Below are 143,745 nucleotides of genomic sequence, written 5' to 3'. Positions count from 1 at the left end.
GCTCACCTGTGATGTGCACCTCACTTTAATTTTCAGATGAAAGACCGCGGGGCGCGCATGATCCGAGCCGTTCCTGTAGCTCCTGACCAAACGTTTGCTCTCACCTTAGTTAGGGGTCAGTACAAGTCTGATTAAATGGGTCAGCGCTCACCTATTTTCGGCCCTTGCTGACAGGGAGATGCATTAGTAATCTGGGAGTACTTCCCTGGAAAGAAGGGGAAAAGATAAAAACTGCTGCGCCGGTGGGTTTGCATGTGCCCCGGGAAGTTTCTCCGCAAACCTCCCAATGGTACACCTTTTCCTGTGATAGAGGCTGCTCCGGCAGAAATTAAGTGAATTTCAGTTTTTTGCTGTGCTTTATACTCCTTCAGAAATATCCTGCACTCATTTGGGGCTGCGCACCAAATCCTTCGATGCCCCCCTTTCCTTTCATAGCAGCCAGCTAAAAATTGCCAGATGGCTCTCTGTCTTACCATCGCTTCCCCACATTTATTGTCTCACAGTCTGTTTTCTATGGATATACACCAGTATTTCCCCAGGTCTCTGTCTCAGACGCACATATAACGTCTTGTATGGATGCGTAACAAGCGAGGGGAGTTCGGTTCACACAGGGTCAGAAGACAGAGGCATTTATGTAGAAGTCCAGCGTGGTTTGTGGCTGCAAAAGCAGAATTCTTAAGCCAAAACATTATCGTTTCCAAACCCTTAGCAATTTGTTTTTGAAGCTTAAACTTGAACCATAAAGAAAAGAAATGTTTCGACACTTATGTGGTTTGCAGAAACCTACAATGCCGCATTTATTCTAGCGATTTGGTTGCAAAGTTGAATACAGCTCCACTGTTATGGTACAATAATGTAAAACTATTAAAAAAAAAAAAGATTAACATGGAGCTCAGTACGAAATATGTGACAGCCCACAGTATGCAACCAAAACAACAAACAGACTCTTGGTATGTGTTCCCTGGTGAAAATCTCAGTTTATCCTCCGTCTCACCCTCCTACCTACCGCTCTCTCCGCGCTATAGGCTCCACCCTGGGTGCTGCCACAGGTTTATTTAGAGCTGGGGGCATGTCCACACACTGCACAGCTTGTCTGAATGGAGACTCACAACATGTGGCGCCCTCCCCCTACCAACAACTCACCATCTGGCCCGGTCCTCTCCACGGTATGAGACCCGCGCTCGGCAACACGCTAGGGAGTACACGGAGTGCACAGATGTGTGATCGAAATATTCCCATGCTCGTGCACATATGGAGACATTGTGATGGGCGGTGGGGGGGGGGCTGTTTCTTGGAGCTAGCACTTGCAAACCCAACCCCTTTCTCCTTATTCTGTTGTTGCACATGTTCATTGTGTATAACACTTTATATTAATGTAATATGACACTTGGGTTTTGTTCAGTTCTCGGTGAGAGAAATGCAAACCGCAGCTAGATTCAGCTAAGACCTCAGAGTTGACAGACTGTCGTCCAACAAGGGCTGAATGCCCATAAGCATGTTGACCTTTAGGGGTCAGAAAATCATTGTGTCCCGTTCTTCCACTGTGTGGTCTCCGGTGTATAATTGACATTTAATGAAGGCCTCTGTTAGCGTGGGGGCCATAATGGCACTGGGTAAAAGAATAGAGAGGGGGGGGGGAGCGGGGTGAAAGAGGGGAGAAGTATGGGGGAAATGTGTTGATGATGGAAATCAGGGTAAAAAGTCACAAAAAAGTTGAGCGTTAGTTTGCGAGGAGAGGGTGTGAATGGACGTAAAAAAGAGAGAACGTTTGCTATATGCGGAGGTGGAGGATGGGGGGCACATGGGATACATCTCGCCCACAGAGGACAACAGCCTGTTGTCTGGCTGCCAGCCCCATCTGTCTACTTTCACATCACCTCCGTCGGCCACAGAGAGCGAGAGAGCCGGTGAGAGAGATGGAGAGAGAGAAAATGGACGTGTTAATGCGCCTCATGTTGACACCGTGCCCCGATGTGTCATCTTAATAGCATACCGCTGCATGAGAGGAGTTCGTGTATGACAGAGCCTCTGAACAAGATGAATCACTGTTATATAACCTGCGCCGGCGTAATTATATTCTCCTGGAGGGGCACGCCCGGGTTCAAGAGCGTTAAACACATCCCCTCTATGTGCATAATTGTCTGTCACAGTCCGCTTCTTACACATCCTCCTTAGCGACTGGATCAAAGTGGCCCCGGCGCATTCACCCAAAAGAACAGCCAAGGAGCATCCACAGGAATGAAAAGGTGTGTGCGTTCGTCTCCCTGCCAACTCATTTGCCTACCTCTTAGAAGTGAAGTTTGTGTTTCTAAGGAGTGGCTGTTTTTTTTATCTGCCACAAACCAACTGAAGTTGGCCGGGTATAAAAGTCTCCACTCTGGGGGGGGGGGGGGGGGGGAACCAGACTGAATCACAAAATGGTCCACAAAAAAGTGAGAAGTAAACAACTGTGTGGGCAGAGGTCAGCCATTGTGGTGCGTGACTTATTAATGCTGCAGTTAAAAAAAGGGGATTTATCTGAGGTCAGACGACTGCGGCCTCACAGACACAACGGAAAACAGAGATAAGAAGCGGCGGGAGAGGTTAATACAGCTCACAGAGCGGAGGGGGAATCCCAGGAAATATCCATAACAGAAAACATGATACCAGGGCCGCTGGAAGTCAGTTATAATTGGGGCTGAGAGGTCAGCCATGATGACATTACAGTAAATGGCACAGTCATGTTTTTAAAACAACTTAAAACAAGTAGTTATTCACAACAATTGGAGAAGTTGTGTACTACAGCGGACTGCAAATTTGTACAACAACATACAGCCAACAACAGGAAGGAGATGAAGGGGGAGAGGAATTCCCCAGACTCGCCTCAGAAACTGCTCTCAGCGTTGTTGAGACAGGATAAACTTTATAAACTTCCTGAAACACTGACTATGACAAGTTCTTAATTATTAGGGGCTTTTGTAAATGTTGCATACGTTTTACATTATTTCTTTTTGGCAAAAATGTGACGTGTTTATTCGCATAGTGTGCATGATACCTTAATTTAGCTCATAGCGGAGCTGGATGATGAGCAACCAACATGCTAGCTTTGTTGCTGCATTGGCAGCATCATAATCTGTTGTTAAACTCTTATCTTTATTGATTGATGTGTTGCCATATATGCTGAATAGATAACTGAGGTGGCGTACAGGTATGAATGATTTACAGCTGCGGGGAAACCAAGAGAAACTACCTTGCATTCATTACGTAGACTTTATGCGTTTGTTTGGACACTTATAGAAATACTTGAGCATGTCTTGGGATCATATTCTCACAGTGATTACAAACGTGCGGGTCTGAGGCTGAAAACACTCTGAGCGGAGAGCAAGGTGCGCACAGTATTAAAGTAGGACACACCTGAGAGCTGAGGAAGTCATTCACAAGTACAAGTCATTGAGAGTTTGTGTAACTCACACTAAAACTTAATTATAGCACAAAGCGTAGGACACAGACATAAATAAGACTCTAATGTGCATGAATATACCAGAAGCCAGAATGAGACTGAGGGTCGACGTTTGAGTACTTTTAAGCATTTATTGTATTCACATAACAGAATACAGGTCAAATTACGGTGAATTTATCTGTTATAACTTCTCTTAAGTTACTATAATAATAATAATAATAATAATAATAATAATAATAATAATAATAATAATAATAAGTATCCAATCACTAATCAGCATTTATACATCAATTATGCAGGTATTTATAGCTGGGTTGGATCTGTGCATCTAACCCCTAACTGTATTCCTCCATTTCTTAAAAATGATCCATATGAGACTTCTCTTATGCTCTTTTGTTTTGCAGGTGTCACCACATGATATTTCTTTGGTCTCAGTGTCTTGTCATCATTCTGTGACACTGTCGTTTGGGTTACAGTGTAAGCTTTTACCGAGCAACATCTCAAAGATTAATGCTTGAAAACTTTTTAACTTATTTAGTTTCCAAAGAAACCAACCTTGCAGAGTGCAAGGCAAGCAAAAAACTATCCAAACCTCCCCTTCTCCTGGGTTTTAAAAACAACTGCTGTGCTGCAGTTTCTCCCCTCAGGGAGGAGCTCAGGAAGACGCTTCTTTTCCAAACAGACTTTACTTTGCATTCATTCTCACAGCTCTGTGATCTTCTTGTATAATTACACATTACCGCTGCCTCACACTCACTTCACCATGTCACCTTTATAGCATAATTGAGTTATTTTGTAGACTCCCTCGATGCAATTCCTTCACACAAGCACTCAACTGTTACACCTGAGAAATTTTAAACCCACTATTCAGATAACTGACTCCATGAATGAGTGTTAATTTTCAGCAGAAATCTCAATCAGCCACATATCCAGTTGCCTGTCTGTCTGTTTACTTCTCCTGCACAAAGCGGTGTACTGTAGACACATGTGCATGCAAGATAACACAATGCCATGGGAATACAGGAAATGTTAATGAGCGTATTGGGACAGAACAGAGACAGAAATACACAAAGCAAAAATGGGCTGCCCGTCAAGATCAGAAGCAGAAAAGAAACTACAGGTTTTAGGCTTTTTCAGTTGGCTGATCACAGTCAAACTCGTCAAATGTCTTTAATCCGCATAAAAACACCACAACTTTACGCCCACAAGTTGGGTCTTCTTGTAAATTTGGCCAACTTCTGTGGAGAGCAGATCCATAGTCAGGTGACCTTTGTAATCATGCCAACTGTTGCTGCTGTTAGCTCAGTTAGCCGTGCAGCTATTGGTCGGGGACTGGTAGCTCAAGGTGGTATTTTGAGAAAGGACAACATGGGGCTAGCTTTAATTGATAACTCTGCTATACGATACATAGATGACTTTGACATAATGTCCAGAAAGTGAAAACCTGAAGGACCGGGATCGCAGGTTGAGAAACTAACAAATCACTGCACAAATCACAGAAAGGGTCAAAGAAAATTGGTCCCTTGGTGTCTAAAAGGTGGCGATGGGGAATAAAAACACACAGCCACCCACTGATTCTATCAAAATGATAGACGAACAAAAGGATTGGACCAAAAAACCAAAGGTGAAGTGTAAGTCACTGGACAGGGGGGAAACTAAATGTGTGGAAACCGGCCAAAAGAAAAATCACAAACAGAAAACACAGGAAGCCAACTGATGGTGTTGACTCCCTGGAGACACACAACCAACTGAGCAGGAGAACTGCAACCCCCTGATATAACCTCTGATTGACTGATTGCAGCAGCTGAGCAAGAAAACATCACAGGTGCACCCAGTAGCTCCTGACGACCTGTGGATCTCTGATCTCTGTCCAGACTCTGGATTTTAATCTAACTTTAGTTCATTGTTTAATGTTACAAACTAAAATCGCACCTTTAATGTTGTGTTGTGTTAGATTCAGACAACAAAACTACTTGATGTGGTTTAGGAAAGGTGACATAAGTTAAATATGTTACATCTTGTATGCAAAATTAGACTTTGGTGCATGTAATGAACACAATTTGAAGTGGCTGGGCTTGTTAAGACAGCTAGGAGCTGGTATTCTGAGTTTTCCACCGGGCGTTAGGTCTGATGGTTTTTTTCGTGCCCATTTAACCTGAGACCTGGGTCCTGCAGGGTCATGTCGGATACTCTGCTCTCATTTGCATCTCATCATGGCTGTCTCATTCACACACACAGGCCCATTCACACACACAGAAAGGGAGGCTTGAACCGTCTGTATACCTGTCATCATCCTTCCTCCTTTCCCGTCTCTCATCTTCACGTCTGTCTCCCATCCTGTAACCGCACACTTAAAGCAGTAAACGTTGGCAGCAGTGTGTGTGTGTGTGTGTGTGTGTGTGTGTAAGAGTTAGTGTTTGTATGCACATGCACACATGTTTAATATAAACAGACTCAGAGATATCCATCTGTCAACACAAATACCCTGTCGACACGGGGCGGCAAACAGTAAATTATACACACACTTATAATTTTTGTTAGCGTGCCCTCTGTATGGTGTGTGTGTGTGTGTGTGTGTGTGTGTGTGTGTGTGTGTGTGTGTGTGTGTGTGTGTCCTTGTTCACGCTGTCTTGGAGATTGGCATATAGGAGTTAATGGCTTGTAACTGAGTGTCTGGATTAGCAGGCCGGCAGCTATTCTCGCCATAACAAAAAAAAAAATCATTAGCTAAACTACAGTGAAGACGCTTCTTTGTTCACTCGTCCACCGTGTCCCTGCATAAAGTTGGAGATTTAAAAAAACAGACACATTTTTGCGGCTGTAGTTGTTGTCATTGTTCTTCACTTACACACAAACACACACACACATCACAGGAAACAAAGTTTGGGCTGTGCGGTTGCCTGTCACTAGCTATCAGGTGTTCACACATGTGGAGATGGAGGGGAGAGCCGTGTGCATACCTGGCTCCTCTCCCCTGCAGGTGAGCTGTCAATCACAGCATGTCACGGCTCACAGAGGCTGCCCTCACCACTGTCGAGTAAACCAGGGATTAGCGCTCACACAGCGCTGATAATCTCACTCACTCTAATGACATTTAACCGCAGTCAGTAGACGTCTAAACAATTAGATTTGGTCGGCATTAATTATTTTGTAATCACTTTATATTTTATGCCAAGCTAATTTAAGAAATTGAAGCCATATTAGGCTTAAATCAGCCGTTGTGGATGGATCATCTACCATCCACTGTCTGCTAAAGTGAAGTTGTGTCTACCATCAGTTTTGCATTTTCAGTTAGAGTTCACACATGGCCCTGAGCCAGCCACAGCCAGAGAAAGTTAAAAGGTCAGAGATGTAAAGAAGACGATACTGTTATCTGTCATATTTCCGCACTGATGCATACCTCACCTTGAGAAATGTTTGGTGGGAAAATAGAGGAGCAACTGCCCGAAGGGTCACTTAATTTCCCTGTAACTGCCTTCTAGTCTTCTCCTCGCTCATCTCACCTTTCTTAGTCCACTCCGGCTGCCTTCATCCTCCATGAAGAGTCATTAATTCAGGGGAACTTACACCAGGCACTTGGCATTTCAGAACGCAGGACAGCAATCATGAATATAAATTCGGCGCAGGAGAGAACTTCTGGTTTTCCTCTCTGTTACTAAGTTAATATTGCATCTCGGATATTTTAATACAGATCTTACAGTTTGTGTTTTTGCAATGCAAATTTATGCTACGAAACCTTTTGGACTAAGTGCTGCTTCCCAAAGGATATGACTTAAATGTCATTGTCACCAATTTAATATGCTAAAATAATAACAAAACCTGCTCACAAAACACGGTTTGCATCAAGACATTAAAAACCTCATCTTCTAGTTTTTTTCTCTTTTCTGATCCTGCTCCGTATCCTGTTCTCTTTCTTCTCTGGCACACACACACATGAGCAGAGGAACCTGCAGGCTAAGTTTCTTGATGCTATAAACGTGTGTGTGTGTGTGTGTGTGTGTGTGTGTGTGTGTGTGTGTGTGTTGTGTGTGCGTTTGTCTAATGCTTGACAGGTAGAGGGAGAGAGAGCAGGTCCTTACCTCTTATCAGACTTGGCATCTTCTCGTAAGCCTTAAATAAAAGGGCATATACAAAGGCAAACACATGATAATCTACTGTATATTCATACTATATTGTATTTATATACAATCATGTGTATATGTGCATGTATACTGTCGGTATCAGTATGAAATAAATCATGTGTGAGCAGATAGAAAGAAAAAAAGAGAAATAAATAATAGTGCATAGTAAATAAAGTGATAATTAAAGATTTTTTTAGAATGCAAAACATATATATATATATATGCAAGAATACATGCATGTACATCTGCACTTCCTCCAGTCCGTGAACAGGGTGGGGGTACCCAGCAGCGTCAGGGACAGCCAGCAGCCATTTCTCGTGCTTGACGGAGCTGTCAGAATGCATCGGCTCGCCCCCCCGTCTCTCAGGAGCGCAGGGCATGCATTCCTCCATCAGAGAATGGAAGGATGAGACCTGGGAGGTGTCTTCATCCATAAGGACAGACGGAGCCGCACAGAGAAAGGTACGGCAGACTTGTAAACATACAGAATCTGACAGTGGCGAGCCGGCCGAGCGGGAACGCGGCGCGAGGACCCTGTGAGCCATCGCTCGCGTTAGTCACGCAGAGGCACATCAGTATCGGACACTGGGGCAGAACCCCTTGTTTTTAACTTTACAGATCAGATGTGACCAGACTGAAGTGCTGGAAGTTCTTCTTTTAAACAAAAAATGACAGTAAAAATAGAGTTCATGCCTCATGTTCTTCCCTCGACTTTCTGCTGACACTGACACACACATGCTCAGAAAAGTCAAATCCGTCCTTGCTCCGGGCTACTTTCATTCTCTACCTTGTGCCGAGACGTGAGCAGACCTGCCTGTCACATCCTGAGCCAAATTACTGCAGCAGAATGCCCTTAACCGCCAACTGACATCTCCGTATGTGTTTGCGTCTACGTGAATGCACAGTGTTTGTCTTGTGTTGAGCGGCTACGGCGAGACTAAACCAGGCACGGTGTGTTTTATAAATACAAACCGCCAGCGTTTTACGGCTTTCAGTCCCAACTCAGCTTCTAATACATTATACAACTGCAAGTGAACCTATTTTCCAAAGGGCCAAGTTCATAAATCATGCCTCACAACTATCATAATACATTCCTTGAGGTTCAATCCTTTCCCATATCTAGTTGTGACATATAAAACTCATAACTCAAACTGATGACTGTGAATACTTTTGATTAAGTGCCAACTGCAGAAATTTGAGAAGCCGATGCCGCAACGGTTAGATGAATTATAGCGAGTCGAGGAGAACTGTTCCTTTAACTGGAAATGTAAAGTCGTAATCTCATTTAGTCACCAGGCTGGCGTTGTCATCGTTTGGCGTGTCACAACAGCAACACACCGGCGTCTGACTACTTCTTCTTCTTCTTCATGCTTGGTATAAAAAAAATAAACACTGGCAGGGTCCGCCTTTTTACAGCTCCAGTGTTGTGTGTGTGTGTGTGCGTGTTTGGAAGCTTCACACACGCAGGGATGGAGCGGTTGGCCTACGCTTTGATTGTCCGCTGCCAACGCCTTGTCTGTTTGTTTACTGTACAGCGAGATAAGCGAAACCCAAAACACAGCAAACGCTCAGCATGCTCCAACGCTCATCCTTTTTCGCTGGAATGCCACTCGGCTTCTCCGAAAGGCAATCAATTCTCTCACAGGGAAAAGCAGGAGGAGGAGGAGGGGGGCGAGTCGTAAATTTTAGACAGCACAAGGATGTTTGATATATATTTTATCGAGGTGATGTCACTGAATCCCCCCTCGGGTAGATCTTGACTGGATGAGTGGTGAACATCAAATTGAAAAGTCTAGATGTGGAGTGCATTATTTTATATTTCTGACATATGTGACATTATTATTAGAAACTTTGTATCTGTGGCTGGAATCTAAAATAAAGTTCAGAGAGGTTGAATAGCTCTTGAGCAAACAGCAGGTGTTTTGCCAAAAGATCCACCTGAGAGACCCTGTGGACTGAAGAGGTTCAGTCATTTTTTGATCGAAAACATACAAATTACTGAGCTTTATTAATGTGCTGGCAGGTGGAACAGAGCCAGTCTAACCGTTGCCTCCCTTTTCCAGTCTTTGTATGAAGCTAAGCTAACAGCTGTTGGCTGTAGCCTTCTATTTACTGGACCGATATTAGAGCGGTTTCAATCTTCTCATCCAACTTTTCACCAGAAACCAAATAAATGTATTTGCCTTCACTTTTGCTGAATGAACTGTGTAAGCTGTGAGGCTAATTAGCTTGGTAACCGACAGTTAGCTAGTGGCTACTTCAAGTTGTCCGCAGCATCTGGTAATGTTAGCAGCAAACAATGCAACAGAGTAGACATACGCTTCTGTACTTTAATGTTTGTACTTGGAGAGCTAATATTTTCTGAGGTGTACAAAGTGTAAAAACTTTGAGAAACACTGCCTTAAGATAATAAAACTTTTATTCACATTAGTGGCTATGATGATCATAATAACAGCTTTCGTTCCAACACAAACAGACTCACAGCCACAACAATATGCATACAAATCCTCTCACATACACACACATACACATGCATGCATGGGCACATACTAATGCACAGCCCAATCCTGTATCTTTTTTTTTTTTTTTCTTTCCTTGATCAGCCCTTTTTAATTGTGCATTCCTGCATCTCGCCTGGTGTATTTACAGAAAGCGTAACAAGGCCATTGGAGCCAATTATACAAAGAACGGTCTCCAAACCCATCGTCCAGGCGGAGGAATCACAGAAATATTTATCCTGTTTAAAAGTTTAGGAAGGAGAGAAAGGGCCTTGGCACTAAACCCTTTAGTGAGGCAAGGGGAATGAAAACCTCCAGTGTAAAAGGACCTATTAGTCTCAGGACATGGGCATTAGCATGATAGTAGACTTATCCTCGGGGCTGAAGGAGAGGGACGCTGTCTCTACGCTTTCAGCTCGCGGGAGAAGGGGGAGACTCCTATACATACACACACACACACACAGACACACACACAAGCGCTCTGATAGGCAGGGAAATGCAAAGTGGGGCCCTATACAGAGCATGAGGCACACCAGCGACCCAGTAAATAAGGAGGAGGAGGAGGCGGGGAGGAGAGAGGGCGGGTCGGGGAGTGAAGGAGGGCGATGAAGAGAGAGGAGAATTAAACTCGCTCACAACAGAGCAAGAAGAGGAGAACCATTAAAAGATGTGAGGAGCAATTTGTAAAACTGCAAGTGACAACAAAGCGTTGCAAGCATGAAAAAAGGGAGTTTATACCTTTTTTTTCTATGTAAAAGTCAATAAAGCTGCAAAATGTTCTCCTCTGCTGTAGTTCAGTATGATGAGTAAACAGGTAAACTGTATCGTAATTAAAATGAAGAAGAGTTTTTGCTTTTTTTACTGTGCGTGGTGAAGGAAGACAGCGATGAAGGATGCTTAAGCAGATGACAGGAGGAGATTGAAAAGGATGGGAGGGGTGAACCTGTGCAGAACAAGCTGACCGACACTTCACGCCGAGTTTGGACTGAAAGAGTCGGCACAGGAAACACACACACACACGCACACACACACAAACAAACACCCAGTGTACTTTCAAAAAACACAAACACACGCACAATCATGTGTGGTCATTTAAAAATGCAAATGTGCGTGCGTGCGTGGGTGGCAGATGAAGGGAGCAGCCTCAGCCTGGGGGTCACAGAGGGCAGTTATGTACAAAGCGTGTGTTGATATAGTGTAAAGATGGAGGACACACAAGCAACTCATGCAGGGAGAGGGCAACAAGTGGAGAGAATGAACCTCATTGTATGCCCGTTAGGGAGATGCCGAGCATTGGAGGGGTGGTGGTGGTGGTGGTTGTGTAGGGGGTGTCTCAAACTAAACAACAAAACTGAAAGTGCGTCCTGGCATTGAACTGTGAGCTGACAGAACAATCAGCGGGCAGCGGAAGGAGGGAGGGGAAGTTACGCAGAGGAGACAACTCCAGCGAGTCCCTGAAAAAAATGATAAATGGGCTGTTTAATGTCAGCATTTGTAGTTTTGAGACGTGGCAAGACGTTGAGGGATTAGGTTGTAAGAGTCAATATTAGTGTTGGTGGCGTAAGGAAAGCCCTGTCTGGTTACACAGAGCGGGGCATAAAGCGTTTTTCCAGCTGATGTCAATGTTTGAACAATGATTCTAATCATTTGCACAGAGATGAGGTCTGCCTCGGTTTATCTAATAGATCAGGAGCCGGTGCGGGGCTGATAGAAAGACCTGCATAGAAAGAGGAGGCAGGATGGTTTTCTGAATGGAGCTGAGGGGGGAGAAAGTGTTGAACACATATGGCTGCTAATAGCAGGAGATAAATTGCAGTTATTTAGCTGAAGCTTTTTGTAGTTACTCTTCTCACAAAGTGACAATAAATATGAGCAGTGCAATGATGAGCAATGTTTTTTTTATTTAAAGCATTTTCAATACATTATATAAACGCTCAGTACATCATTTGAGCGTCTCTGCCCACACTCACCAACTCTTAGAGTACTCAGGAGTACAGTCTGACCTCCACATACGCAGATTTTTTTTTTTTGCCACCACCATACCTTGTAAAACATCCTGGGTTTCATATATGTTTGCCATTGTCAACACACTCATGACACCTACGACAGCAACTAGAGGATTAGGCTCCCCGTCTTTCTTAAAGGCCTGAGAGAAACACAGAAACACATTTTTCCAGTAATTATACAGTTTTCGACATGTCTAAAATGAATTTTGTCAGTGTTAGTATTAATGTTAAAAGCCCCCAACCACTGCCTGTATAAAACGTGGACGGAGATTCATTCTAATGGCCAGCAGGGGGCGACTCCACTGGTTTCAAACAGAAGTCCAGTTGTATGTAAGCTTATGAGAAAATGACGCTATTCCTCACTTGATTTATAACCTTAGTGAAAAGTTTCCTAAAGAGTTTATGCATCATCATCATCATCATGCACGTTTAGACAATCTCTACCTAAAGACATTCAAGGTGTTGCACTGTACGCTTAACTTCAACATTTAACCTGTTTCTGCTGCCTCCAACGAGTAAAAATGATAACTGTTCTGTGAGCAAAGAAATAAACTATAACTACAAAACTATTTCCAAGTAAATCATCAGCTCTTAAAGATGTCGGTTTAAAAACTGGGGTAACATGCAGCCTCAGATTGCTCGTATTAACATTTCTGCCACACCATTCCTTCTATTTTGAGCCACAACCCAATTAAAAAGATATTGTGCTGAGCGGACGTTGCAGTAGGTGGTCTGCAGAAAAACTCTATTAATTGGAAAAACTATGGGTGTTTTTTTAGATGTAGTCAGTAGCCGCAGCGACAGATTTACCCCCTGCAGAGTCCAAATCTGGAACACCAACAAGTCTGAGTCTCAGCAACTGATCACTGTTTAAAAAGCACAGATACTTCTAGCGGCCACGCTGCTGTGATATGCAACTTCCAGTCTCATTTTCTTCGAGGTGGTACAGCCATGATTTATAAGTCTAAGTGTGATGTTTGTGTCATGATGGCTGTCAATAACTGCCACTTTAAACATAACAATTTCATAATTTATAGATATTTCTGTAAACAGTGATTGATGACTTTATTTGGATATAAATTATAACCAGTCAGATGATGTGGACAACCATGAGGTCACTGGGTCATTTGCCCACCCATGCAGGTGTCTCCATTCATTCTTGCTGAGCTGAGCTGAAGTTCACGATCAGATAAGAATGATAAGGATGACACTACTGTGCTACCAGGAGGATCAGAGACGTGTCAGCAGACGCGTTCACTTGTTGTACTTCTAACAGCACAGGTGTTAATAATAACATTAACAATAGTGTCCCAGTAAGCTGTGACAGCATGCACAATACCAGGACCCTCGAGCTGAATTCAGCCATCAGTAATTTTATTATTTACACCTGGGATTTTCTTTCTGTGACGTATTTAAGTGTCCTCTGTGAAAAAGACATACTAGTTCAGACTTTACATGTCCACCTGGTCCAGAGAGGCTAATTAGGCTATCTAATGAAGTATTGACCGATATGTATTGAGCTTTCACACCTGTGTATGCTTGCACAGGGTTTTTTTTGCAAGTTACATTAGGATTGACCACTTCAAGGGGATCAAATCGATCCGTACAATTTTACATTTAGTATGATGATACCTCATAATTTATGGTTGTGTGTTCCCTAAATGTCAGCCATGATTAATTCTCCTTGTTCACTCACTGAACTTTCACAGTCCAGCTTTAAATTAAAGACTGCGTCCTGAGGATTAAGCCAAAGGGCTCTCGTAAAAAAAGAAAAAAAGTGATATCAAACAAAACACGTGTAACAACATGTACGGTAAATCCCTCATTTGTAAAACGGGCCTTTCTTTGTTTTCCAGGGGGGGATTTCTCATCTCGTGTTTCAACAGTTTGTTTTGATCCTCTGATTTACGTGTCTCTCTAGTTCAACGTGGAGGTTGTTACTGCGTATTCAAAACGACCCCACACCGACTGATAGTGCAGTGCCGGCTACAGTATGTCAGGTAAATGAGGCTCATCAGATGCGCCAGATAACATGCAAAATTTAAACCACACATTTCACGGAAATTTCATCAGTTATCACGTGTGGATCACATTCCTGTGCAGCAGAACAACTGCTCTACAAGTGTTTGTACACACACCTACACTCGAACTGGAGCCCGTTATATGTGGGGTTTCTGTGTGTATGCGTGAGTGTGTGTGTGTGTGTTTGGGTGTATGCGTGGTGTGTGTAGAGGTATCCCTATAAGACAGGGGGAATATGCTTGGCCCGCCTACAGCTGTGATGAATGGGTCTGAGGCTTTGTACCACAATGCCCCTCACTTCATTACTGTCACATGGAACAGATGGTGCCTTTCACCGTAGCATCACATGTACACACACACACACACACACACACACTCGCACTTTCTTGCCGGGGATGCCGTCGTTCTGTGATGTGCACTCACACACCCTCGCGGGGGGACGAGGAGGCTTAATGAATTCAACACCACATGCAGCCTCTGCGCTCAGCTGAGGCATTAATTTACAGATCTGAAGAGCAACCAAACAAAAAATTAGATCATGAGTATGAAATGTTAAACAAACCAAAGAGAGGGTAATTGACGAGGCAGGGGATAAACAAAGAGCTGTGTTCCGTCGTCCAAAACGGAAAATTGTTTTGGTACTTGGGAATCTTGATTTGCCAGCACAGCGCACACAAAATCCCAAGATGCTCGAGGAAAAACAATAATCTGTTTGTGTGTGTGTGTTTGTGTATTGAGGCCTCGGGGACAGCAGGTTTCACTCTCGTCTTCTCGCCGTGTACCTCAACTGGTGTTCAGCATATGACAAACAGACAAAGAGCAAAGTTTGAGCAAGTGCTTTTCTTTATTATGCATGCAAACACATTTACCTCATCAAACAGACAAAGAGATATGCCAAGAATCACAATAAATATTGAACCAGTTTTCACAGTAAAAGAGCATCAGATGCGCATTGATCAGCGGAGAATAAAATAATCTCACCTACCTACATGCCCACTTGTCTTTCTCCTCTTCTTCCTTATTCAAGGCCCCCAAAGTCCTGAACCCCGCGGGTGTGTGTCACATTTGTGATGGGCCACTGCTTGAACAACTTTCTGCTCCCTCAAGCCTCAAACCAAATTTCCCCCCACGAACCTCCCTATCTCTTCCTTTTTCCACATGGGTCACAAATTAACAAGTGCCCGCTCGCTCAGCCGCACAGGAGCATCCCCGGAGCGCACAAATGTGGAGGGTAAATGGAGCACGAGCCGAGGGGGGAGGCTGAGCTGTGGGGTGGAGAGGTGTGATGAAGCAGGGTGGATGTTGGTGGGGTCACCTCTGGAGAGATGGTTGGCATGGCGATGATGGATTACAGTAAGTCCTATTAACAAGGAGCATTTTTAAATTCTTCTGTGCAGAGCAGGCATCTTACCTTTCTCTGCTTCTCTTAACTTAACTTGCAAATCTCATTTAAAAGATATAATACATTGAATTTCTGTCTTCAAATGTCTTTTTTTTTTTGTGGTGCACTTACAATTACTCAAATGTTTCCAACAATTTTCAAACCCAGAGTAATCTAAAATCGAAGTTAAGTCAAGGTAACCGTGTGTTTCATTTGGTTGCCTGCGTCCTGGATAGGGAAATCGGCATTACCATGGCAAACACTTTAAAACACTACCTTGTCGGTGTATTCACCACCGCTGTACATTAGCCGTGAGCTAACGCTAGCGAGCAACGGCGCACGCCAATTTAGCACTCACCGGAGCCTCCAGTTCTTTCATGTCTTTTCCCTTCTCCTCTCTTTAACGTTGAATTCACGAACATTTCCCTTCCAGCTCCAGTCGGCAGTCAACATTACAGTGCATAAACACCCATCGATGGAGGACACCTCCGCTGATTGTTGCTGCAGTCTGATTGATAAACGGGGGTGAAGATAAATGCACTTTTTAATCCCATCCTGCCTTGCAAAACCACTTTGTTCCTCAAGAGGCAACAGTCCCATAGCTCCCTGTAGTTTCAGCTGGAAGATGTACTGTAAGTAAATACTTTATTCACTGAGTTAGATCTGATAATATTCTGGCTCTACAGCGTGTTTTTGCCTGCTGCTGATGCCCGACTCCCTCCTGCTCCTCTCACACTTTACCTCTCCTGACCTCCATCGCTCTTGGAGGCTGTGCAGGGCTAATAGGGACAATAGCGACAGGCTACCTGAGCTAAATAGCTAAACTAGCCAAAGATAGCTATAAAGAGTAGTTAGCAGCAGTTGGCGGTTGATCTGATGACATGCTGCCTCCTGTTTGGAGCCACCCTCAACAGGTGCTTTCAAACTTCTTCTACACTATCATCATCATCATTGTCTTTTATTTTACTTGTGCGTCATCATTTTCTCCTCATCTCTCCTTCTCCCTCTGTTCCTTGCTTCAGACGTTGTCTCACCTGTCCCGCAAAGATGGAAAAAAAGTGAAAAGGGCTTTTATGGCAAACACTGAGGAGCAAAGTTCACGGGGCGACACACTCTGCTTTCAAGTTACACCTGCCAAGAAGTAGGTGCCGTAAACACTATCTCTAACTTGGTACACACATGTTTTAGCTCCACTATCTAACTGAAAATCAGAGCCGCTGATACAGGGGCCGAGACCACACGCCTCACAGTGCCCCGTCCTGGCTCTATCTCTAGATGGAGCGAGTCCAAACTACACGGTGCCTGTATTATCTTATTGGTTTAACATTAAGCAAACTGTGGCAGCACACCAGACCACCAGCTATTGGTTCCTCTTTGCTTTATCATGTTCCTATTTGCTTTTCTTTCCTTCTGCTATCTTGAAGGGAGCCATTAAAGATGCATCTTTCCTCTTTACGAGCGAACCAAGACAGAGTGAGTGTGTGTGTCTGTGTGTGTCCATGTGTGTTTAGGTACTTTTTACTTAAATGGGGTCAGGAGGAATGGAAGAGAAGGAGAAAATCAGGGTTAATAATCAGAATAATTGTCTTTTTTCATGTCATGTTTGCCCCATTGAACTAAAACGAAGAACAGACAAAGACGTTTTGAGTAAAATTAGAAAACAACTCGTAAAAACTATAAAAGATATGACATATTACCTCTGATTTTAGAGAGTATATACTGTCTCCTTATTTTATAACAGGGAACAACATGTGCATATGTTAACACACCAGTGTACCACAGTATCCAAACAATGGATGAATAGATGGACTTTTTTTTGGACTATTAGTGGAGTAACTGGTCCCAGTGGGCAGCAGATGCAGGACAACCTCCCCACCGTGTAACAATAGCTCCCGGTCCATGCTGTCCATCCATCTGTATTTGTCCAATACAGTAAAGAATCCCTGCAGGAAAACCAACTGGCATTCTTCTGTTGTCCATTGTGATGAAACTATCACAGGAATGGATCACTCGGAAGACAATCCAACCTAATTCTCTGATCCCAAACCAAAAAGAAGGCCAGGAATGGACTTTGATTGATCAGGGAACAAATGGACCATACTCTCCCTGCCTGCAGACTAGCATCTGAATGGCTAACTTAAGTTAATTTTCCGCGGCCTGTGGCTTCATCCCTGTCAAAGTCTGATGGAGTGGCTGGCTTCAGTAGGTGGCTCGTAATGACTGGGGGGGGGGGGGGGTTCATACATACATGCTACTACTGCTGCTGCTGCTGCTGTAGGTCTGCGCTGCTGTCTCTGAGGTGAGTGAATGTGGACCCCCCAGTAGAGGTGAAAGCACGTTACACATTCCTTCGTCTATAAGGAGATTACTTATCACTGCACTGACACCGGATGCCTCTTGGTCAAACAGACACACACACACTCGGATCAACCCCTGGAGTAGCACAGTTCCCTTTAACCCGATGAATTATTTCTATTCACTGGTCCGGTCCAGGCAGATAGAGACTGAACGCACCATCTGAACATTTAGTTCTTATATGTCTCATATATGTCACATGATCGTAGCTGAGTGATGTATAGCTTCTGAGGTTGAACGTGTCACAGCCTGACAAACTGTGCTGTATGTGCTTCTAGGTACTCTGAGGCATCAACTCTCTCAACTCAACCAGTTTTATGAACTAAGCAGCCTGAAAATAGACTGGAGATTCAAAATATTGTATTGCATAATTATTTGATATTGTATATTAAATAATTACAGGGGACTTACAGGTGACAGGTTAAGCTCATATGTCATTTCACAATAACTATGTGAAATTGCTTGTGGCACGTTCACTTGGTTATAAGAAAAAATCTAACGTTTTCTTCAAGATTGTCATTTAAAATGTGAAATTGTCTTTCAGTAAGCTACATAAATCTTCTCGGTGTCCCTCAATAACAACAAAAAATACCTTTACAGTAGCCGATATGCTAACTAAGTACCATGTTAGTGAGCCTCTGCAAGCATATCCCTTTTGTGAGAGCCACAAATTCTGGGTTGATATTTTTTTTTACAGAAAACACAAGTTACAGGCCTTTGGTCATCTCCCTGATGCTGAAAACATTAACAACCATGAACCATAGAAGATTTGCTGGTTTTCAGGACTGCTCACAGTAAGTTCAAAGTTAGGCTACCTAGCAATAAGCTAAACCAACAAGACTCCATTGTAGTGAAGATCTGTTTTTTTTCATAACAATAACAAGTGTTAACCTGATTTGACAAGGTCAAGACAGTTAGCATCAGACCCAGGAGGCTACACTGAGGATGTTACCAGCAGCAGCCGCTGTTTTTCTTGAGCAGTCAAACCCACTGCAGCATGTGTGTTTCTGAGGGAACGTTTTTGAACTGAAAAGGTTCCTCTATAGCTGCAATGGTGAGGAACCTCAAGAGGGTCCTCAAGGCCTCATATATTATTTTTGTTTGTTGCATTTAGCTGCTTTTTCATTAAATTTAGAGTTAACACGTTTGAACACTTTGCCCCAGCAACCATGAATCCAGAGCACGAGATGTAAACACAACGTTAGACACACTGACAGCTTCAACATCATTAGGTGACAACAGGTAGGAATTTGAAAACACCAGCTATGGGCCACAAAAACACAGATGGCAGTTTGTCAAGGAGCTTCAATATTTTGGTACTGACCAAACAGGAACCAGAATCAGTTATGTTTTGGTCCTAGATACTCATCCCTACTTACTGATACACTTCAACATCTGTTTTAATATCGACGTGAATATTTACTTTATAATGACCTTTACAACGAGTTACCTTCATGTGTAATATCAAGCTACTTACGTGCATCTCAATACTAGAATAGGACAATTGTATTGTTTTATTGTGGAGGCTGATTTGAACAGGTTATCTCGTGCATCAACCACAGGCTGGCGTGCTCTCGGTAATACCCCCAGGCTGGACTCTGCCCAGGGAAGAGGGGTGGATGGAGGGATGAGAGGAAGGAAGAGTTTCATCCTTTATTGCCCATAAAGACCCAGGAGTGGAGTCGCTCGTGTGCAGTAAAAAGCGCTCGACACCTGCCGGAATGTTGACTCAAAATCTTTATCACCAATATCTAATCGCTCGCCTTCTCCCCCTGATAAATGGGCTCACGTCGGAATTTTCCCCCTCTAACTAAAAGACGTGCTGAACGCAGGTGTGTGTTTGACAGATAGAGAGGATATGTGAGGACCTGTGCATTTATTTCACTCATGGTTGACGTGGTTAATGCTTAAACAGGTGTAGGTGTGTGTGTACTGATGCCTCTGTGTTTACCTGTGGATCTTCTATACCTGAGGAGGCCATGAACCTGGACGGGGCATAAAGAGGAGAGAGAGAGAGAGAGAGAATGGGGTTGTTATCTAACCAACTGTGATTAATGGTGAACAAGAGCAGACCTGCTGCCACACGCCACGTTGAAATAACCTGAAAAAAAACACTTGTGCACAAAAATTCAAAGAGAAATAGGCTGTTTATGCTCATTATGAGGTTGGATAATTAAATTGAATGAATGTGGTGAGTCACTGCTTCCTTTTTCCTTTCTGTCTTTCTTTCGTTCTTTGTAGAAATGCCTCTGACATTCCTCTCAATGACTCAAAAGCACAAATGAAAATCGAGTGATGTTCAAAGACGGACGCAAGTCGACGTTTTTTCTTTAGATCAGTGACAATGATAGGTCTGTTCGGGCGCTCCGTGTGATGTGAGATGCTGAGATCTTACGCACTTCAAAGTGTCAGGATTACACTCTTTGCTTGTGTTAATCCCAAGAGTCATATGACAAGAGCTGCCTGTCCTGTTCGCATGGGACGGCTCGGGCCAAAAACTGTTGCCGCCGGCGACAAAAAATGGGGGGAGAGAAAGCCAAGCGCTCTCTGTCTGAGTCTAAATATTGACTCTGAGGTCCGTCACTGCGTCCAGGTTTGCTCGACTGCTACTCACACAAGAACGAGGTGATTCAAGATAAAAGCTCTAAAACTAAAGCTCATTGTTCACACGCTGATGAAAGCTCGGTGTGTCTGAAGCGTGTTGTCGTAAGACCAAAACATCACCCAGGAAGTCGTCACAGACGTGCACCTCCATGCGTGTGCAGGTACGGACTCTAGATTGGTCAGGTTTGAGGAGTGACAGTAATTGTGATGCGTTATGTCGGTACCACAGGGTCACGGCAGCACGGTGAGGTTCAAGGACTTCAGGATAGCCTAAAGGTCTAGTGTGTGCGTGTGTGTGTGACTGTGTGTGTGTGTGTGTGTGTGTGTGTGTCTGTGTGTAGAAAGCAACACTGTCAGTAGAACTAAAGTCTCGCCACACCCAGAGGTGCATGTTATAATAGTCCAAATACAATGTGAACAGACTCTCTCATGCACACTCACACACACAGATACACACACACACACACACACACACACACAGACAGACAAACACACACATGGATGCACACATAGTGACGAGCGCCGTCTGAAAATGTAAACTGCAAAGTACTCATGCTCTGTTTTTGAAGCTCGTCCACTTTATGCTTCTTTCTTTTACTTCACCAGATTTAAGAGGAACATTTTTAACTTTTACTGAGTTATATTTATTAGACAGCTATATTAAGTAGTTACGTCATAATAAACATATGATGACCACATAAAATGCAATGTAGTGTCATAGATCAAACTGACCCAGTACTTTAAAATGTGAAATCTCTAACTACATCAGTAAAATGGTACTAAATGCATCAGTAATAATCCAATACTTATTTGCAAATAATACTTAAAGCAACAAGGAACTTCCGATTTTGTTGATTCTGGCGGCCCCTGTGGACAAAAGCGCTATGAGCATCACCGCCTAAAAATCTTGAGCTGGCTAGCGTGTACATTTGTTTTAGAAGCGAGTGAAAGAAAGACACAAGTTATTTTCAATACTGTTTTTCTTTTTGAAACACCGCTAAGAAGGCAAGAAAACTACAACTAAGATTACTTGGTTAGGTTAAAGAAAACATTGTGGTTTTGGTTAAAATCATTACGTTACTTCTGTAACTTCTGTCTGTCTGTACCTACGTACCGTTATGTTACGCTACGTTACGTTACCGTCCACCTCCAACCTCCTCCCTACATGGACTTTTTACTCTTTTAACTACTTCCCTTTATTTCCTTGTAGTACATTGAAGTAAGATTTTGAGTGCAAAACTCACTTGTACTGAAGTGGTTTTGTATATACTATAAGTAAAAAAATCACTGTCATGTTCACAGACAGATGTTACTTATCTGTACACACTAATGATGACCTCTAGCCCACTCAATCATTAGTTTTATGACAGGCCTGCCTAAAAACAAATCACTCTCTCTCATAGTCGCAGCTTTACAACATTAGAAGGAGACCTCTCTTAACGTGGCCCCTCTGCCTCACTGTACCACAATGTGTTTGCTTGCTTATCTGAAACTCGTACAACAAAAGACGATCTACAAGTGAAAGTGAAGCCAAATGTCTAAACTACGACTACGAGTGCAGGTGAGTACACACACACACACACACACACACACACATCTTAAAATGGTCAGCAGATAGGAGCTGTCACTGAACAATAGAAGCAGGGCTGTGAGGCCCGGCCAGCGCTGCATCTGCAGGGGGACACAGACACATACTGATAGTGGATGACCTGATAAAAAGAGGAGGAGGACCTCCTACCAACAGGGCCACACAGGATCAGCCACATTTTATTAATGTATCTGACCCCTGGTCGGTTTGTGTTTGCTTGTTTGTTTGTTTGTTTGTTGTGAGGGGGGGGGTAAGACATCTAAATACCACTGGTAGCTGTGAACTGGCACGCTGCTCTCTGTTACAACTTCGCCTGGATTTATTTATTTGACATACTGGGCACATACATTGTTCAGTCCCCTGGCATCAGTGAATAAGGCTGAAATGGGATTACACAGTGACTTGTCTTCATCTCCGTCCTCCACCCTTTTTTTGTGTGTGTGTCTATTTTGAGTCCTGCTCTGGACCCGGCCCTTCTCTCAGGTCTATAAAGCCACGCTGATGAGCCTGACTGGCCCGAGCTCTTAGGGCCAGTAATAATCTCTCTTTAGGAGGCTGAGAGGGTGAAGTGAGCCATAAGAACCCTCTCTGTCAGCTTTAACCAGCCAACAGAAAGAAAAAGTCATAATTATAGTACTCTCTCTGGCTGGATTTAAATAAAGACTCCTGGCTGGGCCCCTATAGACACACTTTCACGCTCACACACACACACACACACACACACACATACATACATACACACACACACACGCACTTCAATAAAGAGGCACTAATCAATCAGGGGTTCCCCTGCCACGGCTTCATCTGAGCCCCTGTCTGAAAGAAGGACTGACAGCCCTCAACCTCCCAGCATTGTCAGACGAGACTGATTAGGCTTCTGACCGGCTACCTCAGCCACCAGCTAGAAAAGCACGGAGGTTAAAGGGTCTCCATTTGAAATCGACGAGCGCTGAAAAGTTCTGGACACCTGCTTTTTAAAGTGATGCTTGTCTCCGCGGCTCTATCCTCCTTTTTTGTTATTTGCAATTTGAGGGCAGCACAGGGGGAGAGGGAGAGAGTTGTTTGAGAGAGTAAAAAAAAAAAAAAGAAGGGGTGAGTGGGGTACTGTGTGTGCATGTGTGTGTGTGTTTGTGTTTGTGTGTGTGTGTGTGTGTGTGTGTGTGTGTGTGTGGCTTAAGTTTTGAAGGGGGAGCTTGGCTGTGGGCCCAAGGCTGGAACAAAGAGGGGACACTCTTTACATGCATAGCCAGACAGAGTAAACTGGCCAGCAGCGCTGCCAGCAAATACAAGGCACAAAAACAGACTTAGAGCGAACGGAAAGAAGAAGAAGGAAAAAACAAAAAAAACAAAAACAGGAATATTAGACCAACCCGACCCATCAGCGTTGCTCCATCTCTAAAAAAAAAACTTTTCATCCTTTCGTTGGTTTGGTTAAAAATGAGAAATGTATTGGGTGGCATGCTTATAAGGCGTTAAACAGCACAAGCTGCTTAGATTTTATTGTGTTTGCGTTCAATATGGAGCTGTGTGGCCGTGGGTAAACGGAAGCTATCCCTTCGCAAACACCCGCAGGATGAACAAATACAGGCAATTAGTGCAGCACAGCAACAGAGAGACAGGTGGACTGAGAGGAGAGGAGAGGAGAGGAGAGGAGAGGAGGTACAATGGGGTTAATTGTAAAATTGTAAAAAGATTCAATTGTGATTTAAAACCTGCAGTAAACTGTTAAAAAGCTGGGTTCTCAGGTAGCCTGGGTTCAATTCCAACCTTCTTCTATTGTACGAACCAACAACTGTTGATTTATTAACCGAATAAGGTCGTTGTATGTAAGGATGTATCAATCCTAACAGAGCTTATCGATAAAATTATATAAAATGCATCTAGAGAGCTTGTGGAAAGGCGCAGAATAAAAGTATCTTCTCCTTAAAAACATTGCCCATTGTACCACGAGGTATCTGTGTTTTGTCAGTGATCAACAGTCTTGGTAGATGCCAGATTTTAATTAATAATTAACACTTATAAGGGCTTCATTACTTAAAACAAGGGCCTGATTATAAAGTGTTGCCAAAAAGATGATTGTATGTGAACTAGTTTTGCTGTGATGACATGTGATAGTGCCATGAGATAGATTTACTGGAAAGGCTACACATGTTTTCACTGTCAACATGTCTTGTATTATCAGTTGTGTGTGTGCTCTCCCCTCAGTGAAACACAACAACACTCAGATGTAACCGTCATCACAAAACTGTATCTGTAACCTCTGAATAACAACCGAACGACTCCTCAGTGCCGTGACACTTCAGATGAATGATTTCTAAAGACTGCTTTCTTTTTTTTTTTTTTTCCATCGCTGTTATTTTTAAGAAGGAGTCGCAGTGGATCCCCTCTCCTTTATCCCCTCTTTCTCTCCACTGAAATCAGCTTAAAGCTCTGCAACGATTTCGGGCCTTAAAAAAAAAAAGGAGAGCCACTCCATCAATGAGGGACAATGGTATATTCTTGAAAAAGAAGTCTGAGGGCGTTACGCCACCCTGCCGTCACCAGGTTCCCCTCCATACAGCCACTGCCGGTGACTGGTAAATGCCACTTTCAATCTTTCCCCTTTCTCTCCTCCTTCCTTTTCACTCCTCCTATTCCTTGGCCCTCAATGGGTGTGTTAAGTATTGTGCGTTCTGATGGGGGCGGTGAGGCAGTCAGGATCATTAAAAGCAGGCCGAGCCTTTGGCCAGATCAAAATAATTAACTGGAGAGGTCACAAGCTAATGAAATGAAATGGGGGGCTGAAAGGAGCCCCTAAATGGTGCTCACTAATCCTCCTTTTACCTTGTTTTTAGGGAGGGGGCAGGACTCTGTATAAGCCAGGGCACCTCTGCTGATAATAGGTTGTGGGGTGCAAGGGGGGACCTGGGACTATGGATATGTGCGTATATATGTTTTTGTGTGTGTGTGTGTGTGTGTGTGTGTGTGTGTGTGTGTGTGTGAAAGAACGAGAGGTGGGGCTGCAAATAACAATAATAACATCCATCTCAACGTCTCATTCGATCACAAAAACATACTTTTCTTAAAACAAGTGAAACAGTTGACAGGAAGGCGTGACCTTTTCAGTTGCTCTAATGCAAATCAGCTTTACACAATCATGTGTTACTGAGGAGTGGAATTCCCCGTTTTAAGATATTGGCGAGAAGAAAGCATTGCCACGTGGTGAAAATACTCTATTACAGGTAAAAGTCATGCATTAAAAAGCACAATACTATTGTTAGCCATATATACTTACATCATTGATATATTGTACTGTATATTATATTATTGTTTGTTGTTATTTCTGGTGCTTTAAGCAGCATTTTACATTACATTTGGTTATGGTGGAGCTCATTTAAACAACTTTATTGTTGGATAGTTTAAAAGATAAGAAGTTGATCATATGATTTATGTAAAAGCTGAACCTGCAAAGTAACCAGAACTACGGCCATCATATAGCTATAACCCCTCCCCCCCCACCCAAGATACTGCTGTCTCACCTCCAGTATTTGATCTTTATAAAGGGAAAAGACAACGTATTGGTACCTGTCTAATAATAATATTACTGGCCAACTTATCTACCTGCTGAAAAAGTTTGACAATGCATAAACATTATTGTAATAATAATATTCAGTTAAAGACATAAGACACAAATAACTTTATAAAATCTTATTTATTTCTACATTTCTTGTCAGTCAAAAAAAAAATTCATCCCTCACTTTTAGGCAAGGCAAGTTTATTTGTACAGCACAGTTCAGACACGATGCAGCTCGTAAAAATGACATTAAAAGAAATTAAAAATTGCATTTAAAATACATTAAAAACAAGTAGGAAGACATCAAGAAACAAAACATTAAAACAAGTTAAGAAATAGGTAAGTAGGCTAAAAGAGACCTGCAGTTTTCTGGGAGTTTGTTCCAGATATGTGGTGCATAATAACTGAACGCTGCTTCTCCATGTTTAGTTTTGACTCTAGGGACTGAAATCAGACCTGTACCTGACGACCTCAGAGGTCTGGATGGTTCATAACGCGGCAGCAGATCAGAAACCATTCGGTGCTTTATAAACCAACAGCAGGGGTTTGAAATCTGTTCTTTGACTGACAGGAAGCCAGTGTAAAGATCTAAGAACTGGAGTGATGTGAGCTACTTTTTTGGTCCTTGTTAGGGCTCAAGCAGCAGCGTTCTGAACCAGCTGCAGATGTCTGATGGATTTTTTAGAGAGTCCTGTAAAGACAGCGTTACAGTAGTCGAGTCTGCTGAAGATAAATGTCATGGATGAGTTTTTCCTAATTCTGCCGCGATTGTCTTAGTGTGGCTGCTGAAGTTCAGGTCTGCGTCCATGATTACACCGAGGTTTCTGGCTTGGTTTGTAGTTTTCAACATTGAAGATTGAAGCTGAGCAGAGACTGTTAGTCGTTCTTCCTTGGCTCCAAAAACAATTACTTCAGTCTTATCTTACATGCAATCATTGATTTGTTCAACGCACAACGCACTGTGCAATTTTTTGTGACAGTTTGTGGCTGACGAGGAATGGGAGCTAAGTTTAATAGATTGTTTCTCTGCAAATTCAGCATCTCTCTATTACTTGTGAACACAGGAATTTGAGGAGGCTACCTGAATTCCAAGTTGCCCCGGCTTTTCTGGGGGGGGGGGGGAACATTAATGAAATCAACTTCGTAGCCTGGAGCCGGCACATATTGGTTAGAGTTGGTTGTATTGTCTATATGGACACGATGTGCTCTGCTGTAATCAGACTGTGGAGATGGTGGAGGGGCGCGATGACATTTCGGTGATGGTGAGGAAGATTTAGGGGAGAGAATATGGGATTTGGGCGTGGTGTGAGTTTGATTCCAGCATTGATGAGCTTTTTCATCTCGTCCGTGAAATCCAGAGTTGGGTGGGGTTCAGGGTGGTGGAGAGTGGAGGTTCCCTCCTCTTTGGGGGGCGAAGATGGCGGCGGTGAAGACTCCTCCACCTGTCACAGCTGTCTTCTCTGTTCGAAGCTTATCTCAGGCAGCAGTAGTTCTCCTCCCAACTTATCGGTTGTTTTGGTTTGTCTCGCTTGTTGTCCTTGGCAGGAGGAACTGATGTGTAGTGCAGTAAAATATGTTGGAGGTCAACAACCTTATTCCTGACTTGTTATGGCAAAATCCATCTGCCTTAAAGAGGTGTCTGCGTTCCCAGAAAATGTTAAAATTGTCAATAAAGTTCACTGATTGAGCGGCACATGTATCTTTGAGCCATCTGTTCAACATCAACAACCTGCTGAATCTCTCATCACCTCTTCGGACAGTCGGTAGAGGGCCGCTGACAAACACCACAGTATCGAGAGATCTGACTTCGCTCAACAGATCAATAAAGTCTTGTTTCGATACCTCAGATTGTTGTTTCACAACATCACAGATTACTTTGGTGTTCTTCTTGCTGCAAAAGCTGTTTACTTCCTTCACAGCAACATGGTTCTGGTGTTTTTCAGGTCATGGGACGGAGAGCTTTGCGAGGTCATGTGAAAGCGGAGCAAATCTGTTTTTCAGATGTATTTTTGTTAATTGGGTATTGTTGCTCTTACTTTTTGTTTTCGCTGCTGTCCACGGCTGTTGCCTCCTTGTTACAGGGGCTGAGGAGGTACTCCTTTCAGATGGCAGTGCATGCCAACCAGTCGCATCACAAATCTCAGGGCGCTGGGCTCTGCCTATCTTTAGGCTTTGCGCCATGTGTTTTCCCATAAGGAAGAATATCTCTAGGTTTATTATCCAGTCCACAGTACTCCTCTTACGTCGTAGCATTGTTGGGGCTAATTAGCCGTGTGATAGCAGGCTCTTGTTTGCTGTTCTGAATCCATGGAAGAGTAGTTTCGTTCCCACATAGTCCATTCACTTCCACATTTACTTCTATTTGGTGGACCTTGGTTTCTAGAACAGCAGTTTTTTGAATGATCTTCTGAAAGTCGTCCACAGTGAAGGGAGGCATTTTGATGCTAATTAGCTTTAGCTGCTAATAGGCTTGTGCTACTTCTTAGGCCTCGTTCAGAAAGTACCGAAGAGCTCGGAAAAAATGTTGAAATAAGGCAGCGAGCTACTTTACCTCCAATTAATTATACTCCCAGTGGTTTCTAAATATCCAGGAGTGGCTGCCTGTAATCTCTCAGTGAAGAAAAATAATAACAGTGGAAAAAAGGCAAGCAGAAGCGAGAGCAAGCAGGAAAGCGTCTGCTCCCAAGCAGATAAAGGAAGCAGTAAAAAAAACTGACAGCCAGACTAGAAAAAACTGAACTGAAAACATAAAATGGACACAGACAAGTCATCATGTCTCAAGTCAAGTATTGAGTCTTTAACTTCCAAGTCCAAGTCAAGTCCCACAGATCACATCTCTGCTAAGGTAGGAGCAGGTTCTGGTCCATTCAGTTCTCCACCCAAACACTGGCTAAAGATCCAGTTCATGCCTTTCATGTTTCTCACATTTTTAGTACCCACCTTACAGGAGGGTGAGACGAGGGGTGTGTTGTTTGTCGCAATCTGCATCCACACGGATAGAAAATCCCACCTACTGCTCCTTTAAAGGTGCATTATGTAGTTTCGGGAAAGAAACGTTAATTAGAAGAGAAAAAATAAACAAACTATACTTAAGGACAACACAATTTCATGCTGTTTTACTTTATTCATACTTGCAGGACTCTTCTCAGTATCCACCTATTCAGTTATGGAAATATAACAAATATATTTCTTAGTTTGCAGTATTACCTCATTAATTATGTAAATGTTTCCTCAGTTTGAATTTCTTTTCCAAAGCTAGTTAGTGCATGTTTAAGTAGTAAAACATTTAAATACTAAAGTTCTTAATTGTAATCAAGTACAGTACTGGTAAAGAGGGCAAGAAAAATAGCACAGGGATCGATAATAATCAAATATGTAGGCTGATGAATAAAATGTGCCCAAATCACACAAGACATGTGTTTAAACCTCACTGAACCACCTTCACTCGATTTCTTCTTTATCCTAATCCTGCATGTGCCTTCATGTTTCCATTCAGAGTCATTTCACACAAACCATTCACGGCCAGAAGCAAGTGTACACCGAGCTTTGATACTTCAGAGGAGGCACTTCCATTGTGTCACGCAGAGATATTCACGAGACGTATAAAAGAAAACATCTAAGTGTGCTACTGTCCGTCTGAATCGAACAATGGGAGAACGAAGCATGTGATCTGAAACTGTGGGCGATGCGTGTCAGAGGCTGATGAGGCCGCGGCGTGTCACTGCGAACAGGTTCTCCAGGGGCAGGCTCCAACCTGCTGAGGACCCTAGGACATGACTCTGTGTGTCTGTGTCGGTGTCTGTATGGGTGCATGTGTGTGTAGGGAGGGACATAACTTGTTTGTGTAAAAAAGAAAATAAAAAAAACATTACAAAAGTGGTTTTCAGGGTGAGAGGTGTGACCTCTGACATGCAGACAAACATAAAATGCACACAAACTATTACACATTACAATATATTGTTGAGTGAAGGAATGCACCTGATCTCAAGAGAAGAATGGATGAAAGCTATTCAAACACACACACACACACACACAAAAGACAAAAGCACACACACAGCACGCCCACACATAACATGTTTCTAGAAGAGACAGTTAAAGGGAGTTACCGTTTTGTTTTTTTTTGCTTTGGTGACTTAACATCTCACGTCATCACACACATACACACAAGTGAGGGCAGAGCAGGACAGTGTGGTCTGTAGAGCAGAAAATAAACAAAAAAAAGCATTGGCATGAGCCTACTGACAATTTATAAGAAAACATTCAAGCAATTATGAGATATATTGTCATATATCGTAGCGTTTGAGCAACAGTTGGGTGGTGAAGCTAATGTGAAAGTGTCTTCAGATGCAGTTGTCGTGATGACCACAAGATGCCGCCTCAACGAAAACTTTGTTGAAACTTTCGGTTTTGCTCGGAACAAGTTTTGGTCTCAGTACTGAATGTCTTCTACACATCTGAGCTAGAGCGCTGCTTACTTCTTCAACATATATCGTAACATATATAGAAAATATCGGGAGAGAAGTGAGAGGGAGGGCCAACATCGGGAGAAAACAGCGAGTCGAAGCCAACAATTTTCAAATCTAACACCGTGAATTAAGGGTTTATTTTGACCAAGCCAGAGTTGGTGATTGTTTGGTGACTTTTGAGTGTGTATTACAATGATAAAATTATGTTTTTTTTAAATGGAGTCTGGTTGCTTTGTTGATGATGATATTGTGGCCGTGTCAGGTTAAACGAAATGGATCTCACTCTTCACCTTAATTCACCTTACCTTTTCAAAACATCCTGTCTCTGTAGGGATCCTTCCCATAATGTTGTCAGACACAATCCCAATACACCCCGTGCCCCTACCACGTTGAGGGACATGCTGTCCCAGTTCTTGTTTGGATAGACGGGGTAGGGCGTGTTGAAGTGTTGAAGCTACATGTAACGCAAGAGGAACCCCTTCGGCTGAAGGCGGCTTATTGGAAACGTCCAGTCACCATCGACGACTGCTGATGATGGATGAGGGTCTTGAGTGATTGCTCAATTTCATAGGGGGATATTTCAACCACAACTCCTTGTAACTCTGTTCTGAGTGGACAGCGGGCGCTCTGAAACGAGGGGCAGGGTTAAAAAATTGGGCCTTAAAATAACAGTCTGGTGAAAATGATCACTTTTAGTTGATATACATAGACGGTAAGCAATTGCAGCTCCCCTCCAAAAAATGTTCCCCGTTAGACACTTAGACACAAAAATACAGAAAAATAGGCCCTGCGTTGAAGAATACCAAAGTTACCCCTTGAAAGGTCTTGGATTACATCGTCACTATATGGAGAAAAATGTCTGCTGAATTAATAAATGGGAAATATACAAAGATGCATGTTGGGGGATATGTGGCAGGTGTCTCCGTCGACCACATTGCAGCTGTAACTGATGCTTCTTGCTTGTCCCACCACAGGTCAGCCAAGTCTACGCCGCATTTGCCCAAATTTGTATTTTATGGCTCTTGTGACTGAAAGTGGAGGTAAACTTAAACTTGAAAATGTCCTCTGACATACCTGTGAGCAACATAACAGTTGTCTAATCTGAATGATAGATATAGGTGTAGGTATCCTCCTATCCTCAATTGCAAATTAAAAGTTATACGAGTCCTCCATTCTTCTCCCGTTGTCCCAATCACTAACTTGATTCTCATTACTCAAGAACATATTTTCATCATATCCTGCACTTTTCCATGCTCGTCATTGTGTCCATCATCCTCTTTCCTACACCTAACCTTAGACATCAGCTCCAGCTCTGCTCCTCTACCTTCCCAGTCAGCCCACACAAGTATAAAAAAAATAAAAAAAAACATCTCCCTCTCGAACTCTGGACAAGCAGCCCACTCCAGTCCGCAGGCTGCAGTCTCTCTGAACCATCATTACAGTCATTAGGCAAGAATAAGCTCTGTATCACAGGAGTCCACCAGCATCCAGTTTAACCCAGCACAATTAGCACATCCGTTGGAGTAGAATTACCCTGTAAAACGAGAATGCTCCGGACAAAAGAGGCAGGAGAGTTGGAGTTGAAAAAAAGAGGGTAAGTGTGAGGGAAAAAGGGGGAGAGAGGAGGAGAGGAGAAATAAGGGAGGACAGGGAGAGATTAAAATTGTTTGAATTGAGTCCACGCTCGCCCCATTCATTTGGTATTCTGCTCAAATCAGGGCTTTTGTTCGGCCTGGCGTAAAGTAGTGTCAATCATCTCGACCCGGTTTTGTAGAATGGGGAAATTTATTATGAATTTGCTCCTGCAAATAATGAGGACTACCCCCTGCCTGCTCTCCCTTCTCCCTCCTCCTTCTCCCCCCGAGCCACCTCTCCTCTCTCCCCCTTGTCTCCACCCCCATATCAATGCAGCAGAATAGGCAATAGAGAGTGAAGTTAGCAATCTCAGGGCCACTCGCACTCTGGACCCACATCAAAGTGACAGAGACGTCCAATCAGATTTGTCTTACAGGCATTACATGATGAATATGGTGCGGCCGTAGCACAAAAGCGCCTTTGTGTCTCCTCCGAGCAGAGACTATTCACAGCCCGCCACAGCCAGCCAGAGTGGAAGTAAATGGCCAAAAGGGCCCGGGCAAAAAAAAAGCACCCAAACTTGTGCAACACAATGGCCCATGCAAATCACAGCCCCCGCCACCTCCACCCTTACCACACATCCCCACCTCTTCCATCCCTCCACCGCTCAGGCCTGAGCTTGGTTCCTCCTCTGCTGGGTCGTCTGAAGTTTAGGCCCTATTCACACACGCATACAGAGGTGTCAGTTAAAAGTGCTGAGCTGCACGCCTTCAAACTTTCATTTGAAAAGAGAAAGATTTCTTTTTTTAGAACGACAGAAGAAAAACACGAGTCGAATGACTGACTTTTTTGTCAGAAAGTAAGAGTGACTTGGCGGCTGTGAGCAAGACTCCTATTTAGTGAGACTTCTGGTGGTGTGGGGAAGAGGCAGCGGCTCCATGTTGTTTACTTGCAATGAGAGAAATGATTAAATGAAATGTGATGGGCCCGTTTTGGCCCACACAGTGGACTTTAATGATTCATGTGCTATCCTTCCAACAGACTGCATGATTCTAACCGTATCACATCTTTAGCAAATATTCAGTGGATTGGATAAATCTCTCAAGTACATCTCTGAAAAATGAACTCTGAATCTGAATCCCTTGCAGAAATGAAACGACTGAGAATGCTCCGTTTAAGGGCCTTCTTCATAAGAGCAAATATTAGCATCTGCGCCGGTGCAAATGTCAGCTCCTGTGTGCTTACAGACCGGAGGAGCCTCTCTTTTTCTGACAACTTGCGCTATGAAGAAGACTTAGGCAGCATCCACAGCAACAGAAAGTCTTCTGTTATCATGGCTCAGAGCCAGTGACTGACCAGAACCTCTATCAGGAGCAGCAGCAGCACTGATTAGTGCGAAATACTAGAGCGTCTATAGTGCTTCTACTACCCAGAACCTTACTCAATCAATAGCCGAGAGGTCAACAGATCCGTCCTGAACCAGCTGCACAGCCTTGCGTGTCCAAATCAGTTTTTTTTTCCCATCTATGTTAAATATAAACGTGCCTGTGCCTCTGCTTAAACATTAACAACTCTGTAAGCATTGCTCAAGGTTGTGCACCATCTCTCCATTCATCCACATCACTGCTCCGTCTCAGCTCATCACTCTCCTGTCTGACGTGTATTTATCATATTTGCATCCAACAGCTGTGTGGCTCTAATCAGCGTTCTGTCTGGGTGTTTTATATGATTTTGGCATCAGTTGAAAATAAGATTTGTGGTTTCAAGCCCACTGTTAACTTATTTTAAAGGACTGGAGTGGGTCTATCTGCCAAAAGCCACCTGTTAGGCATGATTTTATATTGACTCTGTTCAGCATAATAAAATGAAATCAGGTATTTATTTGATTTGTGGCAACTCTGAATAATTAAACGGTCAGAGACGTAGGCAGGTGTGATTGCAGCTGACTCTTTACTCTAGTCTGCAGTCTCTGATGCACCTGTTGCTCTGCAGGCCGATGTGTCTCCGAGCTGTGGTTGGGTGAGACGTGCACTCACATCTTCCAGGTACTGACTCATGGTGTATTGCCGGTTTATTAAAACCCCTGATAATGGAGAAGTGCTGCTGTTTTGTTTTTTTTAAATCACACATGTCATATGAGCCACTTTTCATGGAAAACTGAGTGCTAACAACAAAGTAACAATGAAGACTAGAATCCAGGCTGACATTAGATCAGATAACTTCATCACTGCTGACATTAAAACAACAAAACATGCAAAATTCCCTTACTTTATCTATGTTCTCTTCTTGCCACACTGTAGTGCTTCTGAATGACTCACACTTTGATTAAACTGACAGGTTGAAAATGGTTGTGTTGTTAGTGGCAGTTGGACTGTTATCATGTAAATATTGTCTGACTCTTAAAAATGATTCACGTTGTGTTGCATACACTGATAAACGTTTATTGCCGACGGGGTTAAAACATAAAAGCAGCTCAGGTTCATACACACACAAAAAAAAAACTAGTTCAGCAATGCGCACTTTTACGCACACGCTGGAGGAGAGTGTGACCTCCTGCTCGTGCAAAATGGCTTAAAAATCCACCATGCACTCTGACGGCTGCATTCAGAGCAACAGATGACCCCTCGGCACCCCGCTCTTAGCCCTACATTATAGTCTGTGTATGTGGCGTTTGGCGTTTCCATGGTTTACGCATACATCACGGCTTTGCGCACGAAAACGCATGCATAAATGAGCTGCGTGTGATTGATTATTCACCATTGGATTACGCGAAAATTAACATCGCCCCTGTGTATTGTCAAAGTGAAAACGAGCCAGGGACATGATGACATGAATAAATCTATTTTCGCCCCTGCTCCTCGATGTGTGAGCTGAGGAGAAAATTGCATATCCATCTTCGGGGACAAGAGACAAGCGCTTATTTTCACTTTGCGCCCTGGCCTCTGCCTGACTCTGAAGGACATCAGAAGCACCATTTCATCCGTGTAATAATGGAGCAGCGGGGTGTTTTGCGCCCAACATTGATTTGGTCTTTTTGAATCCCGCTGACGTAGGAGGTTATAAAGCAGAGCGTAATTAATGTCATTTATCACTTGTTTGATTTTGTCACTGCCTGCGCAGACAGGGCTCACATACGCGAGCCATTAACCAATGGGAGCGCTCGGGCATTTGTCACCGAGTACAGGCACGTGGCTCACACCTGCAGGCTGCAGACTGTGTGTGTGTGTGTGTGTGTGTGTGTGTGTGTGTGTGTGTGTGTGTGTGTGTGCGTGCGTGTGGCACACTTTAAGTTGCAAGAAGAAGAAGACGTAGCACACATTTTGTAAGTCAGCTTCTTTTTGGTAAGATTTCAGAGAGTCCAGAAATAAAAGTTGTTCTGTTTTTCGCCCACCACTATGTTTTATATTCTCTCCCCCTTTATTGGATTAATCCAGGCTGGTGTGCTGTCTTTCACTTTTTGAATGTATTATAAAATACTATAAGCTTCAATCAGCCTCTCTTGTTCCCAATTTTCCACTCCCACAGAGAGCACCAGGTGAAATTAAACTCGTTATTTCTCGTTCTGCCTCGCCGAATTTGGCATCAGTGTTTAATTACAATAGAAGATCGGCCATAATTGGCATAATGAGGCGCAAAAGGCGCACACAATGGTGCTCACAATGTGCTGTTGCGCTCCCCATTTTGCAGGAGATGGGCTTTTTGATTGGGCTGTGTGCGCCGTGAAAAACACAGTCGGGGATACAACTAGTCTACAACCCCCGGTTTTATTTAGATTGATCTCAATCGGGCAATAAGAATTTTGACCCGTCTCATTGTCTTGCTGACTTTCCCCAGGCCGTATTTCAAAGTGTCTATGCCCTTTGAGAGGAGTGAATTGCACCCCTCCTACCTCCCCCCTCCCTCTCTCCCTCCGCTGCAGGCCCTCTGGGCTATTGGGTAAAGGCAGAGTGTGCAAAAGAAACAATGCAATGCATGAAACGTAATATTAATCTCCCCCGTCCTGAATGCGGACAAAGCGCTGTAGAAGGTGCGCGTCCATAATGGTTATTGAGTGCTCACCCAGCTGCGCAATTTTCCCCCCGTGTGCACAACCAAGTCGGGAAAAGGTCATGCAGGGGCTTTGAATAGAAGAGCAGCTCCCTAGTTTGCTCAATTACCGCCACCAACACACAGCCCTCTCCCTCACACACACACACACACACACACACACACACACACACACACTTCTGAGCAGATCAGCTGAAGAACCAAAGCAGTACAAAAGCATGTAATATAAATAGATTCATCTTTATTTATAAAACTTGTTTTACACAAAATATATCTGTTAAAATCGAATATTTACAGTTTTTAGGCTACGGGGAAACGGAGAACAAGTGCATACATTAATAAAAAAAAAGTCTCGTTACCACCTATAAAATAACAAAACAACTACAATCTGTCACAGGTAGTAGCCTTGATATTGCTGCCCAGTCACACAACTCATACGTGCCAACTCGCTGGCTCACTGACAGCTCGTCCACACAACACTGTCAGGAAAAGTGGCAGTGGCTGTTGTTCAAGAACATTGTTTGTTTGACTCAATGTACAAAAATAGAACTTCATTGTTATTTGTATGATACAATTTTGTTATGAAAAAAGGGGTGAAGGGGAAGGGAGGGGAGGGGGCACATGTACATGACGAAGAAAGTCTTGTCGACGCATCATCTTTGCTGTGTTGTGCCTGCAGACAGGCTGAGGACAGGCAGCCCTGCTCCTGATGAAACCCTCAGCACTCCTCTGGAGCTGCAGCACCGTCTCCGCAGAGCCTGCTGTGTCACGTATTAATTGCACTTATTTAATCATAACATCAACAGTTCTTTACTTCCACGCGTCAACGTGACACCGAGTCCAACTCCCTCCTCCCCTGCGGAGGACTGTTCATGCTCTGTGCAACAAGAGGCTCCCTCTCTATCACACACAGTCTCTCTCTCTCGCTCTCTCTCTCTCTCTCTCTCTCTCTTTCTCACTATTGCTTTGCTCCTGCAGAAGCAGCCCGGGTGAGGGAGGGAGGCAACAGATCACTTCCAAGCACGGAGGGCAAGACCTGATCTGAAGCCTTAGTCAAGTCTTTGTCAGCATTTCAGCCGCTTTTACGCACAGACGCCGCTGTGTGCTGTGGATGCTGTCAGCCTCAGTACCTGTCGAACCAGGTTGTAAAGTCCAACAGCTCCTGTTCCTCGGAGCTCAGGGGCTCATAACCGCCTTCGTCTGATGAGTAGGTGGAATGAGGCGACTCCGGGTCGGCGGAGTAGCTGTTGGAAAGTGTCGGGGACGGCAGCCCGCACTGGAAAGCAGCGGACACAGCGTCATGCTCGTCCAGAAGTTGCTGTAAAGCCCTGATGTACTCCACCGCGGACCTCAGGGTCTCCACTTTGCTCATCTTCTTGTTGGCGGCGCCGTTGGGCACATGCTGACGCAGCGTCTGGAAGCCCATGTTGACTTGTTTGACCCGGTTCCTCTCCCTTTCGTTCCGCCGGGCCACGGCCACGGGCTGCTGCTGAGGGATGGAGTAGCCGAGGCCGTTGAAGCTGAGGCGCCGCTTGCAGCGCAGGAGCTCCGGCGAGCTGGAGCGCTGTCTCTTCAGCACCTTGGTTTTGCTTTGGAAACCGGCGGCGGTGGCGGCGGTGGGGTGCGCGGCGGGCACGGTGCAGTCCTGCGCCGGGGCGTGCAGGGTGAGGCCGGTGCGTCTTTCAGTAAGTCCAAAGGTGAATGCGGTCTGCGTGGTGGTGATGGTTGTTGTTTCCATCTCGCTGACAGTTCGTGCGAAGTGATGGATGCAAGAAGAGGATGAGGAGCGGAAAAGGTTTGGCAGTGCACAGCTCTCGTGTCCTTCGCGTGGGGGACCGTGTGGCTAACTCTAGTCCAAGTCTCTCTTGACTGCTTACTCCACGAGCCGATCTGACCCAAACTTTGGCAGCACTCCTCTTTTTCAACACGCGCCCCCAACACACACCCCACCCACCCCTTTTCGGAGACGCACGCTTCGTCGCGAGGCCCCGCCCCCGCTGTGTGATTCTTCTGCGCACCGACTCCCCCGGGCCAGGCGCGTGGCTCCGGGAGCTCAATAAACAATCCCGAGCTTTCACTGCGCCGGGAGCACGCGCTGAGCTCATTTACATTCCAATGTCTCTAACTTGAAGGCCCATTGGTCGATTCAAACGGCCTGCAACCGTGCGAAAAGAAAGAAAAGGAGAAGAAGAAAAAAAAAAGACAGCGAGAGAAGAAGAAGAAAAAAAGAAGAGAGAATAAAAAAAAGTGAATGGTTTGGTTCTTTGAAATGCCTTTTGAATTTGACAATGTACCCCTGGCAAGTCTTCAAATTATCAGTCTTCCCCCCACGGCCATCTTTCTCCTCCAGCTCTTTACAATCACAAATACCAAGGACGCACTCTCCTGTATCCAGGCTACAGCTCCACACAGCTAAAGAAATTGCAAGCGTGTCTCTGAGCACAATAATTGGCAATTATACAGCTCGCGCATGCAGGGACGCGATTCATTTGAAAGTAAACATCATGTTTATGACATGCAGGCGTCCGAGAGAGCGCAATAAAGTCAAAGCTCTCAGCTCGGCGCTCCGCAGGTCCAGTTTGTTGGCACTTGCTCGGACACACTCTTGTAACTCTGTCACTCCTGTATGAATGCAAACAGCTCCTAATGTGTTATATGTTTGTCCCCCTTTTACGCACGGAGCCCACTGAAGCCAAACTCAAGTCGGAGTGCAGATGAACGGGTGCAGCGTTTTCAGCACCACGTCAGACTGGACAGTTAAACAAAAACAGCATCCTCATCCTCTGATTTTATCTTTGAGTCGTAGCTTTTTTTAATTTTTTTTTTTTATTCACGTGTAGTTTATATTCAATGTTGTCAAAGACCTTCGAGATAGTCCACGTTTTGTTTGCGTAAAAGTCTCCTTCACAGCAACTTCTTGCAGTCAGACAGTCTGTGTGGAAACGCACAGAGCAGTAAAACTCGGACACTTGCGTCCTCTGGCGGCTAAAAATGGCAACTACCTCCTCCTTCAGCTCCACTTGGTTCTGTCGCAGGGGGGGGGGGATTCCCTGACAGCTCCTGGTTAAACATTTCCTCCTCTGGGCTGAGATTGCTCTGAACTTTGATCAACCCTCACAGGCGTCATTACAAAAGACAAGTCACAAGACCAGAAGTCCAGACATTCTCCAATTTTCACAGACTTTTGAACAAAATTCATAAATCACTGACCAAAGCTTTGACTGTATACAACTGGAGAAATCAGTTACAGTAAATACTAATTCAATAATCCATCTTGCTTTCTTATAAAGTCTTCGATTCACATTCTTGATCATCTGTAAACTTGAGTATTTCAGGGGTTTTCTCAATCCACTGATGGAAAATGTACTCTTAAATCACCATAAATACAATACAAAAGAAAATGGGACTTTCCACTTCTCCAAAATCAAACTGCCGACATCATCTGTTTCCACTTTGGGTCTATTAAAGCAACATTATGTAACTTTTTGACCTTAAAATTACAAAATCATGTTGATGGTTCAGTGTCTTGTAATCGGGCTTCTTTCTGCTCTATGTAACCTCAGTGAGAGGGGAGGATCACAGCGTTACACATGTTTACTATGTTTACATACATAATGTCACTTTAAATCTGCACGACTACATGGCCAGAGGAGAACACCACTTCTGAACTACGCAGCAAAGGATCTTCGGCTTTAAGATCAGCAAGATGCAGCTTCTGATTCGGCGCCAATCCTTCGTCTGTCACATATTTTTCCCCTAAGTTTGTCTCAGAGAGCACTTTTTTTTGAAAATTGTACTTCAAACTTGAAAATAAAGTTACTTTTATTAGAGTTACATTTGAGCAAAGACAGTGACCATCACACTTATTCAACTGATGTCCAAGAAACATCAGCATCTTTTACTTTCTTCATATTCTTTCTGCTATAAAAAGTTATTTTCGTGTGTGTGATGGTGCTTTGGGAACCACGTTATGTACTTTTTCATTAATGGATTGTGTGGCAATCCCCACTTTCCAACCTCTTATCTTTCCTCCTTCACTACCTCAGCCTGGCCATTTCCCTGTCAACAGCAGAGGGCACTGAACCTCTGTGACAAACCACTGCACTGATTACAGCTGTTTCTGACCGTCTACATCTAACCCATCTTCCCCCGTGCTACATCTGACCCAGCATCTGATAAAGCTGCCAATGTCAGTGACAATGAGGAAGTCTTATATCACTTTACGCTGCTTTGTTTTGCTTTTATGTCGCAATTTGTCGACCCGCATGACATGTCCAAGTCACGTAGGCTTTTTTATGACTGTATCAAAGAAAAATGGTTTCATTTCCATCTGATGGTTTGTTGGAACCTGCAGCATATTTCTTTTGATCTAAGAGAATGATTCACTTCCAGATATACCTGTTGTAATCCTCATTATCACATCATAACCCCTTATGGAGGATTAGGGTTAGATGATCCCAGCTGACAATGGGCGACACGTTCGCCTTAACATTTACACCTACGGACAATTTAGAGTCATTAGGAATATCTTGTGAATTAATAACAGACTGAGGCACTCAGGACAGCGCCTCAAAACACACGTCCCAAAGCTCTCAGGAGTGGTTCAACGGAAATTGCTCTCAATTAGTCAACAATGAGTCACCGGCAGTCTTTAAAACCAAGAGGGGTGTGTAGTGTGTAGCTGGCTAAACAAATCCGGGAACGTGTGTATGTTTACAATAACCATGTTAGACCAATAATAGTCTCAGGTATTCAAAAAACACTACATCTAAACACGACATGAAGCCTTCATGTGGGTTGCAAAGGCTAGATGAGCCCAGGTGTGGATGGTTGTTAAGATGTCGTTCCAGTTTGACAAAGATGTCAAACTTGAATGACATCTATGGAACGACACTAAGTCAACCTGGAACGACCGTCTTTGAACAGAGAGGGTGGCCTACGACATTACTTATCACCCACCTACAATGCTGTACTGAGTTCCCTCCCCAGACAGCTTAACAACCATTCACACCTGGGCTCACCTAACCTTTGCAACCCACATGAAGGCCGGTTGGACCAGCGACCCACAAGCAGCCCTGACAACTCTGAAACTCAGAGCTCACACGTGTCCTTAACAACTCTGTGAGGACAGTCCCACACAAAGTGTGCAAACTCCCCTCCAGTTAGTTAGAACTCAAGAAGCCTCTTGGATGAGAGGTGAAACCAGTCCAGTTGCCTACGATACAGCACCTAGGACTACATCTAAAGCAACATTTTATTTGCGAGGCATGTGTATATATAGTACACAAACAATTGATAAATATCACATTCTTATGACTAAAGCATCGCATCTTAGATAAGCTAACATTGTTGTTGTCTTAGTCTCGCCCACACACACACACACACACACACACACACACACACCAATTCAAGCTGACGCCTGCTGAAGTCTTATTCATAGGTAAGGGTGTGGCGGTTTACGACAAAGCCATAGCCGGTAACTTAACACTGACTGAAACCACAACACCCACGATTCCTGACGTTTCCAATGCCTCAAGTCAACAGCGGCTCATGAGAGACACACACGGGTGAGAGTGAGATAAGGACAGTAAAGTGTGTGTATCTTTATCAGCATACCTGTTACAGAGACAGAGATAAAGATGGAGATACGGATGAGAAAGGAGAATCTAGAATCTAGAATTCATTTCAAAACAAAGGTTTAATGTTAATTATGCATGTTTATAAGAAGTTTAACCTCCAAACACTCATATTCATGCACGTGTGTTTGTGATGGCTAGAGCGAAAAGCCTGCGATCTCGCGAGGAGATATGAAAACGTGTCACATGTAAGACTGATCCGCTCCATCTCCTGCCTCAGAATCTTCTAGATAACTTCTTGGCTTTACAGACAAGTTGTTATTACCTTTGCATTGTGAGTGAAAGTGTGAAATAGAACGTGAACCTTTCAATAACCACACTCCATCCTTCCTCAGTGGCTCTGGTGGAGCCTATGTTTCCAAAAGCGGACGTCTGCGAGGACTGAGCATGGCTCCCAATGACCAGGAAAAGGGAAGTGCTTCATTAGAGTACGTCTCGCTTCTCCATTCCTGACACATGTGTGCTGGGTTGTATAGGCCGATACAAGGCATACTTCTCGTGGCATGCATGAGAGTTACAATGCCTCAGTTTATCCATTACACAGTCTGTGGTCAGTGCAGGGTCAGACAAAAGAAAGAAATTCTCCCAGGGAGAATTGAGAGAAGTAAGGGGAGAGAGTGACCTTCAGCATGCACACTGATGCAATGCAGAGCAGCTGACCTTTGCTACCGCGACTGTAAAAATATTGGTTGGATAAGACCCCACGAGGTGGGAGAACGTTTTCACGATTGTGCTTCCAGTGCAGTAAAATTAGGAAACGCTGATATTAGAAAGAAGAAGTGAAGACTTGTATCGAACAAGCTGTGTAGTGATGGATTAAAATGTATTCATGAAGACGAGGGCATCCCCACTGGTTATTAATACTCTGTCTCATTCAAACACATGACCCATATTGCACACCTGCAAGATTCTGGCTCTGAAAATCCCCCAAAACACTTGCAGATTTTTTTTAAAACTACGGTACATTCATTGGTAGATTCATTTGTCTACATTCGCTGGAACTGGGTGGTTTCATGGCACGCTATTTTGGTGAGCAATACCACATCAGCTAAATGCATCTGCGTCAAAACTGACAGAGCCACGAGTTATCATCTGAGCTGAAACTACTAGAAAATGTTCCACCGGCCTTAAATCTTACCATCAGTATTTGAGCAGAAATTCAAAATGCTGTGGTCTAACGTAACCTAAAACATAAATATTATTATAAAACAATAATAATGATAAAACAACTATTGGGAGAACATGAAGAGATATGTACAGAATAAAAGTAGACGATTGTGTCGTTCCTATACCACAACATGTAGCCTACAACACATCTTTCAGATCCTTTGCTTAAAGGTACTAAAAGGAACTCATAATATGTTGTGAAAGAGTCTCAATTTTAATACTGATGCCTCTTTATGACCTACATAAGCAAACGAGCCCATCAGCGGATCCTGACGTATCTGGGTTGGATAACTCATCAAATTAAAATTATTTTAATGGTGCTGAGGATGAATCAAGGAGTCTCACAGCCCAAGGAAAGACGCGGCTCAGTTGTCTGTTGTTGTTTAATCTACAACAATGCATCATATTCTATAAGATCTTCATATGTTTGTAGAGTTTGTTTCCTATAGGAGCCATGCATCTCCAAAAAGTCAACTTACCATGAGCTCAGAAAAACAGCCAGTTTTCAGCTTTGTGATGATGCATTTTCCGGTTCATCCAAGAGGGTTTTAAGTTTATTTAGCTAATGTCCCTTTTCCACCAAAATTAGCGGGTCTACACAGGTTTGTTAAACGCGGGTACACTCACTAAAAATCGCTAATTAACCCCACTTCCCACAGGTAAGGCAGCCCTTCTGTGATTTTTATCTGAAGCTTTACGTCGTACATCACTGACGTCACGGCACGTCATGAATGCGCCGGAAACAGTTGCAACAGAAGAGAAAACAACAATAGAAGTGGAAGAAGCGTCTGTAAAACGGTGGATAAATTGTTGTTGTTGTTATTTTGAACTATTCACTATTATAATTTGAGCCATTTGGTCCAATAACATTTGGAAAGTCTAGAAGATTAAATTATTTTAGCCTCATTCAAGTTAGCCGGGTGCTAAACCGGAAGTTAGCCGGCTCGGTCGGCGATCCAGGTATTTGAGATGTGGGGGAGAAGAAATATAAAGTAGCATAAAATGGAAATACTGACGTAAATAAGTCCTTCAAATGAAAGTAGATGTATTATAATCACTTGTGAAACTGAGTGTTTCCATCACATTACTCAAATAATGTGTATCTGCTTGTTCCAATACTACATCACAACTATAGTGCCAACCAGGCTATAGCTAATATCAATAAACACTTATGGCCCACTATGCAAACATTTACAGTAGGATCACTGTCTAGGCAGGGAAGGTTGAGATAAATCCAAAAGCATTCAACCTGTTTGAGAATGTAACCTGATCGCAGGCTCCACTGACTTCCACTAAAACCTGTTTTGATTGTGAAGGTACCAGCCACATGCGGGTCACTGAGCAGCTAATGGGAGAAAAACATGTGGGTGATGAAATGCAGATGATGCAACAATATCATCGATAAGGCTTTCAGTTTCGCTCTATCATTTCCCTGAGACAAGAAATTCCACCCCTGTCCTCACATCCGGTCTGCAGGAGGGTGTCTTCCATTTACTGACCGCGAGCAGCCGGAGTGCTTTTTTTTAATCCTGCGTGATGAAGAAATGCCCCGATCCGTCTCCGTGCATCAAACTCACCCATTCGTCGGAAAATGCCTCCAAGAGACGCCCCACCTCCCTCACTACCTCCCTACCTCACAACAGGGGAGGAGACATCCAAACCTCATGATGTCACTGGGCTGGTTTTCATAAAAGCAGGCAAGGTTGTCTGAGTTGTCAGAATTTCAGCTCCTCAAAGAGGAACTCCTTCACTGAGACATGCAAAGGTAAGGAGAATCACATCCTATTTAGGGGTTATTATCCTCATGTCTTTGTTTTGTTTGGCATTGAAATCCTGTGTTAAACTGATAAGTGTGCATGCTGCAGTGTTGCGTTTGCATGTGTGTTTTACCTCTGTGAGTGTTTGTGCAGAGACGAACCCTTCACTGTGTAGTCAGACTGGCTTTTCACCACAGCAGCCTTTATGTCTGATGCATTTTTGTGAGTGTGGTCATGGTGCTTTGTCTCATTTCCCCTGTCTTTTCCTGTTGTTGATATGGTTCCATATGAGGGCTTACACTGTCATGTTTCTCTTCTCAGCCCTCCCAAGCCGCAGTTTGCCAGCTGGCTCATAGAGCAGGTGGAGACGGGCCAGTACACCGGCCTGCGCTATGTGGAACAAAACAAGTTCAGAGTCCCCTGGAAGCACAACTCACGAAAGGACTGCAACGATGAGGACAGTAAAATTTTCCGGGTAGGTTCAAAGGTCTCAATTAAATTTATCACAGCGATACTGCCGTTATCTGATTCTAAAAAATGTTGATGGCTGTGTTGACATCTGTCTGACACAGTAATGCCACTGTGTTTACAAAAGGTTGAGGTAAAACTTTTAAGAATGATATTGTGGCAAAAAACACTCCTCATTGGCAGCTACTGTAAAACATGACAATGAAGATTCATTTGGGATTGTTTCATGTCATTACCGTCAGAGCGCTGATGTACAGCAGGTGTTGCCAACGGTAATTATAGCATACCAGCACCAGCCCTGCCACTTCCACTTTCACTGAGTCAAAATAGAGGCAACGCCAACCTCAGAGAAACACTTCTGCAGTCAAAGATATGATATGTAACAAGTCTGCATTAAGATGCCTAAAAACAAGCAGACCTTTGTTGTATATTTTGTCGACTTAAAGGGTAACTCCATCGATTTTACACATTAAATCATTTGTGGGGAAAAAAAGTAATGTAAAGCATAAAGCCTTTTGTGGCTCCAGAAGAAGCCGCATGTAATCTGATTCATTTCCCCCAGTGATGTTGCTCAGTGGCTGAGTTGCATTGTGGGTAATGTAGGTGACAGGTTTTTGAAAAGTAGTCCACTGGTCCAGCATTGCGCTCCTAAAGTTTAAAAACAAATTATCGAAATCGATATGGCAGAACCGGAGATATCGCCTTTTGCATTCCATTCTTCCTTATCAAAACGCGCCTACATTACCCACAAGGCAACTCCGCCATTCACTGGAGGAAATTTTATCAGATTACATGCAGCTTCGTCTGGAGCCACAAAAGGCTTTATACTACTTTCTTCATACATGCTGTAGGACTCCATAAGACCTGTAAACACACGTTAATCTGTAAAATGGTGGAGTTGCTCTTTAAATACGTTATCACAAATGTTTCCAACAACTTCAATCCAAGAGAAATCAGTAATTTTGTTCAAGGTAGCAGTCAGTTTGTTTTGGTCGCCTGTCGCTCTAACTTCCTGGAGAGTCAGAGAGTGAGGAAGGAAGTCGGTGAACGTGACTAAATGTGTCGTTAATAAACCTTCAAAACATTTTCTCATCCGAGAACATTTCTGCCCGAGTCATGTCAGACAGATTTTAATGAGCAGTGGTGGTTGTTTCTCCTTGTTTGGCTGACAGGCGTGGGCAGTAGCGAGTGGTAAAATCAGCGAGTTCCCCACCGACAAGGCCAGGTGGAAAACCAATTTCCGGTGCGCCCTCAACAACCTCTCTGTGCGCTTCAAGATGGTCCAGGATAACTCCAGGAATTCAGACGACCCTCATAAAATCTACGAGATTATCAACACTGGCTGTAAGTGTAACTTAACATCCAAGCCTTCCGCTGTGGAACCACTTAAGAGTTTGAATGCAAATGTAAGTGGATGTGTTTTTCTTTCTCTGCAGACAACTATGAAAGTCAGCCAATACAAGAATCCCAGGAGGATTCTGACATGACTCACAATATCTACTGCTCTCCTACAGAGTGCCTCCCCTCGGGAGCTGAGGTAAAATATTGCCTAGAGCGCTCTTTCACTTCTTCTCTTCACTTCACTTTGCTTTGCTTCCCCTTTTTATAGTTGTTGATGACACCGTCTTTTTCCCCCCAAACAGCACAATCTGCTCAACAATTTCATGGCCTTGGATCTCGGGAACCAGCCGTTAGGTAAGGTAGTCTCGTGCAAAGGAAGTCATATAAGTTAACAACATTCTCTCCACCTGTTTATGAGTTAACATGGCTTATAAGGAAGGTTGAATGTAGTTTAATCTGATTTTTATTGCCTTTAATAGAGGAGCAACCTTGGGCAGAGAGCTATGTTCAACATAATCAAGATGTCCTGGGGAGCTACCCTGTAGCAGCTGAGATCCACCCACAGCTGATACCAGTACAGCCGGCTTACTATGAGGGTATGTTCAACCTAATTAAATGGAAAATGTTCTAACTAATTATATGTAAAGATGTAATATTTTATCATTTATTTAATATGTTTTTGTTTCGTTTTTTACAGCGAATCTTCCGCAAGTCCTCATTTCACCTCTGCAGGCGATGGACCTGGAGATCTCTATCCACTACAGGAAGAGAGAAATGCTAAAGGTCACGTACAACACTGCTCGTCTGCAGCTCCACTACCACCACGAGGCCCCTGAGCTCGAAGCCCATCACATCTGCTTCCCCTCCACTGAGAGTCTGCTCGACCACAAACAGGTACATGACTGCATCCGTCTGCAATATACTGCTGTACATCCTCAGTGTGGCAAAGCTTCTTTTTATGTCTTTCTAATCTCAACCTTCTTTATCCCAGATTGATTTCACCAACCGCATCCTGAACAGCATCCAGAAAGGCCTTCTCCTGGAGGTGCGGGAGACTGGCATCTACGCCTGCAGGCAGGACAGGTGCCATGTGTTCGCCAGCACCAGTGACCCCAGTGTGGCTCACCCAGACCCAAGAAAGCTTCCGCAGAACACCATGGTGGAGCTCCTCAGCTTCGACAAGTATGTGAATGGTAAGTGTGAATCTCTTTATTGTTTTTTTTTAAAAATCATTCATTTATTTCATTTGAAGCCCGTTTGCTCTGTGAGATAAATGTTTCCTCCCGTATCTGTGTTCAGAACTGAAGCAGTTTAAAGACAACAACGGCAGCTCTCCTAAATACACCATCAACATGTGCTTCGGAGAGAAGTTTCCTGATGGGAAAGCTTTGGAGAAGAAGCTCATCGTAGTCAAGGTAACACTCTTTCCCAATTTTTTTTCTAAGCTTCACCTCAAAGACACATGCAGTGTTTGAGTTACAGTTACAAGTGCTGTAAAAATGTCTCGTCTCTTTGCCCCGGTAGGTGGTCCCTCTGATCTGTCGACAGTTTCACGAGATGGCCCAAATGGAGGGCGCTTCGTCTCTTCACAGCGCCAACGTGAGCCTACAGATGTCACACAACAGCCTCTTTGATCTCATTAACTCGGTCCTGGGTCTGCCAACAGCGGAGCTCGACCCGGCACGGGCTGCTGCACCTTTCATACCTCAACACTGAAATTTGATCTTGCACTTGCCCCTAACAGCGACTGCTTAAGCTACCTATGGGGCCACGATACACCACATCATGCTCTTACCTAAAGCTTAGCTAGAAAACATAACTGGTGACCTGTTTAATGATGAACGACTGCAACTTCACCCTCCTGCTCTGCATCATCTCCACTCCACTTTATTATCACATAAGTCACACACTGTAGGAAAAAAACTGACATTTGTATCACTACATCCGTAGCAATCTGACTCCTTCACTTGTGGACTGTTACATTACTGTATAACTTGCCTTAGAATAAACTTTTCTACGAGTACTGTAAATGTTAAATTGTCTCTTAATGAAATGTTTGATTTAAAATTGATATGTGCAACCAGATGATGCCTTACATGATGGTAAATCCATTCAACAGTGAAAAGCTTTTTGATCGCATATGTATGTAAATATGAGCTGAAGATAAAGTTAACTATTGTATGTGTTTAAGTTGTTTTTTTTTTATGTCATACAGCTAATGAAGGCACATATATGTATATGCACAGCTATGGTGCTTTGTTTTGCACTTCAGAATTTGTCAGCCTTTGTAATAATTTGCTGGTTATCTTGCACTTTTCATACTCAAGCTAACTGGATTCCCAATAAATGGTTTAACCTTGAATGCGGTCTCATTGATTTATTACCACTGTATGACTCATAAATGCTGGGAAGTATTATACAGTCGGATGCTTTCTCGAAGCCAAATCACGCTCAAGCTTTCAGACAAATTAGGCTTTGAACTCTTAAGTCCCTGGAGTAGCTGAGCCATTACACAAATAACACACAAAGAAATAAAGACAAAGATCTTTTTTTTTATTAAAACATTGCTCCTGAAAAGAAAAACAAATGACTACAAAGTGGCTGTTTTCAGTATGAATTGTAATACCAAGACATACAAGGTGATCACAGGCAGACAAAATTCATGTAGCGACTGCCATCACTGACAAAAACGTAAAGATGGGACAGAATACGACCAAACGCTTGATTTAAATCAAGACAAAACATTATTTATCAGCAGTGATTTATTGTCATTAGTGTTCTCTCTCAGAAACACCTGTCCTGTTTGATCAAGTAAATGCAGAAAAAAAAGCAAAACTTACATTCAGATAAAACATGAGCACCTGTTTTTTGAGATCTTGCCACTCCAGAGCCGAATTAAACGTGACACCAAAGAACAAGGCAAGTCCAACCGCCCTCCTAGTCAGTTTTAACAGTGAGCAAACGAATACTTCTAATAGACAACAAAATGGTGAACAAGCTGAATCACATTTCTGTTAAAGAAAGCAATGCAGAGTAGTAAAGTAAATCACCAAGAGTAAGGTTCAGGCTAAAGACACGATGGCAAAGCAGTCATAATGCGGCTGTAATTAAGTACCGCAGACATCGTTTCAGTCAAAATCACTAATAAATTCTGTTGATGTTCCCGATTAAAAGGTATGTGATTATTCTATCAAACCTACCTTGGAAATGCTTTGACTTGAGATGTTCCATTATTTTTTAAATTGATCTCACAAAACCATGAAATTATGATAAAATAAGCTTAAAGGTCCTGTGTGTGGGATTTATGGGGATCTATGGGGAAAAGATAATTCATAATTGTGATTTCATTGGTGTACTATCACCTGAAACTGAGAATCACTTTGTTTTTATTTCTTTAGAATGAGCGGAGAGCGCCGTGTTTCTACAGTAGCCTAGAACGGACAAACCAAGCACTGGCTCTGGAGAGGGCTTTTTTAACATTTTTCACAGCCACAAAGTTTCTCCAACATGCTTCGATGCTAGCTTGAGGTTACTGGTTACAGTCAATGCAAGAGGCCACTAAACCCTACACACTGGACCATTAATATATATGAAGAAACATGGAATACAAAAAAAAAAAAGTTAAAATGTTCAATAACACGTAGACATTGACATTTTTTCAAGATAATACAGGCTGTAACTCGGCCACTGAGACATCAAGCCTGTATTATAATCCTTTTCACTCCAAAATATAATCCTTATCACCTACTTAACTGTTGCATCATAGTCTCCAATATTTAAAAACAGAATGCCCAAAAACAAATTCAATCTCACTTATTCAGGGAAATGGTGCATTTCTTTTTTTGTTTTTATTGTTATTATTATTTTTACGCATTTGGCACAAAAACAAAATATTCCCTGGTTCTCTAAAAACCTGGTTTTCTACATTTCAGACATGGGTTGAAAAAACGATAATGCTGTGAACATAAGAAAACAAGTACACCCAAAGATAAGAGGCTGTTATTTGAGAAGAGTGACTCCTTTGTTCATTTCAAAACTACTGATCCTCACATGTAGTGACCACTGGTCTACATTTAGCCCATGAGACATGGATATTAGAGGTGTGGAAGACAGGTTACAGATTACCGGCTTTCAAATACAAAACATAAACAAATCAACTCTACAAACTAGAACCATTTATCAGTCAGTCGTTCAGAACAGGCAACACAGATGAAAGGAACATGTGTGGATATATCAAATCTATATTATTTACAACCAAATCTAAAATTGTTTACTGATAAATCTTCTACAAAAATTGCATAACAGTGTCTTTCCTTAACATGACAAACGTCTTTAATATGCATACTCTGCATACTTTTACACCACTTCTCAGCAAACAAAATGAGTCCTTTCACTGATAAATACCCCCTCCCTCCCACGAAACAAAAAAAAAAACATCAAAAACTCAAAGCCCATGCTGCAGCCTCCCAGTGATATGTCTGTGGAGAAACCTACCTGATTTATCACTCCATGGAAGGGGTCTTTTGAGATTTGCCTCCTTAAGGCACAACCTCGCTGTCTCCTGTTAAGTTTCTGAGCTGCACTACCTGAAAACAACTGGATCTTGGCAGTGACAGTCCAAACACAAGACACCAAAAGGTGCTGTTCAAGTGATCACCCAAAAAAAGTTTATCCTCAATGTTCAGTTAAGATAGAAAGCTTGGGATCAGAAAAATGTTCCACCTTGAAGCTGTGAGCAAATCAAACAATTATGTCAGAGAGTTTGAGATCATATCCAGCAGTAGGACACTAAGTTAAACATATTGTAACTTAATATATGAATGAGTGTTTGCAACAGGAGTGGCCGTCCTTGCCTTTAGCCCCCTCATGGGCTGTCAGAAGCCTCCTCTGCCTTCCCTGAGTCCTCTCCTTTCTTGTGTTTCCGAGCATGTTTGTATTTGTCCACATATGCCTTGACCAGATTGCCCACCTTCACTGGGTTGATCTCTCCGCTCTTGCTGTGGCAAACCTGACAATGAGGAACACAAGAAAATCATATTTATGTGAGAAATGCCTGCGTTTCTTGCCCAGTGGCAAACCTTCCAGTATCTTGGCAAACGTTTTAACCCACCTTCTGGACGGCTTTGCGTAGAATCTCTTTGTATTCATCCTTGTTGATGTCTCTATTCTGGTAGAAAGGCTTGATGGCTAGCTTCACCTCCTCTATAGCTCTCTCCTGCATGTGGAGCTTCTTCAGGTACTGTTGGAAGAAGTTAAACATCATAAAACTCACAACAAAAGACAAAAGAGACTATTTGAGATATTTAGTTCAAAGCTTAAACATTCAAAAGCGAGACTCACCTTGTCTTTCCTCGACAGATCCCCTTCATCTCCCTCTGCTTGTCCAGCGGTTGATAAACCGTCAGTAAGTGAACCATCAGATGTAGAGGAGCGACCGAGCGAACCACCAGCACCTTTTTTGGAAGGGTCACACACAGCTCCAATGGTGTCCTGTGAAAAGTCAAGTTACTGTACATCAAAAACTGAAAGATGAAACTAAGTCTAAAACAATTACAGGAAAAGATCAGGTAAGGATCACCTATTAAGTATTAAGGGCTGTTATGTGTCTTAGACAGACTTACATAATATGTCTATGTCCATAGATATTAAAGTGACGAGGGCTTAATTTGGAAAATGTGACTACATTAGATGTGCAGACAGACAAACTGACTGACTAACAGTTTTCATTTCCCCAGTAAAGCTTTACTTTCATTTATTCTGAAAATGCTTCAGTATCAGTTTCTGTTTGAGCCACGTGACTTTATCGATGCAAAACAACTGCTTCTTTTAGATAAACGCTGCCACCCTCTGGTCATTTCATCACATTGCACATACGATGTTCCTCTACAAATACTCGATGCTGGCAGTATTAGGTTATCTCTGCAGTGACAAATGACTCTGTTGTACCTGACTAGATGTCTGGGCTGTCGAAGACGGTCTGCGAGCTCCTTCCTGCTTCAGCTTCAATTTATACAGAGCCAGCTCTGTTTGAGAAAGAATTCAGAAAACATTTGACAGTAAAACATCTGTGACCACGATCTATTGAAGTTGTGTGAGCAGCCAATTAAATCTGGTGTAGAGCCATTTAGCAGCAACACTTACTGCTTGCCGATTTCTCTGGTTGAGGCCCCTCAGGCTCCTGGATGTTCCAGGTAACCCTCTTCACCGGAGTCTTGGATTTGGCTCCAGCTACAGTCGATTCATTTTTCCCCTCATCTACATCTTTCTCCTGTTTGACAGATGTCTGACTGATTCCCTCTGTGTGCTCAGACTTCACATAGTCCAGGTTGTCTAGCATCATATCAACATTAAAATCATCATCAGAGTCTGAGAGTACCTGAACCTCCTGCTTTACAGGGACAGTCGACCCAACGGTGTTTGGTTGTTCAGGGGAGGCCAATGACACTGGGTGAGACTGAGACACTGTGTCCTCCAGGCTGTCTTCTGTAATAGATGTGGCCAGTGTAGAAAATGAGGTGACAGAGGGGGACAGAGACACTTCTGGGGAACTTGGCTCAGTTTTAATTATGGGCATTTCACAAGTCTCAGTCTTGATATTCTTAAAAGGCTCCGTCTTGATACTTTTACAAGGCTCCGTCTTGATGGGGTCTTCTTCATTTCCCTCCTCATCTATGCCTTTGACTACCATTGAAGCAGGAACGTCAGTTTCTTCTTTCTTAATTGGTTTAGTAAAAGGCAAATCTTCAAACATATCATAAGATGCTTGTTTTTCTTTCTTAATTTCTTTTTCAACCTTAATCTCTTTTGCCTTTCCTGCTATTGTGGCCTGGCTATCTGTGCTGACATCTTTGCATTCCTTTTCAATTTTAGAGGCGGTGGGAAAGGACGGAGTCTCCTGTTTATTCACAGGAGCAACTTTTTCCTCTTTGATGGAGCTTCGGGCGATATATTTCTCTTTTTTCTTGTCCTGCAACCGTTTGGTGTCTTTCGAGGGTGTAACACAGGAGCCCGAAGTTTTCTGTGAACTCCTGGATGATGATCCTTCTTCTTTCCGTCTCTCTCTCGAGCTGGATCTAGACCTGTGCCTCCTCTTGTCTTTTGGGCGAGCCGTCACCTTGTCTCTGGAGGGGGGAGGTGATTGTTGCGGTCGTGTGCGGTCTTTTCTCCTATCCCTGGATCTGGATCTGGACCGTGATTTCGACCGTGATTTTGAGCAAGACCGACCACGTTTGCGGTCTTTTGATCTAGCTCTGGATCTGGATGTGGATCTGGATCTGGAACGCGACTTTGACTGAGATTTTGAGCGAGACCGACCACGTCTCTTGTCCTTTGAGACCCGCCTTCTGTCAGAGTCTCTTTCTCTGCCATCACTTCTCTCCTTGATCCGTTGTTTATCCTTGTTCCTCTGTGAACGCTCCCTGCTGCTAGAGCTGGAACCAGACCTGAAATCAGTAATGACAGAAAAAACCTTAACTGAAGAGAACTTCAATAAAAAAGGTCAAAATGTCAAACAGACAGTTACTAAATAATTGATATTAGACAATTACAATTACCTTGATCGCCTCCTGTCTTTGGATCGTGATCTGGACCGCCGTCTCTTTCTGCGGTTCCTGTCAGGTGAATTGGACTTTGAGCTTTCTGAGGTTGAGCGTGCCCTCCTTCTCCTCTCTTTGGACCTTGACCGCCTTGAACTCCTTTCTCCACCCACTTTCTTTTCTTTCTGCCTGCCTCCCTGACCTGAGGCGTGATGGTCTCCCTTCCTGCCTCTGTCTGTCTCCGGACTGCTAGAGCGTCGCTCCTTCGTAGCTTGGAAGACTTTTTTCTTATGGGCTAAATCTCCTGAAGGGAACTTGGAGCAGGATTTGGAATCCGATTTAGTTTCTGCCTTTACGATCTTCTTGGTGGAGGCAGAGCTGGATGAGGAGGAGTTGTTCTTACAGTTTGGAGGAGCACTGCTGGGGCCAGCACTCTGCTCACTCTCCTCTTCTTGAGTCTCTCTCTCAGTCTTTACAAGATCCAGGCTGTGATGAACAGGTAGTGTGGTGTCTGCTGATTTCAACCTTTTCATGTTGTCCTGAAACCCTTCAGCTTCCCCTGCATCATCTAACCCTGACTCTTTCTTAACTTTAGTGTTAGTTAATTCTGTTTGCTTCTTGGTCTGAGTGTTGATCAGTCTTGATTCTTTTTCAACCTTGACACATTGCTCTAAACACTTGACCTCGTGTGATATGGTTTCCTGAGCACTCGAACTGCTTGGTTCATCGTCTGAGATCTCAATCACCTGTATTTCAGTTTTAACATGAGCCAGGCCCTTCCCCTCGTGTGTGGTGTGTCGGGAGCTACCACCCAGGCTCGTGCTCTCAGCTTCATCGTCTGAGCCGCTTGAGTCTGACAAAGTGGGATTAAAGGGATCGTAGATATTATTACTGTCTTGTTCCTTACTGCCCGTTGTACGTGATGCCAGGAGCATCTGTTTATCCCTGCGCAGCTGTCTCCTTTTTGCTTCATCTTCCTTTTCTCTCCAGGGGTCCCGCACACTGCCTCCACTGGCAGAGGGTGATGTGACGCTTAGCCGCCTTGAATTCCAGGAGTTCCCGCTGGAGTTAATGCGAAAACTCACTGACGATGAAGACGAGGAGGATGAGGAATAACGAGGGTGGCTGCCAGGAGAGCCAGCGGAGGAGGAAGAAGAGGAGAATGAGTTGGAGAAGGTTGATGACGAGCCTGCTCCATCAGGCCTCGACCTTTGGCCCTGACCGTCAGCCCTGCCCTTCTGCTGGTCTACACTTTGCTGCCTTCCCTTGTCCCCAGCAAGGCTGTTCATGCCAGTTTCTGGCATGCCATAACCATTACTACTGCTGGTAGAGTTACTGCTACTTCCCCTACTACTGCTATAACTGTCATTTGTGTTACCACTGCTCTCCCTTTTTATTTTTGGTATCCTTGGAAGCACTGACACGCCTTCCCACATGGGCTTTAAAGGTGCTTTTTTAGATTCGGATGGGGATATTCCCTTGCTCTTGGAGCTGGAGTCAATGGTGAGATCAATGGACGAGGACGAGCTGGGTACTCCAACTCCATTGGTCCCCCTGTGACTAGGAGGGTGGGGGGGTCTGCCTGGACGAGGTGGCTGCAAACTCGGATGACCTCGGGGTGGTAAATCCGAATGGGGAGATGGTCGGATGTGGGTGGGTAGGCGAGAAGAGCTCTGGGATAAAGGTCTGTTCGTGGAGCTATGGGAGGATCCTGGAAAGTCTCCGTTGTAGTGGGGAGACAGAGAGCGGTCTCTTTGGGTGGGTGACATCACTTGGTCGATCTGGGTGCAGGCATCTACTGAGCTACTGCTTGTGCTGCAACCTGGCTTCGATGCGGATGGCATTACTGTAACAAAGGAAGAAAAGTATGAACACATATAAAGAATGGATTAGGGAGTCTTTCTTCCTTTTGTTTTACTTTGCAGATTACATTGACTTACACATTGTACACTGTTATTATTCTTGATAAAAGAGTGCTGGGAAAAAACAGGAAATGGGAAATGGTGACAGGAACATCCTCAGTCAGTCACAATCAGCTGAGAATGAGTGAGGAATGACTCACTGCCAGTTTAAAGTTTGATATTCACCAGCTGGACACACACTTTGTTTTACATTAAGTTGAAGTTCATTAGAAGTTGTTTGATATACAACAGGTGGACTTAATATAAATGGCTCTCTTTTGATAGCCTCAATTACTTTCATGAGAGATAAGATGAAGTCCATATTCTCGTCCCGTCTGCCTTTAGACTGTTTCGACTTTTGTCGGTACCACATACACTTACTTGGCTTTGTAGCTTTAAGGGAACCATCTCGATTGATAACGACATCAGAGCTGTCCATCAAGAGCATGCTCTGTCCAGATAAGATGCTGCCCAGCAGGTCAGGCACAGGAGCCGCCTCCACAACACCCCCTGATTGGGGGATATCCATACCCCTCCTGGTAAAGCACAACAAACTCTTGGTTACCATCTTGATCGCAAAGCCTGAGACACCTACAACATCTCACAATTAAAATGTGGTACACATATCAGCAAATATATTAGCAAATATGATGTACATTAGTAAGGTTTGGAGCTGCTGTTCAACCATTTTTTTTTATTTTTTAATCTGCTCATCAGTTTAATTTCTCAGCAAACATTTTATTTGACCAAGAAAAGAAAAACCAAGATATGTCGAAAGCAACAACCGATTTAGGCATTTCATTTGTCACAATAATGATACTCTCCAACATGCCATGAAAATGTTAACTGTTCACAACTGCTGTCACCTTTGACCTGCTGGGATTAGCTGATGACTGGGTCAACTAGAACAGATGACGTTTCAAAACTCTGTGTTCTTAAACTGTGCTGTCGTAAAAGCTTGGTCATTTTAGGGAATGATTAGCAGAATCAAAAAGCATGTCACTAAGTTAGCTATAAATATGGACGAGATCCAAGTCAGAACCTTGTCTGGATAACCAACCGTGTACACCGTGGCAAATAGGGGACGTTACCTTGAAAGGCTTGCGGTGAAGGGTCGAGCTACAGGCTGGTGAGAGCGAAGAGCAGAGCGAGAGATCCCTCTTCTCTTGGCCTCCAGCAGTGATGTAACGCGGGCCTGCTGCTCTTCCTCCTCTCTGATTAAATCAATATCATAAAACACAATATGCTCAGATATATGAAAAGACATATACACAGTGGAAAACACTGTACATGTGTGAAAGAAATCAGCTGCGTGGGAGCATTTTATATCCTCAGATAATAAGACAAATAGCTTGGCACAAAGTTACTGTAACAAGGAGTTGGGACCACTAGACCAGTAGGTGACTGATATCTATGCAGTCCCTACAGATTATACGATATCAGAAACACCAACAAATATCTCAAGTCTGTGAAATGGAGTTCTGATCAGCCCTACAAAATGAACAAGTCTACGTACCGATCATCAAATGGATCCAGGTCAAATGGATCTCCATAGATAGACAGGGATGCAGCACCTATGTCAGCACGCATGCCGCTTAGCGTGTGCTCCGACGGCCGGTATACTGTAGGAAGTGAAGAGCTCTTCTTGTCCTTTACGATTCCGAGATTGTTAGCAATACGGCCTCGAGCAGTGGCTGTCTTTTTCAACATCTAGAGGAAAAACACAGGTATAGGGTTTATCTAGAGAGAAAAGCTTCTTATGTCTACACAAGAAATTAAATATTCATGTACTCACATTAAAGGTTAGATACATCTAGTGAAAGGTTTAAAACAAAATCACTTAAATCTCAAGACTGACATTGATGACACACTCACCAGCTTTCTTTTGGATTTAGTCCTCCTCACTCTCCGTCTCCTCCTCCTGAATCCTGTACTACCTACGTTTCCCTTTGTACCCACAGCAGAAGATGTCTTCCTTTTGACCTTTCTGCGCTTTCCTGTTCAATCAGAAAATGTGTCTGTCATTAAAAAAATAGCCCTTTTTCATAGCCATCCTATGCTTTTCCTTCAACTACATCTGTTTGTGTGTGCTAGTGATTATGTTAACCCTATCTAAAAAAATGTTATGTATTTTGATGTCTGTGTTTACTCACCAGTCTTTCGCCTGCGGCGAGATGGGGCACGAGGTGTGAAGTCTCGTATATACACAGACGTGTTGAGCCCAGCCACCACAGCATTAATAGTGTCATCAAGCCAAGTTGACTGAATCATATACGTGGGAGCCAACTAGTAAGAAAAGGTTTGCATTACTCCACTGGTTCGCTTTCACAAATCCTTATTGTCTGAACACACATCCCAAACACATGCATCGCTCCTTAACACACACGTTTCAATTACCAATCAAATACAACAAATGTCAGTAACACATGCCATCATTTCTGCTGTCAGCAATACTCAAGTACGTTACCCAAATACACAATTTAGTGAGTCAGTAAAACTATTTAGCACAACAACAAACATTGTTCAACATCAAGCCTCACATATAAGCTGTGGAAGTGGGTTAGAAAATAAGCCAAGACTGAAGCATCACGCCTCATGCCAAACCTGCGACGTGCGTGCCTGTGTGATGCGATGTCGGTTGACATTAGCTCGAACCCTCTCGCTCTGCTGAGTGCGGGCGATAGCTCTGGTGGGACCTGCAGCGTGGGGCTGGGAGCGACTGGTGGCAGGACGGGCAGTAGAAGGTAGGCTCTCTGTATCACTGACTTCTTCAGCTGAACCCCCTGAGTCAAAAGATTTATGACTTGTGAGAAGATGCGAATGAGCGCTGTAATGACTGAAGCTACACAGTTTTTCTATGAATTTGTTTATCTTTAAATAATCTTTTGATAAAAGTGAACTACATGCATATAGAGCAATTCAGGAAAGAAGATAGAAGAAAGGGTATACCATAGCAATATTTCAACAATTCACTTAAATGTGTAAAATACTGTATATTACACAATATTCAGATTTAGAATGGAATAGAAAATACACTATTGTCTGACTTTTGCTTTGTCTTTGCTTGCATGTTCAGAAAGTTTAAGAATTAAGGACTACCAAGTCCAAAATGTTGTTTGAGCATTTATGAATTCAACAAGGTAGATAACGTAAAGTCTTACTTGAGTGACGGTTGTTGGCTACACACTCAGGGCAGAACCATTCCTCTACAGGAACAGAGTCAAGAGGTGGCGTGAGACACTCCATGTGATACCTGTGGAATAAAAAAACAACACATTTCTGTAATGATAAAAAAATCCGGATCAGGTTTGAAGGCTTTAAAAAAGGCAAAAACAGACTTTTCAGCACACTAACAGCAGGGACACACTGGAGGCGGAAGCGTTGCCAAGCCCGGAGAAGCGCTGCCACGCTTCCTCTGGCAGTCATGCTAACCTAATGGGTTGTTCACACAGACTGCACTGCGGAGCACCGCAGCCGCTCACGATCAGCCGCGATTGTTTTGGCATCTGTTCTATTTTCTATATGAGCAGCCAGGAAAAATGTGCTTATGTTGTGAACAACCAGGCTACTGTTGACGAGTGAAATGATCATTTGCGGCTCTTCCGCCTCCTCTTTTTCCCTGGCATAAGAAAGGGTAATTTGGTACAATAATATCTATCTCACCCCGCATCACAGCCATCACAGAGCAAGAGGCGGTCCTCACGGTCACTGCCCCCACACACCTCACAGTTGGTCTGCTCCAGGTCCAAATCGACTCTTTCCTCTTGACCTTCCTTCACAGGCTTTTGCACTGTGATCTAAATGAAGAAGTAATCACATAAATCTCACATGAGCGATGAGTCAATCAATCAAGTTTAAAAAGTGATACATTTATGTTATTAAGTTATGCTACCAAAGACTGAGGACACTCACCATTTTCTTCACTTTGCCTCCAAAACATTTCCTTAGGTATATGCTGTTGAAGGCAATACGGTCTACAGGACACGAGTTCGCATTCTAAGTAGTGGAGAAAAAAAACCTTCTCACATACACCGATAATCAAATGACATAAGGTGCTCTATTCTTGGGCTAAGAAAACATGAAGTTAGACCCACCTTGGCCCATTCAAGGATGCAGTCGAGACAGAAGTAGTGCTCACAGCTCTCTGGTGTTGCAACCGGCTGGCTGTTGAATGAGTTGAGGCAGATGGGACACTTGTCTGCGTCCTCATCCGAGCTCATCCCTTCAAGGTCCGCAGAGGCCCCCCCAAAAGCTCCACCCTCGGCCTTAGCATCTTCCTCCTCTTCCTCATCTGATAAAAATGATTAAACACCATGAGGCAACAGTGAATCACAGAAGCTTATTCTTCCTCTTTCAACTCTACAGAAAACAAATGCTCGCTAAGTTATAAAAATTCCAGTTGTGTGTAGGCTGAATGAATCAGGAGATAATAATGTGTTTTTGTTATTACATAAATCTTAATCAGAGAATCAAGTTGAGCAAAGATGATTATATGATAATCTAGTAATAAAAACAAACAAACAAAAAGCAGAACACCATGACCGTCTTTGACAACAATATAACAATAGTCACTCCTACCATCCTCCTCTTCTTCTTCCTCCTCCTCATCATCCTCCTCCTCCTCATTATCCTCTCCATCTAGGTGGTCCTCCTCTTCGTCCTGACCACTGTCAGATTCTCCCTCCTCAGACTCCTCTTCAGCATTGTCTGAGTCATCTTTAAAAAAAAACATAAAAACACACACAAATGCATGAGGTTTTTAAAGCTTTGAGGTTTTATTGATATTGTACTGAATGCAATTTGTGAATAGAAGTCACTCATTTATTCATCAGCTCATGATACATAAGCAACTTGTTAAACAAGCTACCTGAGATGGCCCACAGTGCAGCCCTTTTCCCTTTGCTGTGGGCTGTGTTGCGGTTGATCAGCTCATCCTGGCTGTCCTCGTCATCCATGGCTGACCATCAGAAGATCGGCTGAACAAATTCTCTGACAGCTTCTCTCTGAAACGATCCTCAGAAGACAACAGTTGCACATAGTGTTTAGATAATAGTGTCTAGATGTTACTTGTGTATACATCTTGGTATCATGACATTGGGTCTGACTGAATGTCATTAAGTGCATTGACATGTAAGCTAATCCACTTACTGTGTCAAGGGCAGGGGATGAAGGAGAAATTTTGAACCAACTTTATGGAAGTTGATGTTATTCCTGAGTCCTTAAGCAGAAAAGGAAAATGATCATCAAGCATGTGCTCTTGTTTTTGTGCAGCAGTAATCCCTTCAGAGTAAAGAGACATCGAGCAGGCAAGATCTTCTTACAACCCGCGAGTGACATTTGAAACTATATCACAGCAGTTTTAATGGACCGAAACTTGTAAATGACTTTTATTGTGAGCTGACAAAGGGGAAAGATTGAGTAACCCTGGCTAGCTAGCCAGCTGCAGCCTGCAGACAATGCTAACGCTACATTTGTAAACAAAGAAGAAAACAGGGCACCAAACAGAGCTCTCCTTCTGTGTCTCACGTGAAATATACATGCAGCATAAACGTAGATACAAAGATTTTAGATGAATGCACTGTCAAGAATATGGGACTAGCCTGTAACGCTTTTCTTGGTGGACAAACGACGCTAGCTCGTAACATTAGCTTCAGTGTAGCGTGTTCGCTAGCCTCGTTGCAGCTAAATTTAGCTAACGTCAACTACAAGCTCCTTCGGACTCTATATTGAAATACACCCAGCGTGGAGCAACGTACACGAGCTCCCTATTCAAACCTCTTTAATACAATGTCACATTCTTGCATTTAAGGGTTATTTCAAACCTACCCTATCAAAAAGTGGGAGGTATGTTCGGGTGATTTGAAGTCTCCACGGTTGTTGATGGACACCGCCGGCTGGCTGTGGACGGAAATGGCCGAGTGCACTCTGACGAGCGCGACTCTTAAAGAGACAGTACCCGTTTGTTTGACATCACGATACACAGCGCACGTGAGTCTGGGTACAGTGTTTACAGTGAGGGGATGTAACTGAGTACTTTTACTTGAGTACAATGCTGAGGTGCTTGTACTTGAGTATTTCCTTTGTCTGCTACTTTATACTTCCACTCTACTAAATTTTATAGGCAAATACTGGACTTTTTACCCCACTGCATATTTTTGATAACTTTGTTTACTAGTTATTTTGTTGATTGCATTCTGCACCACATTTTTTAATTAGTTAATTGTATCTGCAATCATCTTTTAAAAAAAAACAAAAAAAAAAACAAACACTGATTCTGATAATCCCAAAAAAAATAAAACATAAAAAAAATGCTGCATATTGGATCGGATAATCTGCCAGGCCAGTGATCGGTCGACCCTGAAATACACACATGTAAACATATGGGAAATTTACTTTTACCTGTACTTTTGATACATAAGTACATTTCAGCTGCAGCTCAAGCTCTAACAAGAACCAAAGAAGTAGATCCCATCACTCCAGTTCTTAGATCTTTACGCTGGCTTCCTGTCTGTCAAAGGTCCACTGAATGGTTTCGGGCCAAAATACATGATCATGATCTGCTGCTACGTTATGAACCATCCAGACGTCTGAGGTCGTCAGGTACAGGTCTGCTTTCAGTCCCTAGAGTCAAAACTAAACACGGAGAAGCAGCGTTCAGTTATTATGGACCACATATCTGGAGCAAACTCCCAGAAAACTGCAGGTCCGCTCCAACTCTCACCTCTTTTAAATCAAGACTGAAGACCTTCCTGTTTGCTGCAGCCTGTCACTGAAGCAATGTCAAGGCTGTGAACTGCACTGTGACTTTTACTTTCTAGTCTTGTCTCTTTTAAGCCTCTTCTATTTTAGCTTACTTTACTATTTCTTAACTTGTTTTAATGTTTTGTTTCTTGATGTCTTCCAACTTGTTTTTAATGTCTTTTAATGTAATTTTAATGCCCCTGTAAAGCACTTTGAGTCTCCTTGTGTCTGAATAGTGCCATACAAATAAACTTGCCATGCCTTGCCTTAATATCATCTATCTTAAGAGATTTACTCAAATACTTTTTGTATGGACGACTTTCACTTTTGCCAACATAAGATTAAATATTATATTTAGTATTTATGTATCAGTTTGGCAGTTAGTGTGTATGTATGTCTGTTAGAGTGTGTCCAGTCCCATTAAAGACACATGCTGCAATCTAGGTAACATGAGACTGACCTCGCTATCACTACTAATTATCTACTTATTACAATTTAACACGTATGAAATAATACATGGACTAATACACAATAACAAAACAATACAAATGTCTTGCGATGCCATTTTTCAAGTAGAGAAATAGGCCTATATTTTCAGTGCATACACTGCTATATTTGCACGCTCACAACTTAAATGATGGTACCCACGTTCACACAACTGACGCATGGCCTCAAATTGATTATACACAGTGGTTCAGTTTAGTAATGTGGTTCAAAGTGCAGACACTGATCACACTGTCAGCTGTTTGAAAAAGTCACTTCTCAGACACACGTGTTAATCACAAATCAGAAAGTTAATAATAAACTACGACAAGGTTGTATTTCACACTCAGTTTCCAACCCTCACTTTATTTTTTAAAGTCTGATATTATGGTTATTATCTATAATTACTCCCTCATGGTGGTGCCAGGACTGAACAAGCAGTCGATACAGTAATCCGGTGCCCTTGTCGCCCCCCAGTGGTAACTTGAACTAGTCAATATCAGCTGTTACATAATACTATATAATGTAATCCTGATTTACTACTTTCTGTCATGGGGTTATGTGTGTCCTGGCGGCAGATAATCAGACAGGGCTTTGATATGCAAAAAGTGTTGAGAAGAAAAAAAGTGTAGGGTATAGGACCCCCTAAACCAGAGAGAGGAGAACAGCATGTGACAAAGAAAGAACATCATGTTCCAGAAAAGGGGGGAGGGGGTCACTTACATTAAGTATGTATATACATCTAAAGAAAAAGGTGTTTTCTTATAATTAACCTTGACAAAGTTGCATTATGATCATAATCATATTGCAACCCAATCTGCTATTACAACTCTTTAAATGAGTAAAGAGTTTGAGTCTGAATATTAACTTTTTAATATGATTTTTAAGAGATATTTAAATAAAATAAAAAAAAAACAGATTAAATATTAATTTCAGATTCCAAATGATGGGATGTACAATGTGTTAATGACGTCAGGGAGTCCTAAACTCTCATTCCCTAAATAATTGAGTGTTCATCATCATCATCTTCCACCTCCTCCTCCTCCTCCTCCTCCCCGCCGTCATCATCAGATCAGACTGTCGTGCTGCATCCTTGGTACGTGCACAGCCACACTCCGCTCATGGCAACACTGTACACAAGTAAGCCGAGTTCAACCACTTCACACTGTAGGGGTAGGGGCGTCCTTTGTCCAACCGGCTCATAACGCACGTATCCCACCTCCTGTGGCAGCTGTCGCGTCACACGGCGTCTATTTCAGGGTACAGGTACCCGCGTCGCGCTGTCGTTTGTCATAAATAATCGCGCGGGGCAGGAAACTGTTAACACGATAATGGTTCATTCCTAATGTACGACGTGCAGAACTGAACGCGCCGCACCCCAACTATAACTCTAAACCGCAACCTAGCGTGCTAGCCGCGCAAGCCCCGCCCCCTAGATGGTTCCATTCGTGTGTTATCCCCAACGGGCGGGGCGTTCTACTCCAGCGCGGCAGCTGATTGGCCGCGCGCCACGTCGCGTTTCTTGCCGATTTGCATAACCAGGTCGGGTTGCAGATGCAGGGGAGTGGGCAGGGTTGGGGTAGTGCAAGTGTACTGAACTTCTGCGTCGGTGTACTATAGTCCTAAAATACTGCTAACTTTAAGTCATGCACTGTGATTTCTTTAAGAGAAAAAACAATGCGGGTGTGCGGAGAGGTGACAGACGAGCTCCTGTCGGCGGAGATGGAAGATTTCCTCTTTTAAAATTAACCCGAAAGAGAAAAACTTGGGACTGGGTAAGTAGCTGCCTTTATCCGCCACTATTCTTTATTCTTGCCTATATGGTGTGGACGGATCCGCTGTTTCCGCTGTGAGGAATTTATTCACACATTTCTTTACAGCTGTCAGATGTGATTATTAATTATTTAGGAACTTTTTTTTTTTTTTTTTCATGAGAATTGAAATGGGGAAAGCCGTTCATTATAATGTGCTGGCCAAATGCATACATCGTGTACTGAAGGCCAGCTGTGATATCAAATTCTGTGAGCTACACTGTTGTGATTCTAGATATTAAACCTAATTAATTGAATTGAATTGTTATGTAATTTTTGTGTGTAGATGAATTTAATTTCGATTTAATTTTAATTTAATTTGACTAACTTTCAGGGATTTCTAGTGACCTCCACTCCTCATGTTGACTGTTTCATTACTGCCCTGTGACACTCAGCCTTTGTCTGTGTGACTCCACAGATTATGCGTCCTCATGGCTGTCAGTTTAATATGTCTGAGATCTAAAAGCAGGTAAGCCACTGACTAACGCACATTGTGCCAATTGCCAGTTCCACTGTGCGTGTGACAGCGGCTAACCTGGTTTTGGGAGCACTTCTCATCTTTGGCCTCGTCCGAGAAAGAAACCAGCCCAGGCCGGAGCAGACGCACACCAGCCCACCTCCTTGATCATGTCCTGTGCACATTGCTGCTGTTGGGACAGGCCTGTTCGACATGACTGCTCTCCCAGTGGTCTCCATGTGTACTGTAGCCTACTTCCTCCTATGATCACATACTGTACTGTCCCCTTATATAGGGCCCGGTAGGGTTTTGCATTGCCTCCTTTGGAGCCGACCTCCCTTATGCCACCTACTGTCAAGACTATTGGTGAGTGTTTTGTTTCTGTTTCTGTTTCATCTGCGTCAGGATCATCATCACAGTCTCTGCTTGCAAATTTGAGGTCAGCGGCCCCGCGGGGGTTCTCGAGGAGGTTCCCGGAGGCCCCTTCGGTGAAAATGAGCATTACTAGAGAGACACTGAACTTGTGTCACGCTAGTAGAGGCAGTTTTCCAGTTGATTCCTAAATTGTGAAGCAAATTCCAAGAAGTACGTCCAAATCAATTGTGTCCGCACATCATGTACTACAATGTGTCTGTTTGTGAAACCTATCCCTCAAGTGCAAAGTAAAGTTTCTACTCAAATCAGTTGTGGCATTATGTATCTTACTTTCTGTTTGAGCGTGTAATGCATTTCCTGGTATTCCCATCGGTGCATAATGACTCATTGTGACACAGAGGAATAGATAAGTGCAGTATGTCAGACTCATTAACTTGTGGCCGCATTCATCATCATAGTGTGGACGTGCTGATGCTCACTCTCGGCCACCTAGAGGAGATTCTTTTCCCCCCAGACAACCGCTCGCCCGGTCGGTCAAGTTTTCACCCAAAAGGGGTCGAACGTTCAGCTTTTTGCATTCATTCGAAACCTTCCAAAGTGGATTTGGGATGGAGTTCATGTGGAGTGCCATTGTAGAAAATAATTCCCTCGCCGGGGAACATCATCATAATCTGTTAATGTGCTGTTTATGAGATTGGACCCGCCTAGGTTTAGATATGAAGTGGGTGAGGTTAGATTTATTTCACTTTGTATGTAGAGTAACAGAAGAAAACACATGTAAAACACTGGCCTGAGGTCATTTAGAAATAAAAAACATTAGATCCAAACAATCCACAAGAAATACAATGAATTTCAGAGATTTTAATTTGTAGGGATCACATGACTTTGCATTGAATACTCTAGTATTTTTAATGTGAATGTAATAGGTGGGAAACAGAAAGAGAAAGACTTGTGTTGACTTTATGAGTATGTGCAGTCTCCTTTCACACCCACAGGTAGGCGTCAGTGTTGCACCGTGCCGTGGGTTCATCCAGACAGTCAGTGGGAACCAAACAAGGATTTGGAGCTTATCTGACCCCTGCCAAGCCAGACAGCTCTAAACCTTCTCAGCAAAATCCAATTCTACATAATTAATCGTAATAACTATCTCCTTACTTCCAAACACACGGTTGGAAGCGATAACATCAGCATAAAGGGATAAATTATTGATCAGGAAAAGTATATTTTTGATGCTTTGAGAGAGTTTCTGATGTGCATTTACGTCTACATGGACATGGAAAGAAAATATGTGCATGCTTTGCGATCGTACCTGCCAAGTGACAGCAGATAAGAGTATTTATAGAAAATCCACAGGGTTTCAGTCAGGGGTTAGCCAGAGCACAAGGGAAGCTCAAGTCAGTGTGACAGCCGGCATATTTACTCTACAGGGTAAACAAACAGGAAAGGGGTGGAGGACTAGAGTGTTGTGCTTAAGCCCATAGTGGTGCAACTGTGTTTATCCAATCATGCCCGGGTGATTTTTATCACGGATGACAGAATATAACTAAAGAATCACTTGTTTTGTCGTCGGCATTTTAAAGACAGACAGAAAACACACAGACTCAGGAGTAAAGACCACAATTTTCTGCAATCTGATGGTAAAAAAACAGTTTCCTGATCGCAAAGGAACTTTAAAAACTACTAACAAGGTACATTTATAACTCAGTGGATTGCTTCTCAAGTCTGCCGTGCCCCTTGTGCCTTTATGGTCACATGTCTTGTAGATACACTGCGTTACCTCATCCATAACAGCAGCCGCTGTGATGCCGGGATGTTTGGCACATTTCCCATTCTTACCACGGATGCACTCTGCGAACTCTAAATCAGCCACCTGTGAATACCGGCTTTAAAATGCCCAGTTATGATCGTGCATCACAGGGTCCATTGTACCACAAAGTGAGTGAGGAGAGCATGCATAATTCAGTAGCTATAATATATTCATAATGCATTTCACATAGGAGCTTCATGGCTCTGTAATTTTTAGAAAGTGTACAGCGGTGTGTTAATTATTAAACTGCAGGGTATGCCAGATGTGCTGCACTTTCACTCTTAGTTACTGTAGAGACCAATAGGTATAATCTGCAGGTTATTTTCACACATTATTTGATTAATGTAGTTAGTCTATAAAAATGTTTTTTTTTTTTTAAATGTTAGAAATGCTCCTCACAACTCCACAGAGCCCGAGTGAATTGCTTCTTTTGTCCAAAACGCAAAGATTCTTCGTTTGCTTTCATAAATGACAAAGAAAGGAAAGCAAATCTTTACTTTTAAGACGCTGGAAAAAGCAAATGTTTTACTTTTTTTTACTTGAAAAGTGACTCAAACAGATTAATAACCTTTCCATCGACTAATAGATTAAAGATGCAACATGTAAGAACTGGCCAAGTGTCGAATTCTTGCTCAAAACAAATAGGGGGACAGCATGTAACTGCTAATTGCTGCTAACTGTAGCTGCCGTTAGCTAGTGGGCTCAGTTAACTGTGCAGTTAGCAGTCGTAGGAAGTGTGGGTGCTTACAGCTTTGGACCGGGACGGGCTTTAGCTAGTTGGTTAGCATGCTATCTTCTGTCAATATCGCCCCAACATAATTCAAATACATTATGCAAATACATGTCAAAACTGTTATTTCTTCATATTCTGTTGATAATTTTAATAAATTTGTGAATGTTGTCAACTAAAATTCTTACATACTGCACCTTTAATCAACTAATCCATGCAGCTCTGAATTACAAGGATGAATAAATAAATAAAATGTGATTTCATAAACAGGGTATTAAGAAAAACAATCACACAACAAAAAGATTATCTAAAACACAATGCACATTTTTATTATATTTAAATACATAGTAATAGTAATAATTGCTCTAGGTAAAAGGTTTCTAAATTATTTTTTACATTTCATACATATCATTTGTAGTGTTTACAGTAGCAAAACTCTGTAAATATATTTGTCTTATGTATATACAGTATGTATATCATGGTAGATTAAATAGAGTTACAAAGAAAAAGGGGTTAAATATGAGGTGACGGTGACAGAACAGTGAACAAGTTTCCATTGGCCATGCGGTCCATGTTTTATCTCCATGACGACTCTCTGGATGTCAGGACTGCAAGACACACAAAAATAAGTGGGGATGATGATCCCTTTGTTTGGAAAACAGTTTTCAGCTAAGACTTGCGTCAAACAGGATATAATCACACATGCTTACGAGAAGCTGACAACACCAGTTAACTCTTTTATGAGTCAAGTCTTGAAGTCAGAGTAGTTTCAAGCACGTTTTTCTATAACAAGCACTGAGATGTCTGTAGTTTCCAAAAGCAAGAAGCGGTCGTATAATCCCACAAAGGAAACACCACACTGTAGACGGTAAGAAGAGAGTGCACACTCAAAACACTTTGACCTGTCAGCGTAATAGAGAGACATGTAATAAAACGCTAAGTGCTATGACGATGTAAATATTGGTTTATGTGGTTTTGGATAGTCATTTGTGGAAAAACAGAGCCAGAGCACTGAGAACAACAGCTTCCCTTGTTTGCGTTATGTTTGTTATGAGGATTTTTAGTAAGTAAAGCTCATCCTAAATCTACAGTCCACTGAGGCACATTGCGAGTTATGACAGGTCAAATGTTAGGTGTGATGACAGCAAAAAGGACCAGGCCAAAGAAACAAAATCTCAAAAAACCATGGCCCTGTGGCACTACTTTTGAAATGTATCCCTTCTTTTAGCACGGAGCTCGACAAAAATAGACTGGCAAAAGCTGGAAGCTCCTAAAAATAAGTCGCTCTGACTTCAAGCGGAGCAGAAAGAGGACAGAAAGATACATTTCTCAGTAGCAAAACAAGGGCCAAGGCTTCACACAGGAGGAGAATGGGACAGTGCAATACATTTTTTTTGCAGAGCCCTCTGTGAAAGGCTCTTGCTCTTTGGAAGTCAAGCGTCACCAAAGTACAAGGCATTGTATAGATACACCTCCCACTTCACATATAAATAGTATCCATACATAAAAGGCAAACTGAAATGACATTGGTCTCATATCTTTCCATGTCACAGTATAAAAACAGCGCCACAATCAGAATGTCTGCTACAGTCATTCCCAGTGCGATTGATGTGTTACATGGAGATACGGTGAAAAAGCAGCTGTCGGTTTTATAATTGTTGACTCGAGGGTGGGAAATCCACTCTGTATCACAGAGGGGGGAAATTAGGAGCGAGTTCCCAGATGCATTAAAGTATAATGAAAGCAGCTACTGTTAGTCCAGAAGCAAACAGTGAGAGAAGGAGGGCGGGGAGCAGAGACAACATGAAAGGAGAGAGAATTAAAGCATACAGGGAAATGTGAGAGAATGTAAGTCAGCTGTAGAAAGTTAACGACAGGTATCAGCGGGAGACGGAGAGTTAGAAGTCTTTCAGGTAGAGCGCAGGAAAGAGCTGCTGAGAAGTAGGAAAGACCTCCAGCAAACAGATGGTTTCACGACCCAACACCAAGAACAGCAGCCTTAAAACCAATCAAACCGGGGTAAAGGGTTTGGGGGGCAAGGGGCTCTGGGGACCGGGGGGACGGGCAGGGCGGGAGAGGAGCAGAGCAGGATGGACTCGGGAAGTGGCAGGCAGGGTCTCACACATACACACCCTCAGGGTTGAGACTGGACACTAGAGGGTTTTGCAGGTTGCGTGGATGTCCCAGGAACTGTTTGGCGGTGGGGCGAGGCGGTGATTCCACTGAAGTTAAGCTGTGGCCTGACGCAGAGAAAGCAGACAGTAGACATTTGATTTTAGCATGATTTCAACCTGCTGAACGTGAGCTGTTCAGGAAGCAATCAATCGATCAGTACATTATGTAAGTCATTAGTATCATAGTACATTGTCTGCATTTCAGCACGGGTATTATTATAATAAATAGGAGAAAAGCTGTTAAAATGGTTGTGCTTGTTTCCTGCTTTGTGTAACTACTTTGTCATTTTATTAAAGGTTTACTCATTAAAGTGTATTTGAACTTCCTCCAGTGATGTCACTCAGTGGTTAAATTGCATTGTGGGTAATGTAGGTTTTTGTAGATTTTGAAATGAAAAAGGATGTGTGGAATAAAAAAGGTGACACCTTTGGTTCTGCTGAATCGATTTTGATTATTTGCTTTTAAAACTGTGCTCAATGAGTCCAACAATATTTAAGGAGTGTTGTGGAAGACTGCTATTCAAAAGCTGATGCCTACATTACCCAGAATGCAACTGTATACTCTCATATTTTTCACATATGCAGCAGTACTCCACAACACCTGTAAACACACCTTGTTGTGTAAAATAGTTGGAGTTTTGGAGTTAAGTACATTAAGTGTGTGATAGTGATCCCACAGTAAGAAGCCCTGAATCATAACTTTACCAGAAGCAACGTTTCCATCCTGTCTGTACTTGTTAGTCATTATTCACAACGTGGTTGTTTTACAATCCAATTATACTAAAAATGCAATTAGTCATTTCTTCGTGAGCTCTTACTGACCACAAAAAACATAAAAATGCACATCGGAGGCATTAAAGTGCTGCAGAAACTGCTGTCATTCCCTAGAGTTTGATTTCCCCATGTGGGTCCTGATGATACAGGATGACAATCAACCAAAAATGTCAAATTACAGTCAGTCTGTATCACTTAATGTTAACTCCTCTTGGTTCCTTGGACCAAATGAACCTCTCACAGCCACGTTTACAATGCTGAGTTTGAGTGTTAATATATTTACTTTTGCCTCCATTACCTCCATTACTGTATCCCTCCTGCAGGAGATGTGCCAGCTCTAACTGCTCCAGTTGCTCCTGAAGCTCTGTGCGTGAGTGGGTGTGCGCTGGCAGCACACCTGTTTGTTGTATAAACTGCTGCAGGTTACACTGCCTCAGCTCCTTATTCAGCTCCTCCAGCTCCTCCTGTTTGGCCTGAGATGGAAAAAGAAAACGCGGATCAGTGAGGAGAACAAAAGGACGATTTATAGCATAGATCAGTCACCGCTGACTCATTGAACGCTGACACCTCATCTGTCTGTCAACCAATCAAAAAATGGGATGAGCTAAACTGCTAATCAGTGGATACAATTCTCGTCTGCGTGATAACAATGACAGCGGTTATAATAACACACCAAGAGCAGAATCTGTACATGTGTTTATGAGGCAGGCCTGCTGTACTTTGCTTTTAGGTCACATTATTATTACTGTCAGTGCCATGCATCTTTTCACCATAGGGGGGCAGCAGAGTCTAAAAGTCTAGTCTCAAGTCACTGATGGACACCATCACCCATCAGCCATCGTCAGACCATTCAGCTACAATGAATCATCACAGCTATCATAAGCATTTTTCTAATCCCATCAGATTCCAGTAGACTAAGTCATACTTCTCTGTGGCCTTCCTAACTGACCAGATGTCAGGGGGAAAGATATTTATTAGCTGTAATTATTGAAGACCTGTAGTTCAGAGATCCACCATCGAGACAGCGGCATCACCTTTGCGCCCACAGATTAAACGGTGATGCGACAAGCCAGTCAATTAGTCTTAATCGACTATCCATTTGTGCTTAATCAATGTGTCTGCACACAGCACAGGAAGCAGCAGCAGCAGCAGCATGCTATAGTCCACCAACTCCAGCATGTGTGTGTATACGTGTAATTGATGTTGGACTGAGGCAGCCTGCTGAGGCAGTTCACACCTGCAGGTCTGCCTCCATTAGCTTAATTACAGTAGCGCTGTGCTCATCAGCACCAACACTTAAACACTCGGCTGGCAGATTCGCTGATCAGCTGATGGGTGACTGACACTGCCAGACATACGCAACTTTACATTACTGTGGATTTAGCTTTATGATACTGTAACATGCTACTACTGTTAACATGTCACTAACAGGAAATAAAAGCATCTTGTTTGGCACAATGCCTCTGCAGTTACTTTTGGATTATAGACTCTTGCAGTGCATGATTTGACATGATGGTACATAATAAACCACTATGTTATATAACCTCTGTCCTGCAGCAGGATGCTAAAGAAAAGAGCTATAAAATTGATCATGACTCTGTTTCATCAATTGGGCACTAAATCTGTTGAGTTCAGCCGCATAGTCACACATATCCCCATAAGGATGACTGCCCATGACTCAAATGAGCTGTTTTTAATTAGTTTTTCAGCCAGTTTGCTTGAAGTTTGCTTGGCTTGAGGCCCAGTGGATTGGGAACGGGATTCAACAGTCTTTCAGTCCGGATGGTCTTTGGTTAAGAAAACACGGAAACACTAGACTAAAAATCTTTTCTGGGTGCTCTATTTCCTGGGAGAGAAAAAAACAACACCGTCTCACATACTAGTGAAGAGGAATTTAATTTCCTACACTTCCGTGGCTGAGAACTAGTCTGAATGAGCTCCACGAAAACATATACCTGATACCGGAGTCCTGGGTTTCATGTGAAATATTATGAGGAAACTCGAGTTTCACTTCAAACTGGGTTAGGCTTTTATTGACAGAGCCGTGTCTATGACAACCACCAAGAGTAAACAAGCAGTGACAGCAGAAACCGCGATAGGTTGAGGCTAATTCAATCCAAAGAAAGGAGCTTTTGTTCTACAAATCAATCGTCTTTAATCTCTTTTTTATCATACACAGGGTACAAAAATATATAGATACTGGCAATGTGATATAAACACCATTAGTAACCACGTGTTCAGAACATGCATACAAGATGACACCTGCTGAACCAGTTCAGCTAGATTGTAAATAGATCTTCAGACAATAAAACACTTCATAGAAGATAGGATGTGAGTATACAGACCACAATAAATCATGTCTCCTTTTCACTCATTACTCTTTTTTCTTTTTACGAGTGTCTCTGCACTGTTGTTGTGTCTGCTGCAGTGTGCAGGTAGGAGAGGGATAGAGTTTTACAGCTTTGCTAGAGGAGAGTCTGTGCTACAACCCTCAAATGACCACACACATGGGCTGTATTTACAGCCCTTTCTCCAGAACCTTGACCTCTCTCCTTACCTGCAGCAGAGACTCTGCCTTCCCCAGAGCCTTGTCAGTCTCAGATAGCTGCTCCTCCAGATCTTTCCCGAGATTCTCCCGGCCCTGAAGCTCTCCCTTCACAACGTCGAGGGACTCCTCGGGTCTGTTGGCTTTCCCCTCCGCCTGGCTTTCCCTCTGGATCTCTTGCTCCAGCTGAGCAGAGCGAACAGAGAACTCGTGGAGCCGCCGTCCACAGTCATCTAGCTTGGCGTGGAGCTCCCCCAGCTTCCTCCTCATTCCTCGTTCCTTTTCCACCTCTGCCTGAAGCTCCTCCTCCCAGTACTGCTCGTGAGCAAGCTCGGCCTGGTTCCTGCGCATCGCTTGCTCCAGAGCGTCCACTTCTTCTTGCAAGCGAGCGTCGGAGACTGGTGAAGGACACGGAGATGGGTAGGAACGCTCCCAGGTATGTGACTCCCTCTCTAGGGCTTCTAGCTGGGCCTCGAAAGCCCTCAGTCTCTCCTGTTGCTGAAGAACCTTCCTAAAGACCTCTTCTTTGGCTGGGCCTATGGGTGGTGAGGGAGAGGGTGGTGGCACATGACTGGGTACAGGGCTGGGAGACGGGGAGGGGGAGGCTCTTTGCTCTGGAGAGTCCCGAGGAGACCTCTTAAACTGTTTGACTTTGGTTCTAGGAGAGGTGGATGGCCCCAGGTTAAAGGTGAGTGCTTTCTTAGGCTGGCTGCGTTTTGAAGGCTCAGGCTCAGGATGCTTGGGTAGTGGGATGGGAGAGGGTCTGTCTTGTTTAGAGCTCGGTCCGTCGCTGCTGCTGGGGCCAGTGCGGCGCAGGAAGAACTGAACTTCACTGCCATGTTGGCCTAACTTGGCCAGAGACTCCAGAGGCTTCTCTGTGGCCAACAGCTGCCTCTCTGTGTCCCTAAGACGCTGGATCAGAACATAACGGCCTGTCTGACCTGGAGACAGAGAGAGACAGAGAGTGAGGACAGAGAAATGTATCTACAGACTAAAAGACAACACCAGATAAAACTGAAGAAGCTGCACAACTCTTGGTTTTCATAAAAAAGCACAACATAAATCAGTAGATGTGTTCATAAGTTACTTGTGGAAGACCTTTCTTCTCCTTCAGTGTACTTAAAGCAGTTCGACTGACTCCTCCCACTGCTTCTACGCAAGTAACGCTAAGTGAACAAATGACATCAAACGCATTATGATGCTGCTGATACCTCTAAATCTCTGCCTCTGAGGATTGGAATAAAAAGGCTGCTGTGTAAGACTCGCACATCATGTAAAAAATGTTCAAATAAACTGAAGTTTCCACAAGGACCTTGAAATTAGGACAAACCCTCCCTAATGACTTGGCAGGCAGCTCACTCATGGAAGAAGGAGAGTGCTAAATCTGGAGTTATGTTGTTCGACGCTGTTCCAGCGTATGGCTTGAATGAAGCCGGAGGATACAGGGACAGAGAGCCGGCTCAAATCCGTCTCATACCCAGAAAATCCAGTGAAGTGTTTGATTTGGGTCAGCGAAGAATGAAAAGGTGAGTGCAGAAGCAAACTGCTGCAACCTAAGCGTAGCACTCTTGTTTTGTCGTCAACAAACTCTCTCTGCAGAGCTGTTATCTAATCACTTAAGGCCATTAGATTAGCTGTCAAGCACACAAACATGGTGCCAACTAACAACAGCTTAGAAGCGTGTATTGCAACATGATGACACAATGATTTCACAACATTGAAGGGTTTGGGATACTCACCAATGGCCTGAGCCAGAGCAATGACGACGTCTTGGCAGGACGTCTCCTCAGACAGGCCGCATACAACCCGCACCACTCCGTCCACCCACACTTTGAGCTCCATCTGACACCAGGAGGGACGGGGCCAACAGTAAGACGGTTTTTCAGACAGATCACTTCAGCTTCGGTTGACTCAACTCAAAACTGCATGGCACAGAATCTAAAAGACAAGAAGAGAGGCACATATTAGAGGTGTGAGAAATCTAATCTTCACACAAAAACACACCACACCGATGACATAAAGGCTTCACCGAGTTGTGCATCATGATGTAATCTTACCACAACATATGACACAACATGTTGCAAACCTAAACAAAGCGCAATGGAAGCCGTTAAATACAAAGCGCCCTCACTTGTTAGTCATTTTGTTGAAATACCAGTTTCTACACCAAACAACACTGACGTCAAACACTCACTCAACATGCCGTGTTGAGTGAGAGCATCATTGAATTGTAAATATCAAAACCCGCAGCCGAGGGGTACAGCAGCGTAACATTTTGTTAAGTTCCTAGTGGTTAGTTAAGAGCCCCGGCAGTATCTCGCGGACCTGGGAGCATAAATGCCAATCTGTAACCCAATTAAACGCTCTGCTGCCCTCCTTCAAAGCCGTTATGATAGCTTACTGCCGAGAGGAACGGACAGGGAAAGTGGAGCAACTCAAGTGTGTCTATGTTTGGGAGAGGGTGTTTGTGCGGGTAGAAAATACATAGAAACATGGCAGGAGAGACAGAACAAGCGAGTGTGTCTGTGTCTGTGTGTGTGTGTGTGTGTGTGTTTGCGCAACTTAGTTTGATCCTCCTCAGCAGGACCAGAACTGGGTCTCATCAGACTTCAGAGAGCAGATCAGCAGGTAGCCGAACGCGCGTCTGGGCAGCAGGTTTAACCTAAATGAATATCGTTCTCGTTCAGTCCTCGCTCTGCCTGTCTGTACTTTTACAGCTAAGCTTCAAAACAAGGTAATAAAATACCGCAGTGCTCATAAAAAGTGAAACGCCCCGGGCAGTGGTAGGATTATCTATAGAACTTGGCACAGTAAATGAAACTTTGTAGCCTAGGTGGGTAAAAAAGACAACTCCTCACCCAAAGTCAGACAGATGGTGCTCTCTTTCTGTCTGTCTCTCTGGTTCCCAATGGGAGGTGTTCAATACTGAGCCCCACCATTATCTCGCCCCTCATTCAGTGCCTGGCTCTGCTCCACTGGCTGCCTATAGGGAGCTGCTTTGGAGGAATGCACTGACTTCATCTGCCAGCCGGAAGAATTCCTGCCTTTCTTAACAAAGCCCTCACCCCACCATCCTCCTCCTCCTCCGCTGCTGCCGCTGACCTGACTGCCCCGCACCACCATTAGTTCTCCGCTGTTTGGACACCAAACACCAACTCTGCTGGGGAGCAACAGTCTATCTGATGTGGCAACAACATCACACAGAACAGCTCAACATGACACACCACATACAGAGGGAGTGACGGCACGGCTCGGAGATTGAACTCTGCAGCACGGGATCACAGGAGACGAGCGGGAGATAGAGACGGATGATCACATGTGGTATAAATTCCTTTGAGCCGTAGGAGCGAGGTGATTTCATCTTGAAAGAAACCCGGTATGAAAAGGGAGTGCTTTCCAAATCAAACACCACAACATTTCAACACAGCGGAGATGTCAATATTTTTCTACGAGGACAGAATGTGCTGTGTTGCAATACATAATCAGGGGTGAGTCAAAGAATGAGTAAGACGATCATTTTGGTGAACAGGAAGAAACATTTTTTAATCTTCAAGCCGTGTGCGGTGCAATGCCACCTTACAGGTCACACGTTCCTCTAATCGAAAGCATCCTCATAACTTGGAGTCACCTGCAAGAAACCTGTTTACATAGCTCAAACAGAGGTTGAACTCTTCACATTTTCGTCAAATACATGCCTGCATGTATAGGGAAATGAGTCCCTACCTGCATAGAGGTGACGCAATTTTCTTGCAAACAAGACAGTACCTAAAGGAAATGTTTCTATATCTGTCTGGGATTTCTATGTACCGTAACAATCTCATTAAATGAGAACACAAAACACACAAACATCTCCCAGCTAAGAATGTCACTCTCCCATGATGCTTAGTTCTTGTCCCTCCTGGCTGCTGAAATGTGATAATCTGCACTAACAGGAAACAAACAGGCCTGCGAGTCTCAGGTTGCTGTCTATTCTCTTTGTCACATGCACAACAACACCGAGAACCAGACATCCGCCTGCCTGACCCAGCTCCTTTTCACAGCACAGCTTAGGAGTCCTGTGTCATTTCTCACTGAAATACAGATAGAAGAGAGGCACCTGTACGCATACCATCAATGCCGGCTCTGAGCAGAACAGTAAAGCAGAAGACGACATGTCAGTGGACATATTTGCTATGCAAAATGGAGGGTGACTTAAGAGTCAACATGCAAATCTGTCGACAAAGACTGCTTAGAAAGTGTTCAGAGTCACCACACACACACACGGCGATCCAAGCCACTAAAGTTAAGCAAAACTCATAATTTTAAACACATGACAGCCACTCACACCTGCAAACCACACCCTTAAACCTCAGGTCACCCCCACCCCCCGAAAGAAAGAAGAAAAACACATTCCAACTCCACTTTTCACTTTCACCCCAGCCCCACCCACTAACCCATCACATTACAGTTTCAACTGAAACTCTGAGCATAGCTTGAAACCAAGGATTATCTTCACAGCTTTTCATTTACTCAATAAAATGTGCAAAAATTACTAAAAATGCTCAGCCGAGTCCAAAGTGACCTCTTCAAATTACTTAAACCAACAGACCAAAACCCAAAGACTCCATTTAAGAAGCTGGAACCAGTGATGTTTGACATTTTTTCCTTGACTGAAATGAATCGTCGATTATCCAAATAGTTGCTGATTTTCAATCGGTCAATCAAATCATTGTTGCAGCTCTACTCTCAGCTCTGGCCTGTTGCATGTTTTCTCAAAGGAGGGAATTAAGGAAACGAACCATTACTTTGGAGGTAATCACCAAACTGAAGCAATCAAATATTTTCCTACATCCACAAAAAAAGAGGCACCTGATGATCTTAAGTTGAATAAAGAAAACAGACTAGTCATACTGTATGATGAAAGGCAGAGAAAGAGAGACAGTGAGGAGAACTGACAGTGTACAAATGAGAAAGAGAAAGAATAAATGTGGAAAAAAAAATCTGACAGGTAGACAGATAAAAGAGGGAGAAAGAGTGGTAGAGAAAAAAGCAGAGATTGGAGCTGTGTGCCATTCCCTCTCTCCCTATCTCATCATCACCACTCACCGATCCAGCTCACCCGCTTTGCGTCTTTCATCACCCTGTCTGTACCTCTGTCTGTCTCTTTTCAATGACAGCCTCCTGGCTCCTCTGTGATTTTGGCTCAAGGCAGAAGTGGTTAGCATCACAGCCCTGCAGACACACGGTGGGGCATGATTCGGCTCGTCTGTGTGCCACTCTTTGTGAGCAACAGTGTCAGGCTGTGAACTGATGGGCCCTTCTGGACAAGCTGGGCACAGAGGAGTGTCCGTTTACCAAGAGCACAGCTGTTTACTTGAAACAAATGACAGCTTGAGAATGAACATCTGTGGATTTAGACTTTTTTTTTTCTTATTGGACACCGACTGCGGGGTATGATTCAATTTCTTTACAATTTCAAAATAAACCCCTAACATCTGGCTCTGACAGGAACCTTGTGGGAGACGCCCCCCTCTCCACTCATTCGTGTCTAAAAAATGTGTGCAAAGCATGCACAAACACTAATACGCTAAAGACGAAAACACACACAAGCACAAGCGCACAAGTATTTGTGTAGATGGACAGACACACCCTTAACCCTCAATTTCCTGTGCAAAGGTCTGAACAATGTATTTCTGTTAGTCATGAGCCGTATTGGGAAACATTCAGGGGAAGGAAAGCTTATCAAAAAATTCCAAACAAGGTTATTAATGTACTTCAGCTTCTCCACACCTGGGCCCTTAGGCTACATGAAGCTTACAGGGTGTGTAATGCGTAGGTATGCGTGCGCGTGCCGGAAGTACAGAACACTGTGTGCTACTGCAATGGTCAAAGGTTTGGTTGTATGCCTTCATGTACAAGCTTGCTGCGTGTTCGCAAGCAGACGTGCCATTTAGGCCTATCTTTATGAGAGGTTCCTCCCGCTCAGAGTGATTACTGAGCTATCTCTGTAGCAACAGAAGTCCAAGGAACAATGGCAGGGGTAAAGGGCAGTGAGCATACATGACACACTACCTCAGATCTGGGCCACAGAAACACACAAACATACAACAAGCGTGGACAAACAGTTATCCCTATCAGCATCGACAGAGAAAAAAGAACGCTGTCCCACGCTGGTTAAAGTGTACATAATAGGTCAGACATCGATGTAGGAGGACAATGAACAGTGCTGGGAGAAGCTGTGCCCTCTGTGCCACTCTGGTCCAGGTTGGCAGCGACACACAAACACTCAAAGAGCCAGTTGCACGCTGGCACCGAGCAGCCCGGTCTCATCTGTACTGCAGAGACACCATTGTTGTTCTGGTTCCACACTCAGCAGACAGTGTTGCCTCTTTTGTGGCCCCTGGCATCGCTGGCTCGTCTGCCTCGCCTCGCCAGCTTTTAGTGCCATTCTGCTGCGTCCACATGTTACCACTGATAAAACTAATAAAAAGGGAGAACAGATACTTTCTTTTGTCTGTCCCTCGCCTCCCGTTTTGCATTCTCTATTCCTCCTCCCCCATCTTCGTCATACAGTGTTTCAGTATGCACAGTTTATGTGCTTAAAGACCGATGAGAGCAAAAGCAAACGGAAAAGTCCGCAACATGCCCGTAGTTGAGAGAGGCACAATAATTATTCTTGATGGTAGAAAATTATCCTTTTGCTTCTGTAATTAGGACTGGTTCTCTGTGGAGTTCTTATGATGAATCATGTGGGTAATCTGAGGCACAAAAAATCTAATGTCTAACGTCTGCTGTGCAGTGGTGGAATAATTTTAAAATGCATACAAACAAACAACAGAGTTCTATACTTGCCTAAGTGACGGCTTAAATTTGGACAGAAGTATCCAGGTGGTGCTGGAAGCAACCGACTGGGTGAAAAACACGTCATCGTCATTATTAAGCATGAGCAAGCTTTTGCAGTCACAGCCCCTGGGCTTAGGAAAGCTTTCCTTCATAACACTTTCATGAACAACTGGCTTTTTAAAATTGTCTCTTTGCTGCCTTTATATTTCCCATTTTCCTTTCTTTGTTTTAATTTTTTTTTTTTTATCTCAATTTGCATGTTTTCACCACAAAGTACTGCTCAACTCTTTAACATCTCATTTCAAAAGATCTGAAGTCTTTTCTAAAAGTAAAAGTTGCTTCAAGGATTGAACTGCGCTAATCCCTTTAAAAAAAACATGGGCCCGAGATAGGACCAACTTAGTCCTCGGGTAAATTCCACAGATATTTGGAGAGACGGTTTACATTGCATAATAACACTTACAGGCCTAGCCCAGCCTTATGTGTTTACCTGCCATGATTGTATCTCTGATGGACAGATCATCTTCTACATCTGTCATGAAGAAAGTGAAGCTGTGTCTTAATTCTCCAGGGGCCGTCAATAACTCCCAAAGCACCGTAACTCTCATGCAGAGGCAATGATATGCAGGGCTCCAGTGCCTGCGGTCAGAGAGCAGGGAGTGGTCTAGTGGGCATGTTGGGAAACGAGATTCAAGATCTGAGGGCTTCTATTGGGTGAATTAAAACATAATAACTTTCCAAAGTAGACACACCTCTCTCGCAGAAGATAATTGGCTTTTATAGTGTGCGACAAGGCAGTAAAATGTAGGAAAAACAATAGAGTCGCAGCTGGATGGCTTATTTTGTCTGGGAAAAACATCAAATAGCAGTCTATTCTCTTGGTGGTACGAGTGTCTCTTCTGAAGCTCTGCTTTTGAAAACTGGGTTATGTGTGTTTTTGCCAACGTAACATTTAATTTGCATGCAGGAATTAGTGTATCCATGTGTGTAAAACTGTGTGTTTTACTATGACAGTAAATGTGTTGCTCCTACTTCCCTCACAGTAAAAGGCCGGGCTGCAGCAGGCTCTCCAGACACGCTGCTTGTTAATTAGACTGAACGGTTGCCTGGTTCCCTGCTAACGGAGCTTCATCGACGCTTCAACACACCTGATGAATAATGCATTTTTTCACAGCACATTAATTTAGCAAATATTTCTCGGAACAAAATCCAAACGCTTGTGACCCGACCGACTCTTTGAAAATGTCCCCCGTCCGCCTGTGTCTCTCCTCTATTGACATGCTAATGACTCAGCGCAAAAGGAATCAGAAACAGCACTAATAAGCTTTAGTCGTCATACTTGCAGACTGGGATCTGTCGCTGCAGCCTTCAGCCTTCTCCATTATAATGATTGGCTTGTCCGAGTGTGAAATACCAGCGAGAGTGGATTAGTGGTTCATTTATCAAGGGCAAATATGGACAGCGGTGCCTCGTATTTGCATATGCAGACTCGTTAGTAAAAAGGCCGCAAGCTCACATCCCTGATCAGCTGGACAAATGGGGTTATTCAACATGTATAGCAACTAAACATACAAGGTGTGTAACCGCTGTGCGTGCAATTGATGAGTGAGGAAGGTTTAAAGGTTATAGACAATTACTCCAGTTAATCTGAAGCAGGCCTCGACATGGACATTCAGCGTCTGCCCATCACCTGTGGCTGTCACTACCGCTACAGTCACACTGTGTAAAACAGCACTTAGTGTGAAATCCCAGTCATCATGAATTACCAACAGCACTCACACAGACAGATGGTAACCTGGCCTGAACCACAAGAGAGGAAAGAACGAGGGCGAGAGAGAAGGAATCACTATTCAATGTAAATTCTTGAAAATGCTTAGAGAGCAGCTTTTTTTTTTGTTTTTCTACTTTGAAAGATAAAGAAACCCTGACACACTTTTGAATATCAATGAAAGGCAATAAGGTGCAGCCCCATAAGCATGTGGCCACAATAGTTTACACAACCCTGGCCACAATAAAACACTACTACATTATTCATTTCAGTGAGTGAAAGACTTACTCATACCTGCTTTGGCAGGAGTCATTCACTTGTTCTCTTTAACCCTGGAAACTGAGAGGAGGCGAGTACATTAGCGACCAGGAATTTGTTTGCGCTGACTCATGGATCCGCCCACAGAGCCAGCAGCTAATGGTGAGAATGATAATGCAGGTTTACACCGAGCCTGGAGAAGGCAGGCAGAGCTGAGAGCTCGGCTCAGGATGAGTGGTTTGGCTGCTTGCAGGCTGAGCCCTGCAAGCACAGGGGTTTGTATTGTTGGGTGAGCCAGGGAAGAAGGCTCTCAGACTGCTGATGGGCACCCATGTGAAATTATATACTGCCGACCTGACTCAGCAATGCTTGCCAGGGAAGGAGGACAACGCTTTGTTCCCAGCCAAACTCATACACAGCGCACACACACTCAGTAACACATACACATACATATAGTCATATAGACATTCAGTTATCACATGACCAAAATAATATGTTACATATAGCTGAAAGACAGACGGCAGACAGGCTGACTCAAACTAAATGATAATGCTTAACTTAAAGCAGCATGCAACTGCAAAAGTGAACCCACTAATTTAAAAGGATGCAATTTACACAGTGCATGAGTGGAAAATAGTAGCCTAAAATTTAGCAACACGCTATTTATAGGTGAGTTTTTTTGCAGGTGCATATGTGGGCGCTCAACTCTCACTTCCTGCGTGCGTGCGCGTCATTGAGGAGTCAGTAATGCCAGGGCCTCCAGTGTCACAGGTTTGAAGCTAAACTCATTAGTTATTTAAAGGTCGCTTCCATGTCTGCTCATATCAATTATTCACTCTACTTTTTTGTTTCTTTTTTTTGCCACCTTCCAGCCTTTGAGCGCGACCCGAAATATGGCCTTACATTATACATAAGAAATTGTCAATTGTTAAATCGAAGCAACTGTACGTAATTTAATTCATATACTTGAAAATCATTCAACAGAGGAGTTTTTTTTGAAGGAAGGCTATTTTGCAAGCGAGTAAGATTGGCATTGGTCTTTCATCATGCTTCGATTCCATGCAAAATGTGATGAAACACACACTTGCGAGTCCTTATCTGAGCTGAAGGGAATATTGCCATTCGCATGCCTAAGGAAACAAATATCAACGTGATGCTGTAAAGAAAATGGCATGCAAGAGAGCTCAAAGCCACAGACCTACTGTATGTAATCTCACTGCTCAGTCTGTCACATCATGAGCTGCAGTGATGTGCAAGACTTCAGTTCAGTCAAAGGTAAGGCAGTTATCAATCCAAGACAGACCAGCTGCACATTCTTGCGCAGGGTTGGAACGGTAATATTACTACAGAAATATATGACTCCAACATAAAGAAAACACGGACCTGTCTGCTGAATGAATGTTTTCACAGATGAAAGTGAAGAATTCCAGCCAGTTTCCTCCCAAGACATCAATCTGGGGTCACGGACATTACACGGGCACTTCACAAACTACTACTATGACTAACGCAATCCATTCACCGCTGGTTTAGATTAGATTCAACTTTGAAACTGAAAGCATGAGTTCCTGACTGTGACGTTCTTTTAACATCTGCCAGGACGTTTAAAGGAAGTTTGAAGCAACGCCACAGGCTGTACCGATAAACATGTGACTTCATCGATGGAGGACGGTCTGCTATGTAAAACTTCTTTTCTCGCACTATCCCAATATTTACCTTGGGCGTTCCAACATATCTGCCCCTCGGAGAGAGGGATACAGGTAAACACTGCCATGGAGTCATCATATGTGTGTGCGTCTAGACCTTCAGGTAACCTATCACAGCAGGGCAGTGTAAAATCCTGTTACAGACAGATAAGCTATTGTTTTTCAGTATTGTAAAGGAGATGATTCATTCTGCAAAAATGCTGCTCGAAGAGACAAGTACTGTGGAATGTACAACAAACTATAAACAATGTTTTGACTTAAGTTACTGATTGAGCTTTTGTTGTGTGAACACACTTCCCACCTAATCATCAAACCACACTGCTGTAGGTAAGGTTTCATAGTCAAATACTGAATAAACAACTCCTTACAAGAGATACATATAATGGGAGTCGAACAGTTTAGAAACAACTCTCAAACATAAGGATGAAGACGACAAAAGATATCACAAAATAGCATTTACAAGAAGGAACAAAAGGACTTCTATCAAAGGCGGTCAGGCAGAGTGCATCTTTCCCCTAAAGGCCTCAATGAGATATTTTGTTGTATGTATGTATGCAGATGTCCACCAGTATAGAATAAATCTAGCATCAGTGCCAAGGACTGAATCTTGTGTTATCAGCTGGGGGTGTTTATGTGTTGGTAAGAGGATAAAATCATGTTATGGGTGGTGTTAATGCAACAATGGCTGGAGATCGTTTACACTTTTTCAGATCATGATCGCTCTTTAAGGCGTCAACAATCTAATATTTTAGGATTAAGATTAAGATTGGGATTTTTAAGGTCCTCTGACTTCTGTTACCACTATCAGATCTGAGCTACATGAACAAACCGGTCGAGTGATGTAGCAAACTAGATGGCTGCGTTGAATGGACCAACACAAATGCCAAGAGTTTTGATGATGATGACAAAACTTTTTCAGAATCTTGCTTTGAGAAATACATTTTTTATTTGACAATACATCTTTAATATTAAATACTGCCACGAGCAGCCATACAAGAACTTTGCTAAAATAAAATAGTCAAACATTAGCTAACTTTAGGACCAAAAAAAACCCAGACCAGTCATCAGATATAAGCTTTAACAGCTACTGTAGATGGATTTTGATGAGCAGAGGTTGGTCTGTCTCAGATGAGTTTGAGGGTCCATACCCAGCCCTAAATGTACCCATTTAAAATAGTCAAGGGGGTAATCTGTTTGTGTTGCTTGTGGACCACAAGGCTTAGGGTGGGCCTCTCAGTCAGCCTGATTTATGGTCTGATGGGGAGGTGTCACACACGACTCTCTCCCTGTCATTACTCTGAGGAGGAGCAACGATCACGCCTATCAAGGCAGTGGGGGGAGGATGTGCGGACAGTCAAGATGAGTAAGGAAAAGAAAGGAGGGCAGGGTGCAGATTTATGGCTGATTCCCAGTATCCTAGGAGCACCTTTGGGACAAAGACGATATATCTGCCTGAGTTGCATCTTCACTTCCAGAAGGCTGCTGTTCACCCCTCTGACTCAAGATCCCCGTGGTGATCTTTGGCATGGATACACATGCATATACACACAGCTTAACACTGACAAAGCTGCTATTGTTGAATTTATATGTGAGAGATAAGTCAGCTACCCGAGGGAAAAACAAAGACAGAGGAGGGGGAGGAGTTATGAAGGCAAAGCTGGACAAGACAGCACAAAGACAATTGTTTGTTAAAGGGGGAATATTCAACTTCAGGCAGACAGATACAGAAACCAAGTCTGAGATATGTCAACAAGAAACTAACCAAACAGTAACTATTGTTGCTGTCGTAGAGATGATAATTGCGGCCTTTCATAAAGGACCTGTTTCAATATCTTGATAACTTTGCTGTTTAAATCCTGCAGCTGTCTGTGTTCCGCATTTGACGGGGGATCCAGGTTTTGCTCCGCCAAGGTACCCAGGCAACTCAGTAAACCTGCGTCTTGGCGCAGAGCCCAGGTCTGAGCCGAACACTGCACCTTAAACCACAGACAAGACAGTAACCTGACACTGAAAATATGGCTTGTCGCTTCATCTCTATGGATGAAAAAGTGTCCGATTTGGGTGCTTTGTCACAGATTGATCTAGGCTCATCTAATTTTTCTCATCTTTGGTTGTTTGGTAAAAGATGTTCCCGGGTGCTGCAACCTGCTGCCACATCATTATGTCTTGGATAATTATAATTTTCTGTTAATTCTGATTCTTGCACAGCCCTACAGCAAACGTGTACGTCTGCTCACCAACGTGTGTTTGTGTTCAGGTAGCAGCCATCTACCCATGAGCAACATTTGCTTGTTTAGCTTCTAATGTGCATGATCGATCACATCTACATTCAATGACAGGTCTAACGTCAAGCCTCTCAGCGTGAGGGACGAGTCTGTCAAATCCACCTGCCTCTCTTCCTGTCCCGTCTGCTGATTTAGTATCTCTGGGCCGTGAGGCAGACATTTTCTCTTTCTTGCTGGCGTCTTGACCCCCCTACTGGCCCTGTCCGGGGCCCTTGGCTGAGGCACCATGTTATTTACTGCTCAGAGAGCTCTGTGTGCAGGGAGTCAACACGGCATGGCTGGCTGAGCAAGGGAGCAACCTGCTGCTCATTCTCAGACACGCATCCACAGATGCGCACACACACACTCAGTCACATGACCATCCCAGGGGGTTGGCAGAGATGTTTACCGCGCTACAATCACTACACCCGGTAGAATTGAGGGCCATGGACAAAGAGGCAAACAGACACAGACATCCATAACCCCGGCAACTATAAACTGCCAGTGGTTTCAAACTCAAACAAAACAGAACAGAAAATACTGAGCTTTGGGTTTGATGATGTGACAGAGCAAACACCCATGAAGGCCATGGGAAGTTCAACCTGACAGGACATGACAGCATTCACTCAGGTGAACTTTAAAGTCAGCTGGACTCACTTGGGAACATGTCCTTAGGTAGACGAAGCTCAGGAGGGACTTTCTCAAAGTATGTGGGTGGCTTAATCTAACCTCTGACCTGCACGTTGGATGAATGAAGAGAGATTCAGGCTACAGACATGTATGTCACTCAATGACTTAAAGATATTTCAACTTCAATCAGTAAAAAGGTTGAGTGAAGACAAAAAAAAAAAAAAGTACAATGGCTTTCAGTTGGCAACAAACTCTTCCCTTAGGGAAATGTTTCTCCAACCACCAGCTGGGATCAAAGACTTGCTTCTTGTTTCTGATCAGTCCAGAAATGTCTGCAGTTTTACAACACAAAGATCCAAAAGCAGAACCGCAGTGAAATTCCTTCCTCAAATCCCCTCCTTCCTCTCAGTAATTATAGCCTCCCAGCTGACAAACTACAGGTCTGTGGTGTTTGTCTTTGCCTCCTCGGCTACAACAGGTGAAGTACGGCCTGTGTGTGCTGGGCTGGATGCCAGTCTCTTACTAGTTTCTGCTAGCCAAGTACATGTTACCCTTCCTGGCACAACAAACACACTTAGGAGGAACAGTCTTAATTTTTTATTTTAAATGTACTGGCCAGAAAATTTCACAAGAAGGAAGATATTTTCTTTGCATCACTGAGAACTTGTAACCTTGTACAACAGGCTGAGTACAGCATCCTGCACAAGAAAAACAGAGTGTTCCCATTTATGAAATCCCTTGAGAAAAGTTTGCCATGGTAAACTTGGTGCAGATGATTTATTTAGACGACTACAAATGATTTGATAAATTGAAAACTGGGTTGACTTTGGATTGGAAAGAGGGGTGTGAGGAAGGATGAGGTAGCAGGGTGTGAGGGATGTGAATGTGATGCAAGGAGGACTGGATCAATCTTTTATCACTGCAGTGTGCTTTCATCCCTAATGGATCCGACATGAGCAGAGCACAGCACTACCTTTTCCGTCACATTGCACAGGCAGGGGGAAGGACGCACGGAAAGAAAGAACAAGAAGTGGGAGCAAGAGAGGTAGACTGAGCTACACATGAGAAAGAATGGCAGCGACAGAGAGGGAGAGAGATGGAGAGTGGTTCAAACCACCATCCCAAAAATAATCACAACCCGAAACATGCAAACATATTATTTCACCGTCATGCTGTCATAGCGTTTCCAATTACCCCTGGCCCTGAGTGCATCTGCAGGAGTTGGGAAACACTCTTGATAAGGACGGCGAGAAATTAAGTCACTTCACAGCACGAAGAACGACTTTGAAAAATTCCCATCAAGAATCCCCAGAGATATCTCAGTGTACATGGGTGGACTGCGAGCTGAGTGACAGACAGACAAACTGACAGAGACGCAGACAGGCAGACAAACAGACAGACGATTCTAGAAGAAGAGGGGAGTCCATCTGTGTATTCGAGCAGCGAAAAAGCAGTAAAAATAACAGCGCGGTGAACAAGGCACGACGACTCTCAGAGGACACTCTCTCTGCTCTCTCCGTGCTGAACAGGCTCATTCATGTGATAGAAAATACAAAATATCGAGGCAGCGAGGGAGATACAAAGGGAAGGAGAGAGAAAAGGAGTGCTAACCAAACAAGGCTGGGAAGAAAGTTGAAAGTTTCATAATGCATTCAGACTGCCAGCAACCACATCATTAGCCTGCTTTCTGATAGTTGCTTTAGGTACGATATCTTCTGTGGCTCAAACAGAGGCGACATTTAGCAGAACACTGTATTATCATTTCTCTGTCAAATAACTGAATCAAAATGTGATGAACTTTCTACATTTTACTTAGGCCTATACAATTTTTGGGGCCACGAGTGTTCGGAGCTTTGACCTTGGGTGGAATGCGACACAAGCTAACAAACTTGTGGTCGCTAGTTTATAAACTTTGGTATGACTGTAAATATGAGTCTAATGAGAGGAGAGGACAGGAGGGAAGACATTAGCGACCATCCTGGCCTCTGAAGCATAGGCAGAAATAACAGTGAGGACAGGGAGGTCAGGACAAGAAACAAACTTGTCCCACTCAATAACCAATATCACTGTAAACATATAATTCCAAATAATATAATAATATGCATTGAAAATAGTTGTGCTAATTAAAGACGCAAAAGATCGGCTCCCCCCTTCGTATGCCCCAAAGTGGTTTGTTCCACCGCCTACCAGCCTGCACATACATTACGTAGGAGTGTTTTTGCCTAAATGACCTGTTTTGGCCTCCACACACATAGCTGGAGTTAGCAGCTGCATCTTTTAACATGCTGGTACAAGCTGGTATTTACCTTTCAATTATCCAATATAGTTTGATAGTAGTTATCAGCGTTTCCTTTGTATACATTTAGTATAACGATACTTTTGGCGGGCACCTTTGGTGTCCCCTTCAGGAGTTGATCTTCAGAAATGTTCTGTGTATTTGTGCACACGGAGCAGAAATGCTCCCTCGCAGGTTTTTATGACCACAGGTTGAAAAACGATGTGATCGCGATAGACGAGCTCCATTTCTCGCGCTTTATCGTTCTACAACGCGAATACAAATTCGGACGCCGATTACCATGGCAACAGTAGAAGCTTAAAAGCTCAGAAGCATTCGGGTCAGACCTAATCTTACTGTTTCCAGGTAATAATTATTCTATGCACAAGACAACTGGTTTCTAAAGGAGCTTGTGGTATGCAGAGTCAGTATCAGCACCTATCACAGTCAAATGAGCAAAGGTCAACTGGCACGAATATGTTTGAACAACGGTTACCAAGTGCAAGTACACATGACTGAGAGAAAGAGGTGCCAAGAATTAAGCAGAATATCTAGAAGGAGAGAAAAAGTTATTAACGTGAGCCAAGTTAAAGCCAGAGTTCTCCAGTTGGCTCTTTAGTTTCCTCCAACAACCATCCGTTATGATGACATTATCTCTCTGGAACCAAGTTCACTGCGTTAAGCTCACAAACAGAGATAGCACACGAGGAATAACTGTGCAACTCCCACAGTCAGTCAGGAAAAAGAATAATCACCTCCCGGAGGGGTTGGTTGGGGTGTGTGGGGGGTTTACCAATCGATGGCCCTGATTGGATCACAAATACAGCCTGCTAATGAGCTCCAAGTTCCACTATCTGACACAAACCATGCTGGGAAATGTTAAATAAGACACTAGCCATGCATAATGATGAGTCAGTGTTTAAATAGGCTTAGAGAGGTTTGGTGCATCAGGCTTGCACAGTGTTGGCATTTGAGATGTGTGGCACGTTAACAGTTAAATGCAGTAGGAACATGTAGTGAGTGAGCTGAACTCTGCCCATGCCCTCCATAAATTAATCTTTAATCCTGAAGTGGTAAAAGGAACAGCAGCCTGTGTGACAGGAGAACTCATAGCCTGCACTTGTTTCATAGATCCAACATGGTAAATGACTTGCACGCAAAAATGTGCACACAGGAGCCGGCTCTCTGACTCACACTAGGATTACTCCAAACACACACACACAAAACACAAAAAAAACACACAAAAAGTAAAAAAAAGAACAGGAGTGAAGTTTCACCCAAACAGGTTTGAGTTGTTTTGTTTCATTAATGAATACTTGGGTGGAGGGTCTAGTGTCAACAGGTACATGTGAAGACACAGCTCAGCTCCCTGGAGATATAACACATGATTGTCTTTGTCTCTCTGCCACTCACAACAAAAAAACAAACACACAAAAGCTGACACTTTCTAATAATAACAGCTCTCTCGACATGCATGTTGAAACATACAGCAGAGCGACAGACGGATCAGCCGACTTCACAGAAACTTCCCCTCACTGACATTTACACAGACAAGGACACATTCAAACAATCTCCGAATCCTTGACACTCACCGAGTGAAAGGATTTTATCCTTCTCTTCGGTGTTGTGATTTCCTCCGTCTGGTTTCTGCTCCTCACTCAGTGAAATCCTTTACTTCTGACGAGCAGCAGAGCCGGTTGTGCCGCTGGTGTGTGTGCTGGCGGCGAGTGCGCGCTTGTGTGTGTGAGAGAGGAGCATGCGAGTCCAGAGGAGGTCAGAGGCAGTCAGACGTGGTCATGGAGAGATTTAAAGGATGCCGCGACTTCTCCGCTCTATCTCTGCTGCCTTCTCCTTTGCTTGCTGCCTCAGGAATGCACTTCTCCTGGGTGTCCTCACCACAGCTAAGATCTGGCTGCTGGAGTTCTCTCTCTCTCTCTCTCTCTCTCTGTCTACACCCCTCCTCCTTCTCCCTGTCTCTCACCCACACAGAAACACACCCTCCCAGTCACTCCTCTCTCTCTGCCTCCCCACCCTTTCTTGCTGTGCTGACAGATCAGGTACTTCCCCCTTTTCAGGTAGTTGAAAGCGAGTGTTCAGCTTTGTCGTTCTCTCTCTGTATCAAATTTTCTCAAGTTATTCCTCTTTGTGTTCTACATTCCCAAATGACACAGAGGACTGCCCGTAAGACCGCTAACAGAGATAAGAGCAGAATACGCTCTTTGTATGCATGTGTATTTACATACAAGTCTCCACTGTTTGTACGATATATAACCTGAGGCATGAGACATCCTCCCTCTGGCCTCCGGTCACGAGAACAGCTGATTACACAAATGAGGCTGTCAGGTGATTTTCTCTTCCTTTTCCTGGAATGAGGTCATAGTCCAATAGACCAGGTGCAATTGTAGAGACCGTGTATGTGTGTATGTGTGTGTTTGAGTTGAACAACGCCCTGTGGGAAAATGAGAGAATGAAGCAACCTAAATCTGACCACTCTAGTCCAAAGAGCAACACATGTACAAAACAAAAGCCTAATGGCCTATAGAAACTACCCGACATTCATTTATAAAACAATGCCACCATCCTGAACTGTACTACTTCTATCTCCACAGCCGCTCTCCCACAGACAAACACAGAGCTAAGACATGCGTGACCAATGGGCCAGGCAGAATGTGTGGGAGCCCCTCAGCATGAGCCCACCCCTTTTTTCCCACTAACACCTCTCCTCTCTCTATCATCTCCCTTAATCTTAAATTTGAGCCATTAACAGCCTCTTTTCCTTCCCCCTTTACCTGAAACTAAAGAGCTTTCACTGAAGATGGACCTGATACCAAGCAGACTTCCTAAATGTGATGAAACTCTGTCTGTACAGTCCATCATGATATCCTAACAGCAGATTCATTTTGACCTAGATACAGTAAAGAGTAAAAACCTGTATATATTAAAACAGGTTTGCCTGCGGACTATTTGCATAAGATGAATAATAAAATCATATGATTAAGCATACAGTAAAGTAAATGCCTGCTGTAATGAGCTATTACTGTAAGGTTACAGTACATCCACAAGACTTAATGATGATATAAATGAGCCTGCTCACTGATAAAACAAACTATGATTAAGTTTTTCGAAGGTCCAGGCATGTTTAATAAAGATATTACAGAATGTGTTAATCATTCCCTCAAGCCCAACTATACTGGATATTACTATTTTTTTACTTTGACACAAAACATCAACACATGCTTTAATAAAGATGCCCTAAATATGTCTTTTTTTAAAGATCACAGTGACATTTCTTCTGAGCAGGACATTTTTCAGCCAAAAAAAAATCTCTCTGCTCTCTGACGAACAAACTATGACGTCACTAAATGACCTCAAAAACATCTTTGGCATTCGAGTATTGCTCATTTTCTTATGTTCTTGTTACTTATGGGCAAATATTTATGCCTATACCAATATATCTGTGATACGCTAATATCAGCTATCAGTCCAGTTCTTATTTTAACCCAAATTTAAACCTATTTTTGGTGTATTTATTTGGGGGGTTTTGTCTTCCCACAACCACTGTGAAGTAGTGTTCTCAGAATGGTGGACTACTTTTGCTTATATTAATTTTTATAATATATTTTTTTATTATTTCAAACACATACTTTATTATTTTGCCAGAGACATTGGATAATCAACAGGTAAGCAAATGTATTAGAATTCTGTGACAAAGAAATCAAGGTTGGGAATTAAAAAGGTAAAAAAGAAATCAGAAAATTTAAAAATATAAAGTTTCACTTTCAACTGTAATAGCACAAAATATTAAAAAAACAATAACAACACGTCACTACCTACTGCACATAATCACTGCAGTCATGGACCTCAGATGTTATGATTCAGCAGCAGCAGGCCATCGACAATACCTACTTCTTCCTTGTGTTTACTTTACCTGACGTCACATTGTTATCTGAACAGACTAATGAGGACATGCAGTCACAGTGCCTAATAACCAGTGTGCACATTGTATAAAGCAGACGTTCCAAAAATAGATGTCTTGGATTAATTGCATTAATTTGATGAATTAAATCATGCAAACAAAAGACCACAGTGAAGAATGCTGGCGCTTTAAGCCAGGGCTGAGTCACAGAGGCCCGCAGAGAGTCCATTCACATCTATGTGGACCATGTCACTGTTCTGTCTATAAAGCAAAGCTTTTGGCACATCGATGAGCTGTGTTGTCTGACAAATCACTTAAACCACACTCAAAAAAAAAAAAAAATGGGGGGGGGCAGCCTCCTGAGGAATTGCTTAGGTACTAAAGGCCACAGTGAGAAAAGGCTGAGGTGCAAAGGAGGAGTGACATTTGAAAAGCAGCAGTGAAGTTAAGTACACTTTATAGATCCTGACAGACTATTTCCCTTCAGTGGTTCATATGTTTGTCCATCGTTAGACCCAAACCAAGTAAATTTAGGGGCTTTTGTAAGACACGACTAAGCAAAGGTTAACACAGTCCTGAGTCCTGCTTGTTGGTTTGAGAGGCTGAAGACAGAAAGACAACAGGCCTGAAATCAGAGTGGTGGGTGAGGCTATTGTAATGTGATGTGGAGGATTATCAGTCCACAGTCTCCCAGACCTCTCTGACACCTTCCAGGCATTCCTAAGGGCACCTCCCACTGCTGTGCCTCCCTCATCCCACCCTCCCCTGTCAAACCCCACATATCATCCCTCTTTTGCTGGGTGACTCAAGCATTCTTGCAACCCCCTTTCCTCCTCCTCCTCCAACCCTCCCTCCGCATTCAGCAACGACGCTAAAGAAAACAAAGACGAGGCCTAATAATCTTTAAAACCTGCCCTTGAAGAAGACATCCATCCCCCCCATTAAGTATCATTCATCCCCATTTCAAAAAGGCTGAAATACACTCAACATCACACTCTGCTCTCAATCCCCACCGACTTCTAAGCGAATACCTCAACAAGTGATACTACACTTGTCCAAAGAGTGGTGAGCCAGCCATAACTCAGCTCAGAGGAGACGGGAAGATGTCTCTCGGGCTGAGAAATAGACTGGTTGGGTCTGGCAGCAGTTCAATAGGTTCTGTGGAAGGGAGAAGAGTGAGGGGAATACATGCTGGTAGTGTCTTTGTTGGCCATTATTCACCGAGAATGAATAGCATTAAGTTGCTGCTACGGCTCACCCCTTTCCAGTCTTCCCTGTTGAAATCCCCCACCCCTTCTCTCTCTATTTATTCAGCCTTTCACTAAAACAGCCTTCAACAGGTGGACAACAGATCGGTCAAGACTAACGCCTGGGGAGTGAATAGAATGGGAGCGGACTACGTTAGCCTTATTTTCAGAAGCGCAAACAAGTTACAAAATCCTGAACTTTTGTTGACGTCGGTTTTTCATACTCATGGCAAGCAACGTAAGGTAGTAATGCTCTGTTTTTTGCCAAACATGCCTAAGTATAGCATTGCTGTCTCATTATGGTCAGGCCGATGTTGTTGCCAAAGTAGTGTGGCTATGCCTTGTGTATCATTATGACAGGCGAGATGGCTTTCACCAGCAAAGGTAATTGCACTGTTGAGATGTAAATATAGATCATCCCACACCAGGAACAGACAAAGACTTTTGTTTTCTTCCCAGAAACCTGGCTCAGAAGATGATTCATGTTTTGGAAGCAAATGCACGTCATCTATATCATCTCTTTACAAATAACAAGGGCTATATTGAAATTACAATGTCAAGGTGAACCTGAGGACAACGAAAGAGTGCAAATGACAGGAAGAGAGGGTCAGTTGGATTAACATATATGCTGCTGGTAAACAAACTTTGCGTTCCTTCAAACACCGGATAGGAATGAAGGCGAAGAAAAAAAACACAGGCTTTTTTTTTTTTTACTCTCTGAACACTCTTCAGATCACACTAACAAAGCAAATAAGAGAGTCTCGATTGGCTTTTAGCGTCTTCCAAGTTGTCAGAATTTTGGCTGAGCTCCGGCACCCTTTCTTCATCGTCTCTTTTTCTCCCTTGCTACTCAGAACCAGTCCAGACTGGCTCAGTTCTGAGAGACCGCCATTCAAAAAAAAACTACACCTAACTCTCATATGCCCTTGTGTTGCATTTTCTGAGGGGCTACATGACAAAGTATTTTTAGAGGTGAAATAATTTGCTTTCAAGTGGTCCTCCTGACGCAGCTAACTAGTGCCTCAAAATGTCCCATCTCCTTCCTTCATTCCCTCTACATAAGTCAGTTTGTGTTCATCGCACATCGAGATGTATAGCCATGCTCTGTCTCTTGAGATAAAGCTGTACCATTAGTGTCACACTGTGCTGCTCGGTGCTGTTCCTGTCGGTAAATAAAATGGGCTAACGCCAGAGAAAGCTGTGACCGTTGTAGGGCTCAACTTTTCACTCATGCACAAAGTTGGATGGGATGTTGACAGTGGGCCTCGGGGCTGTCTCTCTCCATAACAAGAAGAGCAAGTGAGAGGCAGAGTAGAAGTTACTGGCACAACTTCACCTACTTCCAAGGTGCATGGAGAAGGGAAAAAGTCTAGCGAGGTCAAAAAAGTTTCAGCAACACGTATATAGAACAACATTATTATTAGACTGACACATTTATCTTGTGGCCATCATCAGGGTCATCATTCAAGAAGTGCAAGCGAGCCAGCGGACAAAAGAGAGTCAAAGTCAACAAGACCCGACTGCCAGAGAGCCCCCTCCGCACAAGCTTTAGGTCCTGGCTGAGCTGAGGATTTCTCAGGACAGAAGGGGGACCCAACCCACAGGCTACAATGCTGGTAAATACATGTGCACTGAGAGAGCAAGGAGCCAAAGACTTACAACATTTTTTTACACCACATTTTGTGCGTGTATGCAGGTTTTTTAAACAAGAGTAAACCCATTAAAAACAAGCGATTGAATCCTTTCCCGCTGTCAGTAGATGAGATGGCCTTTCTGGTGGCCTTTCTACTGTGTCAAGTTCAACTTCACAGCTGTGGATGAAAACATTTCCTTTACTTCAGTCTCTCTTTCAAACTTAACCCCGAATGGATGGAAAAGCATTTACGCGCTGACATCCTTAACTTCAAAGTGTCAAAGCATCGTGCCGGAAAAGTTGCGAAAATTAGCGTATCCACCCGAGTGTCATGTTTCCATCACTGCCGATGAGAGCAGGAGCCGAGAAATACCTGTGACTACTGCTGAGTCATTTGACCCAAGAATGACTCGACTGTGCCCTTTCCAATTAGAGGCAAAGGCCAGATCTTAGTGGGTAATAGTGGGTTTTCTGACCAGTGTGAAAGGGGTAAAAGAGGCAAGATGAGATATTGGCCTGCATGGTGGTTGTAACTGCTGATTTAATGATGATCTCAGTAATAACCAGGGCCAGTACATGGGGGCACTGGAAGCACAGGAAATGCGAGTTACTGACACGGGAGCTATCAGGTGGGAACAGGTCAGGGGTCGAAGGTGAACAAAAGCTTTGTAAGCCCCACACAGAGCGAGAGAGAGGCCCCCCGGACGCACTCGCTGACGCCAAGTCTGTCTGTCTACACCTTTCTCTATACGCCTCCACCTTTGGTTTGTTTTGTCTGACGTTTCCTTACATCTTTTTGTCAGGTCTAAACGATTTTCAATTTGTCCTCCATATACACAAAGAAGGCAACCTCACTTTTCTGTCCATTTACTCAAAACATTGTTTACAATACTGGTCTTTTCCGCACAGTGTCTGGGGGGGGGGGGGACTATCCAAACACCTGCAGCTCAAACAGCACAAACAGCATTTAAAAGCTTTCACTGCACCGGCCCTGTCATCTCTCTCCTTCTGTGGCTTTATCGGATCAAAGGAGGGCTGTAGCTGTGTTATAGTAAGAAAGTCTTTTGTAGCTGCAGTCACACACACACAAACAGAAATGTATGCACGCATGCGTATACACAAAGACATGATGACACCAGTGCATAATGGAGTTGGATCTCTCTAATCATACCATTCTAACAGCAGGCATTTCAGTTTTTAAGCAGAGGATATATGCAAAACTGATTCAACAGAACTTCAAGTACAGACACTTCAAGACTTGTTGAATTTTAACAAGGCCAGTGAGACAGCCATCACTGTCTTCATCAGGATGGTAGAGGGTCTTAGTGTGGGCTGGAGTGGGCATGTGCATGACACTGAATTAATGATGTATGTGTAAGTATGTGTGTGTGTGCGTGTGTGTCTTAGTGTGTGTCGGTGGATATGCCAGATTACTAATCAGCGCTTAGACAAAGGCCATATGTGTGCCAGTCTGTGCATCTCTCCCACACATCTCCCACATATTCCCCCTCACGTCTGCGTAAAACCCTATCAGCAGGAATGTGAGGATTGTGGGGTCAGCAGTGGTGACATCATGGCAGGCTGTCAGACGCAACAACAAGGCCTCAGCACCAGTTTCCTCCTGGTTGCATCAGCTATGCGATGCCAGGCTGCGGATCAATGACACCCACTCCAGCCCTGCTCGCTTTATGAGCGTTCAAACATTCAATAGAGACAAAGAATTGATGAAAAAAAAAAAAAAATCTGATTTCGTCTGACCATGCAGCTCCAGATCAAATCTGTTTCCCTCAAGGTAACAAGAGACTTGAAATGGTGAATGGCCCAATTTGTGGCCTCAAACAGGAGTCGGCTCAATCATTTTAACAAGCCCCGACGAATGACCTTACACAAAACACGTGCTACAACAAGACTCCAGACTCTTCACCTGCTTGAGGTGGTCTAAGGTCAATAGCCAGACATAAATAGCTTGATTGTTTGCTAAGAGACAAGAGTATAGCTTGAGGGGAGGACAACTTGGTGAAGTATTCATTGGGACTACTTAAGTCCATGCTGGTTGACTTAAAGGATACCAAAATATATCTTGCCAGGATGACATTCACTGCTTTACCTGGTATACTGAGGTCCTGACTCACTCATTAACTCATTGTCTGTTGATGCATTCCTGGATTTGTTCATTATTTGGTTGCATTTATTCTTTAATTTGTATGGTTTAGTAGTTAGTAACCCTAAACCTTAGTAGCAGCCTCCAGAATTGAGACTGAATTAAGGAATTTGCTATTACTTTCCCTTTTTTTAAGGGTGGTCCCCTGTGATGGATTTGAGAGCAAGTTAAATGCGTTATTGATGATTTTGATCGCTTATGATAGTCCAGTGTTTTTCAATCCTGGTCCTGGAGGCCCCTTCCCTGCACATTTTAGACATTTCCCTGCCTCAGCACACCTGATTCAAATGAATGGGTCGTTATCAGGCTTCAGCAGAGCTTGATAACAAGCTCATCATTTGAATCAGCTGTGCTGGAGCGCAAACACTCTACAGGGTTAGGGTTATCTTTCGTACAGATTAATGAGTTTACGATGCATATTCTTGAGGTCTTAATCCTCATATTCAATAAACAGAAGTTGGTGGCCCAAGTGAGGCTTTTAATCATCATTTCATAGTTTGGTATCCTTTAAGGCATTCTTGCCAGAAAATTCAGCGAACCCAACCAGCTCAACATGCATGACTACATTCTCAAAATCAGCAACAAACCTTTCTTTCATGTGTCCTTTTTCTATGCGAGGGGTCAAGTGTCAGCAAACAGATGCTAGTGTGTGTTTGTGTATGGGAGTGTCTGTGTGTGTGTCTGTGTGTGTGCAGGAGGATCCTTCAGGTCATCAGATAAAGTGCACCTGAGGGAGGGGCAGAGAGCGTTACCACGGTTACCAAACACAGAAGCGACCACCTGGTTGGTGGCGACCGACTCGGGAGGCAGAAAGGGCACCACTTCAGGATGGTAACCATGCCAGAAAATCCTCCTAAAGTGGCCCGATTCCCAAACACAACCCATATTGTGTTTGTGCCATGACGAGCGGAGCGGAGAGAGCACACAGCTGTTGAATCTTTCATGGAACATAAAAAGGAACTAAGCCTACAGTACAGCTCTCATTACAGCAGAGAAATAACTTCGGCCCATCTAGACTCCGTCATTTACACACGCTTTTAGTCACGGTCTATCCTGTTGGACGTTTAAAAAACATTAAGTACGTTAAGTGCCATAACAAAACACATGTATAAAATTTGTCGAAGACACACACACTTAAGTCAATAGTGATCACAATAGATGATTACACTGGTGCTGAAAAAGATTTCTGCATGATGATATCACTTAATCTTAGGCTACATATTATCACATTGCTAGGAGTGGAATTTCCCAAACATGTCTAAGGATGTCAACCATGGTGACTAATGCATCTGATACGCAAAGACTAACTTTATCACTGTAAGTAATTGTTTAATCAATGACTAATCTGTCCTGGCCTTTTCCGTATACTTTGTATGTTATTTGTACAAGTGGAAACAAGTTAAGCGTGTGTTGTTCAACTAGAAAAGAAACAAAAAAGAAAGTGGCAGAAAAACACGTAAATCTCAACAAACAAGGCCATTTGTTTCACTCACCTCCTGCAGCCTAATGGTCTCTGTGACTGCCTGCTGCCCGATGAAAAAGGAGAAGAGGGAGAAGAGGAAGAGCTGCGCAGCCCTGTCACTGTCTGTGTGTGTCGTGCTCACGGGCTACCTGATCTACCACAGCCTGTGGGAGAGACAGAGAGAGACCAGCTCAGAGCAATGCAGAGGGGAGGGGGGGAGGCAGCTGCAGAGAAAAGTGAAGTGGTGCCGCCATTCCCTGTCACCCGGGAAACCAACGCTCTTTCAAAGAAACATCGGCCAATGGCAAACACCGGCAATTGTGTTCGGACAAAAAGTCACATGACTGCCAAAACACCACTCCCTATGCACGGAGTGAGAAGGGAAGAAGAAAAAAAGAAGTTGTGGGGGTGGAGGGAGATAAAGAGGGGAAAAATAAAGAAGCGAGGACAGAAAGGAGAAAAATAAGTGAAGTAAAGAAGATAGTGGTAGAGATTAGAGAATGTGAGTCACAGAGGCAGGGAACAGGTCACCAGGCCTGACTCCATCCCATAACTGTCTGCTTGGAGGAACAAACTATTTCCCCCCCTCATCTTTCTCACAGTGTCATCTTCTGCAGCCTATTTCCGTTTGCTAAAGGGAACAATGCTGAGTAGCACATTGTGACACTGATAGTACAGCTCTATCTCCAGCTGGCACGCTCAAACATTACCTATCTACTTCCATATTAGGCTGTACAAGTTCCTTCCTAAACTGTGTTCTACCCATTTAATGTCGACCATTAATTTACAGCCATATAGTCACTTTTAAAGGTGCCTCCTCACCTTTGTCACAGTCTCTCTTTAATCACTGAAGTAGATTTATTGGGGGAAATCAAAAAGAAATCACCAGGTCACCACCAAGTTGTCAATGTACATAGGTTACTAGGTGTGTAAACCGTAAGTTTCATCACGATACGATATTATACCGATTCTTGGACAACGATGCGATATTTGCCACAAAGTTTGCCACGATTGGCCTGCGATTGAAATGAGATGACATCGTGCCCATTTAATACAATCAGTTACATTTATCTATTTTTTTTATCAACTTACAAAAAGCAACTCAAATATGATTTTACAATTTTATTACTGGAAACAGGAACAACAAGAGAAATCCAAATTCACACCATGTGCTTTTATTTCATAGAATTCAGCATTTTCTTCAAGTGTGTAGACAATTTCTTTGATGATGGGAGTTTGATGATTAGCTCTGGCAATGCTGGCTCATGTGGTCGAACAAGTTTTACGGCGGTGGTTGTTAACCTGTCAACATGCGTAGGAGTAATTACAAAGGGGATGCTCGTCAACTGATGAAAATCAGACAGCATTTACAACATATACTTCGATCTGCAGTTTTTCAATTCAACAGTCAGAAAAACACGAGAGTAAAACATGCAAAGGTATAAATGACACCCCGGTCTTTAACTTAATGTTATTTCCAGTACAAAGGCCACATTTTGGGGATGCTAGTTGCTAACGAATGCTGGAGGGCTCTGCTATTATTTTAGGAGCTAACAGAAATTTGTTTTCTTATTGAAAAAGGCCTATTGTTTTGGGATAATCAAAGTTATGCAAGTCATATCAAAGAGCATTTACATCTTGTTACATGGCATCTCATGGCAACAGACAAAGGTGGGACTGTTGGCACAAATGTGGGGCTACGTTACCGTTGGAAAACCAGATGGATTGGTAGTGACACTGGCAAATGCAACGCTGTCTCAGGTTTGGCAGTTTTATGAGGTGTAAAAATGACACATGCATTATCATTGGAGTCCTTAATGCCGCTCTGTAATCATTCAGAGATGATTACTGGGGTGTGAGACCTATCCAGGATTTTTATAGTGCCAGTTTTGTCAGATGTAAAAAAAAAAAAAAAAAAAGATATTCAATGAATCACATTTATTTTCGACATCAGCTATTCTAAATTTTTTGTCTAACCTGTCCATTTGTTCTTTTGTTTTATATTATTTACTCATTTGTATACAGTATATATTATTATCAGCAGAATCTTTCTGCCACAGACAACTATCTCAACTATGTCTGTTACAATTCACTTTGTGGACACCTTTCTTTTAAAGGCACTGGTGTAGAGAACAATAAAAACAAGTCGGTCATGTGAGGTCAATGAGAGCATACCCAAGCACACTTGCTTTATTTATTCATGTTTGCAGTTACAAAATGATTGAAGTGGAACATAAAACGGAAAAGAGATAAATCCAGCTGTGCCAATCACACATGACAGGGCCCAGAATTAGTTGAACTCCTTCATTTAGGGCAGCACCTAGCTTATAAACTCAAAAGTGCAATCTATTTCTTTCCAAAAGAGTACTATGCTTTATATTCAGAAGTGCTGACCCTCATCTTTCAACTCTTTACACCTGTCTTCAAACAACTCCATTTGCACAGCGGATGTCAGAGCCCAGAGAAGCCAGTAGAGCAAAATCATTTCCAAAACGCAGTGATGCAGAAATCCCTTTTCAGGTTGATTAATTTGATTCTGGATTAATAGACGGCGGGAGACCTAAAAAGTGCATTTGTACAGGCTAGTAGAAGTTATTTTTCTCTTCCTGTCCCCCTCTTAATCTCGTATTGCAAGGCTGATGGATGAAAGATGGATTTGCAACATCAAGTGATCATGAAATCTCAAGAATCCATCTTGCCTGGCTTGTGGCGGAACAACAGTTATTCGGATCAATCAGCATCCTCGGAGGAACTATTACTAGCTACGGGCATGGTTTAGGTGTGACGACTAGCAAGAGAAGCGACTGTTAGTTTGAAAACAATGATGTCTTCTCAGCTATGTAAGAAATGAAGAGCATCTACTTATTGAGCAAAGAACAGCACTCAAGGGTATGTTTTTACTCTTCTCTGACTTGCTTTGGTAAGAGTTTGATTAACCAACTGGCTCCACTGGTAGCGGTCCCATACTGTTGATCTGAATGGTTGAAGTTAGCCCTTGATAGCCAGTAATACATAACCATCTGGTGCATCAGGTCAGTAGATCAACCAGGAACCCTCGAGCTGGTCCTACTCAGTTTGAGAACCACTAGTTTGCAGGTTAGTGTTATCTAGTCAAAGCATAAATGACCAACAGTTCTTCAGCCTACATGTAATTAGTTGTTATACCCTGAATCACGAGAGTTCAAACCCTGTTTTTTTTACAATGCACTCTGGCATCTGCTCACGGTAATAAACTAAATTCCCAGCAGAACAGTGAGGCGATACAGTCTGCAAATGTTAGGCAGCGGGTTTATTACTCAGGCTGAAATCACACATCTATCACTTTCTCAGCAATGTGCTGTACACTTGAACACAATCATCCGCCGTGTAATATATCGCCTCAGCGCCAGTAAATTACCCTACTTCAGCTGTGGCAGGCAGGTCTCGTCCTCGGAACAGCATTTACCAAGTAAAAAGGGGCCCAATTACCTCTCCACAGCGACAGTGTGACAGGATAGCTGATGAGCCACAGCAAGAGAAGGTGACAAAGCCGACGGTATCCGACACATGGACAGCAATGACAAGTCTGAGCCTTGGCCATTGATTTTTTTTTTAAAAAAAGGTAATGGAGAGGACTACCTGAGGATTAACAATCATGTTTCAGCTTGTCAATAGATAATAGGCACATTCAGGCGGCAGGGTTTACAGCAGATACTTGGGATATTCCAGCGGATGGATCATGCAAGCTCGAGATTAGACCCCATCATGAAATGACAACAAAAGCAGACAGCTTCACCGGTTTGAGAACAATAACTTACAGCATGCAAACTGCTCGGTTTTGTTCGCCACGCTGCACTTGCCTGCCCATTCTGCTTCAGACTGTCTATAATAGCTATTAAGTTTAATAGAAAAATCAAAAGGAGCCTGTGGGGTATATATTTACGCTCGCAGGAGGCTAAGTCGAATGTGTGATTCAATACTTGGTAACATATTACAGGACAACTGGTAATCTAGATATACTGTATTTTTCCTCTAACACCCATCATCAGGATTCAAAAGGCAGATCTGTCTTTATTCAAGGCACAATCCAAGAATCCTGCTCATGCTAGCATGATATACAGTGGATATCAACCACCCCCGTGTTTCTGACGGTGAAAACATTAGTATAAGGGGATGGTGCAATAATTTGGTGTCTTAGTGACATAAAGATGGGGTGTATGTGTGTGTGTGCGATTCTCAGCTGGTAGACAAGCCTTTATATTCTCCAGTGTTGAGCAGCTGGACAGATGAGTCACCATGGAGTGATTTCATAGTGGAGGGGACATAGAGGTCAAGCAACTAAACCCTCTACTGTCACTTTTATGTACAACATTTCATTTTATTCACACATTACGTGCTGCAAATGTTTATTATTTTAAAACACTAGCAAGAAAATACGATATAAATTTTGACTGAAGCACTAAAGCTTAAATCCATTCCCCAAAACAGAAATATTTGGCCATTTAAATATTATTTCCCCTAGGTGTCATCAGGCCCAATTCCACTAAGAGTCTTTTGCGTTGATGATCAATTTAAAAAGGGTTTTTGTTAAGATGTCCAATACAAAAATACTTCAGAACAACAGCCTATCTCAGCCTCGTTCTCAAGCAGTTACTCACGGGAACATTATCTGATAAAATCCGTCAAGAATTACTCCACAGCTGACAGGGACAACTACACACTAATGTTGAAGCATTATGGCTTCCAAAGACATAAATAAAATGCTTATGGCGAAGACATAAAGAGGCCATAACAACCATTTACAAAGCTTCTTGTCAAGCTGCGAAGAGGGAAAGATAAAGAAAAGGGAAGAAAACAGCGTGATACAAATAAAAATACTAGGAAGTAAGAGTAAAAAGGTTCAAACAACAGTGGATAAATGGAGGAAGTACAAGCAACTGACAGAAGATACACGCACATGGACCATCAAGAAAAGGAAGAGACAAATACATACTGTAAAACTGAACACAACAGCTAAAATGACGAGGACAGATATATGGTAAACACATGTATGAACATGAAGCCCTATTGCATGTGCATTCAGAACTTGTGTGGTAAAGATATGTGACTGCACCTCCAAGGATGCTGCTTTTAGGATGCTGTTGGGGTGTGTTGAAGCAGCGCTATGTAGTTTTGGGGAACAACATTTTAATCAGAATAGACTGATTTTTTTTCTTAAACAAACTAAATAAACAAATGGGAAGTGAATAGATACGAGAATAGCTCAAACAATAAGATTGAATAAGCGTGTCCATTGACAGAAAAGAATAATCTGTAATTAGCTGATTAATCATTTCAAAACTCAAGGGGCCCCAAGCCTCTGATTCAGTCAGTACAATGGAGTTTCTCAATAAATCAATTCATGCACTTTCTAGCACTACCAAGGTTTTCTCAAAATCTAATTAAGAGGGGCACGCACTCCCACTTTTCTTGAATGTCAACAAGCAAACTGTAATTATTGTGCATGTGTATAGTGAGCTAATTCACTGTCAAATGTCCTCGCACAATTTGCCAAGCAAGCAGATGTACTGTCATTTGAGGTCATATTATGCCGTTTTGGGTTTTGCCTTTCCTTTATTGTGTTACGCAGCATTTTTGTGCATGTAAAGCCTTTACTTCCATAACTTATGTGAGTCACTATGTACGAAGCGTTATATAAATATATATATTTTTATATTTTTTTAAAATATATACACTCCAATCAGTCAGAAGACATACAGTTGCTACTGCTGTAGCGACGTTATTTTAGATCGCACTACCTTGCTCGGCATGACCCGCCCTCCTCTGCCTCTGATTGGCTACATCCTGCCCTTTAAGTAATGCATGTGCAATTCTCACCAAAGATTGAACAGAGATGAGATGTCTCACTGTGTAGCTAAAACTGAGCGTTCAAAACACAGTGTGTAAAGAGACGCCGCAGTAATGCATCATATGAGAACAATAATGTGCTTTTTGAAGATTAAAGTATGTAAACCTATTCTACTAGGACCCCCAAATAAAAGCATGTACCTAAAAATTAGCATAATATGACCTCTTTAACTTAATATAAGCTTACGTTTTTATACTAAAAGCTTAACAGGGTTAACAAGTTATGTAGCCTACGCACACGGTTAATAGTAATAATTTGGTGTTTACATGACAAAGTTAAACGAGTTAACCACTCTTTGGCAATATAGGAATTAGCATAGCAACAAAGCCAATAAAACGTACAAACAGCGAAGTTCGTCGACTAACTTCAGCGTAACTTAACTTAGTTACACAACAAAGTCAGTTAGGAAAGTTTTGTTTAGTACCCCAGTTTAACGTTAGCCTGCCATGACCCCGCAGGTGCACTCGCTCTGAGCTCACTAACCGGCACTTGTTGCATCCTTTATGTTCAAAAACATTTCACAATGTCATTTATTCTGACAGAAAGTGAAACACAACGTGAAAACAACTTACAAGTGATTCAGTAGTCGAGCTTGATACGACGGACAACCGAGTGCTTCATCCTCTGGACCCTGTCGTCAAGAGTCCGTTGGTGTCAAGCCATCCCGGAAGTAGAAAGGATACGGTTTCCGGTGAGCAGCTTCAAAGTAAAAGCATTAATATAGAATGTAAAAAATGAATGGAGCTCAAGTAAAAATATGAAATAAAATAAAAAATATACATATATTTAATTTATATAATTCTGAATAGAAATGTTCAAAGAAATACAATTCTGGACATACACCTTTACCAGAATAATGTTTTTATTTTATTTTCTATGCCAATAGAATTTAAAATACAAAAACAATACAAGTCTACTTAACCGGTGTCAACACATTGCTTGGGAAAGTCTCAGACACACAGCATGTTGGCAGCAGCAGCTGTAGTTGATTCCAAGTTATAAGAACAATAAAGCTTTCATATTACACGTGACTGAGATGGGAAAAGATACACTATTCTATATAGCTTCATTGTTGTGAAAGCTTTAGGATATGCAACTCATTTCAAAACACTACTCTTTGAAGTTCACCTGCCTTTCAGGTTTCAAGACTAAAACTGATGTTATCTGAGATCTGGGTGGTTGACAGCATTCATAGAGGCCACGAGGAGATAAAATCTAACAAAATGTGGCAATGATGCAAAGAGTGTTCTCTTCGAAACATGTCAGAGCATGTGTTTCAGCTCTGATGAGGAGGAAGTGTAAGAGGTGACAGGTTGTAATTGCCTCTGAACTAACCTTTCATAACTTGTGTGTATGCTTTTACCTGAACAAAAGGAAAAGGGAACTATCACTGACGCCAACAAGACTGGCTAAGGTCACTGCGATCTGTACTGCCATTCAACAGAATAGACCTTTTTTGTTGTCGAATGAAAAATGTGTTTTAAATTTTTTTTTTTAAAAGTGCTAAAAAGCTTATTTATTGCATTAAAAGTTTCAATCAGGTACGACTTTACCTTAGAAAATTAGAAAAAACGAATATGAATGCTGTCTTAAATGTTTTACTTTTACTTTCTATGTCAAAAATTCCCCAGACTTCTGAATCATGCTTAACAGATGACGGGTGGCTTTGCCAACACATGCAAGACCAAAAGGAATTTTGTATTCATCCCACAAATTAAAATCGCAGCTCTAAAACACAACTTTTTGAAGAGAAAACAGCTAAAAAGTATTTACAAAGCAGAAAACAACAACAGCTGTTGGAAGCTTTGTTCTGGTGACATATATTAAACAACACTTTATTTAAAAGCATGCCAAGATACTTTAATTTAAAACTGATGTATGCTATATTAAACAGGTTTCTCTTCTCATAACACAGCATTGCTTCTCTTCCTCTTGAGCAGCAGGTAATCCCCAGTGCCTCCTGCTGCTCATAGTTACCGAACACATGACCTTGGAATAGAATGAGCGGAAAATAAAGTATTAGCTGCGGTTATTAATTCAGCCTCGCAAAACAATGAGTCAGCCTTACGTTGTTATTGCTGATACAACCTCTCCATACAGTGGTAAGTTGCCTCAAATCTCCTTTATCTCTGATTGTATTATATAAAACACAAATGATTCTCTGACATGCTGAGAGGCCGGGCCATGTTCAAAGTAAATCAACACTAATAGTGGAACGCTGACAGGCAATGTATATAAACACGAAGACACTTTGTCTTTGACACTTTACATGTGCACACTAATTTTCTTGACGATGTGATTGTGATTCATTTTATGCCACTTGAATACCATTATATACTGCATGTCTGCATTTGATTGTAAAGGCGTCAACACAATGAGTTATATCAGTCTACATATTTTGCAGTGATTGGTATGTTCCTTCAGGCAGGATCCTGTGGTCGTATATGCACTGTACAAACAGCTTCTCCTCCTAGGCTTGTCTCAACTCATACTGTAGGTATTTCCAGCGACAGCGCCTTACAGTAAAGACCCATCTCAAGTCAAAACTAGAGGGAAGCATATGCTTAATGAAGTAAACTGTGCATTCCTTTCAATTAAAAAAAAAGGGGATGTTGATGTGTGTGTTTTTCCACAATATGCTTCCCTGTAATTTGTTCACACCCATCATGCTAGCTGCAGTTGCACGCAGATACACGATTGTATGAACATCCTGTCTCTGACAGCTTTGATGGAGTCTTCTGGGGAATGTAACGACAACCTGCCTGACATGATCATGGATTTACCCGGATCACATCTACCTCATGTGATATTTGTTTTGGTGGTGAGCACAGCATGTGTTGACACAGTTTTCTCCACTACAGTCTGACATAAAAGTAAGCACTGTTTGATTGGGCTTGAACGTGGGGATTTGTGACTTATTTTGCTATTATATACGCTACTATGCCTAAATAACATTATCCTCCCCTTGTTTTGCAGAATCAACTCTGGGGGAAAAGGTTTTACAAAGCCAATTTATGACGCTGTGGCATTGCAGTGCTATAATTGACTTTTAAATTTGATTTTGGGTTAAAAAGCCCATCTCAATCGACACTGGAGCTTCTAACAGTGGTGGTTATTAGATAAAAGAGGGATAGAGGCATGTCTTTAATAAGAAGCCATTTTCTTTTTGACAATACTGTTAACTCAAAATCCTATAAAGCAAATGAGTCGCTAGTGTACTGAAGCTGAAGGACATGATTTGTCTTTACAATCTAATTTTCAGCCTCTGTCACAGTATCTGTCATCCCAAAGGCATTGACAAAAAAAACAGGCCCTTCTGGTTTGTCACATCGTCTCGTAACCGGAGAGTGAAAGAAAGCCGCTCACAAGCCAGATTAGGTCCCCTGTCCTGACCAGCTGTGAGAATGATCCCTTTCAGAGAAATTACAAGACTATTCAGAGAGAGTAGGTGGACACTTTGCCACTTTCCCAACCATAAAAGGCCTCTTCCCTTTCATTCTGTTCTCCTCCATCTGTGTCTTGAGACCTAAGAGCCCCAGTGAGATGGGAGTGCGGTTGAAAACACCTGACAGGGAGTGAGGGAAGGTGATAGTTGATGGAAGGAGTTGCTAGAAAACAAAAAATGTTACATAACAGCTGTCTCATGGCTGATTGGAGGTGCATCGGCACATGTAAACACACAGCATACATTCCTGTCTGTCATTTGTGTACATATCCTAATCCGACTTTGTGGTCAGGAGCGTTTGGAGCACTCTCGATGTTTAATGACAGCCAGTGCTTTTTTTCCTTTATTGACATCCTGTTACTATGGACAAAACTGAAGCATGGATGCCAGGATTATGGGTAGGGTTTTCTAATGTGCGTGTGTATGCTTAGGTATTTGAACAAAAGCCCAGGCAAGTTTGGAAACATCCGCATGCTGGTTATAGTGGTTGCCCTGAAATTGAATGTTAAGACTGGTGTGACAGCCTCAAAACAAGCCGCTACTCTCAACTTTATATGCCCTTAAGAGTTGCTGAGGTGTAATGTGGCTGCCTCTCTGGTCTTTGGGAGGAAATCAAGTCTGAGATTGTTCTTCACAGAGCAATAGATGGGTAATTTCCCATTGAGCTCTTGGAAAACAATTGGATACGTCACAGCTGGAATATAAAAACCCTAAATAGACTTGATTTGTTCCACTCCATTAGTCGTATTGTGCACCAGCCAGGACATCATGAAACATTTTCTCCTCCTGTGTTGGCAGTATGCAGGGCCGAAGCTTGCATGCTTAATACTTCACTCTCTTTGATGTGAATGCCGCCTTAGACGTGGACAAAAAGGCAACAGAAGGAATGAATCTTGTGTTTCAAGGTGGTGGATTTGAAGGATTGTTTCCTCAAGGTGATTGAAGCGATGGGTTTTTGATTCAGCGTTTACAGATAGTGCCCTCAAGTGGCGGCGTTTGACTATTGCACCATGAATTTCAAAATAATCACCGACACAGCAGGAGACCTGAGCTGGAATGAACGGTTACATTTTATTAACCGTTCGGCTCAGTTACAATGAAAGTAGAGAATCTAAAGTCAAATAAAGACTTTTTTTTAATTGTGTGAAAGACAAGGTAGCATTTGAGTTATAATCATTCAATATTTCAACCTGAGAATTGCATATGAGAGGTTTTAGTCACAACTTCATCCAGCCAAAACAGCCAGGGGGAAACCAGCAGCTCAGTAGAATTAGAAGGATTGTCTCAGTATAGAAAGTCCTCCAGTTACACTCTTACTTGTGTTAAAGCAATATATGTTCACTGGATTTTGGCCTGGGAATGTTATCTTCTGAAAAGTGTGGTATCCCCCTCCATGGCCATCATGCTACCACTCTGTTATTACAAGTATGTCACAGTCCCTCTATACTGATCACTGGCCAGGCAGCCAAACATCTGCCCATTCTGATGTCAGTCTGGGTGTGAGCTCCCTCTGCAGGGCTGGGGTATGTGGTGCGGGTGATGTTTCTGCAGGGCTGCCCTGGCTGTGTGAGGACGACTAATCGCCGGTCTGTCCAGGGGTTTGGACATCTGAGGAGTTGGAAGATGCTTGCTGCGAGACCGTGCATCTGATCTTGTACTGTCCATCTTTGTACTGCAAGACAGAGAACATGTCTTTATGAACAATTAAAGATCCCCTCTGTCCCTTTTTAACTGTATAAATGCATACATATTGACATATAAAGTAATCTTGAATAACACCATACCATGGATCCATGAACCATTCCCCCAGGGGACCTGTTGGAGGTGGGCGGGGTATGTGTGCAGGCAGAGGCAACACAGGCAGATCTGTCCTGGTCACCTGCTGGACCCTCTGGGAAGTCAGTACTGTTTCTTCTTCGGTTGTCCTAGGGAGGCACCCTACTCTGCTGAAATCAGGTAAATGTTGTGAGCTGGTCTGGCGAAGCCTACGTGCACGGATCCCCGGTGGCTTGTGATTTCCAGCAGCTGCTGTGGCACTGAGAGGGGGAGAAGGGAACAGGCCAGTGTCTGGGGAGAGGGACAGTCGAGCTACTTCAGGAGACAAGGCTTCTCTGTGATGCAGGTCTGAAAACAAAACAAAATCATGGCAAAAGATTAAGAAGCTACTTTTACTTTTTTAATCTACTGGGATATCATTAATGTTTTTGTTTTCAACTTAGATGTTATTATGAATTCTCTCAGTTTTTTCAAAATCAACATCAAGTTTTGTTCAGTCAGCAAGTGTTCACCTGGGGACAGAGACAGGAAAGAAGAGTCTGGTGAAGCAGTATTGAGGCTGTCGCCGTGCCTCTCCTCTCCACTTTCTTCATCACTACCCTCCTCACTCCTCACACCACCAAAGCCTTCTTCTTCGTCATCATCTTCCCCCTCTTCTTCATCACTATGCCGGATAGCCAGAACCTGTGGTGATCTTTCTTTCTTTATGGACTGGAGACGCCTAAAAAACAGCGTAGAAAGATTTGAAGTTCGATCAGCGTAACATGTGAAGAGGATGCCAGGATGACGGTTGAAGTGAGGAACGAACCAGAGGACGGCTAACTTCAACTATCGGAGACCACATGGATTGTGAATGGACCAGCTCGGAAAGACACTCCAGGTGAAGGCATTGTTTTTTTAATACACTGAATCATTTTAAGATTTTGGGCTATTGCGTGGTAGAAAATGTCCAAAATATATAGTTAGGGCAATTTAACACATAATTTATTTTAGTAGCATTGATTACATATTAAATAATACATTATCAGAAAACGTGTAAGCCAAAAAAAAAATCTTTATCATTATTATTATCTTTTTTTTAAATTCCAGTTTTATTCCTATCTATATTCTAAGGTTTTAACATAGGTGGTGTATCATTCATAGCCTGATTTATATAACATTTTATTTGTTTTTAATGGCTGAGATGGCTCAAAAGCTAGTGGTAGCTAAAGTCATGGATGTATAAAAAGAATATAGTTGGCAGCAGTTAGCAGTCACTCTGGTGATCTGCTGCCCCTTTTTGTTGTGAAGAAATTAAGGTGACCAGTTCTTATGTATTGCACCTTAAATGTTAGTTATCAACTGGGGACATAGTGATACCTATTACATTTTTTATATTGTAGTGCACAACTAGTTAGTACCTGCTGTGCTGCTCTCTCCAAGCTCGCAGCTCTGCCAGCACATCAACACGTTCTCGAACATCAGACTCCTCAAGGTCGTAGGTGTGTTCTGGCACATGGATGGGCAGGTCACGGGGTGTGAAAGCAGACCTGGTGGGTGCTGTCTATGAGACGGAAGACAGGGCAAATGAGTGCGAGGGGTAAGGAGGGAGGCATGGAGACATAACAGAATAGAGGCCAAAGAGCTGATTGCATTAATTATGAATAGATGGTAGAGTAACGGTCAGATAGGGTAGGAGAGCAAACATAAGAGGGAAGGACAGAACAGGAGGTAAGAGGGAGACGATGAGTGACAGCAGCGGTGTGTGTTTGGCAGTATGACAGATCACATGGTGGTGGCAGTGAGAGCCCCGTCTGTCAAGTCACTCTTGATGACTCCTGATAATAATTTACTCCTTCTGTTTATACTGACATGACGTTGGAGACGAGCCGGTGGTGTCAGACAGCCAATATGGCCTCTCAATGCCCATAAAGCTTGTTGCACCCCTCAGTTGACATTAAATATTCTTCAGCACGCAAGAAATGAAAGACTGCTGTGGAATAATTTGATATCTGATTGACAAAGAACACGCTGTTGTTTCACTGAGATGAAGGAATTTTTTTGTTTTCTTCCTCCAACGCACACCACCTACCCTCAACTTTTCTCGCTTTGCTCGAATAGCCTGGACCGGGTTTCCACAGAACAGGATCTTGCCAGCTCCTTTGAGAATCAACAGATAGAAAAAAAAAGAAAAGTGAAACTGTTTTCTGACACAATCAAGTCCTCTTGGTGGCACTGTGGAGCAAAGTTGACAATCTGTGCAGGGTGACGCTGATAAGAAAAGACCCGGCACTAAAACAAAAAGATGGAAATGGTTCTCATGGGTCAGTGGTCTTGCCACATATAGTTAATCAAGGCACCAAAGCAGGAAAATAGACAACTTTATAACACTGGTGAAGTTAAGACTGGATGTGAACGATCAGCCCCTGGAGAGCCTAACCATGCGTCAAAGTGCTGGTTTCTGCTGCCACTGTTGCTAGCTCTGATTCTGCAGAACCAGGTCTGGATCCAGGAGGTGAGAGAACTCCAGGCCTAGTCGCTGACACGGGTCTGGAGCCAGTGTGGGGTCTGGAGAGGGGCCAGACACAGGAACGGCTGGAAGGAGGGCGCCTGGCTGAGGCGGGTCTGCTGTAAGAACATGCATCGTCTGCTGTTTCCTCTGCAAAGACAAACGTGAGTGGCCCATTAAATACACAGCTGTAATTAACCGGTCTGCATCATATGACTCAGAACAACATATAGAAAACACACACCGTCTTCAGTGGCTGTCTGAATGGAGTCTCTAATGGAGTTTCGGAGAATGGCCAAGTCTTCTCCCATGGTGGTGCTGCCGCTACGCCCGTCCTCCTCAACCCTTAAATCGTCTAGGTAACGCAGCTGAGGGACTAACTCCCTCACTGCAGCCCGATAACTATAGTCTGCCGTCTGGGTAGAAGGGAGGAAAGAGTGTACAGAGCTTGAAATTAGTTTGAAAGTGTGACTTAAATGTGTTCACAGTGAAGTAAAATTGTCTGTTTCAAATATCAATACTTGTATTTTGAATGACATGCACTTTGTGAGGAAGATTCAGGTGCCTCATGGGAGGTCTATGAACCGTCACACCTACAGTAATATAACACATCTTACAGTTCAAGAAGTAAATTACGTTTTTTAAAATCTGATATTGATATGAACTCATATTCTTTCAGTTCATTCTGTTTAAACAGTGAGATGCTGCACGTACTGTTTCACTTAAATGACTCGCACCATCACGCCAAACAAGCTGACCCTTTGTTTTGTGCAGAGATAATTATTTCAGTTTAATGGCATGTAGCCTTTTGATCACTAAAAGCGACGAGTGCATTATATAACAGTGTTTTTGGCATTGCTGTCTGTAACACAAACATCATTGATGCACATATTCATGCAGTGATTTCATCATTTGTGCCAGTGACAATGATATAAAGGACTAATGTAATGAACAGCCTACTCAGGTTGGTGTTCGAAATAAGACTCATCCATTCAATGCACACTATACTTTTGTTATACTGAAAAATACTCAACTACATAAGTGTATTATGGGCTACATGAAGACCTATAGGTGCTAACGTAAAGGAGATGCCAGGTGACCCTTATCTTGACCTAGATTTTAAGGTCCAATTTGTAAGATAATTGATTATTGAATCTCATTACCAACTCAAGCAAACACTGATGCTTTGTGTTTCCCAACTCGTCAGTTTGGAATGAGACACAATGATGAACCATCTTACAAATTGCACATTTAAAAGACAACATTTTTGATTATGTGTCACTGAAAAGGTGTTGTCCACTTAATTCAGTTATTGTAAAATATGGACTAAATGTTGACCCTCTTTGCTCCATCAGCCACCTCGCAGATAAAAACAAGAACATTTCCTTATTCCTTTTTTAAACTGGAAATGAGTCAACTCAAACTCAAAAGTGAATTTCTTTTAATGTGTCTTCTTTTGCTGATACATTAAATACTATAAGGAAAATGTATGTTAATAACTTCATTACTTAATTTGAACTTAAAGTCCACATACATGGCAGAACAGAAACCAAACCTTTCTGTCTTCATGTCCTTCTCAAAATCCTACCAAGACACTAAAATACTAAAAAACTCTAAAGCTGTGAAAACTATAGCCTCATGTCATCAATTTTATCTGTACTTAATCTAATCTTGTTTAATGTTTACCTTTTAATTTTATATCTTATCTTTTCATGTATTATTTTATGTATTATGTTCTATGAAGTACCTTGAGCATACATTGCCTTGGCAACCTGTTGTTCTAATGTGTACATAAAGTTTATTATAAAAGGTTTTAGTTTATCCAATCAACCAAACCATTGATACACTAACAGTCCAAATGTTAGACGGTTACTAGCATCATATTAAGATAATACATATGAGCTAGCATCATTACATATTTTTGCACTCGGTTTTGACCGTTATGTTGTTTTAATGAATCTGTGGAACGACATAAAACTATGCAGGCACTGAGTTCTGGTCTTTTGTCAGCACACACAGAGAAAGAGATGGACAGAGAGAGAGAGAGAGAGAGAGACAGGGAGGGAGAGAGAGCAGAGGGAGTCCAGTGAATCACTGAGCTACTAAGCGATCAAATTAGAGCTCAGCACTCCTGGCCTTCACCAAACCACACAGATGCATGAATGGAAGAGAGAGTGAAAGGCTGGCCGGGAGGAAACGAAAGAGAAAAGAGGAGGAGAATAAGGGCTGGGTGAGAGGAAGTGAGCGGATGTGTGTGTGTGTGTGTGATGGGAAGAGAGAGAGCAAGAAGAGTGATAGCTTGGCAAGAGAGCAAAACCCAAGAACCCCTCACTCACTACAAAGCACAGGCCTAATGCATATTCAGCTCAGCATCTCCCCTCATTGCCCCAGTTTCCTAATTAATGCTCTGCTGGTGGGTGTAAATAAACACATTCACAGTGGCCCAAAAAACTCACAGCACACTGTGTCTCCAATCAGCAGAAGGTGGAAATGCAGCTTCTACCCTCAATATAACTGAATGTGTGCATGGTGAGCTGCCTTTCATGCTCCGGCCATTTACATCCAAATAAAAATGTATTGGCCGGTTTTCAAAGAGATCAAATAGCACTGTAATGTAATATTAAAGCATTATGTCTGTGTCATGTTGTCTCCACAGAGGACGGTGCCAGTTTCGTGGCTGTTATGTTTGATTATTTTGATGCCTCCTGCTCTCCCTGTGTCCTATCCGCTGTGCTGAAGACCCAGATACAGAGCGGTGAGGTCACATGGATACTTTCATGTCTCAGCACATGCTAATTACATTTTGGTCATTATCTGACAAAGGGCTGAAAGCCTTCTAACACAGGGGAGACTAACTGAATGATACCTAAATCAAAATCAAAAGTTGCTTTTGTAAGTTGGCTTTTACGACATCAACCAACAGTTTATTTTCAGGAACTACGGTCGGTTTCTTGCACAAGCTTTAATTCATCTCCACCCATTCTCTTTTTCCTTTTTTTTTAATCTTCTTTCATTTTACCTTTTGCAACATTTTGTGACTCTTATCTTTGCACCACTTTGTATTGGCTACAGGGATTCTGCAGCTTTCAACAAGTTAAATTTAAGACTTTTAAAGACCTTTTTAAAACATTATAAACACACTCAAGACCTATTATATCATATAATAGATCATATCAGATGAAAGTTACGTTAACAGAAACTATTTCAACTTAACTTATACTTCTAGAAGTAGCTATGTTTTTGATGATAGGCAATGCTGCATTAGTCCACACTCCACATCACAACACACAATCTGGGTGTGCTCCAATAGATTAGTGGTTATTGGTAACATGTCGTTTTCGTTGTGCAGTGTCGTAACAGTGTAATTAATACAATTTTTTTTCCAAAAACACATTTAAAAACAAAACAAAGTTAACTGAAACTGCAACTTTATAAAAGTCAAAATCATATCTATAACATTTTCAGACAATTTCAGATTGTCAGAATTCAGATTATTGGATTTAAGACTTTTTAAGGACCTGCAGAAACCATTACATCAAGTGACATAAATCCATAATTTTAAGTGTATTCTACTGTCTACTGCTGTATGTTAATCTGCATAAAAAGATTAGCTAAAACACTGTGACACGCACACCTCCAACAGAAGGACTACATGCATCATCATCAGTGCATTTTTGTGTCTGGATGGTGTCATGACTGCCGATCACTAATAACTGTTTTACTGTCTTAAGTACAGCACAGGCAGATGCATGACTTTTGTTGCTAATATTGGCTCTCCCCGATGGCTCCAATTCCCCTACACTCCCTATGGAAAAATGCTTATTTGTCGAATATCCGTGTCAGCTGAATCACAAAGGACAAACAAGAAGCCAGACAAGGACAGGCAGAAAGGTCTGGTGAAGGAAAAAAAAAAAAAAAAAACAGCATTCGGAGCTCAACCTGATCTATGTGACCTTATTCAAGTGCCATCCCTTTTAGCAGGCGGTGGCCAATGTATAATATTTAGTTTTATGGTATAAACAAAATTAGCAGAACATACCTGGGTGGCAGTGGGGTTAGGGCTCAAACACACAGGGTTTCCCTCCAGGATGAGTCTCTGGAGGTTGCCACACAGCCCCAGATACTGAACCTGGACCAGGTCATCCACATCGTTCCCCTCCAGATCCAACAGCTGCAGGTTCTCCAGCATGCCAACCTGACTCAGGTCTGACACATTGTTATAGGCCACGTTCAACTCCTGAAACAGAGGGAGGGTATACTTACAGTGTAGCAGAGATTGGTAGAGTGAATCTAAAAATGAAGAATATGGGACCTTTAAACACAGAGTCAATGATAGAGAAATTGATATATGAGAATGACCTGCAGTACTGTTAGACTCATGACTCATGTCAACTTAAGGAAGAAATGTAAAAAAACAATTTGAGAAATTATGACAAGACCGTCATAATTGCTTTTTTTCTTTTGCTCTATATACACATTTAAATGCTTAAAATAAAGTTAGGGAAGCATTGCACTTTTACCCCAAGACAGTTTGTTGTTGGGTGTCTCTCCACTGAGCGATCTGTAACCTTTAAACTCTACCTTGAGGGAACAGAAAGTAGAAATGCCATCTAAGTCTTGTAGGGAGCAGCGAGACATCGACAGCACCTGCAGGTGGGAAAGGGTGGTTCCCAGGTCTCTGAGGAGGCAAAACAGAACAGACTTGATTTTAAAGCAGGGAAGGGAGTTACACAACACTGTGAACCATGGGAAAGGCTATCCAGTCCCTCGGCCATTCAAGCTAGAAGCTCTTCTCTCTTCCCCAATATGCAGGCCTCTCCTCTGCCGCCCACTTGTCTCCACAGCACACCCCTGCTCTGACCCTTCCAGCAGAGTCTCAGTCAGAGTATCTACAAGTCCGTAACACCCTCTCCACAACAGCTCCCACAGCCCAGAGCAGGAAATGCTATCAGAGGCAGTGCACGTCCGGCTGGCTCTGCTCTGCAACTCTCAGGGTGGAGCGGACAGCTCCCTATCTTTCTGTTTGTACTCTCTGATCCCTCGGCAGTCTCTCGGGTAACAATTCTCCACCTGTCTTCTTGTAAGGACAATTTACAATGTTTGTGTGTATGTGTGTGTGTGTCATCCTGGAGGTTTATTGCTTTACTTCCATGATGACACAGCTGTGGCTGCATTCAAAGTGGTAGGAGAATCCAGGAGAAACTGTGCATATTTCCTCTCATTTTTTAAAGCGAATGTCCAAGTGGACAAATCCGAAAGCTGATATGCCACAAACCCCTCTTTGTCCTATTGTGAGACAGGTGGGTGAACCTGTTCTCCATGTGTATTTATCCTTAAAAACAGTCCTGAGACCAGTACACCACATCTGTTGGTGTCTTTTTTGCAAACAGCGACATGCATCATCCATACAGAAACATTTTATTACAAGTCCCGGTTGGAAAACCTTGGCAGAGCAGAGCCCCACACCTGCACTGCAACCACGCTACACACAACAGGTACACATCCATGTGACTTCTGAGTTGCTATTCTGCTTCAAAGCACCGTCTTTTTATGGCTTCCAGGGCCTCTCACTAAAAACATATCTGCAAGCACAGGTGTGACCAGTGTGGAGCATGACAGTAAACCCCATGCGTCTGTACTGCTGTCGGTCAAATGACAGTTCTCTTTCTGGTAAGGTCTTACTCACTTTGTTTCTAAGGAAGCTACATATGAGATGGGTCAGACGGTGACAGGAATCCTACAACAGTTGCACAAATTCAATTTTGTGTAACACGTTGGTTTCGATATTTGCAGCTTCCTAAGAAGCTGTGATATTCCATGAAGTAATGATGACATAATATGAGTGTGATTGAGTGCGCAAGCCAGGAAGAAAACAAGAAGATGGACTTTATGTTATGTAACTTCACGCTTACCTTACTGACATGATCATGCTGTTGTTCATTCTTAGCTGCACCAGTCTGGGCAAGTAGGCACCTACAAGACAAGATTAGATAAACAAAACTATGTCTCTCACTTTGATGTAACAGTGGGGTGATTATTTGTTGGCTTTTAAACCAGCCTCTTGGCTCAGTTCCAAATTCACCTCATCAGGTGTTCAACTCAGTTACACAAAAGGAAGAGCACAACGTACAGCAGGCGTGAGATGGCTATGCGTGACTCACACGTGCTCTGCCATGTCTGCACTCGTTGTGAAATCCATGATTTTCTAAGGACAAAGGTGAGCATAATTAAGATGCTCCTCCACCTTTATCAGCTCAGTCATCTTGCACTGAGGCTGGTACACCTGACAGGAAGTCTGGGACAGATACAGTGTGTGCGTCATAGCAATGTCTTTAATTGTCTCTTATCTAGTTCTGGTTTGTGATTGTCTTTATGATTGTGATTGATTATAAAACACATGAGTTATGATTCATCATTGCACACAGTGTAAAAATGCTGTCAGATTTCTTTGTTTGTGAATGTGTGGTAGGGATGCACCATATTTATCAGGTCAATAATTTATTGCCAGTGTAGATGTTTTGTTGCAGTTTCGGCTTCAACATTGTTCTTTATTTTTGTTTTAAGAGTGATGTTAGCTACATTTGGTTGAGTCTGAACTGGGGAATATTAAATGATCCATCTTTGCTCGCTACACCTTAGCCTTTCTTACTCTCAGGTGTGCGTAAAGTACAGGTTATGAACTTCTTACAAAATACAATAATCTAAAAACGATCGGTGTTGGCTATGAGAAGCAGGTAATTATCAGTTATGTATCGGCTGGAAACAATCCGTATGTGCCGTGGTTTATATGTATAAATGCCATGTTGTATTGCATATCTTACCAAAGTTACCCAGTGTGTTTTCTTGTGTGTCTACACAGATCGCCATTGACGTCACACGAGAGAGGTCCCCAGTTCCGCACAGTGATTCCTGTAAGGAACGGAAACTAACAGTAAACCAGATGACCTGTGCTGGCACGCTGAACTGGATTTCATCCGTCTTTAGTCGTCATGACTCCATATTCAACTTAGACACGCAACACCTTCTACTCTGCTGTAACAACGTTTGTGAAGCCCGTGATGTGAAATATTGTGTTTTCCCACCTCATGCACAGTGTGTGCTGCCTAGTTACTGTTCATAGAGCAGTTCACCAGGAACAGGATGGTACAGAATTTTTTTTTTATCGTAATACACACATAATAAAACTGTCAAAATACTATATATGTTAAATCTTATCTCTATGTTGACATGTGCAATGTGATCCCTCGACCCCAGTCTTCACAGACAACTTGCAATTAACCTGCATAAATGCCTCTACCACCACTGCTGTACATTAAAAGGACAGATATCTCAAATAAAAGAGGTTTACTTGAGGGTAGACTTTTATGCACCAGACAACAAAAACAAGGGGGAAAAGGAAAAAGGTGCATCAGTGGGATGAATACTGACTGTATCCCTGTGCACTTATGTAAACCTACCAGCCTCTCTGGAGACAGGTAAGGCTCCACTGCTGTTTCAGAGTCGTCGCAGGGTTTTGAGGCAGGAGTTGGGTTGATGTGTCCTGATCCACTCAGCTCAGTCACCAGGACCCGTGCTGTGCCAGGACGGACCTCCTGGGGCACAGATGCGTGGCAGCAACTCATCTTCTACCCGAAATAACCAATAAGAAGGAAAACGTCTAAACAACATTGGTTTACTGGTTTTCTAACAAGGAGAAAACTCTGAGTAAAAATCTGTCTATATCTATCTCACCTAAAAAGCGTTAAATTAGCTAGCTAGCAAACAAGCTAGCATTAACTAGGCTAGTGTTGTATGGTTATCGTTGATTGTTAACGTGAAAAAGGCCAATTAATTCATGTTCTACTCGAATACCGACGACGTGTACTTCATATATGAATATTATATAGTAGTTTTCTTACAACATATATTTACCTGTTGCAGGAAACTGTAGACTAAACAGGTCTCTACATTTTACAGACTGAAGGCACTTTGCTTTCAAGCAAAAGTTTGCTTGACAACCAAAGACGACTTCCTGGATACGGCACTGACAGACCCGTGGCTCCCTGGGATATGTAGTGCACGACTAATAGTCAGCTCGTTAGCTCAGCTCTTGGGACTAACCATGGATGTATAACAGTAAAATTTAAGATTATATTTAGCTAATAGTTACATTACACTGCTACTATTATCAGAGACTGAACCTCCATTTCTGCCACAATAACCCCAGCGCTGGTCTGGTGTTGCCTTCACATGCTCTCTGTAAACTCTGGTTTTTCTATTGTGTGATTTCAATTCACACATGAGCGATCATAATATTTTAAAAAGGTGTATCTAACAATGGTTTTTTTTAAAAACATGTTAAACATTTTGTCAAAATCACATACCATGTTGCATAGAGCTACTTTTTGATACGGTGTCAAAATAAACAGGATCCAGAGGAGTCATGGAGGCAGAATAGTTTTCTTTTAATAAAGCCTACTATAATAAAGAAACTGAAAACTGCTTTTATAAGTTCAAAGAAATTATCACTGTAGAATCTGGTTAGTTAACTATAGTGCAACATGAATAATAACTATCATGAGGAGACTGAGGCCGTGTCCTTGGTAGCCTACTATAGCATAAGGAGTTTACCCTTAAGATTTATTGGCCATTTTATGCTGATTCTGATTTATTCTCTGACAAAACGTTGACTGTTGTTGGAGACTGTTATAAAGAAAATAAATTAAAAGGCATTTATTATATTCTCAACCAGAAGTACATACTTGTTAGTGAAGAGGGAGCTTTTTAAAACAACACTTGGGCCATAATTACATTTATTTAAATGAATAGATAAAATAGGAAGTTTTGTGATTGTTTTCTTGAAATGCTCGGAAAATTTTAGAGTTTAGTTTGAGTGGGTGGGGTTGTGGTTGGGACATTTGGACCAGTATTTATATTTATTTATTTTTTTAATCCTGACTACTGTGCGGTTATATAGCCTAATAATTAAACATACCTTCACTACTACATTCAAGTGTTTTTTGCTAGGATTACTTACATTTTTAAAAACTTGAATTTGCTGAGTAAAACACTCGCTGAAGGCTGAATGGCCATATTTCCGACGGCACCCGAACACAGCAGTAACATGCATGGTAACCGGGGCGGGTCTATGTTTGATAGAGCTGGGCGTGGGCTCGACACTCCTCATCCCCTCTTCTCTCTGTGGAAGCACATTGTTCAACGCGGGCTCGTTTTCACCCAGAACCAATGAAAGCCCTGGTGCATTTCAGCTAACTGAAAATTACACACTTTCTCGGAGAGAATAAGGTGCAGATATCTGAGGACGGCAGGAAGCAAGAGCAAGAACATTTTGTTTCCTCCTGATTTACTGCTGAGAGGCGACAGAGTTGAGAGATTTTTTTTTTTCCTCTTCTTCTTCTTCTTCTTCTTCTTCTTCTCCGGTAGACGAAACGTCGCTCTTGTCGCTAATTAGACCTCTGCTTGTTGTAAGTATGCAGGGCACATTCCTGTGTCCGAAATATGTCGGCTGTTTTTGTCTGTACTGGTACCGCTTTCTTTAAAAAAAAAAAAAAAATGCTTTCAGTGTTTTTTGGGGGAACCGCTGGAGAGACTGCGGTCCACAGTTGAGACATGTTAGCTAGCTATCATAACATTTTTAAAATTAGCTTTTATCTATCGAGCTCAACAACTCACGCTAGCTATACAGCCCTATCTACATGTACAGGGAATAACATACGTTATGTTTTTGTCCTTTTTATTTAAAAAAAAAACCACACAACACAATTATCTATTTGTGATAAACAGTCTCCATGTAGTTCGGGTGTTGTAAGTTGGTTATGGAGGAATGAAATTACACCGCCGTGGGTTTCCCCCCCTTTTATTTTTACGTTGAAAAAGAAACCGAAGGCATTTTTTTTTGTGTGTGTGAAATGATCATAGCTGGAGTGGGGAATTTCACTTTGTGTGGCCTGTGTTTTTGGTGTAACGTTAAAGACAGTGTTGAGTCTGTGAGGGTGCTGCTGCTGCCGATAGTGGCCACACAGACGAGCAGGGTGACGCCCCGTCACACTGAGTAAAAACTGAATGTATCACTGCGGAAGTTAGATTCCATTACAAGGCATTCAGAAAGCTGACTGGGGATTATTTCTTTCTCTGGAGGCTTGTCCGTTAAAACAGTTTAGTGAGTTTTAAAATCGAAAGGATGGGCAAAAAGACAGCCTTAATGTTGAATATGTGCAGAAACAGCTCAAGCTGACAGAAATCCTGTCATCTAAGTGGCATCATTGAAGTTGGTGCCCTCTCAGAAAAAGTGGCATAAATTGTTCAGCTTCTTTCTTTATTGTTAGGTTTTTTTTTTTTTTGGCATGTAGTTGTAGCTTAACAGCTCATCACATCTTATCTTTTTCATCCACCAAAACATCCCTGCTGCTGCATCACACATGAGTAATATGCAACGAGTCACCCCGCATAGTTTTTCCATGATCATATAGTGCACTGTGGCTTCATGTTAAGATGGTCCACAGTCTTTAAGTCGTGTGAATTTGACATCGGCGTCTGAAGCCTTCAGAGCGAAGGCAAGAATTCAGGCAGCTGGAAAACAGCTAGAGGTAGTCCAGCAGCCAATGATAGAAGTGTGATGTTAATCTCTTGTCCCCTTCTCTGAACAGCTGTAGCCTGGGTGGTGCCCAGCTGCATGCCAAAATAAGTGTGACTTTTTGTGGATGCCAAGGTTTTTAGAAATGACACACTACTTGACGCGGCTCTCGTGTGTTTAATTAGAGCTGCAATGATCTATCGATTTGTCTTCAACTATTTTGCCATTTGATTTATCAGTTTGAATATATATATATTATTTAGGGGTGGTGCGATGTACCAATATTGACAATTACCATGATATTGATATATGAAGTATTGATATTTTGTCAGTAACACATCTAGTGCAGATGTTAGTGATATTAGCCATGCAGATCTTTTGTTTAACACAACACCTGGTTGCCTTTTTACTATTCATTAAGTGTTATAAATCTTTTATTATTTCATTCTTTTTCACAGTTATGATTGCAAACTCTCTCCTACACTCAGATTTTAAGTTTAATCTATTTTCCCAAAAAAGGAGCCAAAACACACAGTGTACGAACAAGAAGATGAATTTGACAGATTGCATTTTTTTTTCTTCAAAATTTCTATATATATATCTCGATGATATCGTTATCCTGAAGTCGTTTGACTATAATAATCGTGAATTGAAAGTCCCTAATAACCTGATTCCCGCTTCTTGAATGTGAATATTTTCTAGGGGTGTAAACCACAAGTTGCATCACGATACGATATTTGCCGATATCACAAAGTCTGCCACGATACGATTTCTATTAGATTCGATACAGGGGCCTGCAACAATATGAGATGATATCATCTGCCCATTAACACAATCAGTTACATTTATATCAACTCACAAAAAGCAATTAAAATATGATTTGATAATTTTATTACTGAACATTTAAATGGAAAACAATCTATTCTTTTTAATTAAAGGGAAGCGCTGTTTACAAAGGAGTTGATCATGGACGGAAACAGTGACACAGACATGCCATGGGAATTTCAAAATAAAGGCGTAGCTTAACGATGTCAGCAATATGAATCAATGATTTCACTTTGCACCAATGCTATTGGATCGTTGATCATTGAATTGATATATTGATCTGGATCGATGTATCATGATGCTAATATTTTCTGGTTTCTTTACTCCTCTGTAACAGTAAACTCAATATCTTTGGGTTGTGGACAAACTTCCACCATTTTCGGACATTTTATTGACCAATCGACTGATTCGCTGACTTGATTTAACAAGACAAACCGACAGTTAGTTGCAGCTCTAGTTTTAATTTGTTTAATGTTTGCATAAGCATATTTTAGAGGTGTTTTTTTATGTTAAGCCATACGCTTGACCTGATATTGTTGTAGTTTCTACTTCTTTTGAGTTATAATTATAAAGGAGAGTCAGTTTGAATGTGTTTTTCTTTGGAGAACTCACCAAACGTTGGATGGGATCTTCTACAGGTTGACTTTCAGCTTAGTTCATGTTTTCAGTGACCTGCTATATGCTTTCTCTGCATTATTTTCACGTGCACTCACAAACTAAAACAACTGGACTCCTTTAGGCTCACTCATTCTTCTGATTGCAAAAAAAAAAAAAAAGCGAGAGCACTGATGAGTTTCGGGGTGTTTGGTGTCCGATGATAAGCCTCATGGCTCCTCTAACTGGCAGGCCTTTGTGTGGAGGTCAGCTGGCCTTTTCATCTCTGCTGCTGCCTCCACCGTCTCACCCTACCCGACGAGCTGAAAGGATGACCCAGTGGGGAAAAGGTCACTTGTACTCCCGTGCCTTTAAGAGCGACTTGTTTAAGCATGCAGGCATACACACAGATGCACGCAGAAAACCCTTTATGTAAATGTTTGTGCGAGGGGAAAACGTTGAGAAGAGGGATTGTTTATTTAAGGATTTTCTTTGAGTGAAATGATGGTTTCATTCATGTTTTGGTAAATTCTCTGGCTTCCTGCCCTAGAGGGGGAATGAAATGGATGGTCCTGTTTTAAAAGTCTAACAACTAGATTTATCTCTGAATTAATAGACTTTATAAGAATTGCTTCACTTACTTGTGTTTCATTGGCCTCAGATAGCAGAATAGTGACTCCTCAGCTGCCGGTCCATACATATGTTTGGATGCCGTTTAGGGGGATGATGTCATTGGAGAGCTGTGGGAGGGTGCGGTGGGCTATCGAGGCTCCAGGATGGGTCTTGGAGTCTCAGCATTCGACCGTGATACCTCCCCAGAGAGGGTCTCCTTACCATCATCTCTCCATTAAAAATCTATTATCTCTGCAGCGGGATTGTGGCTCTGCCAGTATGGATTCTTTAACCAATTAAGCACTTTAATGGAGATCAAAATGCATGTTGAGGAAGATGGCCATCCATGATTCCTCCCTTCTTACATCATGTGTTTTGAATTGTCTTCAAGCTTACGAGGAATCGTAGAAAAAGTAAAGAGATGTTAATCGTACAGCTGAAGTAGCTGGGGGAGAAATCCTGGAGAATGTTGAGCGTTTTCATTATTGATTCCTTTATACATTTTTCAGTTTCCAGGTCGACCCCTCCCTCCCTCCTGTGGCTTTCTATGCCCTTGGCACATAGTAAGAGTAGCCCTCTCCCTCCCTCGCCCTCAGCCGCTCTCCTCCCATCACCCCTCTCTCTCGCTGCTCTGTACTCGCACCCTCCGTAAGCTGTCATGTAAGATTATCCTCTTGGTCCAGGCGGGGCTCTAGGGTTTCAAAACGAACTGTTAATTTCCCAGGCTGGAGGTGGCATGCTATAAATAACTCTAAACACAGACATACAGACTGTATAATGCTCCTTGATCAAAAAAGGGGACAGCTATGCAAAGATTTGTTTTTTTTTTTAAATGGAGTAGGTTACCAACTTGTGGATGATCTCAGAGTCATGTATGTTGACATTGGTAGGAGGAATCTTTACTCTATTCACTTTCATGCGCTGATTTGTTGGTACAACTTGGCTGGTTGATATGCACCTTGTATGAGATCTGTGACAAAACAGCATTATAATGAAGTATTGTAGTGCTCCAGAGATGCCTTGGTCAACAAATCTTGTCCTCTAGATGAAAGAAAACATGTTTTTTTGGTACAGACCCCAACAAATATCACACCATCATGATTTTCATTGGTTTCAGTGAAAAATTGTGATGCAAAAATGATTATTCCCGCTAATCATGAATCATATTCACAACCATAATATCTGTCAAAATAGTTTATCGAATAAAACTGCAAGTACCAGCTTCCTTAATGCCAGGATTTGCTGCTTTTCTCTCTCATTTATGATAATAAATGAAGAGACTTTGGTTTTTTGACTTGTTGGTCAAGTGGAGCAATTTAAAGGCTGAGCTCTGGGAAACTGTGATGAGCATTTTGCATTTTTTTGACATTTTGCCAGGCCAAACGATTTAATTAAAACAACACCTGAGACGCATTACCTGCCTGAGCGGCACATGATGGCTGCATTGGTGCGGCTCACGTGTGAGACAGTGTTGCTCCTGCAATGCTGCTATTGTCAGCCCTATCTTTCTACATGGAGTTTACTTATGATAATTATCAATAAATATACGATGGCATGATTTTCCTTCATTGAAATAGAGAGAGAAAGCATGAGGGAGAGGGGGAGAAAAAAAGGAAAAATACTACCCTTCACCTGTTGCGTGTAGTCTTTTCATGTCTAAGATAAGACGAGATAAGATTATCTTTTATTAGTCCCTGAACTGGGAAATTTTCAATATTACAGCATATTTAATGTGACATATACTACTGATACAGACAATAAAACTATAGTGAAAAGCTGGTTTGATGTGGATATTTGCAAAGAACCGTAGCAGGAGATGCATGTCAGCCACGCTGCTCACGTCAGCGGCGAAATGAAAAGGATAAAGTTATGTCACATGCACGTGTTGCTCTCACCCAGAATAAGTGTCTTTAGCTGTAATTGGCAGATTTTTCATTAATGAAAATAGGCATTAGTTGCAGCCCTCATCATGGTTTTACTTATGGTTTTTGCAGGTGTACTCATGCATGTATGTGCACGTGCAAATGTGGCTGACTGTTACATGGCTGGGGCAGATAAGGATTTCACAGGTTACCTATGCACTACGATACAAAATGAAAATCAGGACAGCAGAGGAGTGCACAACACTGCTATAGGGGCAGGAAGATAACTATCTGCGTGAACTGAATAAAAAACAAATGTGGGTGAAATATATAAAAAGATCGATGATGCATGGATGATTGTGATCTCCAGCCGCTGTGTCCTCAGCCCTCGTCGCTGTCTGCACAAAGACCAGCTCTGTATGAGCCCCCACTGACAACAAGTGGCTCTGAGAAAGAGACGGCATCTCTATCAATGATTAATTTTGCTATTCATCCCCATATGTATGTGTGGATTATTAATCAGCCGCTGTCATGTGGCCTAGTTTGAGAGAAGAGATGGCATGGCTGTCTGTTTTCCTTCCCCCAGTCTCCCAGCAGCGGGCGCGGGTGCGTTGAATTTGCATTTCAGACTGTAAATTTTAAACGTTTGGCAGGTGTACACTCGAGATCTGGTTATGCAGAAGAAATGTGGCAACCGACCGTGGCAGAATCAGCAGAGCTGTTGTTGTGGGAGAGAGTGCAGGTGTCAATCTCGTTGGTTTGGTGTGTGTGTGTGTGCGTGCCCTACATTTTCTGTCTTTACTACACATCAGCTCAAAATCAAGGATTTAAGTTTTGATGCACAATGATCAGTGTAATTCATTTAAGTGCTTTTTACGCATGAATATGTCATGATGATCATGCAGTATTGCCAGGTGCTAAACTTTAATGTATGAGTAAAGTTTGGGGTAGGTGTGTGTAAGCTGGAAGTATTGGGAAAATCTGATTAACCAGTAGAAATTACTAATACCAGACCAGCTATGACTAATGACGCTCTGACTAAGGTTAAGAATTGGGTTATGGTGCCGGTGTGGAAGGTTATAGTACAGTCGCCACAGAAGGCAGAACAGAAGGGGAATATTGGAGGGAAGGAGGATACAGGTATCCCTCAGGGAAATTGGCTGACTAGTCTCTGGTCAGCACCTGTCTTTGTCCTGTCACTTTTATCCACAAGACTAGACTGGGAGCAGCATTACACAGGTTTGTCTCCGTTTTTATATAATCCATACGTCACTCCATTCATCACTTAGACAGAAAATGAATCATCTACACGGATATTTATGACACATATGTTCCTGTTACTGTTACTGATTACTGTTCCTGTAATACTATGCAGTTTCAGTTTCAGTCTAATTTCTCTAATCCCATTGACCAGTCTATACTTTCACATGTTACTTTGCATCCATGCTGTTTCCATCCCATCCAGTAGATGATGTGATGATCCTTGCCCCGTCTTGAGCTTGTAGCCCAATAAGGCTGCACCGATCGTTTTCTTTCACTTGATAGAGAAATCGCTGAATTCTCAAAATAATCTGCGGATTATATCTATAATGACAATTATTGTGAGTTGCAGCTCATAGCTGACAATAACCAAAGGTGCTCCAGCATCCCTCTGCCCTGCACAAGTCTCTCCTCTGCGCACAGCTGCTGTTTGTTTGGTTAAAGGAGGCTGCGAGGAGCTGGGCTGGCTCTGCGGCGCTGCCACGGCCTCTGTACTCCAGCCAGGGCGGGCTGCACTGTGTACCAGGTTGATTTATATACAGTGAGGGAAAAAGGAAGCTAAATGTTTTGGCCACAAGATTGAGGGGGTCAGGATAATTCCCTTCCTGTTGTGCTTGAGAATTACAGCAGCGAGGGTGTTTTTACAAGGAGGCCATTGTTGATATTGGTGATGTTGTTCAGAGCTACCTGTTCCATTAAGGCGAGCAAAGGCTAACATGATCATGTGTGTGTTGCATGAACGTATGTGTGTGTGTGTGTGTGTGTGTGTGATTGAACAAGAGCTGCTAAATGGCTGTGTTGTCAGTTAGCAAGTCCGCTTTTCTGTCAGTCATTAACATCAGTGAGCCGGTCTTAGTCTTGGCTAATCTTAGTCTGTACACACATGAACACAGTCGCACACACACACACACACACACACATCTGAGACACAAATAGATTTTGACAGAGGTGAATGCAGGCTCTATTAATAATACACCACTCCCAGTGACAAATATAGGTGAACGTGTCTGTTACTTTTGACTCCCCACGACCGAATTTGGCTTCATAAATTTAGTTTTTCTTTGCATTCTTTGTCATTAAACTGTCCACCTGTTACTCCTCTTTTTCTAAGAGACGAGTTTAAGATTCACTCCAGCTGCGTGTGCTCCTTTGGGAGATAAAGCACAAGAGAGAGGGCGTGTGCGTGTTCCTCTCAGGCTGTCTACAGCGCCTATGTTCAACCGCCCTGCAGCGAGCAAGGGATTTGTGTAACAGAGCTACATGGAGTACATTTTATGTTAGGGTTGACAGTCGGTGCCCTGGAGAAGGTAAACCAGCATATGTGACCTGACGTACTCATGAAATCCCGACAGATTGATTACACACGCCAGCAGGTGGTGAAGGTTAGTGATTTTCTACTTGAGCTCACTTAAGGAACGTTCCGCAGAGTGAGACCGTGTCGATGAACGCGGCGAGAAGTTTAGCCCCGTTTGACCTTATTTTACTGCGAGCCGCTTCATCTGAACCACACAGGACATGAGACAGACTGATTTTGAGGAAGAGAAACAAGGCTGCGTCTGGTGTAAGGGTGGTGCAGATGTAGATAGCAGTGTCTAACGGGGCATAATGTGATTCTGATGTCATTGGCAGTGTTCAATTGAATTCGTAGTATAAATGTATAAAAAAAAAGCTGGAGTTGCGTTTTTGGTCACTACCATTGAATAGAAAGTGAAACCAAACTGCTGCTTGAGGGCAGTTGCATCCTGGGAGAAACGGGCCTTCCCAGTGATTTTCCTCTGGGCTATGACATCGCTGTGGTGACCTCACCTAACCACTCATTGTTGTCTGTATATTGTCACGCCGTAACTACAGGAGGCTGTGGTCACACGAGCCCCGACTTGTATTTGACTTAATCTTTCAAAATCTCCATGATCGCTTCGTGTGTTTCTAACGCTGATTCATTGTGTGCCGTCATGTTAAGTGCAGGATTGGCATCAGGTCATTCTCAGGTCATAGATCTGGTAACTTTGTGGTAAATCTGAAATAAGCTGAGTCACACTTTGCCACTTCATGCGGTGGAAACACCCATATGACTACTTTCTCTACACGTTGACTCAACATGCCTGGAATTTCACTGGACATCAGTGTTGTGAGGGGAACCGTTCCTGTGTGTATGCGTCTTTGTACCGGCCGTCTATTCATGGATATACGTCCATGTGTGGTTCCAGCTGACTACATAGTTTACACTGTGATAGTAAAATTGGCATTTTCTACACATTTTCCACATTTTTTGAACACGCCTGGTCTTTCCGGTGAAATCCAGATTAGCTGCTACCCGCTCTATCCATCAGTTCTGCCAGTATCTGTTGCTGTTGACAGTTGCTGATTAAGGTGTCGCAACCCGACCAATTTACAACATCTCGACCTCGAGTTACAACTAAATGATTTCAAAAGCTTTTAAGCATTTAATGAATGTTTCCTGAGATGTTGAGCCCTGCGAATTTCAAATGCACATCCACAGGCGAAAAAATGTCTTTTGAGGCCAGCCAAGTCTCCCATTATTTATTTATTTATTTATTTATTTATTTATTTATCTATTGATAATCAAGCAGATTTTCCATGTCCTTCCAAGCCAGAAGTGTACTTTAAATCCTTTACGTCCTTATTTTTTCCTAAAGGTGTTGTGTACCTGTGTTGTGTAACTTTCTGTAACAACAGAAAACGAATATCACTTACGTTTCCTCAAGAGGCTGACATGTTTCTTTAATAACATGCCTTGATTTATATTCATGGTGGCCCTGCTGCACCGACTAGACCTATTAAGCGGGTTCAGTGGGTCCATAGGGGACAACTGCAGGCACACCTGGAGTCATAAAGTCCCCTTTAAGGCCCTTCATTCTGTTGCTATGGATTGATCCCTATGGAAGAAGCAAGGCAAACCCAACAAGAAACAGTTCACGGCAGCAGGCTAGCTGTGTTAGCAGTAGTGATTCAACTCACACACATTTTCACCTTTTTAAATCTTTTGTTCAGTGTGTTTTTAATTGCTCTATTTTTATTTTCTTATTTGATCGTTTTCACTCTGGCGCCTGTCGCTCTTGGTTCAAACGTAGACGCCGGTAAATGAATCCTGAGTGATGAGGGTCAGTCTGCCAGTGTCATGCCTCTCCTTTTTCTCCCTCACTGCCTCCCTCACTCTCCCCCTCATACACACTCTCTGCTGCTCACACTGAGTGGGAGAGGATTGGAACATCGAGTACCTTCAGCACATTTTTCACATTCCCCTTTGAGGGTCTCAACCTCAGCCCCCTCTACACACCACACACTCCAACACACATACACACACACACCACTTATGTTTCTCACCACTGGGCAGTAATGGTAATATCTGTATGCTTTGTCTGTATCGCCACTTGTGGACTGCATCATTTCCAGTCCAGCTGTGCTGTACGTCTGTCAAAACGCTAACCTGCATCTTCCTGTCTCTCTCCTCTCTCCTCTCCAGAAGCGGCGTGCGTGCGTGTGTGTGCGGTGAGCTGCAGCGGCAAAGGATGACGGAGTATAAGCTGGTGGTGGTGGGAGCTGGAGGTGTGGGCAAGAGTGCACTCACCATCCAGCTCATCCAGAACCACTTTGTGGATGAATATGACCCCACCATAGAGGTATGGCTCTCTTCAGCATGTTCTCAGTGTTATTCTTGTGGGAGGCTTCTTGGGCTTGCAGTGGGAAGGTAGAGAAGGCTTGATCATCCAGTAAAAAAAAGAAAAAAAGGTCCTCTTTGATTAGTTTGATGTATGTATGTATGTCAATTGCCCACTCCCATAGTTACTGCTGAACAATATTTCCTGGACCCTACTGAGACGATAGCTCAGTCTAAATCAAGTTAATTTAATTACATTAATCGAATGCTGTGGCAATACAACATAAGGTCAGGCTGTGGAAGAAATTTCAAATTTTCTTTTAAGAGGAAATGTTAATCCCGCCCCTCAGTAAGTCTTATATTTTCATGAAAATAAGACATTGCGAAGACTAGAGGGAAGCCAGTGAGAAGTGCTTTCTCGTCTCTTTTCTCTCATTTTCTCCCTCTCTGTCTCCACTCTCTCCCTCTCTTTCTCACCACGCCTGCGTCTGGCCGGACAATGTCCTTTTTGTGTGTTTGCATTCCTGGCCCCTATGCTCTAACAAACAAAGGGACGGCACTCCATGTTTTTGTGGCTGCGTGTTGGAAGGCTAAACATTGGCTCCAGTACCCTGCTCCTCTGATCTCTTAATGTACATTTGACCTGGAAGTGGACGGGGAATTAATACCAGTTAATACACAGAATATACATACGTGCTGCTTAGTGACAAATGCCAAAGATGTGACAACTTCAGTGATGGTTGCCTCAAACCCCTCCTGAATCACACATTGCACCTATATCTTTACTGGCCGTCTAAATGTTGGAGTTTATCACCCTTTTTCTGCAGGACTCGTACAGGAAACAGGTCGTGATTGACGGGGAGACCTGCCTGCTGGACATCCTGGACACTGCAGGTCAGGAAGAGTACAGCGCCATGAGGGATCAGTACATGAGGACAGGGGAGGGTTTCCTCTGTGTCTTCGCCATCAATAACACCAAGTCTTTTGAGGACATTCACCAGTACAGGTGTGTATGAGGCAAAGAAAGAGGGGTTAGGATTAAGGGATGCAGGGGCCTCACAAATCATGACATTGACAAAGAGAATTATGGGATCTGTTGCTGCAGATGTGTATTTACTTGCCAGATTAGTCGGGGTGGAGCTCAGACACAAAATCATTCCTGTCAGTTCCCTTCAGATGTTCTGTGTATTTGTGAATGCAGTGTGTGTTGCAGGGACTCCCACGGGGTCTGGATGCAGAGGGGTGTGTATACGTACGTGTGCCAGCTCTCTGCAGTAGTTGGGTGATGTCATGCTGTAGCGTTTAACACGGCTAAAGAAAGCTTAGCCCCCAACTGGAGGATTACAGCACGATGCCAATGAAATCGATCCTGACTCAATTAGAGGAGCTGGGAGAGGTAGCACTTTCAAGGGCAGGGAAGGAGAAAGGGAGGGAGCGGGGAGAGATTCAGCTGGAGATGACAGTGCTCTCTCTCTCTTTCCCACATTTTGTCTTTCTCATCACATTAGAAGTGCACTTGCCAGTTTTGCACATGGAAGGTGGAAGAGGCTGCATGTTAACTTTACCACCTCCTCTTACAGATTTGCAGGGTTTTTGAGTTTATTACACACACATTTGTTTGGCTCGCAGCCATTGCAGCCCAGCTTTAACTGCTGGTATCACTGTAAAGCCATTGTGCAACATGGGTGCTGGAGTAGTTGGTGGCCTGGTTAGAGCTGTTGACTTATTCAAAGGCCTGTTGTCTATCACTATTACCGTCTATCACATTTTTTGCGAAACTTCCTCCTCCACTAGTAGCATATAGCAGCATTGCACCTGCATAAAACTGGCCAGTGCATTGTGATTCTCTTTTCTTTAAGTAAAAGAAACATTAGTAATGTACCATGCGTACATAAGATGAGATCACATATTATTAGACTTGATATACCTACCTCACCAGTATATACAGTCAGCGATCTAAATAGAGTACCATGCCTGGTATGACATCAGGACTCAGATCAACTGTGTTCATAATCATTAGCAGTGTTGACTGCAGGAGGGCAGGTCTGACTGGAGTGGTTGCATCCTGCTGTATTGTGGCTCAGGGAGAAGAAGGGCTGAGCTGATAGATTGATCTGACCCATTCCTCTCACTCAGTTCCCCCTGGCTGCCTGGCGTTTGGCGCTGGCTGCTGTAGTGATGAGGTAATGCTGTTCGCCGCCTGCCTGTTGTCCATCCCCCCCTTCCCTCCCTCCTTTCCTCTCCACCTCCCTCCTTCAGCAGTGCAGCACAGCCCAGCACCACCGGCGGGCCCCGGCTCTTCCTCAGGGTCCTAGAGCTCCCTGGGTGGTTGGCTCTCCAGTGGTGGAGCTGCTGTTGTTTGTGAAACAAGAGATATGTCACTGTCACTAAACACAGTGCTGGGGTGGGCTAAGGAGGCGGTGAAAGCTTTGCAAATAAGATGTCAACAGTTGCAATTTTTTTTGTTTTACAATTTGCAGAGAACAGATCAAACGTGTGAAGGACTCAGACGACGTTCCCATGGTGCTTGTGGGAAACAAATGTGACCTCCCGGCGCGCACAGTGGACACAAGGCAAGCCCAGGAGCTCGCCCGCTCCTACGGCATCCCTTACATCGAGACCTCTGCCAAGACACGACAGGTAGGTAGTGAACAAGAAGCACACGCCCTCATGCCGTACATTCATCAAGAACCCTGTTATTATCCTAAAGGTACCACCCACACATGTGTTAAAGGAAGGAAGTTCACCCAAAAATGAAAATTGAGTCATTATCTACTCACCACATGCCGATGGAGAGTCGGGTGAAGTTTCGTTGTCCACAAAACATTTCTGGAGCTTCAGAGCAAAACAGCGTTGCAGCATTCTCCTCAAAAACTGAAGGAGATGGGGACCAAAAAACAAAACTTAAAATGGCTCCATACAGCTTGTGTGGCCTAATACAAGTCTCAGGAAGCCCCAAGCCAAAATCTTCACTGTAGCTGTTGAGCTAAAAGTATTAGTGTGCACACTGTCTGCAGTTGGTGCATAAGCCTGACAGTGCACCAAGGGTATAAGTAATGTTTTTTCAAATCAATTTGGGATCTCTGGGCTTCCGAAAACTTGTGTTATTATTACTTGTATTAATTAATTAAATGCACTGTAATATAGAAAACTATTCCCCAGTCAAAAATATGTTTTGTGTTTTTTCCCCTAGACATGATCTCATGAGAAATTCCACAATGTGTTTCTGACATCCTCTTTGCAGAAAAAGGTGTATTTAAAAAAGTTAAATCCATAAAATTACCCGTATTGCTTCTCCCTCGTTAGAAATGACAGAATATATAAATATGCATTTTCATTTTACAAGATGAACTGCTGGACGCAAGATGTCAAAACTGTTTGTCATGTCACAAATCATGTTTGTTGGCACAGAGATCAGTGAGCACAGAGAAAGTGTATACTTTCAGCAAAAAAATGTGAAAACAGCCGTCTAGTTTCAAACTCTGCACATACATCATTCTCCACAGATAATATCAAACATTCAGCTGTAGGAACAAGAGGAAAAGCACTGGTCTTTAAGTCATCTTAATTTTCCTCCCATCTTTGCAAGCTACAGCACTCAGATTTGATGTAAATTAGAAGTGCTGCATCGTACTGTAGCCAACAAGTGATGACAGTGTTTTGCAATGGGCACTGCAATCTAACATTTTGCATGTGTATTCATGCACATGAAGAGCAGCGAATGGGCTGCAGTACGATGTGATTTGTGTAGCTGGGAACATTTTATTATGCCGCAGGCAGTGAGTCATAGCCAGGTTACCTTGGCTTGAGAACAGAGCTACAGTATTTGAAAGGCCTTCATAGGGACAAGTCGCTGCACAGCTCCCACTGTCTCTGACTCACTGTCACACATTATGTAGCAGCATACACTATCTCACATTCAGCACACTGAACCCGCAACAAGTCTGCCATTCAAAGAGAAGAGTATGCATGAACTAAGCGCTGACTTCTTTTTAGTCATTATTACATCGTTATTAACGGTGTCTAAATTGATCAGGGTTGCCATGGCGATGTTACCAAGCCTCTCAATGCATACTACACCTGAGAGGTTTTCTGTTATTTACAAGAGGTGCTTGCAGTGTACTCCACTTCTAATTGACCATTGTAAGCACTGTTCTGTAACATCTCTGCGTTCGTCTGTTGACAGGGAGTCGAGGACGCCTTCTACACACTGGTAAGGGAGATCAGACAGCATAAGCTGAGGAAGCTGAACCCACCTGATGAGAGCGGTCAGGACTGTATGAGCTGTCGCTGTGTGGTATCGTGATGCAGGTGAGCCTTTTTTTTCCAGAAATGTCTTTATCTTCTTGGACGGCTACACAGTAATATAACAAATCTCCAAATTGATCTTTAGGGCTCTACCGAACATCCCTTTCCTGCACCTTTGAGACTTCTATTATTGTTTTCGAATGTCTTTTTTCAAATTAAAACAAATTTCATTAATGAACATAACTCATCAGTTTTGCCAGCGTAAATACATGTAGGCTGCAGGCTTATCCAGTAAAGCCATATAATAATAATAATAAAACAATAATCTTGTCCTTAGGCTTATAGCAATAATACTTCAGCAGTGTTGGAGCCGAAATAGATGTTTCTTTTTATTGTGGTTATATAAATGTAATTTATGGTGCTATCACATTGCTGCTAGACTGCCCTGATGATACAGGTGCGTGCCTCCCTCTTGTGTGGGAGAGCGAACAGTTTTTTTGACCGCAGTGAAAACGTTTTTCAAAGGCTAAACGCCAACAAATATGGATTGAAGCAGAAGATTTTGTTAGATAAAAACATGTGAAAATTTAAATAATTTTTGACCTTCGGACTTTACAACACTTACTATTGGCAGTGTTTTTCGATTGCACGTGTCAGGAAAAACCAGGCAGCCTCCACTGGAATCTAATTCTCTAACTGGTGTCATACTAATAATATAAGTGTAGCCTAATCTGTATCTGAAACAGAATATATAAACAGTGAATAAGCATACAAAAAAGCATAAATGAATAAAGCTGTGCAGCTATACAGTACAGCCCTACAGTCTTGGTATGTATATAAGTGCCCGTTGTAAGTAAAAAAAAAATGTGAAACCAGTTAAACTTTTCACTGTCTGTCTGTTTTCCTTCAAACAATATAATGGCACTAACGTCTCTGTCCCCACTCTTGTGTCATTTCATTCCCCAGCTGACGGTTGCACGTCGAAGAGAAATGCTACAGCGCGTAGCGGCAGCATGGACTTAAAGATAGAACGATTAAAAACAAGTCAACGATGAAATATAAACTTTTTTCAAAAAGAGGACGATTGAAGCAGAAGCTCTCAAGGAAACCACCAGAGCTGACTGAACCACAGACCTTTACGGAAAGGAGGAACTGGACTGTTGCCTCTGTGGCTACCTGAACTAGCCCGGTCCGGCCCCCTTTTTCGGTCCACACGTCGACCTGTGAGCAACACCACTAATGACTCTCTGTCAACTCCAGTGTGGTCTCGCTGGGTAGCTCCACAAGTTTCCTGCTAACTTATTGTTTTCAGTCTCAACACTGGTCTTAAAGGGGGCGTCTGTGACCTCCTCCCACCTTGAAAGCCTAATCCCACCCCCCCCCTGCCTGCCCACTGGAAGGACTGACTGACTGAAATGGAAAGGACTGGAATGGACATTTTAGTTACCCAAACACCTCTCACATAAATAACCCCCATATCCTACTCTACCCTTCAAATGGCTGTGTAGTCCCTTCATTATACTGGATACAGGAGGCGGAGGCTGAGGAATGACTCTGATGTTGTTGTTGGTGTTTAACAGTTAGCCTAGCGGTAAAAAAAAGAATAAAAACCTTTTGTTTTTTATATGAATTATAAAACAATACAATATTTTTTTTGTGGTTGCAGAATTTGAAACTCACTGAGCAATATGTGAGCAAGGGTGTTTATTTCAGACGGCACCTGGTTTGACTTTTTTTTTTTAATGACCTGCCTGACGTAGTCGGAATAACTTTTCGGGAGATAGATGTTGAGAATATAAAGATAGACGGACTTCCAGATTGCGGCTGCCTTCTCATCTTACAGATGTTTCTTTGCTAAGAGTTGTCTTTGTGGAATATTAATAGTGATGGCTAGTGTACGTAGGTTCTGGTGCAATAGGATTCTTTACTGTCCACAGAGTATTGGGAATAAACCACCTCTCATGGCTACTTATTTTCCGGTTTTACTTTTTAGGGAGGAGAGGTACCGTGCATGAAAAGTGTAGTTGTCATTTCTCCAGCTGGAGAAGGTTGCCTGTAGAATAGGAGGAAAGCCCTACACTTGTACAGTTATAGAATGACAGGAGATGGGGTTTTAAACCAGTTGATTTTTCGAGCATTTCGTTTCTGTATGGTGTACAACTCTTATTTACTACACGTTGATTAAAAAAAAAACAGCTAATTTTTTAGTTTGCAAGAGTCGCTTCTTGTGGATAATAAGGCTCAGGAATCGGGGTCCAGGAACAGTTCCTGGACCACCGGGGTTAAAGGATGTCACCGGTTAGCTTTGCAGAGTGTAACGCACAAGCCCTGCCTCAGAAGTCGAACGTCGTTTATTTCCACACACACCATACTATCCTCAAACTGCTCCTCTTTCTCTGCCACCTCAACTCTACAATGGAACAATAACAGATCAGGTGCTACTCATGTCAGAAGCATATGTGCTGTATATGTGGGACTATTGTGTGTAATAAGTGATGGATATTAGGTGATGGGAGTGCATTGCTCGTTTCTTAATACTGACCAGCTTGCGCTCTCCATGACTCCATTAATTTGCTGCCTAAAAATGAGAAAGACTGCTCTGTGTTTACTTTGCCTTATCTGTTAGCTAGTTTGTACCTCATGTACGCAGCGAGCTCTACCTGAGACGAGTATATGTCCTGTTGGCTGCGTTGTTTTTGTTTATGTTTGATTATTTGTGCAACTAAAAAAAAACTATAGAAGTATGTTGAGTTTAGACGTGCGCTGTATAGAATTTGAAAGACAAGCCCCTAAAAACACTACACTGATTTTTTTTTTCTTTTTCTTTTTTAAAAAAGGGTTTTGTGCATCTGAATGTGATTCTGTTTAACATGACTGGAAAAAACAACAAAGTTTAAGAAAAGCCCAGTATAAGCCACGATGTCTCACTTCTCCGTGTTTATGTGACGTTTCATTCCCATCACACTGGAAACAAATTGTTGCTTTGAGTCCAGATTTGTGTTTTTGACAGTTCAGATGATTGACCGTGTATGATAATGTACAGAGTTTCCAAACACTACAGGCAAACAGGCTTCAGATGCAAACCTCACAGACATCTCGCACCTCTTCCATGACAGACGTCAAATCTTATTTTGCTATCGTCTCAGATTTTTTTTTATTTCTGATCAAATTGAATTTGTACAGTTAAAAATGTCTCTTTTTCCACTCATGAGAGAAAAACCGTTCAGTCTATTTACTGTGTGGATGGTAGAAGTCAATTGTTTGTTTTTTTAAATCAGTTTACCGTTCATTTCTCTGCTCTGGAGGAAGGATATGAGCTGTGAATGTGTTCGAGTCTTTAGATATTGTTTTGAAAGAAGCCTCGTGTTTAAAAAAAGAAATGTACAATGTTGAAATAATGCAGGAGTTGATCCTTGGTCCCACTTTTGACTGTGTTGTTCCTAACATTTATTTTTCACCCATTTTACTCAAACTTTTTTAAAATGGAAAAAGAGTGTGGCGTTTGTAACAAGTAATGACAGTCCTTACAGTACGCTTGTCCCCCTCTCCCTGTCGATCGTTAAACAGTACACCCATGATAATAATAATAATATCATAGAACTCCACAAATCTATGTATTCAAATTCCCATTGCATTAGATTATCAGCGTCATGTTGCCGCAGCGATACTCCAGCCAGCAAAACCACAATTATACATGTCAGCGAAACCTGGCGAGCATGACAAAGACTGTACGGACCATTGGGAGTTTTGCACAAGGATACAGTGGGCTCAAGGGCTTGTTTCTCCCTTGCAAACTGTGGAACAGAGGCGTGGAAGGAATTTGTGAAAAATGTCAACTGTTTAGCTATTTAAGATGTATTTACTCTTTGAAAATGTGGCAAATTGTATTGCAGGACAGGAATAAAGATGTCAAGATGAACCCTCTTCTGTCTGTGATCTCAGTCGTCAAACTTTCACATCGGCTTCCTCTCAAAGTTGAGATTTGCTGCCACCTACAGGCTGCTGTGTGTATTTTTGCTCATACACACTGAATAACAAACTGTTATTCATCTAGTATACACTAGAATATAACTACGTACATTTATTCCAGTACCGGACTTGAGTAGTATTTTGACGCACTAGTACTTTACTTGACTATTTCCATTTTGTTTTTGTTACATTTAATTGCCACTCCACGACATTTTGAAGGCAAATACTGTACTTTTACTCCACTACATGTATTTAATGACTTTAATAACTGGTTACTTTGCAGATTCAACCTGTATCGGAGCCAAATTAGGGCATATTTAAGTTTCTTTATTTAATCAGCAATCAAATTAAGAAATTTTTAAAAATCCAAGTCAATAATCAGTCGATGCCTACAGTGTATACATATGTGTAAATATTATGTATAATTCACTTCTACTTGTACTTTTGAGACTCAAAATATTGCCAGAAAATTACTTTAATATTTATAGTTATTATCAGATACTTCAATACTTTTACTCAAGTACTATTCCTACTCTTCCTTACGCGGTGACTTTTCCTTTAACTTTCACACAAAGTAACATTTTGTTACCTTTACTAGCCAAGTATGACTTTTTGGTACTTTATGCAGCAGTGAACACGTCGAACTCTATAAATGTTCTTGACAATACTTCCCTGTTTGCACTGCAGGATCATAATGTATAATAATGTGTTGTTTGCACAATGTGGGCGAGTACAGCTGTTATCAAAGCTCAAAGGACAGTCGTAAATATTGTGTTTGCACGAAATGTCATCATCAGCGGTGCCCGTTTACAAGAAGGGTTTTGGTCCTTGTTTTTGTAAAGTCAATAAGTTCATCTTGTCCTTATGATTATATCAATTCTGATTTATATTTGGTAGATATTAAGCCTCTCTGTACAACTGATGCATGATTGATTGGGCTTTTTATTTTGGTCACTTCCAGAAAACTGAAAAGGAAGGAAGAAGTGTGCAGGAAATACTGAGCGAGGGGAAACAGCTCAACAAGGCACGGCATAAGAATATAACTAACTAATGTGGTTTATTATGTTCCCTGCAAATATGATTTCAAGTGCTGAATAGATGTAAAAGAGAGTGAGATAAGCAGGAAACATGAGCCAATACAGTTGCAGGGGGCAAAATAAACTAATGATCCAAGAGGTTAGACAGTTTTACCCTCTCAAAGCATGGCTCCTCTGTCAGTCATAAATAATCATTATCAATAATACCAATATAGGCTAGATACAGTGTGTTGTTTTTTCAGGTCACGTTCAGTTCCTGTATCCTAGTCGCTGCTTTTTCAGGGCAAATGATTTGCATAATTCGTGAGGCCGTCCTGTGACTGGCTCTCAGGGGTCATAAAAGACATCAGGTTATCCATAAACCCCAGACGGACGGGAAGACAGGGACTGTTGAGTGTTGGTGATCGGAAAGGAAACACAGAAAAACGTGAGATTTTTCTTTCTTCTGGATAAACTGTAATCATGTCGTTCTCTGGAGGGAGGATCAAGAAAATGCTTCCTAAGGTAAGAATTGAAATAATCAATCTGTCTTCATCAAATATAAAAAAAACAAAACTTATATGCATGGATTTGTTTATTGTCTTTTAAAAGGCATATCTTCGCAAGCATGTGGCCCACGAAATACACGTTACATTGGCTCACTTCAAAAGCCTGGAGCCTGTGGTGGATTTATACGGTAAGAACACAAATAAATAGATTAATTAATTAATCAGCTCACAATCTGTTGCTGAACTTGTGGATGTTAATGAAACAGCATTTTCTTCATCTGTTTTACAGTTTACAACGATGGAACCAAAAAGAACTTGATGAGTCTGACTGGAACCATTCCTGTCCTGTATGGAGGTAATAATGACATTTTATACTGTTTATACCTCTGAAATGGCTAAATCATCACTTCAAGCTGACTCTGAGAAGATAAAGCTCAGAACGTATGAGACAAAACACCATTCCTCTCTGTTCTGTACACAAGACAAGACCTACAACATCCCGGTGTGCATCTGGCTTGAAGAAACCTACCCACAGTCTGCCCCCATCTGCTACGTCAGACCCACGCGTGAGATGGTGGTCCTCAAAGGAAAGTACGTCTCCAGCAACGGTGAAGTCATGCTGCCCTACCTGGAGGAGTGGAAGAATGTGAGAATTGAAGCGTTATCTTATAATCTTTGACTGATTTGTCACCATCGATATGTACAGAACAATGTGTTTTAAGGCATCTTTTCCTCTGTCAGGGCGAATGTGATCTCGTGAGCCTACTGCAGGTGATGGCTGCCATGTTTGGAGACTCCCCTCCTGTGTGTATGCAGCCACAACCAGAGCCTGAACAAACCTCTTGTAAGTAACACACACACTCACACACTAACACACACACAAGCAAGAGTAAGAGTTTCAAAAACAACAGCAGCGTCTTTGCCCCAGATACAAGCTGGTGTTGATAAGACAGATCCAAGATTCATATCGAGGCCACACCTGAAGATATCTCTCCTGTGTCGACATGTTTATGAGTTTGCTGTGATGGTAAACACTCTTCTTAAATGAGATATATCTGTTTCTTCTAGGTTGGCTGCAGTTCCAGAGAGAAACAGAGGTGCACTCCATGACAGATGGGAGTTTGTACATGTACTTAGACAGAGAAGACGGTCAACCTTTCCTGCAACAAAATGAAACCAACTGTTGAAAAGGAGTTTGTGTGTTGCCTGTGTTTTATTTTGTGCACAATGTCAGATGGTATCCATTGAGTATTTTACTGTATGTTTCATTAATTGATAATGTTCAACAAATAACAATATCCTGTGTGTGTACTTTTTTAAACTGATCAAGACTATTAATGTCCACTGACTGTCTCTGGCGTGAATGTACCGCGTTATTTTAAAATATGTTTCTGATGTTGGTCATGAGAACCATAACTGCTTTGGGATTTGAATGCCTGTGTGGTGATAGACTGGAATTGCTTTACGAGCGACTCATAAAACCGTCCCTGAGCTGCACCCAGAGCCATTTGTTTTGGACTTTTGACCAGTGAAGAGAGCAGTTAGCTATTTGGAGAACACGGCCAG

General features: G+C 42.7%; 7 protein-coding genes and 1 long non-coding RNA gene across 18 annotated transcripts; 4 read left to right on the top strand and 4 right to left on the bottom strand.

The window, feature by feature from the left end:
• Positions 1-35,876: 35,876 nt before the first annotated feature.
• ascl1b (achaete-scute family bHLH transcription factor 1b) lies at positions 35,877-37,527 on the bottom strand. Its single transcript, XM_084364211.1, has one exon. It carries the CDS (start codon positions 37,391-37,393, stop codon positions 36,779-36,781), a length of 615 nt encoding a protein of 204 aa, XP_084220337.1. The 5' UTR covers positions 37,394-37,527; the 3' UTR covers positions 35,877-36,778.
• Positions 37,528-43,512: 5,985 nt separating this feature from the next.
• irf7 (interferon regulatory factor 7) lies at positions 43,513-48,386 on the top strand. Its single transcript, XM_084364140.1, has 10 exons — positions 43,513-44,223; positions 44,537-44,690; positions 45,856-46,027; positions 46,120-46,220; positions 46,327-46,378; positions 46,504-46,620; positions 46,722-46,918; positions 47,016-47,217; positions 47,324-47,439; positions 47,549-48,386. Exons 1-10 carry the CDS (start codon positions 44,216-44,218, stop codon positions 47,738-47,740), a joined length of 1,311 nt encoding a protein of 436 aa, XP_084220266.1. The 5' UTR covers positions 43,513-44,215; the 3' UTR covers positions 47,741-48,386.
• Positions 48,387-48,556: 170 nt separating this feature from the next.
• phrf1 (PHD and ring finger domains 1) lies at positions 48,557-61,364 on the bottom strand. 3 transcript variants are annotated; one of them, XM_084363695.1, is made up of 21 exons: positions 61,287-61,364; positions 60,609-60,678; positions 60,328-60,474; positions 60,039-60,176; positions 59,555-59,751; positions 59,373-59,456; positions 59,124-59,257; positions 58,622-58,713; positions 58,065-58,243; positions 57,614-57,746; positions 57,336-57,457; positions 56,977-57,170; positions 56,552-56,674; positions 55,842-55,996; positions 53,578-55,405; positions 52,166-53,466; positions 51,971-52,047; positions 51,365-51,514; positions 51,135-51,263; positions 50,878-51,032; positions 48,557-50,753 (listed from the first exon to the last, which is right to left on the bottom strand). In XM_084363695.1, the coding sequence occupies exons 3-20, from the start codon at positions 60,413-60,415 to the stop codon at positions 50,889-50,891; spliced, it is 5,268 nt and encodes a 1,755-aa protein (XP_084219821.1). In that variant the 5' UTR covers positions 60,416-60,474; positions 60,609-60,678; positions 61,287-61,364; the 3' UTR covers positions 48,557-50,753; positions 50,878-50,888. The 3 variants fall into 3 exon arrangements, with proteins under 3 accessions (XP_084219821.1, XP_084219819.1, XP_084219820.1); XM_084363693.1 differs by having other exon boundaries at positions 48,557-51,032; XM_084363694.1 differs by having other exon boundaries at positions 48,557-51,032; positions 60,328-60,463.
• Positions 61,365-64,340: 2,976 nt separating this feature from the next.
• On the top strand, positions 64,341-65,635 carry LOC311263702. Its single transcript, XR_014623390.1, has 2 exons — positions 64,341-64,459; positions 65,003-65,635. It is a non-coding gene; the product is annotated as an uncharacterized lncRNA (long non-coding RNA).
• Positions 65,636-68,165: 2,530 nt separating this feature from the next.
• rassf7a (Ras association domain family member 7a) lies at positions 68,166-106,052 on the bottom strand. Of its 5 annotated transcripts, XM_084365193.1 has the most exons (7): positions 105,956-106,052; positions 99,528-99,660; positions 75,097-75,295; positions 73,370-74,298; positions 71,111-71,285; positions 69,997-70,104; positions 68,166-68,472 (listed from the first exon to the last, which is right to left on the bottom strand). In XM_084365193.1, exons 3-7 carry the CDS (start codon positions 75,197-75,199, stop codon positions 68,441-68,443), a joined length of 1,347 nt encoding a protein of 448 aa, XP_084221319.1. In that variant the 5' UTR covers positions 75,200-75,295; positions 99,528-99,660; positions 105,956-106,052; the 3' UTR covers positions 68,166-68,440. The 5 variants fall into 5 exon arrangements, with proteins under 5 accessions (XP_084221319.1, XP_084221321.1, XP_084221320.1 ...); XM_084365195.1 differs by lacking the exon at positions 99,528-99,660 and having other exon boundaries at positions 105,956-106,046; XM_084365194.1 differs by lacking the exons at positions 99,528-99,660; positions 105,956-106,052 and adding an exon at positions 90,670-90,941.
• A 3,888-nt stretch (positions 106,053-109,940) lies between these two features.
• On the bottom strand, positions 109,941-121,314 carry lrrc56 (leucine rich repeat containing 56). Of its 5 annotated transcripts, none has more exons than XM_084364965.1 (13): positions 121,242-121,314; positions 120,550-120,717; positions 119,914-120,001; positions 119,005-119,065; positions 117,674-117,770; positions 117,132-117,329; positions 113,337-113,508; positions 113,024-113,242; positions 112,676-112,743; positions 112,005-112,147; positions 111,117-111,325; positions 110,613-110,952; positions 109,941-110,500 (listed from the first exon to the last, which is right to left on the bottom strand). In XM_084364965.1, the coding sequence occupies exons 2-13, from the start codon at positions 120,712-120,714 to the stop codon at positions 110,317-110,319; spliced, it is 1,944 nt and encodes a 647-aa protein (XP_084221091.1). In that variant the 5' UTR covers positions 120,715-120,717; positions 121,242-121,314; the 3' UTR covers positions 109,941-110,316. The 5 variants fall into 5 exon arrangements, with proteins under 5 accessions (XP_084221091.1, XP_084221092.1, XP_084221093.1 ...); XM_084364966.1 differs by having other exon boundaries at positions 121,247-121,303; XM_084364967.1 differs by lacking the exon at positions 121,242-121,314 and adding an exon at positions 120,991-121,230.
• A 932-nt stretch (positions 121,315-122,246) lies between these two features.
• Positions 122,247-140,604, top strand: LOC311263552 (GTPase HRas). The gene is made up of 6 exons (XM_084363709.1): positions 122,247-122,556; positions 132,303-132,459; positions 133,265-133,443; positions 134,918-135,077; positions 136,624-136,748; positions 137,652-140,604. Exons 2-5 carry the CDS (start codon positions 132,349-132,351, stop codon positions 136,741-136,743), a joined length of 570 nt encoding a protein of 189 aa, XP_084219835.1. The 5' UTR covers positions 122,247-122,556; positions 132,303-132,348; the 3' UTR covers positions 136,744-136,748; positions 137,652-140,604.
• A 1,549-nt stretch (positions 140,605-142,153) lies between these two features.
• On the top strand, positions 142,154-143,366 carry LOC311263202 (tumor susceptibility gene 101 protein; the record flags this gene model as incomplete). The annotated part of the gene is made up of 6 exons (XM_084363122.1): positions 142,154-142,195; positions 142,283-142,367; positions 142,469-142,534; positions 142,662-142,825; positions 142,921-143,023; positions 143,248-143,366. 6 exons carry the CDS (start codon positions 142,154-142,156, stop codon positions 143,364-143,366), a joined length of 579 nt encoding a protein of 192 aa, XP_084219248.1.
• Positions 143,367-143,745: the final 379 nt, after the last annotated feature.

This window comes from Pagrus pagrus (assembly GCF_965226575.1).
Source record: "Pagrus pagrus genome assembly, chromosome: 10".
NCBI lineage: Eukaryota > Metazoa > Chordata > Actinopteri > Spariformes > Sparidae > Pagrus > Pagrus pagrus.
This window is presented reverse-complemented; position numbering and strand designations above follow the sequence as displayed.

Coding starts and splice junctions, on each gene's coding strand:
- rassf7a (XM_084365193.1), bottom strand. CDS start 75,199: ATGGAGCTCAAAGTGTGGGTGGACGGAGTGGTGCGGGTTGTATGCGGC. Junction 74,299..75,096: donor TGCTCTGGCTCAGGCCATTG/GTGAGTATCCCA, acceptor CTCTGTCTCCAG/GTCAGACAGGCCGTTATGTT. Junction 71,286..73,369: donor AGGCAGAGTCTCTGCTGCAG/GTAAGGAGAGAG, acceptor TTTCCATCTCAG/GCCAAACAGGAGGAGCTGGA.
- irf7 (XM_084364140.1), top strand. Junction 44,691..45,855: donor AGGACAGTAAAATTTTCCGG/GTAGGTTCAAAG, acceptor TTTGGCTGACAG/GCGTGGGCAGTAGCGAGTGG. Junction 46,621..46,721: donor ACAGCCGGCTTACTATGAGG/GTATGTTCAACC, acceptor CGTTTTTTACAG/CGAATCTTCCGCAAGTCCTC.
- phrf1 (XM_084363693.1), bottom strand. CDS start 60,415: ATGGATGACGAGGACAGCCAGGATGAGCTGATCAACCGCAACACAGCC. Junction 59,457..59,554: donor GCATCCTTGAATGGGCCAAG/GTGGGTCTAACT, acceptor TCCACTACTTAG/AATGCGAACTCGTGTCCTGT. Junction 52,048..52,165: donor ACCAGAGAAATCGGCAAGCA/GTAAGTGTTGCT, acceptor TTTCTCAAACAG/AGCTGGCTCTGTATAAATTG.
- LOC311263552 (XM_084363709.1), top strand. CDS start 132,349: ATGACGGAGTATAAGCTGGTGGTGGTGGGAGCTGGAGGTGTGGGCAAG. Junction 132,460..133,264: donor AATATGACCCCACCATAGAG/GTATGGCTCTCT, acceptor CTTTTTCTGCAG/GACTCGTACAGGAAACAGGT. Junction 133,444..134,917: donor GAGGACATTCACCAGTACAG/GTGTGTATGAGG, acceptor TACAATTTGCAG/AGAACAGATCAAACGTGTGA.
- lrrc56 (XM_084364965.1), bottom strand. CDS start 120,714: ATGAGTTGCTGCCACGCATCTGTGCCCCAGGAGGTCCGTCCTGGCACA. Junction 119,066..119,913: donor AAACACACTGGGTAACTTTG/GTAAGATATGCA, acceptor CTTGTCTTGTAG/GTGCCTACTTGCCCAGACTG. Junction 110,953..111,116: donor TTTCCTGTCTCTGTCCCCAG/GTGAACACTTGC, acceptor TTTTGTTTTCAG/ACCTGCATCACAGAGAAGCC.
- ascl1b (XM_084364211.1), bottom strand. CDS start 37,393: ATGGAAACAACAACCATCACCACCACGCAGACCGCATTCACCTTTGGA.